The sequence below is a fragment of the Brachycentrus maculatus genome, unplaced genomic scaffold (assembly GCF_059751285.1).
Source record: "Brachycentrus maculatus isolate JH-2025_06_01 unplaced genomic scaffold, ASM5975128v1 h1tg000282l, whole genome shotgun sequence".
NCBI classification, from domain to species: domain Eukaryota; kingdom Metazoa; phylum Arthropoda; class Insecta; order Trichoptera; family Brachycentridae; genus Brachycentrus; species Brachycentrus maculatus.
The window spans coordinates 460,611-562,500 of NW_028281033.1; the positions used below are offsets into that span (position 1 = coordinate 460,611).

Sequence of the window (101,890 nt, forward strand, 5' to 3'; positions counted from 1 at the left end):
GAAAAATAATATACAAGGTATTTTTTGTTTGTGGTTTTATTGAAAAACATTTGTTTACATGTAAATATTAAAGCATAATATTGTAGAATTAAAACTATTCTTACTTTGTACTGCATTTACATACATAAAGAATGACTTAAAAATAAACAATACATGTTTTTTTTATACAAAATACATATAATATAAAATACATGTATAAATAAATTTCACAAATATATTTTCAATACTTGAATTAAAACTTTTTTCAATCTCTTTGAAATTTAAAAAAAATTAACAATTTGAAGCGAAAATTACATCTTGAAAAAAAGGCAAGTACGTTAATTATATATATATATATATATATATATATATATATATATATATATATATATATATATATATATATATATATATATATATATATATATATATATATATATATATATATATATATATATATATATATATATATATATATATATATATATATATATATATATATATACACACACACACATAAGTATATACATTTCTGAAATAATAACTCATATGCAAAAGTCAATATTAAAATATTAATTATTATATAATTAATATTAAAATTTGTTTAACATACAATATAAATATTTGACATTACATCTTATGAAAAATTAATGTACACTTTACCCTACAAGCATAACAACAATAAAAAAATAACTATCAATTAACGTTTTAAAATACACAAAAATATATGGTAGAACTTCGAAATATTACGAATATAGATGGGCACAGATACGATTTTTCTTTGAAAGTATTGGCTTAACGAAGTTGGTTGCGTTCGCTTAGGGTTTTTTGACACATGGTCTTGAACGAGGGAATTGATTTGAGAAGTTGACGAACTTGACAGGATGAGGTTAGTATACAGCAGAAGAGGACCAGTCTAATTAATATATGAACAGTTGAATACTTTTTTATGCAAACTTTGTATTATTGTATTTTTTAAAAGCTTTCATTCTCTCTCTGTCTCTCGCTAAATCTCTTTTACACTATTTTTTTAAAAGAAGTCTCACTTTTATCACGTGTACGGTACTTCGCAAGTATTTTTTCAAAATTAGTTCATCTGTCCTATATAAATGGTTGCTAATAAATAGTTTCTACCATATTATTCATAATTTTTAATGAATTTATAAATATACAATTAACCATAATATTGCTCATTGTCTTAAACTATTACAGAAAAGTTTAATTTATTTTAGTTTTCGCGCATGCGTTTATAAGGCATTATATAAGCTTTATAAGTTTAGAACCTTAATTTATAAGGCATATTAAAATACTGGACTCGGCTTTAGAAAACGCATCCACAGCACATAATAAAATATTCTTTGTAGTATTATTTTGTCAAAAAGATATAGCTTCTATGATTCGATCAAAATTCTTGTTAATTTTTTTTAAGTAAGTTTTCTTTTCTGATTTTATATATTTATTTTTACTATTACTTTGCTGTTTAAAATATTACATACAATAAATTTTATTTCAACAACATATTACGATGAACGATAAGGAGAGTGTTACCATACCACAAAGTTAAAAATACTTTGTGGTATTACCATACCATTGTCCGCCTCCGTCGTGTAATGGTCAGCGTGTTTAGCTACCGTGCTGGAGGTCCCGGGTTCGATTCCCAGGGGGGGTGAAAATAAATATTAGTGATTTTACACTGTAATATTTATTTAATATTACCCTGGACTGGTGATCACCTTGCCTTCATGTAAGTAATGATCAAGATAACACTGCGTCAATTCGATGCAGTGCCCTATGCACCATAAGGTGCGGGTAAGGGTTATAAGTAAATTACCATACCACAAAGCTAAAAATGTATTTAAACCAAAGCGTTTAATTAGTAGAACTCCATTTTAATTTATGTATTAAATATTAAATAAAACACTGTTTTTTTAATTTTACTATTGAAAAAACACATAAAAATCAATTTTGTGACAATTGTTTCGCCTAGATATGGCATTTTCAAACGAACGTTTGAATTTAATAGACTCAAAGAATCAGTATTTCATTTAACATTTGATAACAAAATTAACAATGCTTATGTATTACGTCATTTCATTGCACAATTTGTCGAGTAATTTTTGGAAATATGGAAGCGTTCTCTGCCGATTTTGAAGAATTAGACCTTGGAGTATAGGATCTAGGTCAGGTCATGACGACTGCCTTGAAGATGCACGTCTCCTCGTCCATCAGCGCTGGCCAGACGAAGGACCGGATCAGGTCGGAGCGCTGATCGGAAGAGTGGAAGCGGACGTGTTTATCCGGCCTCATGAGAACTGAAAACGGAAGTGAGAACATCCGATTAGTAATAAGAAAAAAATGTAAATGATAACTCTTATAAAGGACTCTTATATCTTTTATAGGATAAAATAACAACTATAAAATTTTGTCCACATTAATTTTATTTGACCAGCAACCAGGCTTTGTCGTAATCGACATTATCAGACTGGTTACGACGAAATCCTGTTGCTGGTCAAATAAAATTTATGTGGATAAAATAACATAGTTGTTATTTTATTCTATAATAAACTAATACTTGTTATTAGAAAGGTGTGTTGAGATGGTTTAGACATGTAGAACGAATGAGTGAGGAAAGAAGGGTAAAACAAATTTATGAGGCGAATGTAATTGGAAAAAGGAGCAGAGGAAGACTGAGAAAAACTTGGCACGATCAAGTATGCCAAATACTTGAAAGCGGTCAGGTTAGGAGTCGAAACAATCGGTGGGTATGTATGAGAGGATGCATGAACGTGGAAGAGGCGAAGAATGTTTGCAAAGACAGATCGGCGTGGGGTTCTATTCCCTGCGGGAAGCGGCGTGATGGTTAGTTAGTTGGTTTACTTGTTATTACACTCAGTTTAATACACAAAGTTTGTTATAAAACAAATTGTAATAACAAAATATTGTTAAACAAAGATTGGTGTAGCGTAATAACAGTGTTATTATCATCAAAATGCGGTGTTTTTCAGGAACAGATGATGTTATTACCGATGAAATTCTGTAAAATTACTGATCGTGTCTAGTCAAGCACGATCGCCCACAGAATCCGATCCATATTTCGGTGGCCTATTCCAAAGAAAGATACTTAATTACGGTTGGCATATTCTCCGTTCGTTTACTTCTCATAAAAACGTGGGCTTGTGTCTAGAATTTCAGACGATTAAATATTATTTTTTCTCTCTAATATCAGACACTGGATATGACACCCAATGAATATTATATATTAATATATTAAAGGTGTCTAAATTTGAGATGAAATATCTACTTACAACATTTTGAGTGTGTCCAAATACTTGTTCACAAAATCTGGATTATCTCCAATTACAGGAGTTATTTTCATATTATTTTTTGACATCACATCAAAGATGAAGAAAAATATGGAAGTCTGGGCATTTACATTTCTTTACATCTCACCAATAGATGTCTCTAGTGAAGTTCTAGTGATTCAAGAACAAGGTTTCTAAATTAATTCATATATATAGAACTTCCAAGAATTTGAGTAGTGTGGTTGTCAATAATAGAATTCGTGAATGTTACACGTGTGTAAAGTGATCACTTAAACCAGCCTATGACGGTCGTCAGCCCCGTAAATGCCCAGACTTCCATATTCTTCTTCATCTTTGATGAGATGTCAAAAAATAATATGAAATATCTACTGTTTTTATATGAAGTGAAGAAGTATTTTGTCCGCCTCCGTGGTGTAATGGTCAGCGTGTTTAGCTACCGTGCTGGAGGTCCCGGGTTCGATTCCCAGGGGGGGGGGTGAAAATAAATATTAATGATTTTACATTGTAATATTTATTTAATATTACCCTGGACTGGTTCCTGATGCGCAAGAGTGATCACCTTGCCTTTATGTAAGTAATGATCAAGATAACACTGCGTCAATTGGATGCAGTGCCCTATGCACCATTGGGTGTGGATAAGGGTTATAAGTAAGTAAAGAAGAAGTAAGACCTGTAAATCCGAGTAGATTTCCATTATATTCAGTATTCTTCATCAGCATTCTTCATCATCTATGTTGAGATGTCAATAGAAATACAGCAGGCGACATGGCGCTCACTCCTTTCACCAACGTCATATATAAAAAAAGCTTAAATTTTCAGGAGATCGTTTTTAAAGTTTTTAGAATACAATGAAATGTATTAAAAATAAATATCAAGACACTTATTGAAATTTTTACTGTACAACAGATCTTTTTAGGTAAAACCTGAATGTTTTTTTCTACATTTGAAAAATATTCAGGATATTTTAAAAAAATACTTAAACAATACCTTTTTTTCGAAATGCAAAAACAAAACTTTCTGCCCTGTAGCGGGTAAATATTAAGTTAAAAATATGCCGCTTTTGGTGGGATATAGTACATTTTCTGGGCATTCGCACAACTGAAAATTAACGATTTTTGATATATGACGTTGTTGAAAGGAGTGAGCGATGTGTCTTTTGTCAATAAACCAACCTGGGGTAAAGTCAGTGTCCAAAGTAAGGGGAGGGCATTGGTTACAGAGAGTCCAGGCCAATCTGCAGCAGTCAGCGATATACTGCATCAATCCGGTGCAGCGTTCTAGGCAGGGGTATTCGTGGAGAGTTGACAAAACCTGAAAACAAGAAAAAGGACTTTAAAAATATCTTATTCATATATGATACGAACATAAACATTTCACAAAAAAAACACCTCCCAGCAAATCACACAAAAATCACACAAACAGCAAAAAAAATTCACAGTAAAATAGGGATACAATTTTATACTGTTTCACATTTTCAATATTTTGCAACTTAGTTTAAAAAAATTGCTTTGCAAGAGCAGATCTGTCAGGAACCCTAGATGCTTCTCTATCAGATCTGGGCATACGGTGGGACAGCTTTCAATAAAATCTAAACCATGAAAAATAAGCAAAGGTTAATCATTTTATGAATACCTGTTTGTGACTTATGAAAACCTCCTAATCAAGTTCTCAACAAATGTTTCTTTTACCTTACAAACCTACTTATAGATCACCAAACCATGATATACGCATAGGTTGTGTCCAATCGATTTGTCCGGCGTCCAAAAATGCGCCTCCTTGGTTTTTTGTAGTCCAAATTACACAGTCATTACTTTTCCGTGATGAAACGTACCGTTCCACATTCTGGACACGTTCCGTGCGCGCTGCAAAGGTCCAAGGTTGCGCGGAGGAGGAGTCGCGAGCGGCCGCCGAAACGTTGATTGAGTTACCGCACTGAGTAGGCGGAGAATGGCCCGTGAAGACGGCCATTTAACCCAGGATCACAGGCGTAATGAGCATTTTGCTCAATTAATTTTTTTAGTTTTATTTTTTTTAAATTCTGATATCTCAATGTAGATTGATATAGATGTCTGGGTGTCTACCGGGCTGAAGACCTATCGTAAACTGGTTCAGTAATCACTTTACACACGTGTAACATTTACCAATTGTTACACAAGTGTAAAGTGATCACTGAACTACCCTTGAATGACAATCATATAACTCGAATTTTTGGAACTGTTCTACACTTCAAACAGTTTTATCACTATATCTAAATTAGTGATAAAACTGTTTTAAATGATCATTTTACACGCGTGTAACATTCATCAATATCGTTGTCCGCCTTCGTGCAATGCGGTGCCCTATGCACCATTGGGTGCGGATAAGGGTTAGAAGGAAGGAACATTAATCATACTACCCATGATTGTCAAACACATTACTCAAAGTTTTGAAACTCCTACACATTCGAAAAAAAATGTTTTCAGGCTTCTCTCAGTATGTAAAACAATCCGCGGTTCGGATCTTGCAAACATCCAGATAAAAGGGTTACTCCCATAAAAATGGTCTCTAAATCTAACCATAGATGGATCTAGTGCGTCGTGTGCGAGTTCACTAGATCCATTTATGGTTTGATTGAGAAAACTTTTATTTAGCAGTGACCCTTTTATGTAGATATATGCAAGATCCGAAGCACGGATTATTTTGCATACTAGGAGACACTTGAAATAATGATAAATTTTTTTATTCAGTTAATAATTTGACCAGTTGGAGAAACCCAGATTTGTGAACAAGTATTTGGAGACACTCAATATGTTGTGAATAATCTATCATTCACGATTTTCAAGTGTCGTTGTTATATTACAGATCTAGTTCAAGTGAATAGAGAAACGATTTGTTCACATCAAAAACGGAAAAGTTTCTGAGCACACTTGAAAGATTTCATTTTCTGAAAAGGCATTTCACCCGCATGTCATGGTTGATTACTGCAACCTGTTAGTCTACATATAGCATAATAGGATTGGGAACTCGTTGTTGCATGTTGGTACTCGACCGTGAAGAATTATCTCACTGTACCAAATACCTATATCCTACATCTTGGTCGATGAATGTCTATCCTCCGATCATCTCTTCAACTCTGCTTACCCGCTAACGCATATTTTTTAAATTTTATTTATTTATTAATTAAAGTTACATTTTTTAATACAATTTGAAACAATTTCAATACATTTATACATATCGCTCACTCATTTCAACAACGTCATATATCAAAAAACTTGATTTTTCAGGAGAACGTTTTTAAAGTTTAAAAATATAATACAATGTATTAAGAATAAATATCAAGCCACTTTTTGAACTTTTTACTGTGCAACAGATCTCTTTAGGTAAAAGCAGAATGTTTTTTCTCCATTTTGAAAAATATTTAGTAGGTATATTAAAAAAAAAAATAATAACAATACTTTTTCTTCAAAATGCAAAAACAACACTTTTTGCCCTATAGCGGGTAAATATTGAGTTGAAAATATGCCGCTTTTACTTGGATATTGTACTTTTTCTGGGCATTCCGAAAACATGCACAACTGAAAATTGACGATTGTTGTACAGTAAAAAGTTTAATAAGTGGCTTGATATTTATTTTTAATACATTGTATTATATTTTTAAACTTTAAAAACGTTCTACTGAAAAATCAAGTTTTTTGATACATGACGTTGTTGAAAGGAATGAGCGATATGTATAAATGGATAGAAATTATATTAAAAAATGTAACTATAAAAAGGCGGTCCAAACTGGATGAAGACTGGTGACGAAAGCAAGGAAAGAGAATGAAGAGGAAAGTTGTAAAGAATGTTGAAACCAAAGCCGAGTTCAAAATGCCCAAATAGGACAAAAAAGTAATTAAAATATCCTTCTTACCTGGTTGGCGACTTGTCACTCAGCTGTTGAAAGGAATGAGAGATATGTATAAATGGATAGAATTTATATTAAAAAATGTAACTTTAAAAAAGGCGGCTTAAACTGGATGACGACTGGTGACGGAAGGATTAGAGAATGAAGAGGAAAGTTGTAAAGAATGATGAGGAAACCAGAGTCGAGTTCAAAATCCCCAAAAAGGACTGGTCCTTTCTTGAAAGGAATATGAAGAATATCCTTCTTACCTGGTTGGCGACTTGTCTCTCAGCTTCGCCCAGAGGGAAGAAGTCGGCTGAGGCGGCCATGGCAGCTCTCGTGGCGCCTTCCAGCTGCGATAGTTCAGCTCCGATACCTTCAGTGGCAGGAGATCCTGGGCAAAGCCCTAGGGTGGTTCTGACGTCACATATCTTCCTGTCGCGGAGGATCTGACAGGATCTGAAGGCGAGCTGTGGACATACGAAGGTCGGGAGTTTTCAATAAGGTAGACGATGTAAATTTAAAGAATTATGGTGTTAAACGTATGATAATGTTTTAGGTGTTGAGACACCACTTGAGACTAAGCCTCTAATGGAAAAGAAGATGAAAATCTGAATAATTCAGGGCTAAGGACTATCTTAAGTAAAACGAAGATAAGTGCTTAGATTCAATCCATATAATTTACAGAAATGTACATCTGCAGGGTGGACAATCTAGAGTTTGTAATTAATTTGATTTATTTATTGAAAATAACCGTGATCTGGTACCTGAAGCGGAGGGCTGATCACCTTTCCTTCATGTGTAAACGATTAAGATAATACTGCGTTTATATGCTGCAGTGCTTAATTCACCATTGGGGTGCGGATAAGGGTTTGAATTTGATATAAAAGAAATGGGTTAATTTTAGCCGATGTCTGTGTACACGACGGATTCTTCAGTTTTGTAGACACGCTGCACGTGGCAATGAGGAAAGCCTGGAATGGCTGGTTGTGATCGGTAGCCTGCAGGAGAAGAAAAAGAGAGGAAAATACCCATCACGATGGACCGATCAAGTTAAGGCAGCAGCAGGCACCTCAGTGGTTGGAGCGCTACATGCAGCGCAGTCAAGAGATAACTTTTAGTAAGCTTTTTTATTAGAGAGAGTAGAAGAGAGCTGGTCGTAAGCCATGTACATTCTCAGATTTCCATATTCTTCTTCATCTATGTTAAGATGTCGAAATGTGAAAACAACTCCTGTTTTGTAAAGTGAAGAAACTCAGCTTTCTGAGCAAGGATTATCAAATGAATGCATACAAAATTGAATGAAAGTCAATATGCTACCTTCATTCATTTTTGTTGGAACTTTACTGAACTCCTATTCTTGAACACTATTGAACATTATTTTACGTTACTAGTTTAGATTCTATTGATAATATTGGTTTTGTATAACTAGTTTCAGAGCCTTTTTTCTTGTTTTGGTATTTACCCAACATTCAACGTTTTGCCAAAACTTTTCATCCCTAGAAAAAAAACTTTTGTCAATGTTATGATGTTTTGCATCAGCTCACCACTATGACTGAGAAGAGAATCTTCGTCTTTAGTTGGCGAGCTTGCTGCAGAGGAGGGAGGGCATCCAAGGCATCCAGGGTATCAACTCTTGACTTGTTGAAGAGCTGTCCGTACCTCATCACCAACTCTGATCTGTGCAGGACAAACACAAAAGCGGACATATTAAATTTTGATATAACTTATGAAAAAATATATATTGATCAATTTTTGTTTTTATTTCATCAAACAAATACAAAATTACAATTTAGTCACCTAGTTTTCGCGTGGCGAGGGAACATTTTACAATATTTTTTTATAAAACTACACGTAAAAAAAATTGTTTGCGACATGCAATCAATTCTATTTAAATAAACTATTAAATCTTTCACCTTTACTTCTTGTATTTAAAGATCAAGATAACACTGCTTCTATACGATGCAATGTCCATGCACCATTGGGTGCGGTTAAGAGTTAGAAGATGTATGATGAAATAAATAAAGAAAACACATACAGATGGTGGAGATGTATAGTGAATGATGAATACCTCGCCAGGTCGGCTTCGTTCCCCGAGCCGTCCGGGTCCGAGTGGTAGCCGTCGCTGCAGCAGGACAGGGCGGGCGGGGACGGCGGAGGGGGGGCGGGCGCCGCGGTGAGTGGGGGGGTGGGCGTGGTCCCGGGTGCGGGCGCCGACGGCAGAAGCGCTAAAACCGCGCCGCAGCCGCGCGAGAAGCTCATTAGCAGGCCGGCAGCGGCTCTGGAAGGTCGTTTCGGAAATGTTAGTACAGTTACATAAAAAATATTTTCCGTTTGTCCAAATTTTTATATACAAATCTTTGATCATGACTGTTTATGTGCAGGTAGATCTTCTTATCAGACACTGAATTATACACCCTACGGCTGATATATCAATATCAAAGGTATCTTCGCTAATTTCTAAATTGATGGCGCTACAATCAGCCATACTTCCAAATCTATTAAATTGGTATCAATATGTGAAAGGGGTCTAAGACAATTGCATAAAGTTAAAAAAATTATACATTATGGATGTTCATTAATGGGCAGAATGGTGAACGTTACACAAGTGTAAAATGTCAGTAGCAAATGACAGGTCGTAAGCCATGGGATCCCCAGTCTTCCATCATCTTTCATATAAAAAATTATAGATGGTTTATCTCAAGTTAAAACACCTATAAATATTCCATATTCTTCATCATCTATGTTGAGATGTAAATATAAAGACCGAAAAAATAGATGGATGCGGAAGAGGCCTATATCCAGCAGTGGAGGACGTAGAGGGCTAAAGAAGAAGAAGAAGAGAGTAGACCTAAGTGGAACTTAGAAAAATGTGTTTTATTCTGCATTGAATTTTAAACCCAAAAATATAGGCCTTATCACAACAGAAAATTTCTAGTTCATAATGTTGTGATTTTAATATTCTTTTGACATCTCATTAAAGATTAAGAATAATATGGATGACTGGGCATTTACGGGGCTTACGACCGTCATAGGCTGATTTAAATGATCACTTTACACACGTGTAGTATTAATCAATTCTACCCATGATTGACAACCACCCTACTCAAAATTATTGGAACTGTACATATATTGGTTAAATTCGGAACATAGTGCTTGAATCACTAGAATGTCACAAGAGACATCTATGGTGAGATGAATGAAGCTTATTATTGAGCAACAACTTTTTCATTTGGACATGAGGGTCAAATCCTGGATTATGATCACATACATGAGAAACGCTACAAAATATCCTTTTATTTTTTTTATTCGGCTTATAATTTGACCAATTAATTTATTTACAACATTTTGAGTGTGTCAACTTGAGAATTTCTTCGTCATCTATGTTGAGATGTCAAAAAATAACATTAAAAATAACTCCTATAATTGAAAATAATCCAGACAAGTATTTGGACACATTCAAAATGTTGTAGTGATTTTAATGTACGTCAGTTTAACTCAGTAAAGTAATCGTAAAAAAGTAATAAATAATAATAATAAAACCCTTATCCGCACCCCAATGGTGCATAGGGCACTGCGTCATATAAACGCAGATGGTTTACACATGAAGGAAAGGTGATCAGCCCTCCGCTTCAAGTACCAGTCCAGGGTAATATTGAATAAATATGACAGTGAAAAAATCACTTATATTTATTTTACCCCCCTTGGGAATCGAACCCGGGACCTCCAGAACGGTAGCCGAGCGTGCTGACCATTACACTACGGAGGCGGACATAAAAAAGTAATACGAGTGAAAATCTAAGCATAAGTTAACGCAGTTAGATGGTTATCTAGACGGTATTGTTTTAGAGTTTTTATATGTGTATAAGAGGGAAAGTGAAGTTAGTTGTAAGTAATGGAAGATGAGAGATTTTATGTGAGAAAACTCTTTCGTTTGATGGCCTTCCCATAAACATGCGATGAAGGCATTATTGTCTTAGTAATTATTTTTTGTGCGCGAAATACGAAAGTGAATGGTGAAATAGGCGAGAACGGTGAAAGTATTGATATGCTACATATTTTGGCATATTATTAAAGTGTGTCCAATGATGATTGTAGAGCCCCGAGCTTTTTTCCCGCGGAAGAAAGACTCATCAAAAGAATCGGTATTTTCTCAGTGAATTAGCTTATTCACGTGTAACATTCACCAATTCTACCTATTATTGACAACCACACTACTCAAATTCTTGGAAGTTCTATATATCTATATAAACCAATTTAGAAACCTTGTTCTTGAATCACTAGAACTTAACTAGAGACATCTATTGGTGAGATGTAAAGAAGCTCTTTACTAAGCAGAAACTCTTATATTAGTATGTCTATATTAGTATAAGCTTAAATAATAAAATTGAAAATAGTATTTTCTGGCGTTTCTCACGTGTGTGATTATAATCCAGGATTCGGACCTCACATACTAATATAAGAGTTTCTGCTTAGAAAAAAGCTTCTTTACATCTCACCAATAGATGTCTCTAGTGAAGTTCTAGTGATTCAAGAACAAGGTTTCTAAATTGGTTAATATATATAGAAGTTCCAAAAATTTGAGTGGTGTGGTTGTCAATCATGTGTAGAATTGGTGGATGTTACACGTGTGTAAAGTGATCACTTAAACCAGCCTATGACGATCGTCAGCCCCGTAAATGCCCAGAATTCCGATTTTTAAATTATGAACCAAAAAGCAAACTGAGATATCGTCTTATTTACGAGAACGTGGAAATAACGACATACAAACCTCACTTGATCAATCTTTTAAAGGAGATGTAAGGACATTATTCAAAATAAATAGCGTTCTCATTGATACGTTAGGTACTTCCAAAAGATTTTTTATCAATGAATGAAATCCTTTTTGAGTGTGAAATAAAGTTTTTTTAGAGTTGCCGTAATTTAATAAAAGTCTAAAATTACAATTTCTTTATAAAATTAATTAACTTTGTTTTCACCACTTTTTTTTATTAACACAATTCAACCTACCGGTTTCAACAATACATTGTCATCATCAGGGTTTATTTTAAATCAAAAACATTATAAACATTAAAATATTCTCACCAAAAGAACTTCCACACACTCCATAAAAATCCTAAAAGTTATTTTTGGTGACAGTATTTTGATGTTTTTAACGTTTTTGATTTCAAATAAGCCATGATGATGATAATGTATTGTTGAAACCGGTAGGTTCAATTCTATTAGTAAAAAAAGTGGTGAAAACAAAGTTAATTAATTTTATTAAGATATTATAAAATGTGCCACAAAGTATCTGCGGAAAACATTCAAGAAAAAATCTAAAATTATAATTAAGTGACTACTAAAATTTCAATATTCATCTTTACCTATGGTATATTAAAATATCAAAATAAGTACGTCTTAACTGGAGACAAATCCATATTCGGACACTCTCAACACATTGTGAATATATTCCTATACCATAATATGTTATTGACCTCGCTTTATATAAAGACGATTCAATCTTGTCTAAAATCCAGTTACTGAGGGTACCTACTTCACTTCCTGCAGTTACGTCATCTGATAGTGGAAAGACGCGTATTATTGCGTTATAAGAAGACAATATTAAAACGCAATCAAAGCGGAAGAGACTCGAAAATGGAGATACTGCTCGCCAGGTGTGGCCAACTGATCGGTCAAACAAAAATTGACATCAGGCACATAATTATAATAGTTTTGGATAGTTTAAATAGCGCCATTTTCGTTAAATACTGCCTCAAGGGCGCTTTATTGTGATCTAATTGGGGAAAAGGATAATGTGGAAATGGTGTAGCAAATAAATCCATTTTTTTCCTAAGGATCGGCTTCTCCTAAGGTGTTTTACGCGGTTTTCTCCCAGCAATTAGCAAATGCTGAGAAGTTCCTGATTAGCCCACACTAGATTATCCCTCCTGTTTCACACATATTAAAATATATACTTTTTTTTAAGTAAGCAGAAACACAAATCTAATTAATAATCTATAAACCTTGTACATAATAAGCAAGGTAAATAATAAGATGAGAAAAATATTCTGTAACGACAGCTTTAATCTGAAGCTTCGTCAGAGAATGGTTAGACGTTATGCCTGGTCAGTACTTCTGGAGTTGAATTGTGGACCCTCAAAGTCTATGAACACTATGTGTGTTGTTGAGTAAAATATCCAAAATTAAGCAAGGTTTATTGAATTGAATTGAATTCTACATTTATTTATGTATATGTTAGTACGTATTAACATAAACATATACACGTATTAACATATACATAAATAAATGTAGAATTCAATCAATAAACTTTTTTAAATTTTGGATATATTAATTACCCAACAATTCAATATAAAATTCTACTAACTGTCTGCAGTTACAATAAATAACTATCGCACTATGAATCGACTATAGGCATTCGAAATGTGGCTACATCGTAGAATGTTACGCGTTCCATGGACTGATAGGGTCAGCAACGCAAATGTACTTCAAAGAGCAAGAGCTGGGAGACAGTTGCTGACTGATATCAAGGTCCGGAAGGTGCCCTATCTGGGGCATGTGCTGAGAGGAGATAAGTACGAGTTACTGCAGCTAATGGAGGGTCCACGAGGTGTGGGCAGATGGCAGATCTCCTGGCTCCGGAATATACGAGATTGGACGGGGATCAGGACCCTGTTTAGAGCTGCCCGAGACAAGGACAATCACTCTCAAGTGATAGTCGACGCCAGCGGTACCTGACATGACACGAACAGAAGAAAAAATAATAAATGCAACTCCCATCTAACAAAAAGACTGAAAAGAAAAATAAACCAAGAAAAAATAACACATACCATTTTATCAAGTGACCGAAAAAGTATAATTACAGCTAATTACAAGACGTACCTTTATTTTTTGTTGACGAATGAAACATGTATTAATTAACCATAAACAGTTGACATGTTCGCCACCCCTGTCATACATTAATTCCGGAAATCTGCGAGAAACGTAAATTTGAATTCATAATTGTAACATAACAAAAATTCCTGAATTTAAATTCAACTCGCTAGACAGTCGGAGTTGTTACAAAACTCTTCCGTAATAATAAAGGCTAGTTGAACATCTTTTATACATCGCTCACTCCTTTCAACAACATCATATATCAAAAATAGTCAATTTTCAGTTTTGCATGTTTTCGGTATGCCCAGAAAACTTTTTATATCCCAGCAAAAGCGGCATATTTTTAATATAATATTTATCCGCTACAGGGCAGAAAGTGTTGTTTTTGCATTTTTAAGAAAAGGTATTGTTTGATTATTTTTTTTAAATAAACTAAATATTTTTCAAATGGAGAAAAAACATTCAGGTTTTACCTAAAAATATTTTTTGTACAGTAAAAAGTTCAATAAGTGGCTTAGTATTTATTTTTAAGACATTTTATTATATTTTTTAACTTCAAAAACAAAATGAAATGTAATAAAAATAAAATTTGAAATTTTATATATGAATCCGCCTCCGTAGTGTAATGGTCAGCGCGCCCGGCTACCGTTCTGGAGGTCCCGGGTTCAATTCCCAGAGGGAGGTCTAATAAATAAAAGTGATTTTTTTACTCTTATATTTATTCAATATTACCGTGGACTGCAACCAGTCCCTGAAGCGGGGGGCTGATCATCTTTCCTTCGTATGTTCACAATTAAGATAATACTGCATTTATATGATGCAGTGCCCTATGCACCGTTGGGGTGCGAAAAAGGGTTCGAATGAATATATAAATATATTTATATGATACAGTGCCCTATGCACCACGTGGATGAGGGTCTGAAGAAGAAGAAGTTCAAAATGAATCCCTACCCCGGACTGGTACCTGAAGCGGAGGGCTGATCACCTTTCCTTCGGGTGTTAACGATCAAGATAACTCTGCGTTTATTTGATGCAGTGTCCTATGCACCATTGGGGTGCGGATAAGGTTTCGAATGAATGTATAAATCTTTACAAAAATATTTCCTTACTGAACCAATTAAAAAATTTGTAAACAAAAATATGGACAAACTTAAAATATTATGAATAAAAAATAACTGGTTTTAATATTAAAATAAAGGATTAATAATGATATATATCTACATATAAAATGATAACACTCCCCTTATATTACCTTACCACAAAGTTAACAATGCTTTAATAGTTAATATGTAAAATATACAGCATGATACTTTTAGGCGTCTCCTAGACATCCATATTCTTTTTTAACCTATGAAGAGATGTAAAAAAAATTAAATGATTTTATTCATTTAATATTTTTATTCATTTTCTCAATTATTTGTAACGTTAGTTAGAAGGAACATTCTAGATCCAGCCACATTCCTAGGTCTGGTGTAAAAACTATAAGTTTCCATTCATACTAACCCATTAAAACAACTTAATTGGCTCAAGAAGGAACTGTTTGTATTGCATAAATGGCAAGTAAATGCGAATAAAGCCTCTGCTACTCTATATGGACGAACTCCAAGTGCAAGGATCTCTTTCCAGCTTCCTGCTGAACTTTTGAGGTCATAATTCCGTTCTTGTCTGACTATAACCAACCTGTTTTACTATACTATAGATCTTAGCTTGGATTTATCCCCATACATAACGTATACTATTATATATCGCTACTCCTTTCAACAACGTCATATATCAAAAAACTTGATTTTTCAGGAGATCGCTTTTAAAGTTTAAGAATAAAATGTATTAAAAATAAATATCAAGCCACTTGTTGAACTTTTTACTGTGCAACAGATATTTTTAGGTAAAACCTGAAGGTTTTTTATCCATTTGAAAAACATTCAATTTATTAAAAAAAAATAAACAATAACTTTCCTTCAAAATGCAAAAACAACACTTTCGGCCTTGTGGCGGGTAAATGTTAAGTTAAAAATATGACGCTTTTGCTGGGATATAGTACATTTTCTGGGCATGCTAAAAACATGCACAGCTGAAAATTGACGATTTTTGATATATGACGCTGTTGAAAGGAGTGAGCGATATACAATATACAAGTATGTGTAGCCAATAAATATATGGCACTAGTAGAGACGTAACTAACGGATAACTGTTTTTTCTTGGCTTCCCGATTGGGATAATATTCTTATTAATTGATTCGGCAGTCACTTTGTGGAAATATCTATTCATTTTAATGTAAGATTTACTTGGTAAATAATAATGATAATTATCATATTATTTTTTGACATCTTAACATAGATGAAGAAGAATATGGAAGTCTGGGCATTTACGGGGCTTACGACCGCCATAGGTTGGTTTAAGTGATCACTACACACAAGTGTTACATTCAACAATTCTACCCATGATTGACAACCACACTATTAAAATTCCTGGTAGTTCTATATATGTAATTCAATTTTGAAGCATAGTGCTTGAATCATTAGAATTTCACTGGAGACATCTATTGGTGAGATGAAATAAGCTTTTTATTGAGTAGATACTCTTCCTTGTATGTGAAGTCTGAATTCTGGATTATAATTACATACATTGCTCACTCCTTTCAAGAACGTCATAAATAAAAAAAATCGTCAATTTTTAGTTGTGCATGTTTTCGGAATGCCCAGAAAACAAAAGAGGCATTTTTTAAAACTTAATATTTACCCGCTACAGGGCAGAAAATGTTGTTTTTGCATTTTGAAGAAAAGGTATAGTTTAATTATTTTTTTTAAATATACTTAACATTTTTCAAATGGAGAAAAAACCTTCAGGTCTTACCTAAAAAGATCTGTTGCACAGTAAAAAGTTCAATAAATGGCTTGATATTTATTTTTAATACATTGTGTTATATTTTTAAACTTTAAAAACGTTCTCGTGAAAAATCAAGTTTTTTGATTTATGACGTTCTTGAAAAGAGTGAGCGACATGAGAAACGCTAGAAAATAACCTTTTCATTTTATTAATTTAGCTTATAATTTGACCAGTTAATTTATTTACAACATTTTGAGTGTGTCCAAATACTTGTTCACAGATCTGGATTATCTCCAATTATAGTTATTTATCAAATAATTTTTTGACATCTCAACATAATAATTTGAATTTTGATCATTTAAATAGCACCATTTTCGTAAAATACTACCTCAAGGGTGCTTCACTGTGAATGAATCGGGGAAAAGAAGATATTGGGATTGATTTAGGAAATAAATGTTTTTTAGTTTTTTTTCTAAAGATCATCTCACTCTCACTTTTTCTAACTACTGGTGGAAGAGCATTCTACGCCATCGGCCCGCAACAGCAAAGGCACGCTCGCCAAATTAAGTTTTCTGGTTTCTTAAAATACCAATATTTCTTAAAATCTATCGTCATCCTTCTAAGTCCCAAGGACACAACTCTAAAATTCAGATATAGCTTCAAATGCAGTGTTTGAAAATGATGCGCAATGCATCGAAATACGTCTCACAATGGATTTGAAGAAATAGTGGAATTTACTAAGTAAAATTTAATTTCAAATAGGGATAATATTTGTTGCTTTTTCTTGGTTTATATTTATTTTTTTCTTATTTGTATTGTCAAATACATTAAGAGCTAGATTTTATTTTGAATTACCAAACGTCCAAGTGACTCTGAAATCTAGCTACGGCTTATGAAACACCGCTTATCATGACCCTACTCAGGCTTCAACTTTTTGCATGGAGGTTTTGCATCAAAGTTGTGATAGTGTGGTGTTTGCGTATTTCCTAAGTGCGTATCTATGCCTCCATCTTAATGCATGACTTGGCAAGGGAATTATTCAACTAGCCCATTGTTTAGAATCAAACAATACGGCTTGCTTCTACACTTTTCTCCATTTTAGATCCACGATCATTTAACTTCTTGCAAAATTTTGCCTTCACTTTTAGACGCATGCGAAATAATGCAGATAAAACATTGATCAATATTATATTAAAACATTTTGAGTGTGTCCAAATACCGCTCAAATTGTTATCTGGTTAAATAAATTATCTGGTCAAATTATGAGCTTAAATAATAAAATGAAAATGACATTTTCTGGCGCTTCTCATGTGTGTGATTATAATCCAGGATTCGGACCTCACATACTAATAAAAGAGTTTCTACTTAATAAAAAGCTTTTTTACATCTCACCAATAGATATATCTATTGAAGTTCTAGTGATTCAAGAACAATGTTTTAAAATTTGTTCATATATATAGAGCTTTTAAGAATTTGAGTAGTGTGGTTGTCAATAATGGGTAGAATTGGTGAATGTTACACGTGTGTATAGTTATTACTTAAACCAACCATGATAGTTGTCAGCCCCGTAAATGCTTTCATATTCTTCTTCATCTTTGATGAGATATAAAAAAATATATTAAAATATTTCTTTAAAAAAACACTGTCCTTATCATTCATTGTTCATTTTGTGTAATACCACTTTAAAAGTGAACGATGAATGATAAGGAGAGTGTTATATTACCATACCACAATGTTAACAATGCTTTTAATATACAAAATATACATATTTAAAAAAAAAACTTTTATAACTAACGCGAATTGAAATTATTAAACAAATATATGAGACAAATATGGTTGGTATTAGGATATGAGCAAAGGAAGAACGAGAAAAACTTGGCATGATCGAGTAACAACACTTTCTGCCCTGTAGCGGGTAAATATTAAGTTAAAAACATGCCGCTTTTGCTGGGATATAGTACATTTTCTGGGCATTCCAAAAACATGCACAACTGTAAATTTACGATTTTTAATAAATGACGTTGTTGTAACTAACTTACTAACCATCCCCCGCAGGGGTAGGCAGAGAGAATAGAACGCCACACCACTCTGTCTTTGCAAACATTCTTCGCCTCTTCCCCGTTCATGCATCTCCTCATACATACCCGCCGATTGTTACGACTCCTAACCTGACCACTTTCAAGTATTTGTCACAAGACGTTGTTGTGAGTGAGCGGTATGTGTTCAAGCAATATCTGCCCACTGATTTCCAACAACTGTGTAAGATGTAAACCGTAATCACTATCTCAAATCTGTTTTTTAATGGTTGGAAGATATTTCTTCATAAGAATAATAATAATAAAATCCTCATCCGCACCCCAATGGTGCATAGGGCACTGTGTCATATAAACGCAGTGTTATCTTGATCGTTTACACATGAAGGAAAGGTGATCAGCTCTCCGCTTCAGGTACCAGTCCATGGTAATATTGAATAAATATTACAGTGAAAAAATCACTTATATTTATTTTACCCCCCTTGGAAATCGAACCCGAGACCTCCAGAACGGTAGCCGGGCGTGCTGACCATTACACTACGGAGGCGGACAAGACAATTACATCATAAGAATAAGCATAGTAATTTTAAATTTGTATTAATTCAGGATTTCTTTAGAGATACATAATTGTCATAACCTTGTGCACGTTTAATCCGAACTTCCTTTGTGTAAATTCGTAAATTAAATTATAATACTTAGTTTCACTTCTGCATAATAATGCTAAAAATAACCTTGATATCATTTAAAATATTAAGTGCAGGTTCCTGTCGTTAAAGATCCTAATTCTTCCTACGTTTTTTAGTCAAATACTTTAAAATGTATTTTTTTCTCTTCTTAACCGACGGCCGTACCAATTTGTACATTACACTTCGCTCACTCCTTTCAAGAACGTCATAAATCAAAAAACTTTATTTTTCAGGAGAAAGTTTTAAAGTTAAAAAATTTAATACAATGTAATCGGCCACCGTTCTGGAGGTCTCGGGTTCGATTCCCAGGGGAGTCAAATAAATATAAGTGATTTTTTCACTGTAATATTTATTCAATATTACCCTGGACTGGTACCTGAAGCGGAAAGCTGATCACCTTTCCTTCGTGTGTAAACGATCAAGATAACACTGTGTTGATATGAAGCAGTACCCTATGCACCATTGGGGTGCGGATAAGGGTTATAAAAAATTAAAAATAAATTCAAGCCACTTACTGAACTTTTTACTGTGCAACAGATTTTTTTAGGTGAAACCTGAAGGTTTATTCTCTATTTGAAAAATATTTAGTATATTTAAAAAAATGATTAAACACTACCTCTTCTTCAAATGCAAAAACAACACTTTCTGCCCTGTAGCAGGTAAATATTAAGTTAAAAATATGCCGCTTTTGCTGGGATATAGTACATTTTCTGGGCATTCCGAAAACATGCACAACTGAAAATTGACGATTTTTGATTTACGACGTTCTTGAAAGGAGTGAGCGATATGTATTACATGTATACTTATGATAAAATAACACGTTTTCTGTTTTCAATTTAGTTGAACACTTCAATATATCGTTCCAAACATTTTTAATTTGTTGGCGACGGAGGTTAGAGGTTAAAATAAAATATAGAACAAAGGCAAAATAAATGAAAGGTTAAATGATCAAGAGTTGATTCTATGAAAAATGCAAAACAGTTAATATTTTAAAAAATTTTCTCTCTTTTTTGTGTGTACATTAGGTTAAAATGGATAAAAACAAAAAAAATGTATGTAAAAAGAACTCCGCAGACAAGACACACAATATGGCTTGGTGGGCCTCTGCAAAAAAATATTTTAAATATGTTTTAATTGTTCTTTAAATAAATGAATACAAATTATGTAAATAAAATATAAAAAAATATATATAAATATTTTTTGTTAAAAAAATCAAGGAATTGTGGATTAGCCTGAAATATTGTAATAAATATCGCTTTATAGTTAGGAAATGACATATTCCTGATATCCATATGGTCCGCGAAATCATTACCGAGGTTGAACCATCTCAAAACACTTTCCTTAATTTTATCAATAATACGAAAATCGCATTTCGAGTATTATATTCCCAGCATTCATCGCCTTTCTATATCTTTACCAATATTTCCATCCCTAGAAAACATACTTCACCTCAATCTTTCTTTTGGTAAATTCATACATTAGGGTTGGTATCATGACTACGTTGTAGTCAGTGATTTTTTCACTGTAATCACCTTTCCTTCATGTGTAAACGATCAAGAAAACACTGCGTTAATATGACACAGTGCCCTATGCACCATTGGGGTGCGGATAAGGGTTTTTTTATTTTTATATATCATGACTACGTTGTAGTCAGGCTTGAATTTGGTACAACTGATTTTAGTGCACCATTCATTATGATTCCAGCATTCACTCACCACCTCTCTATACCAATCATTCCATCCCTAGAAAACATACTTCCCGCATATACAAAATCATCTACCTCTCTTCCATTATTTTGCCATTTACTATTATTTTTCACCCAGAACTACATTCATATATTTTAATTAATAATCTAAGATTTTTGTCCGCCTCCGTAGTGTAATGGTCAGCACGCTCGGCTACCGTTCTGGAGGTCCCGGGTTCGATTCCCAAGGGAGGTAAAATAAATATATGTGATTTTTTTCACTGTCAATATTACCCTGGACTGGTACCTGAAGCGGAGGGCTGATCACCTTTCCTTCATGTGTAAACGATCAAGATAACACTGCGTTTATATGACGCAGTGCCCTATGCACCATTGGGGTGCGGATAAGGGTTTTATTATTAAGATTTTAATCTGTAATCACGCGGAGCTTTTAAGCTGTATTTATCGGAACTATTACAACATTACTTAGATTCACATTCTTGATTCTATTATAACGGAGATTTTTGTTGGCGATCGTGTAAAAAATGTGTTGATTTTGGCTGTAGCACAGATCCCAGGTCCGTTAATATAATAATAACACGCCTAGAACTTCGAACGGTAACAGTTACTGTAATAATAACTATTCTGTACTTTAACTGGACCTTAATATTGAACTATTATTATAAAAAGTATAATGGATTTTAAAATAATATGTTTAGCATCATTTGCGATCTATTAAGGTAGTTCGATAGTTCGCATCTTACATTGAACCCAGGGAACATTTAAAGTAATTGATTTTTTTTTACAAAACACCGTTATTGTATTGAAAAAATTTTTTTTTCTAAAAAAATACATGATATTGAAAAGAAGAGCTATTTTAAGGTAAGAAATTTAAAAAAAAAACTAATTTCAATACATTTTCTAAAGTCACATCGCACACTCCTTTCAAGAACGTCATAAATCAAAAATCATCAATTTTCAGTTGTGCATGTTTTCGGAATGCCTAGAAAATGTACTATATCCCAGCAAAAGAGGCATATTTTTAACTTAATATTTACCCGCCACAGGGCAGAAAGTGTTGTTTTTGCATTTTGAAGAAAAGTTATTGTTTAACTATTTTTTTAAACATGCTAAATATTTTTCAAATGGAGAAAAAACCTTCAGGTTTTACCTAAAAAGATCTGTTGCACAGTAAAAAGTCCAATAAGTGGCTTGATATTTATTTTTAATACATTGTATTATATTTTGAAACTTTAAAAACGTTCTCCTGAAAAATCAAGTTTTTTGATTTATGACGTTCTTGAAAGGAGTGAGCGACATGTGGCTTCACGCGTAGCCAGTCGCGTATTGAATTCTATGTTTTTCGAATACCCCCTTAATGAACGCGATTTCGTAAACGTATTTTGTATTCACAATTAAACAAATTTAACTAACGTAGAAAAAATGAGTGAAGAACTCAACTGGTTACCTATAAAAAAGAGACTTCAATATATAATATGTTTTATTTCATATTTAAATTTTTAAACTATGAAATGCATAAATATTAAAAGAATAGAGTTGTTTTAAATAAAAAAATAAAAAATACGTCACTAGAATTAAGGATAAAATAAGACCACTACGAAAAAAAAACGGATTTACAAAAAATTGTGCTATGTATAAGAGTTTGAAAATATATGATGAAATGCCTGAATGCCTAAATGCATTAGGAATGAAAAGAGTCTGAGTAAAGGTTTTGTGTACTGTAAGAAGATGTAAATATAATATTATATGATGTACCTACGTATATATGTATATATATTTTTTTAGGTATTACACAAAGTGAACAATGAATGATAAGGAGAGTTATATTACCATACTACAAAGTTAACAATGCTTTTAACATACAAAATATACATATTTGTAGCTTTCGAAATACATAAACGGCGCAATTTGCGATTATTATTACGATAACGGTGTCTCTAGCAAAGTGAACTTTTTCGTTTCGTTAATGAAAAAAAAAACATGATATTTGACTTCAAAAAGAACTATTACCTGTTATTTTAATCTCGTTATTATCTTGGATGGACATCACCTACATTCTGGTCCAGCGGCAGCAGATAATGATCTCATGCACGCAAATTCAAATGACCATCTCACTCTTTCTCGGTCTCAATAAATCTTTTATTAGAATCTCAGATATGAGAGACAGGGTGACTAAAAAATACTAACACATTTTGCCGAAATGTAATACAATACTATTGTGTTTTTTTTAAATTCAAATTGGACATTTTACTGACCAAAATGGACGCCTTACAAATCGAATTGGATGGATAACAAAACAAATTGGATGTTATATTGTATTTTATTAAAAGGTTAGATTTAAAAAATTATTCATATTAGTAATTCATATACCGCCAGGGTGAATACCTTTTATTCTTAAGACTAGCAAGTGCGTTAGTCGTCAAGTTGGCAAGCCTGCGTGGTGCGTTGTCACAGTCTGTGCGCGTGATGTGAACTCATGTTTTCAGACAAGATTTTCAATACTACGTTGTATAAAACATAACATTACGTCCGATTTTGTTGCATAAAAATTGAAAATCTAGTTTTCAGGCGTTTCCCAGTATATAAAAATTATCCGGCGTTCGGATCGCGCATTCATCCAAAAAGAATATCTGCTAAATAAAAACATTGTCAATCCAATATAGATAGCTCTTGTGAACTCACGAAATTTGAGTAGTGTGGATGTCAATCATGGGTAGAATTTTGGATGTTGTACGAGTGTAAAGTGAGCAATTAGCCAGCCTATTACAGGTCGCAGCCTTGTAAATACCCAGATTTTCATCTTCTTCTTTTTCTCTTCTTCTCTTTTAAGATACAAAGGACCTGTTTGTGCCTCCGCCTGTCGCTCTTGGGATACTTTGGATTGACTCCCACCTATCTTTCCATCTTTTTGGAGGTCTGCCTGGGGGTCTGCGTCCTTCAGGGTTTCCTTGAAGGACGATACGTGGAAGTTTTTCTGACATTCTTTTTATATGCTTATTCCAGTATCGCCTTCGTTGTCGTCCCCACCTCACGATATCCTCCGTCTTACACACGCTCCGGATGTCTGTGTTTCTAACTCGGTCCCGCAATGTGTTTCCGGTTATGGATCAGAGAGTCTTCATCTCGGAGGTTCGAAGTCGAGATTTTGTTCTAGAAGTTTTCCAGATTTCCATATTTACATAATCTATTTTAAAATATCAATAATATTTTGTAGTTTTTGATTAGTATCCCTGTAGATATTGTGTAAGTCAAGTGAAGAAGCAATACGAATGATTGGCCGTGTCGATAAGCACTTGTAGCGAGGTCTGGCGGGTAATTGGAGAGGAAAGCGGATGTTGATGTAGATTTACCAGAGTGAGGAACAACAATGCGAGAGAAGGTGCTAGAGGAGAGAACGCTGAACGCGAAGATGAGATTAGTATCACGTGCCAAGCCTACAATAATGATAGCCCCGCTATAATAATTTAAGGGGAAGTACGGAATAAGGCAAAGTAGTATTTTGGTATATTTCTATCATTACCATAAACTATTTACGTACTGAGGTTATATTTTGAAAACTTTATAAAAATTAACGAATTCGTTCACACATTCTGAGTTTGTTATAATATTATTCCTAGAAGAACAATTTGTTTTTTTTTTTAATTCGTCGGGTTGTGGTCCCGTGGTTAGTGTCGCAGATTCTTAAGTCAGAGGTTCTCGGTTCGTACCCACTCTACCACAATTTGATACCTATTTCTAAAAATGAGCCGCTTAGGCTGACAGAAAAAAAGTGAACAAGTATTTGAACACACTCAAAATGTTGTAACTAAATTATCTGGTCAAATTTTCTGATATTGGTATTTTCTGGCGTTTCTCGTGTGTGTGATTATAATCCAGGATTCGGACCTCACATACTAATATGAGAGTTTCTGCTTAATAAGGAGCTACTTTACATCTCACCAATAGATGTCTCTAGTGAAGTTGTAGTGATTCAAGAACAAGGTTTCTAAATTGGTTCATATATATAGAACTTCCAAGAATTTGAGTAGTGTGGTTGTCAATAATGGGTAGAATTGGTGAATCTTACACTTGTGTAAAGTAATCACTTAAACCAGCCTATGACGGTCGTCAGCCCCGTAAATGCCCAGACTTCGTATTGTTCTTCATCTATGTTGAGATGTCAAAATATAATGTATTCCTTTGTGTTTTAAAAACACATAAAACCGGCTACAAATCGTTATCTCTTATTATTATTGTATTATTCGACACGACTCCCGTGTTAAACAAGTGTCTGAAATGTTTGCATGAACACTGGAGCCGTGTTCAACGCATAAAAAGTGTTTGGCTTATTGAGTCGTTAACCCTAACTCTCTAGCTAGTGTCTGAGAGTCTTGAGAAATCCACAAATCAAAATCAAGATTACAGCAGCGCATTCAGGTGGTAGCTAGAAGTCTCACGCTCATCATCCAAACTTCTCAAGTAATCGGTAGGGACGCTTGCAAAAGGAGTTAACCTTTAGTTAGGCGTTTGTAACGAATGATTTAATACATGACACATTTCCATATTCTTCTTCATCTTTGATGAGATGTCAAAAAATAATATGATAAGGAAAATGTTAGCAAATCGATAGTTTGTACCTTTCATCGATGTTCTCCAGAGTGGGGTCCAGTCTCTTGATCTGCCCGACGCACGACAGGACTTCCTTGTCGTTCTGGACCCTGGAGGACAGCTGAGCTATGAGCGGAGGCAAGGCCGCCAAGGCAGGACGGTCGAGGAGGGTCAAGACCGTCTTGTTGTCGATCAGTCTTCTCTGGATGTCCCCTCGAGTGGTCGCCAGCAGGCGTTGGTGGGATGAAGAGGCTGGATCTTGGTTCAGCGTCACATTCGACTAAAGATCATCAAAACCAATCATATATATTTACAATTTTCAATAATAACTATTATGTACTTAACTGGACCTAAATATTGAACTATTATTATAAAAGCAGCAGGAAGGAGAAAAATTGACGCTTTCGAAATGTGGTGTTGGAGGTGCATGCTCCGAATGCTAGACAGCTAGACGCACCAACGAGTCCATTAGCCAGGAACTCCACTCGGATGGCTTGACTCTGGCCAATATCTGTTCTAGACGGATTCTCCAGTTCTTTGTACACTTTGCGCCTGGCAACGAGGATAGCCTGGAACGACTAGTTGTGAGTGGTAGCCTGAAGGGGAAGAGAGGGAGAGGAAGATCCCCACACGATGGACCGATGGAGTTAAGACAGCAGCAGGCACCTCAGTGGTTGGAGCGCTACGTGCAGCGCAGTCAAGGGATAACTGGAGAAGAGTCATTGCTTTCACAAGGGTCACAATTCTCAGTAATGAGGAATAAGACAGAGAAAAAGAAGAATTATTTTACCTAAGAATAATGGATTTTAAAATTTTCCAAAGTTCAGATTTGTCAATAATATTCACAAATAAACAAATTGAATGTTTGATAATTGTTTTTATTTATTTATTTGTTGGTCGTTATATAAAGATGGGTTGTTAGATTTAAACGTACTATGGCAGTAAAAAGTTGGATACTGGTTAGTTTAATCGATTTTGAGTATAGTAGATTTTGGGAGATAGGATTGGTTAGTTTTTAGAAATACCACATATGATCAATGCACGAGTTAGTGAGGATGTTTGGCCGGGTAGAGGTGTTCATATACTTATATCTTAAATTGCTTTTTACTTTGTTTTCTCTATGGCAAATGCGATGAGAAGTTCTGTTGATCATAAAATTAGTACCAGTCATTATCTTGTGCTATAAATTCTATGTAGATCTAGGCTACTCCAAAACTTCACCCATTTGTTTTCCTCCAATCAATCATTCAGTCAAATTATGTTGAAGTGTTTTTAATGTTGCCATTGTTCATTTAGTTTTAAATTGGCACCTTGTGAATATTTAACGTAATATTGAAGAAATCAGCTGTCGTAATTTATCATTTGTATTAATTGGTTCTTAGCTCAGTTTCACTCGTTAAATAAATGAAAACATGATCCGTTTCTTCATCAGCCTTTGAAATCAAGCCCATAGCTCTTTATTCCAGTACCAGTTATTTTTGAGAACATTTTGAATGTATCCAAATACTTTTTCACAAATATGGGTTTTCTCACTTAGGAGTTACTTTTTACATTTTTTGTATGTCATAACATAGATTTAAATGAAACTTGATATCTAGGTATATGCAGGGCTTATGACGTGTCTCAGGCTGGTTAAGTGATCATTTTACGGAAGTGTAATATTCACCATTCCATTTACCATTTACCGTTTAAGCACATGTTCTAGAATTGTTATCGTCTATTGTGTTACGGGGCTCGGGTATAGGTAATAATAACTCGTAATCAGGATGCAATCGGCTTATTCAACAGGTCGCTATGTACATGAACAAGTGTGTGCAGACTCCTTTGTCTATCTTTCATAAGGGTTGAGTAAAATAGAAATATATAAACACTCCCCGCATACTCCCTTGCCCTGCTTTTAGTGGGCGCTTGGGGACATAGGTTAAAGTTCAAGACTAACTAACTAACTAACCATCACGCCGCTTCCCCGCAGGGGTAGGCAGAGAGAATAGAGCGCCACACCACTCTGTCCTTGCAAACATTCTTCGCCTCTTCCACGTTCATGCATCTCCTCATACATACCCGCCGATTGTTACGACTCCTAACCTGACCACTTTCAAGTATTTGGCATACCTGATCGTGCCATGTTTTTCTCGGTCTTCCTCTGCTTCTTTTCCCGCTAACATTCGCCTCATAAATTTGTTTTACCGTTCTTTCCTCACTCATTCGTTCTACATGTCCAAACCATCTCAACACACCTTTCTTAATTTTATCGATAATGCTTATCTCAGCTTTGCATTCTTTCCTTATTTCACTATTCGCACATCTATCATACATCGTTTTGTTACACATTCTTCTGAGAGATCGCATTTCGACTGCATTCAGTCTACTTTCATCCTTCTTTTGCCAACTCCATGTTTCACTTCCATACATTAGAGTTGGAACCAGGACTCCGTTGTGCACTGCCAGTTTAGCTTCCGCTGATAGGTTTTTATTTGCTATAACTGATTTCAGTGCACCGTTCACTTTGTTCCCAGCATTCACTCTCCTTTCTATATCTTTATCAATCTTTCCATCCCTAGAAAACATACTACCCAAATACACGAAATCATCTACCTGTTCCAGAATCTCTCCGTTTACCAATATTTCACATTCAGATCTGCATTCTTCTCTTTCAAAAACCATAATCTTAGATTTGCTAACATTCATCAATAAGTCACTTTCCTTGCACACATTATACACTTTTGTCACCAACGCCTGCAGGTCTTCTCTGCTATCGGCAAGAAGAACAGCATCGTCAGCATACAAAAGGCAACAGACAGTCAAATTATTCATTCTGGCTCCAACATTTAAATCTTTCAGTTCTTTCATGCAATTATCCATGTATAGGTTAAACAGCCACGGCGACATTACACATCCCTGCTTAACACCTTTAGAGATGCTAAGCCAGGATGAAAATGAACCACTTACCCTTATGCATGCAGTGCTATCCTCGTACAAGGATGCTATGCCTTGGATAAGTTTACTGCTTACCCCATACTCAGATAACACCTTCCATAGCTTCGTTCTATCAACTCGGTCATACGCTTTCTGCAAATCCACAAAAGCACAGAAAAGCTTTTGGTTTTTGGACAAAAACTTTTCAGTAATGTTGCGCAAGGCAAAAATTTGATCCGTACATCCTCTCCCATTCATAAATCCACTCTGGACATCCCACACTTTGTCCTTTGTTATGGTTCTCACTCTTTCAATAAGGATTCGACCATACATCTTGCCAACAGCACTCAATAGACTGATTGCTCTATAGTTCCCACATTCCACCCTAGAACCTTTACCCTTGTAGAGAGGCATTATAACTGCCCTTCTCCAATCCACCGGAGTATAACTCTCCTCCAGACAACGGTTAAAGAGCCTATGCAACCATGTGAGAACTATTTCGCCACCATTCTTGACGTATTCTGCGGCAAAATTGTCGAATCCTAGAGCCTTTCCATTTTTCAAAGACTTAGTGGCATTCTTAATTTCTTCCATACTTATCTCTCTTGAAACATCATTCACACATATTCGGGGAAATGTACTTACGTCACTAACGTTATTAATCGTATGTGTTTCATACACCTCCTCGAAATACTCTTTCCATCTCTCTTTTATATCTTTTTCATTCGTCACCATTTTTCCGTCTTTCGCTGCAATCGATTTCGTACATACATTCACGCTTAGACTTCGGGAGTTTTTGACTTCTTTCCAGAAAATTTTTATATTTTCTTGGAAATTTTTTGTCATTTTTACTCCTTCATCCTTCCTCAACAAACGTTTTCGTTCACTCACCCCTTGCTTAACTTTCATTTTACAATCCTTGTATACTTTTTTAACCGATTCATACTCAGCGGAGCTTTTATTCCTCACTGCCAAACACTTTAACCACGCATTCTTCTTCTCTTTCACTAAATCCTTAACATCATCATCCCACCACGCATCGCCTTTTTTCCTTCCTTGTACCGCTGTACCACACACTACCTTTGCGGATTCACACACACTACCTTTCAGATGTTCCCACATTTCATTTATACTAAGTTCATTTACATCTTCCGCAATCAACCTGTTGCATACGTCTGTTTCAAACTTAACTCTTATGTCATCATTCTGTAGCTTTTCTACTTTGACTCTAGAAGGAGCCGCCACCTTGTTCGTTTTGGCCCTCCACCCTTGGAACAGAATCACTCTTGAAACTACCAAAAAGTGATCTGTTTCCATTTCGGCCCCCCTGAACACTCTTGTGTCTACTGTGGCGGATCTCAATCTAGAGTCAATGACGACATAATCGATAATAGACCTTTCATCACATCTCTCCCAAGTATATTGATGGATTCCCTTGTGTGCAAAAAAAGTATTTGACACAAAGAGATTCCATTCCAGACATACCTCTAGCAATCTCTTCCCATTATCGTTCACTCTCGCATCTCCATACAAACCGAGCGCTGATTCAAAACCGTCTCTCCTTGTACCAACCCAGCCATTCAAATCACCGGCCAGAATTACCTTTTCATTATTCATTTTTCCATTCATCACACTCATTACATTCAACCAAAACTCATCCTTCTCAGACTCGCTGTCGGAGTTGACGGGGGCATATCCTATTAAAACAAGTAGCTTTGTTAACCCGACTTTGAATCTGACAAACATGAGTCTTGCGTTGACGAACACATACTCTTTCATACATTCTACCATCCTGGGTGATAGAAACGCGGCGACGCCCCGACAAGCTCTATCTGACTCCGGGAGTCCAGACCAGAGAATCAAAGTGCCGTCACGTTCCATCGATCCACTACCTTTTTTCCAGCTTTCAGTCACACATAACAAATCCAAACACTTACTTTCCATTACATCACACAGTTCATTCATTTTTTCATCCATACGTCCTCTTACATTCCACGTCGCAATCCTGCATTCATGCCCTATCCTCTTCTTTGCGCCTCCACGGGAAAAGCGGCCAGCTGGGTGGCGAACCTCAACGTGGCCATTTATGGGCATTTTCCCGCATTCCACAACTTACTAACTATTATATACTACATACTAATTGAGTCACAGCACACACACAAACACCACTGGGTAATACCCTGTCACTTAAACCGAAAACGAAACACTTCCAGGAAACACAGAGCACTGTAATGACGGGTAAAACCCGTACTAATCGTAACGCGGGTGAAACCCGGAGCGTATCGGCACGCGACTGTTCCCTTCGGCGGTCAGTGAGCGACTCCCTCAATAATCCATAGATAAAAGAAAAAGATTATCGTGTCTGTCTTCATTGTTAACGAATAAAAACCAAAGATTTCTGAAGTGTCAAAGTGCTAAACTAGGGATGTGCAAATGAATGGTATTAGCGATTATTTTTGCCTAGAATTTTCATTCATGAATTACATGAAATTATAGTAACTTAAAACATAAAGACTAAATCCACTCAAGAGTAGGCATAGGGTATAAAACTTAAAAAGTTGAAGCCAGAGTAGGGTCATGATAATCGGTGTTGCATAAAACATAGCTAGATTTCAGAGTCATTTGGACGTTGGTAATTAAAAAAAATGGTATTCTTCTACTTACAAGTTCGTCTAATTTATGTACAGCATTCTTATATGTTTCTATGTGTTTCTGTAGCTCGTTTTTCAATGCCACGTGGAGAGAGATGAGGTCTCCACTGCTGTCGGCTGTCAGACCATGAGTTCCTAAACCTGGGGAAAATAAACAAGAATATATTGAATACTGTAATGCTTTAGCCCACGATGATATCAAAAAATTCATAAATTTAAATGAAAATTCTTATTTTTTATTAATAGGAATATAAATATATCTTAGTCATACAGGAGAAAGTGACCAAGTGCATTTTTTTACAAAAATGTTATCATTGACTATTTGATATCTTACTAGCTTATATATCTTAATAGCCCTGAAAAAATCCCAAAGGAGTTTAAACTTGAAAGTATACTATAGTGACTTGTTAAAAAAACTGTATTGATGTTTATTTTCTTGCCAAGCAAAAGTGACTTAAATGGCCCTCCTGAATATTTTACGTTTTGTTAGTTGGTCATTTCTCCTGTACGACTACGATATATGAAAATACTACGTTACTATGGTCCATGAAAAAAATACGCCTGAGACTCAGACAGTATGCTTCTTGACAGCTGTTATCACTAAGAATTTTTAATGTTTTTGATTGGTTTGCTATTCCAATTTTTTTAACACATAAGTTTTATCAATTATGTGTTCTTTCTATTTTTTATTTTTTATTTTAATAAACATGTGGTTTTGAAAGAAAAGAGGTATTGAAAGGTAGGATGTTAAAAAAAAAATAGGTAAAACTATATTTTCTATATATATTCTTAAAAACAAAAAAATCATATATCGCTCACTCCTTTCAACAACGTCAAATACAAAAAAAACTTGATTTTTCAGGAGATCGATTTTAAAGTATAAAAATATAATAAAATGTATTAAAAATAAATATCAAGGCACTTATTGAAATTTTTACTGTGCAACAGATCTTTTTAGGTAAAACCTGAAGGTTTTTTCTCCATTTGAAAAATACTATATTTAGTATATTTAACAAAAAAAAAATTAAACAATACCTTTTCCTCAAAATGCAAAAACAACACTTTCTGCCCTGTAGCGGGTAAATATTAAGTTTAAAAAAGGCTGCTTTTTCTGGGATAAAGTACATTTTCTGGGCATTCCGAAAACATGCATGACTGAAAATTGACAATTTTTGATATATGACGTTGTTGAAAGGAGTGAGCGATATGCATTAAAAAAATGGGCGTGACCTGGCGTCCGGCTTTATACGTTGCTGGAAGCAAACTGAATTTCACTATTGCGAGTTTGGCCTTAATGAAGACTTTATAATGTTTCACAGTATTGTTAATGTTTGCATACCTTGCACGGCCTTGTCGAGGTCCCGGCGCCTGGCGGCCAGAAGCTCTCGGAGCTGCGGGTGCCAGGCGGCCAGCTCCCGGGCCAGCCCGCCGCAGCGCTGGCGCAGGCTGGCGTCTTGCTGCCGGCTGAACAGCCGCACCAGCCGCCAGGCCACCAGCTCCGGCTGCACCTCGGGCCTGGGGACCACCTCCACGCTGCTGAGCCTGCACACGAACACGCAATCGGTTACAAAAATATTTTAATAGATTTTAATAGATCGCTTACATGGTGAGAGGGGAAGGCAACGAAGGAGAAAATGGTATGTACTCCCCCACATAGCACTCCCAAGGTAGACGACTCCAGGGGAGACCATAAAGAGATGGATTGACAGCTGGGAATCGACATCGCAGGAGACTAATCCCTCTTAAAAACGGGCCACAAGGACTATACAAAGAAGAAGAAGACGAAGAAGCTTAAATAGTAAGTTGATATGCAAATTAATATTGTGGTGTGCCCCTATTATCACATAATTTTTCTTTGACTTCAGCTTTGATCATTCGTTAGGGAACGCAACGTAGGAGACAATGGTATGCGCTGTGAGGAGAATGGAACCATCCAGACTCCCCCACATCGCATTATACGTCCAACCCCATGGTAGACGACTCCCGGGCAGACCACCAAAGAGATGGATCGACAGCTGGGAATCGACATCGCAGGAGGCTAATCCCTCTTAAAAACAGGCCACAAGGCCTACATCAAGAAGAAGAAGAAGAAGAAGAAGAAGAAGAAGAAGAAGAAGAAGAAGAAGAAGAAGAATAAATCAATATGAATGGTAAATGAAATCATGGTAATTTTAGTGTATTTAAATTAATTTTTTTATATACGATGTTATTGTGTGCAATTTCCCCACTGAAATAATGGCCCATTGTTCTATTATATATTCAAAATAATAAAATCGTGTTCATTGATATTTTTATTAGACAAAATTGGATTTCTTTTCTTTTTAGGTAATTATTTATGAAGTTTACGTCTACAAAATTAAAGAGAAAGCAGAGATGTGCTTTCATTATGTAAAGAGAGAAGGAATGTACAATGGATTCACGCCATTTAGATGTTCATTAAAAATAATTAATAGTCACGAAAAATTAATCAGCGATATTGAAATGGTATTACGGTAGAACCTCTCTTGTCTGCCTTCGGCTGGTTGTTCCAACCGTCAGTAAAGATGAACAGAACGATGTCGAACATGAAAACAATGCACGACCAAATCTGCCAGAGCCTGACATCTGGTCGTGTAAAAATTCCATGTAACCAGAGGAAATTTAAATTTAAATTCAGATAAAACAATATTTAATAATATAATAAATAATAATAGAACCCCTATCCGCACCCCAATGGTGCATAGGGCACTGCGTCATATAAACGCAGTGTTATCTTGATCGTTTACGCATGAAGGAACGGTGATCAGCCCTCCGCTTCAGGTACCAGTCCAGGGCAATATTGAATAAATATTACAGTGAAAAAATCACTTATATTTATTTGACCCCCCTGGGAATCGAACCCGGGACCTCCAGAACGGTAGCCAAGCGTGCTGACCATTACACTACGGAGGCGGACGTCGGACGACGACGTTTCAAAATACGTTATCAATGTTTCCTTTTACAAAAAATGTTGTTCCTTAACCCCCCTCCCTATATTTATTAACCTATATATACACCTAAATATATTTTTATTCGTTAGTTTTAATTCGTACCAGAAGATGAAAACAATTGTCGTTTTCGAAACTAGTCGTAAACAAAAATAAAACTCAATTAAGTGGATTTTTCAAGTGTTTCAATTTTTATTAAAATAATCATGTCTTTCCACAAACTTAATGCCGAATCAATAAATAATATAACCAGAGGGCATTTATGACTAGAGCCTAGTCACTAGACGCATGGATGTAGGGGATCTAGGAGTGTTTGTCCTGCCCTAGCAGGCGAGTATGGCGTTCCATCGTCTCTAATTACCCCTGGATTTACTGCATACTCCTCAAATATCGATGTATTATCAACATATCACAATTGAACTAGGTCGATAATACCGGGCGAGGATTTTTTTATTGACATCTCAACAAAGATGGAAACTTATATAGAAGTCTGGTTATTTACAGGGGCAACGACCTGTAATTGGTTGGTTTAAGTGATTACTTTATCACGTGTAATATTAATCATTCAACCCATGATTGACATACCACATCACTGAAATTTCTGAAGTTTTATAATATTTATGCTTTAATTGAAAATATCTTGCGCATGTCATTTCTTCGGCACCATCTAATATTGAATTTTGAATTTGAGTTTTATTAATTAATTAGAAGTCCTTTCAAACCTTCACGAATTCTCAACTCAGCCAGAGATAGTGCTGAGAACTCATATGTGAATGAACGTGTCAATTAAAAGATATTTACAGGTACCGAAATTAGAATAGTGGTAGTGTGGTTGTCAATCATAGGAAGAATGGTGAATGTTACACGTGTATAAAGCGATCTCTTAAACCAGCCTGTGAAAAGTCCTAAGCCCTGTAAATACCCAGACTTCCATATTCTTCTTCATCTTTGTTGAGAAGTCAAAGTAAACAACTCCTAAGTGGACAAACCCAGACTTGTAAACAAAGGTTAGGACGTAATTTATATTTAAAGCACTAACATTGTGATTTTCCATTTTATAGTTAAAATGTAACTTTGTTTTAAAATCACTATAAATTGATAGAGATTTTTAAACAAAGTAACATTTTAATCATAAAGATTAGGACAGTCAAAATATTTTATAAATAATAAAAAAAAATAATAAAACCCTTATCCGCACCCCAATGGTGCATAGGGCACTGCGTCATATAAACGCAGTGTTATCTTGATCGTTTACACATGAAGGAAAGGTGATCAGCCCTCCGCTTCAGGTACCAGTCCTGGGTAATATTGAATAAATATTACGTTGAAAAAATCACTCATATTTATTTTACCCCCCTGGGAATCGAACCCGGATCCTCCAGAACGGTAGCCGAGCGTGCTGACCATTACACTACGGAGGCGGACAAAACCCAAATAAATTAAAAAAAAAAAAATAATAATTTCATGTCATGAGAATTTTTTGGAACAAGACTTTTATAAAACCAATTACACTTTTCAATATTAAGCAAATTTCAGATGCTTGTAAATATAACAACATAACCTATGTGATGTAACAATGTACGGATATAATGAGATAATCATATGTTGTTCTGTGGACAGTGCAGTTATTTTTTGGGCATTGACCGCCTGGGAGTTTGAGAACACTTTTGTACGAATTCAAGAACTCGCCGAGTGAAGTGTTGCTACTATAAAAATAATATGACGTAAATGTAACCTTTTACAAAAAAGCCCTGTATGATTTTCAAACAGTTGGGTGATTTAGCTGTCTAGCAATTTTGACAGTGCTTTTAAACTGATGATTTCATATTAATTTTTGACATCTCATCAAAGATGAAGGCAAATTTGGAAATCTGGGCATTTACGGGGCTGACGACCGTCATAGGCGTTTAAGTGATCACTTTACACACGTGTTACATTCACCAATTCTACCCATTATTGACAACAATACTACTCAAATTCTTCGATGATCTATATATATGAACCAATTTAGAAACCTTGTTCTTGAATCACTAGAACTTCACTAGAGACATCTATTGGTGAGATGAAGAAAAGCTTTTTATTAAGCAGAAACTCTTATATTAGTTTGTGAGGTCTGAATCCTGGATTAGAATCAAACACATGAAAAACGACAGAAAATACCATTTTTATTTTTATTACTTAAGCTTATAATTTGACCAGATAATTTATTTACAACATTTAGAGTGTGTCCAAATACTTGTTCACAAAATCTGGATTATCTCCAATTACGAGAACAAGTATTTGGACACACTCAAAATGTTGATGATTTCAATATTGAAAAAGCTTTCTGGAATATGGGTACAAAATAAATAAAAATAGTGAGGGACATTGATACCATAAACCAAGCTAAGACACAAAATGCCGAACCCTCTTCTAGTGGAACGGAAGGTCTGCTGATGACAGCCAAAATTTTGACTTCTCCTGAGGAGTTTTACGTATTTTTTCTCCCAGCAACGAGCAAATACTGAGAAGTTCCTAATTAGCCCCACATCAAATTATCCCTCCTGTTCCCAACACTTTGATTCTGATTAAAATAAAACATATTTTTAGCTTGAAGTAACTAAATCCATTTATTGATCTTGTACATAAGGTAAATAATAAATATCCATCTAAAAAAACCTAACCAAGTCTATTATTTTATGAAATTTCAACATAGATGAAGAAGAATATGTAAGTCTAGGCATTTACAAGGCTGGCTTGAGTTATCACTTTACACACGTGTAACATTCACCAATACTACCCATGATTGGCAACCAAACTATTCATATTCTTGGAACTTCTAGATGTATTAATTAAACTCGAAACACTGTCCTTAAATTCAATAGATTTCACGAGAGACATCTATGGTGGGATAGGGCAAGATTTTTGATTAAACAGAAAATATTTCATTTGTATGTGAGGTCCGAATCCTAGGTTATTTAAGAGTTTACTTAATAACTTTTTAAATTAAAAAAAACTTCATTAAATCGATGTATTATGAACATAGAAATTATGTTGCAATAATTTAAAAAAAATCGAAATATTTATCAACGATGACAAAATTACACACAAATATCCACAAATCACTCACTCCTTTCAAGAACGTCATAAATAAAAAAACTTGATTTTTCAGGAGAACGTTTTGAAAGTTAAAGAAAATATAATACAATGTATTAAAAATAAATATCAAGCCACTTATTGAACTTTTTACTGTGCAACAGATCTTTTTAGGTAAAACCTGAAGGTTATTTCTCCATTTGAAAAATATTAAGTAGGTATATTTGAAAAAATAAATAAACAATACCTTTACTTCAAAATGCAAAAACAACACTTTCTGCCCTGTAGCGGGTAAATATTAAGTTAAACATATGCCTCTTTTGCTGGGATATAGTATATTTTTTGGGCATTCCGAAAACATGCACAACTGAAAATTGATGATTTTTGATATATAACGTTCTTAAAAGGAGTGAGCGAAATGTCATTGCTATACAAGTTACATTATACTAACTGATAGACGGACTTCGACGTTCATTAACGTCGATACTCCTTTATGGAAAATTCGCACTGACGTTCATTTACGTCCATACTCCCGGACAGGTTAAGTTTTAAAATTTTTAAGAAAAGCTCAAAAGTACTGTTTTTAACTTGCGGCTATTTGCCTTTGCACATTAGTACATATATTTTACAAACAAGAGACATTTTTCAGATTTATTACATCTGTTATTTCAAAGATATTGTATGTTGATTCTAACTGCTTTAAAATACGTTACTTTTTTACCGTATGGTGTCAAAATATATTTTTAGAGAAATAATTGGACGACCAAATACAAAGTAACAGTGAATCCCAAACGAATTTTCACACTGAATTATTGTCAAATTCCATTCTTCAAAATGGTTCTCATAACTATGTGATATTTCATTTGTATAAATTATTTGCATTCATATAATAGACACTTCCACAAAACAAAGAAATTGATGCCACGGGACTTGTAACGATAAATCGCTCACTCTTTTCAACAACGTCATATATCAAAAATCGTCAATTTTCAGCTGTGCATGTTTTCGGATTACCTAGAAAATGTACTATATCCCAGAAAAACAGGCATATTTTTAACATAATATTTACCCGCTACAGGGCAGAAAGTATTGTTTTTGTATTTTGAAGAAAAGGTATTGTTTAATTATTTTTTCTAAATATATTTAATATTTTTTTCAAATGGAGAAAAAACCTTCAGGTCTTACCTAAAAAGATCTGTTGCACAGTAAAAAGTTCAAAAAGTGGCTTAGTATTTATTTTTAACACATTGTATAATATTTTTAAACTTTAAAAACGTTCTCCTGAAAAATCAAGATTTTTTATTTATGACATTCTTGAAAGTAGTGAGCGATATACCATATGTAAAAAAAGTAGAATTCAATCCAATAACCGTGTTTAATTTTGGATATATTACCCAACAATGGTATACTATTTGAAATATCCAAATTTAGAATTTTTATTAGTATTATTATCAGTCATGTTTGAAGTGTGTTCATATTAATAAATAATGCATACATAAGTATTGTAAATCGATTTACGGGACTCAATAGGTAACATAAACAGTAAAATAAAATAAAAAATAAGGCGTCGAAAATATTTATGGCCAATATTATTCTACAGATGAAATTCCTTTTGATATGTAATAAAAAATCTTAGGTTACCGTTTTTTATTATATTGTTCATATAGGAGACGTTTCACGATCGCTAATTGGATAACCCATATAGACCTGGTTTCCATACGATGGGACCCGAACCCTGTTGCTTACCAGAGCTGGATATAATGTAAAGCCTGGGTCACCAAAATACTAATTTGCCATTTCGCAGGGGGAGGCAGATCCACATACCAATCTATATTTGCAATTTTCCTCGCCTCTTCCACATTCATGCGTCTCCTCAAACATACCCGCTGATTATTCCAACTCGTAACCTGACCATGCCCGATCAACTATATCCACCCAACCATCCCTAATGTTCGGATGTGAAGCATGGAGTTGGCAAAAGAAGGATGAAAGTCGACTGAATGCAGTAAAAATGCGATCTCTCAGACGAATGTGCGCCAAAATGAAGCATGATTGATTTTCTTATGGTGAAATAAGGAAAGAATGCAAGATTGAGATAAGCATTTTCGATAAAATTAAGAAAGATGTGTTGAGATGGTTTGCACATATGAACGAATGAGTGAGGAAACAACTGTAAAACATTTATGAGGCGAAAGTGCTTGAAATAGAAGCAGAGGATGACTGAAGATGACTTGACATGATCGAGTATTTCAAATATTTAAACGTGGTCAGGTCAGAAGTCGGAATAATCGGCGGGTATGTATGAGGAGTCGCATGAATATAGAAGAGGCGAATAATAACACTATCCTTATCATTCATCGTTCACTTTGTGTAATACCACTTAATGACCGAGATAATGAACGAGAAACCGAAATAAACAAAACTAACGATGAATGATAAGGAGAGTGTTATATTACCATACCACATAGTCAACAATGCTTTTAATATACAAAATAGAAGCGAAAAATGTTTGCAAAGACATTAAGGAGAGAACGAATGAAACGCGAATGAAGCTGAGAAGAGGAGCAGAGGAAGACCGAAAATGATATGAAACATCTATAGTTTTTTTTATATGAAGGGAAATTAAAGTATGAGCATCCCAGAGCTTACGACCTGGCGTTGTTCGATTTCCAGATGAGTCAAAATAAATAAATGTTATTTTTCACTTATATCCATATTTAATATTACCCTTGACTGGTAGTTTATGAGGAGAATGTGGTTGGTAATAGAAGCAGAGGAAGATCGAGGAACATTTGGGATGATCAAGTATTTCAAAAGTCGGAATGATCGGTGGGTATGTATAAAGAGATGCATAAACATAGAAAGAAGCTAAACTGGCAGTGCACAACGGAGTCCTGGTTCCAACTCTAATGTATGGAAGTGAAACATAGGAGTTGGCAAAAGAAGGATGAAAGTGGACTGAATGCAGTTGAAATGCGATCTCTCAGAAAAATGTGCGACAAAACGATGTATGATAGATGTGCGAATAGTGAAATAAGGTAGGAATGCAAAGCTGAGATAAGTACTATCGATAAAATAAAGAAAGGCGTGTTGAGATGGTTTGGACATGTAGAACGAATGAGTGAGGAAAGAACGGTAAAACAAATATATGAGGCGAATGTAGTTGGTAAAAGATGGAGAGGAAAACCAAGCAAAATTTGGCATCATCAAGTATTTGAAATACTAGAATGGAGTCAGGAGTCGAAAAATACAGTAGCTATAAACTATCAATAAAGTTAAGAAAGGTTTGTTGAGATGGTTTGGACATGTAGAACGAATGAGTGAGGAAAGAACGGTAAAACAAATTTATGAGACGACTGTAAGTGGAAAAAGGAGCGGAGAAAGACCGAGAAAAACATGGCACAATCAGGTGTGCCAAATACTTGAAAGTGGTCAGGTTAGGAGTCGTAACTAATGGCGGGTATGTAAGATGAAGAATGTTTGCAAAGACAGAGTGGTGTGGCGTTCTATTCTCTCTGCCTACCCCTGCGGTGAAGGGGCGTGACTGCTTGTTAGTTTCATAGCAGTTAGTCATGAATGAAATTATCCGTCATTACTTTTATTAACTGTTGATAATTGACTCGTTTTAAAGCCTGTGAGGTCCTTTTAAGTGTGGTTTGAATATCTAGCAGTGGGTGTGCGAACCATATAACGTAAATGTACCGTTAGCTATTTTGCGACGGATTAATTTATTGCCGAAACGCCTCCGGTGGAGTTCGAACCGGGATTTTTCGGTCAGAAGAACGACAACAAAGAGCGAACTGCGCTCCATTGATTACGGTGAAGCTGGAAGCAATATCGAAGATATTTCACAGTTACGAATTGAAACAATGATTTTTCATTCACTGTATTTTTTTTATTTATTTATTTATTTTATTCATTTAATATATTTACATTTTTATTTATAACATAATACATTTGAATCATTTATACATATGGAGAACTTTTATATTTCGATTCGATGTGCCTCTCCACTCGGACTTACACTCGTGGTTTAATGTTATACAATAAAAGATATAATAGTTTTTTTGTATATTTTTTCAAGATTTAAATGTATAGAGCTTTAATTTTTTTCTCAAGTATTTTTATATCATGTATTTTTTTTATTTCTTTAGGGAGTTTATTGAAATGTTTGATAGCCAAATATTTGAAGTTTAGCTGAAATTGCTTGGTGTTGCATTTTGGAAAAGAAAAATCGTTTGAGAATCTCGATGATATATTTTTTGTTAAATTTAAATAGTTGCGGTTTTTTTTATAAATGGATTCTATATTTGGGCCTTAAAATTTTTTAAATAATAATTTTGTTGGATTTATGTTTTTTTTTTAAAAAATAACTTTAATTATGGTTTTCTGTACTGTTTTCACAGAGTTCAGTATGTTGTTGTATGAGCCTCCCCATGCAATAATGCCATACTGTAGTAGTGAGTGGACGATAGCATAGTAAACTCTTTTTAGGTTGTCGATGGTTAGTATGTTTCGAATTCTAATGAATACATATATGCATTTTCTTATTTATTTTACTAGTTCATTAATGTGACTATGGTATTTCGAGTGTTGATCTATTATTACACCTAGATATTTTATTATGGAGATATTTTTATTTATTTTATTTTTGGAGTCAGAAAACCAAACAATATAAGAGTCATATTTTTTATTGATTTGGCATTAAGGCGGCATAGTCGATAGCCCGTAAATTAATTTTTTTTAAACCCAGGTAACATTAATCGCAATTGAAATTTATATTATTTTTTGACATCTCATCAAAGATGAAGAAGAATATGGAAGTCTGGGCATTTACAGGACTTACGACCGTCATAGGCTGGTTTAAGTGAACACTTTACACATGCCTGTAGGAAGACCTACCGCCATGCTGAACAATAACACGACGGATATTGATCTGTTCCATGTATCTGAAGGGGTATTCCGAAGCGAGATTCTTCTACTAATTTAACAAGAGTGTTTTTACCTACTTTGTAATTTATGTTATTAATCATATAAGTAGTGATATAATATTCATCATAGTGTATTATTTATGTGTGTATGCAGTGCCCTATGCACCATTGAAAAAGGTTTTGTTAAAAATGCATTAAGGCGTACATGTTTTAGAAATAAGTAAAAATTATAATTGTACCTACACACAGTCATCGGCTGTCCAAACTCAAAACACAGTAAGGGACATTTTTTTTGTAGTACGTTTTATTTTGCATTTTTGGACTAAGTAGAATCTACTTGGTCCAAAAATGCAAAATAAAACGTACTAAAAAAATGTCCCTTACTGTGTTTTGAGTTTGGACAGCCGTCATGTAGGTTAACTTCTAGTTTGTATCTTCAAATTTGTGAGAATTATGTCTTCATATTAAATTATCAATAAATAATGATGATTCAAATTAAGCACACGGTGCATTAGCAGGTGTGGCAGTAATAAAAATAAAGAAATGAAGATTTTTGACTTATGATATGACACCCAATAAAACATGGGATAATAAAATGGAAAATAATTCCGAGTCGTCAATCCCATGCAGAGATGGATTTATCGGTAAAATAACCTAAAAATATCCCGCCCACTGTTTAATGGAAGGTTTTCGAGTTATTATGACCATTCAAAACCCAGTCGCCTTCCGCAACTTCAGAAACAGAAAACAGAAAATTCTTAATTTATTTACAACATTTTGAGTATGTCCAAATACTTGTTCACCAATCTGGATTATCTCCTATGGATCATTTTCGTGAGGTGTTATTATTGGCTAATAAATTTAAATGAAAAATCACACGACTATCGGTAATATTCTTAATGAAATCTATACAGAAATAAGGGAGATGTCAAGGTTTAAACTTTAGAAATTTTAATAAAAAGTAAATTGAATACCGCTTTACGTCATCAAATTTTACGTTATGGGGCGTATCCCCTTATGTATCTGCTTTATAGAGCTGTTATAGTAATAGTGTGGATTCGTTTCTGTGACATCATTCATTATCAACTTACAAAAACAACGTTTTTACGAAGGCAAATTTTGCTAAGGAAAATGATGAATTAAAATATTGATTGTTATAAACACAAAACGAGTCTTACACAATCCTTTGTGATAATACTGAGTTATTTTTCATATTATATCCAGATTGGTGAACAAGTATTTGGACACACTCAAAGTGTTGTAAATAAATTATCTGGTCAAATTATAAGCCGAAATAATAAAATGAAAAGGATAATATATGGCGTTTCTCATTTATGTGTTTATAATCCAGGATTCGGACTTCACATACAGATTAAAGAGTTTTGTGCTCAATAAAAAGGCTTCTTCATCTCACTAATAGATGTCTCTAGTAAAAAATCTAATGATTCAAGTACAATGTTTCAAAACTAAATCATATATGATCAATTTTCGAAATGGTACATTGTATTTCATATATGTACATGATATATGATTTATGTTGGGCCATAAGGTTTCGGGAATGCATAAATATGTGCTCGCCGTAAACAATATGTTACAAGATACAAGAATGCACTGGGTTTGGTGAGCGGACCGGTTATCCAACAATTTGACCGCTAACGGTAAAAAGATTTCATTTTCACATCATCACACCCAACTTCATCCGGCCATTGTGTCACTACAGGCTGTTCTTAAACTAGCTATCCATTTTATTTATTTATTAAATTAAAAAAAAACTCGATATTATAGGCCTCCAGGCCTCTCCTTTACATTTTGCATTAAATATTAGAGTGAAAAAATCATTTAAATTTATTTAACTCTTATCTTGATCATTAACACATGAAGGAAATGTGATCAGCAATCCGGTTCAGGTACCAGTCCAGGGTTATATTGAAAAAATCACAAATATTTATTGGACCCCCCCCCCAGGAATCGAACCAGGGACCTCCAAAACGGTAGCAGAGCGTGCTGACCATTATACTACGGAGGCGGACAATCGAGGAATCACAATGGGAATATTTTCAAAAACGGACTAGATGACAAATTTAATGAATTATTAATTATTATGGGTAGATTTTTATTAATTGCTTTACTTATTTCTAATAATTTAAAATTATCTCCACAAAGACCAGTTTTATTTTTGTATAAAAAATTTTATGCCCATTTATTAAAAAAAAATTGTATTCTATGTATTGATTAGATATTGACTTCTTGACAGATGTTTTCACTCACCATTTTCAATGTTTTCGATTGCATTGTGGTTTCGTAGATTCTTAAATAAATTCGCCGTTTTTTTTTTAAATAGGTCAGACTGAGCCAAAGTAACGAGTAACAGGGTACAAGTTATTAATAAATTATCGATATTATGTCGGATCACGGATTATTCTCAATATTTCTATAAATGTAAGAACAGTACGAAACGTTTGGAACACGGTGTAGAAAAATACCAGAATATAATTATCGTTTTCCCCGAGGCAAAGTTTTACTTAAATTTAATATCTTTTTCAAATTGTCAGCAGAAAACTTTCTTAATTAGCCACATTTTTGGGTTTTTGTGTTGAATAAGATCATTAACGCTTAAGTCTGAATAATCCGATTCAATAGCGGTATTTGTATAAACAAATTATAAATAAAATAGATTCATTCAAAAATTTTTTGAGAGTTTCCATTTTTTTAACAAATTTGGAAAATGTACAACGCTTACTCTAGGCAACTAGAAATAGCTGAAATGCGAATGCTTAGATGGTCAGCTGGAGTGTCCCTTAGAGACAAAATAAAGAGTTCACGCATTCGTAGAGGCCTAGCTGTAACTGACATCAATAGTAAGGTAGAAGAAAGGCAATTGAGATGGTATGGGCACATAGGACGCAGAGAACTTGATCATATTGTGAACCAGGCAATCGCCATGGATCTAAAGAAAGATGAAAGAATTCATGGATGCTGCAGAAATATGATTCTAAGGAATGGCCTAGGTGGCGTTGTCCATGATAGAAGGGCCTACAACCTGAGGACGAGGAGAGCTGACCTCAACAGCCTATAAAGACGATAAGTTGGGATGGAGCTAGGAAGAAGTAGAGATCATGAATAATTGTCGGGAGTGTTTTCTTCTCACATCTGGTCGTAGTAATGTTTTTTTTTTCACAAGAACCCTGATTGTACCTTCTGCATTCAAATTATTTATAATACTTAAAACAATTAATAAGTATGAAATTCGTAGCAATTAAATTTTGTTAATTTTTTTTACTGTACAGACGCATACAGATGCGGCCCTTGGGAAACTTTTAGATCATCGATACGGCCCGGGGTGCAATTTGGGTTGACCAGCCATGTATTAGAACATATAACCTTTTTTCATTAATTGATTCGGTAGTCACTTTGTGGTAAAATCTATCCATTTTTAATTAATGTTTTACTTAGTAAATACCACTATTTCTTAAAATCTACTGTGACACGTGTTTCGATGCATTCCGCATCATCCAAGGACCCAACTCTAAAATTTAGAATTAGGTTCACATACGGTGTTTGAAAATGATGCGGAATGCATCGAAACACGTGTCACAGTAGATTTTAAGAAATAGTGGTATTTACTAAGTAAAACATTAATTAAAAACATATAACCTTGTTAGACATTGTAATGGACGTAATTGGTTTTTTGCCAGGTTCGATTTTTCAAAATGAATCAATGCCATATTTTGGGTAAAATTTAATAGCGCGGTTATCTACGCGCACATCCGTACTAAATTTTATAATATTTGGCCTTCTACGGCATCTACATATTGATGAACACATTACAATTTAACGCTATGAGTAATACTTGATCATAAAACATGGTTATAATGATTAATGCACTTTAAATATTTTTACCACCTCAAAATAAAAATAAGTGATTTTGTTATTCTTAAATATATTGAATATTATCCTGGAATAGTACCTTAAGCGCATGGCGCAGGTTTGATCATCTTGCCTTCATATGATTAACGATCAATGTTACACTGAATGTATGCAATACAGCGCCCTATGCACCATTTGATGCGGTTAAGGGTAAGAAAAAATGGTAAACATTTACAACCTTTTTAGTGTGTCCAAATACTTGTTCACAAAATCTGGATTATCTCCAATTACAGGAGTTATTTTCATATTATTTTTTGACATCTCATCAAAGATGAAGAAGAATATGGAAGTCTGGGCTTAAATAATAAAAATGAAAATGGTATTTTCTGGCGTTTCTCATGTGTGTGATTATAATCCAGGATTTGGACTTCACATACTAATATAAGAGTTTCTGCTTAGTAAAAAGCTTCTTTACATCTCACCAATAGATGTCTCTAGTGAAGTTCTAGTGATTCAAGAACAAGGTTTCATAACAAGGGTTCATATATAAAGAACTTCCAAGAATTTGAGTAGTGTGGTTGTCAATAATGGGTAGAATTGGTGAATGTTACACGTGTGTAAAGTGATCACTTAAACCAGCCGATGACGGTCGTCAGCCCCGTTAATGCCCAGACTTCCATATTCTTCTTTATCTTTGATGAGATGTCAAAAAATAATATGGTAAACATTGTTGATCTGCGGGGTACAAGCGTTTTATTAAAGTATTACTTGGTAGATTTAAGCGACTGACCAGTTTTGAGGAGAGACATTTCTAGAGTTCACTTGGTAGACTCTGTGGGTATGTTGTTGTCACCAATTTGTCACCAGCACATTCCTTAGGTTACAAATTATATTTGAAATAAATCTCACCTATTGTAGAGGGTCTCCAGTAAATGTGCAGAATGAGGTAGAGCTTCTGCCAGTAGGTCTATCGGCAGTTCTGAAGCAACCCCTTGAAGAACGCCAGCTCCGAGCCTTGACAGAAGGGTGGCAGCCTCCCTGAACTGCCTACCCTCAGACAGCAGCAGGACTCTTCGTAGAGCCTGGCGTGGTGATGTATACGTGTTCCTTTCCCTTTCTCTCTCGCGTCGTATTCTCTCTCTGCTCTCGTTCATTGTGGAGTTCAGCTTTGATCAATGGTCCATCTAACTGTCTGATACCTTTATTTGTCTTATCAGACTATCCTTATAATGTCCCATCAATATGACACGATGGAAAATCCACGATACAGTTTTTGGTCAAACGTCAACACTTTTGGTTCGGATGAAATTGTTTAAATTTTTGCATTGATTACATCTATTATGGTCACTTTTGTGTGTTAAAAAAGTCATTTAATTTTTTCACATCTTATAAATGAAGCACAAAATAAGATTGAGCATCTAATTATTTATATATTATTAGTTCTTCTCTCACACTTTATTATTTATTTATTAAATTAATAAAAGTTAAATTAACTGTATTCTTATCTTTGTCGTTTGAGCCTGTAAGGTTTACATGGCTTAAACATATTAAAATGTATTATTTTTTGTCAAATAATAATATGAAAAATACTCCTATAATTGGAAATAATCCAGATTTGTGAAAAAGTATTTGGACAAACTCAAAATGTTGTATTTTATGACGCAATTAAAAAACAGTCCATGAATCAAAATTCAGATATTAATGAAAAGATTTTGCTGTTAGCTGTTATTTAAGATTAGTTTTTGGTCCATATTAACACCAAGCAATATTAGATCAAATTTTTATCCATCACTTTTAATTATGTTCGAGATTTCTCAACCTATTGATTTTAGTTTTCAGGGCGTTTAGTTTAGTTTTCCCTTTCTGATGGTGTCTTTATTGAATCAAGTCAAGTGTTGACCACTTGTAGTTTTGCTTTTCACTTGACATTACTTTGAGCACTTCCCGCACAGACGTATGATTACTTAAAACATCAATTGGCTGAGCCGTTTTCACTTTTTTTACTGGCGACTTATTCACTCGACTGTTATGAATGTCGTAGCACCTCGGAGTGGTGTTGAACTTGCACAAAAACTCACTTTCGATTCGGGAAAACTGTTTGAAAATACACACATGTGTGTTATTTGTCTTGGCTAGGAGAGATTTCACATCTGCGAGAGAGCGTTCTGAAGATGCTGCAAAAAAATAGAAACGGGAGAGTGAATTATACATTTTTCTAAAGTAATAAATATCTCTTTGCAGTCATAATGACATGGATAATCGTAAATTATACATATTTGTAGAGAAATACAGATTTATAAAAATCATCAAAATTAAGTCGAGTTGGTTATAATGTTATGCTGATTCAGATAATAATAGTTTTCAAGCACAAATAATTGGCTCGTATTTTCTATTTAAAACAAAAAAGTAAATCACTATGGTTCTGGAAAATTTTATTGGTTTGTATTATTTTTTGACATCTCATCAAAGATGAAGAAGAATATGGAAGTCTGGGCATTTACGGGGCTGACGACCGTCATCGGCTGGTTTAAGTGATCACTTTACACACGTGTAACATTCACCAATTCTACCCATTATTGACAACCACACTACTCAAATTCTTGGAAGGTCTTTTATATATGAACCAATTTAGAAACCTTGTTCTTGAATCACTAGAACTTCACTAGAGACATCTTTTGGTGAGATGTAAAGAAGCTTTTTATTAAGCAGAAACTCTTATATTAGTATGTGAGGTCCAAATCCTGGATTATAATCACACACATGAGAAACGCCAGAGAATACCATTTTCATTTTTATTATTTAAGCTTATAATTTGACCAGATAATTTATTTACAACATTTTGAGGCTCAAAATGAAACCCAAAATGTTGTTTATTGGTTTGGTAATCAGAAAGGATTTTTTTACGAAGATAATTTTCCTTTTTTTACGATACTAAGTATATATTTGTTGAAAGTTTTATAATACGGTGTAAAAAAGTGAATAACTTATTTTCAAGAAGTGGAGCAAATCCAAATTTTTTAAACAATAATTTGAACACACTCAAAATACCGTGAATGAAAAATAATCGGTAAATACAGGATTAAGAAATATATTATAAAATAATATTTTTAGGTGACTACTAGTTAATTTAATAATTTGGGAAATACCAAATATTTAATGAAGTTTTCTGAAATTTTATTTATTGTTTCGGCATTAACTTTGTGGTAAGACATGTTACAATGATTAAAGAAAACACTTGTTTTTTACCACTTGAGTTTTATTATAGACTACATGTTTCAGCAGTCAAAGTAAATTAAAATTATTACACCTTGTTCCATATAAAGGCCAAATTATGAATTATCTTGAAAATTTAGAAATCCAAAAAAACCTAAATTCTAATAATAATTTATTAAATAATATATTGTTTCAAAATTCTTCACCTTTGCTTTCCATTTTTCCTTTGTTTTCAAACACCGCCCCTTGAATAACCCCCTCCCCCTAACTTTCCCCTCTCCTTATTTATAGAACAATTTTATATTTTATATTTTAGTTACTATACAGACCTGAATGATGGAAGTTTAACTTCTGAAACATGTAGTCTTTAATAAAACTCAAGTGGTAAAAAACAAGTATTTTCTTTAATCATTGTAAGTTTTCTGAAAGTAAAAAGAGCTTAAAATTTCAACCATCGGTGTCGTCGACGAAGTAACATGCAGTTGGTCTTTCCAATTGAATCAACAATACAATACAACTTTTGAAATTTTGATAATGTGGTTGCCAATCATGAGTGAATGTTTTACTTAAACCAGACAATGGCAAGCTATAAGCGCTTTATCGTTATTTTTTCTTATTCTAACCCTAATTCGTCCCCAATGATGCATAGGATACTGTGCTTCTTAAAGAAACAGTGTTATCTTGATCGTCATGTAAAAAAAAGTAAATTGTAAAGCGCCCTTGAGGCGATTTCTCACAAAACGGAGCTTCATTATACCAACCATAAATTCTTCATTAAGTTATGAATAAAGGAAGAGTGACAAGCTCTTCGCTTCAGGCACCAGTCCAGGGTAATATTAAATAATTATTATTTTGACCCCCCTGGGAATCGAACAATGCCAGGTCGTAAGCCTTGGAATGCTCAGACATCGTTTAAAATTATATATATTTTAGCTTAAGGTGAGACACCTATTATAAGAATCAAATTATCTTAGGAATCGAGACCATCATGGCAGCAAAACAGCCTAACATCTACACTACAGAACCAGATAAAATTACAAAGAGAAGCGCATTATACTTGTATATAATAAATTTCGAGGAATTTTTATTAGTCCCAAATTTTATTCGGTAACTGTATTTTTGTTATTTTGCATACATTAATTCTTGGATGTGCAAAATATGATAAAAATTCACTGAAGCCATTTAAGTTTACGGTTTTTCAAAACAGGTTGTGATAAGAGGTTTTTAATATTGCTCTCATTTCATGAAAATCTTTATACTCCTACTTTAATCATATCATGATCAAGACGTGCATATATTACACCAAAAAAATGACTAACAGCATACCAAATATGATTTTTGAAAATCTAAGTTTTACGCAGACAACGTAATACACAAAATAGATACTAAGCAAGCATATCTATAATATATCATAAATAAAGAATGCACGCATTCGTGGACGCATCGATAGTAAGGTAGAGGAAAAGCAATTGAAATGGTATGGACACATAGGATGCAAAGAACCAAACCATATTTTGCCAAACCAAACCAGGCAATCGCCATGGATCTTCCTCTAAAGTCATAAAGAAGAAGACCAAAGAATTCATGGATGCTGCAGAAATAAAATAAGAAATCAAGGAATGGCCTAGGTGACGTTGTTGGGTAATATATCTAAAATAAAACACGGTTCGTTGGATTGAATTCTACATTTATTTATTTAAAATAAATAAAGAATTCAATCCAACAAACCGTGTTTCATTTTGGATATATTACCCAACAATTCAATATAGAATTCTACCAACTGTCTGCAGTTACAATAAACTAGGTGACATTTTATTTATTGTTTCGGCATTAACTTAGTGGTATGTTATTATACAGACCTGAATGATGGAAGTTTAACTTCTGAAACATGTAGCTATAATAAAACACAAGTGGTAAAAAACGAAGTGTTTTCATTAATCATTGAAACTAGGTGACGTTACCCATGACAGAAGGACCTACAACCTGAGGAGTAGGAGAGCTGACCCCAACTATCTAAAAAGAAGGAATGGAGCCAGGAAGAAGAATATATATATTTCTTCTTCAAACCCTTATCCGCACCCCAGTGGTGCATAGGGCACTGCATCATATAGACATGGTGATCAGCCCTCCGCTTCAGGTACCAGTCCAGGGTAATATTGAATAAATATTAGAGTGAAAAATCACTTTAATTTATTTGACCCCCCCCTGGGAATCGATCCCGGGACCTCCAGAACGGTAGCCGAGCGCGCTGACCGTTGCACTATGCAGGCAGATGAAATATATATTTAATCCTTTGAGGATTCCTTTTTTGACTAGACTTTTCGTCGCAAGGTTACTGAATACCGTCGTATGCCTTCTATTTCCAGTTTTATTAGTTATCTTAATAAAATTCCAGAAAAATATATTTTGTACCAAAAATATTCTATCGTAAACCTTCAAGATAAGATGTGTATCACATTGAAGGCCGTCTCGCATCGTAAATTTGACGAAGAAGCTAAAATGTAATAGTATTAATTATTACAAGGTTTGTTTTCGTTAACATTTATAATTGGACATATTTATCATGTATCTATGATATTATAATGTACATCAATTATAACAATTTGAGGGGCATTGGATCGTGGTATTCTCATACATATTTAACCTTTATTTTCCGGTGCTAAAAACCTATCAGCGGAAGCTAAACTGGCAGTGCACAACGGAGTCCTGGTTCCAACTCTAATGTATGGAAGTGAAACATGGAGTTGGCAAAAGAAGGATGAAAGTAGACTGAATGCAGTCGAAATGCTATCTCTCAGAAGAATGTGTGACAAAACGATGTATGATAGATGTACGAATAGTGTAATAAGGAAGGAATGCAAAGCTGAGATAAGCATTATCGATAAAATTAAGAAAGGTGTGTTGAGATGGTTTGGACATGTAGAACGAATGAGTGAGGAAAGAACGGTAAAACAAATTTATGAGGCGAATGTTAGCGGGAAAAGAAGCAGAGGAAGACCGAGAAAAACATGGCACTATCAGGTATGCCAAATACTTGAAAGTGGTCAGGTTAGGAGTCGTAACAATCGGCGGGTATGTATGAGGAGATGCATGAACTTGGAAGAGGCGAAGAATGTTTGCAAGGACAGAGTGGTGTGGCGCTCTATTCTCTCTGCCTACCTCTGCGGGGAAGCGGCGTGATGGTTAGTTAGTTAGTTTTTTAGTTAGCTAAAATAAATCCGGTGTTGGGTAGTCTCTACACAGTCAAAAATTAGCGATTTTAAATCGGAATAATACGGAAATTCATAGCTTATCCCCTAATTAATTATAAACGAAGTAAAAAATTAAAATAAATTAGATTTATTTGCTCAAAACATTAAAAAAACCACCTGGCAATGCTCACGGTACTAGCATAGGTCCACCTTTGTCAAAAGCTCAAGAGCTACTGCCGCCAACTCACTAGCTAGCCAGAGAACATTGAGCTTTGAGCTCCTCAGGAATTCTAGCTTGTAAAAATGTTACGTTAGCTGCGATTTGATGATTTCATATTGGTTAAACACAGGATTGGTCACGTTTTATCGCAACTTTTATAAAGATTTCGATAGAACACAGTAAACAAAACAAATTTGCATTTAAAGGTTTTTTTGTGCAATATTGGAAATGTGACTGTTTGATGAGGACATCCAAATTTAAAGTGGTGACGTCAAGAGTCGGAATAATCTGCAAATCTGCGAATAATATTTGCAAAGACTGATTGGTGTGGAGTTCTATTATTTCTGCCCCCACACCTGGGGGGAAGCTGCGTGATGGTTAATGATTTAGTTAGTTAGATTAATTTACAACATTTTGAGTGTGTCCAAATACTTGTTCACAAAATCTTAATTTTCTCCAATAACAGTAGTTACTTTCATATTATTTTTTTGACATCTTTTAAAAGTTGAAATGTCAAAAAATAATATGAAAATAACTTCTGTAATTGGAGGATATCCAGATTTTGTGAACAAGTATTTGAATACACTCAAAATGTTGTAAATAAATTATCTTGTCAAAAAAGAGGTTAAATAATAAAAATGAAAATGGTATTTTCTGGCGTTTCTCATATGTGTGATTACAATCAACGATTCGGACCTCACATACTAATAAAAGATTTTCTGCTCAATAAAAAGCTTCTTTTCATCTCACCAATAGATGTCTGTAGTAAAGTTCTAGTGATTCAAGAACAATGTTTCAAAATTGGTTCATATTTATAGATCTTACAAGAATTTGAGTAGTATGGTTGTCAATAATGGGTAGAATTGGTGAATGTTACACGTGTATAAAGTGATCAATTAAACCTGCCTATGACGGTCGTCAGCCCCGTAAATGCCCAGATTTCCATATTCTTCTTCATCTTAGATGAGATGTCAAAAAATAGTTAGGTTAATGTTTTATAGGCGAATTTGCAACGGTATAACAAAATATCATAGTTTTTCCTCATGTCCTCTTTGATTCTTGGTATACCTACCATGAAAGAAGCGTTTATACCAGTGATTCTCAAAGTGGTCTATATCGACCCCTAGGGGTCTATGACAACCTGCAAGGGGTCTACGTCAGCGAAAAAAAAAATTGGGGGTCCATGAAATGAAAATGGGGGTCCACGATAGTGGATCTCAACACATACACTGATAATACAACATAATCGTTGCTTATCCCGTATTATGAAATAAAGCGAGGAAATTTTTAATTTCCTTTCCATCGTCATACCTAGTGGAAAGGGGGTTCAGCGCTGTTACCAATCTCCTAACGAAAAAAAGAAACAGACTGGACACCATTAGCCGAGGAGATTTAAGATTAACCCTTACAAAATTGACGCCAAATGTTGATAATTTATTATTAAAGCATCAGGTTCATCCTTCTCACTAAAAATATTGACTTATTGCTTATGTCATTTTATTTATAGTTTATTTGATGTTTATTTTATGTTACGTATATTTTACATAACAGATACAAAATTTTATTTTGAGTAGTTTTAATTTAAATTCAATTAATTAATGTATAAATTAACATGTGTTTTTACTTTATGTTTTTAACACTAAACGTCACTACAGTTAGAAATTTACAGGAAATCAATATCAGGTAAGTAGGGGGTCTACCCAACACGGAAAAACATGGCAAGGGGTCTACGACACAAAAAAGTTTGGGGAACTCTGGTTTATACCTACGTTATAAAGGTTTTACGGTACAGACATCTTGTTGCAAATAATTATTTTCGGTATACAGTTACACCAAACCGGCTGTAGTTTCGGGACAAGTGTGCAATCAACTTACTCGTATCTCTCGGCTGATCGAACACAACCATCTCGGGACAGATCGAGCCATCGGCCGGAACAAAACGCCCGAAAAATTACCAATTCTTTGACTCAATATTGTCCGAATAACTGGATAAATTGCGACTTATGGATCATTTTGTTCTACTACCACTGCTACTACTACCATCACGCCGTTTCCCCACAGAGGTAGGCAGAAGGGATGGAACGCCACACTCTTCTATCCCGACAAACATAACACTCCTCGCCTCCTTCGCACCCATACATCTGTTCATGCATGCCCTCCGATTACGCAGACTTTTAACACCATCAGATTTACGATCAAGATAACACTGCGTCAATACGATGCAGTGCCCTATGCACCATAGAGTGTGGATTTTTGGAAGGGTTCGAAGAAGAATATAACTTTTTAGTGGTATTACATAATGTGAACGACAAATGATAAGGAGAGTGTTCAAATTATAGTTTTCCATAATTTTATCATCTATTTTTTCTCACATTTATCTAAGAGATCGCATTTCAACGGCGTTCTCTTCAACTCCTCGTGATTTAAAGTGATTTCGATGTTAGCAAAAGTTAATTTCGATTATTATTATTTTTCTGCATACTACATATGAATAGTATTGTGATTACTGGACTGTAATCAAAATACTACTTATTATTTTTTGACATCTCATCAAAGATGAAGAAGAATATGGAAGTCTGGGCATTTACGGGGCTTACGACCGTCATAGGCTGGTTTAAGTGATCACTTTACACACGTGTAACATTCACCAATTCTACCCATTATTGACAACCACACTACTCAAATTCTTGGAAGTTTCTTTATATATGAACCAATTTAGAAACCTTGTTCATGAATCACTAGAACTTCACTAGAGACATCTATTGGTGAGATGTAAAGAAGCTTTTTATTAAGCAGAAACTCTAGTGAAGTTCTAGTGATTCATGAACAAGGTTTCTAAATTGGTTCATATATAAAGAAACTTCCAAGAATTTGAGTAGTGTGGTTGTCAATAATGGGTAGAATTGGTGAATGTTACACGTGTGTAAAGTGATCACTTAAACCAGCCTATGACGGTCGTAAGCCCCGTAAATGCCCAGACTTCCATATTCTTCTTCATCTTTGATGAGATGTCAAAAAATAATATGAAAATAACTCCTGTAATTGGAGATAATCCAGATTTTGTGAACAAGTATTTGGACACACTCAAAATGTTGTAAAATACTACTTTATTTTCCATAGTGTAATCATAATTTTTTCACACATTTGTCTAATGGATTGCATATTAACGGCGTTCTCTTTAGTTCTTAGAGATTCAAAATGATTTTGATGTCAGCAAAAAGCCAATCATAATTTTCAGTCTTTTTCTGCATACTATGAAGAATATTTTTATTACTGAATTTTTTGGTGGGTGCTTAGTCTTCTTGGTGTCCATTAAATGCATAAAATACATTTTCCGCTCCAAATTTCTAAGTCATCCGACACATTTCTTTCTTTCTTCCTCGGTTTCTATGTTTCCGCTTCATTCTGTTCTTGCACAGCATCGCTAATTGCCATTACTGCAGTAATTACCTCGCGACACGAGAACACACCTGGTTGGCCATCAGACGTACAGTCTAGCAGGAGAAATTATCAGATTACAGCCTCATTTACATATGTACTACCATCATCTTTTATCTGAACAGGTGTATGGGAGATTCTTAACAGCTCTACGCCTATTAGAAAACGGTGTCAATATTTGCACATCAAATATGATTTATTTTTCTTATATCGACTGTAGAAAGACATTAAACAAATCTTCGTTCATTATTTAGAATGGTATTTTTATGTATTGAACAACGTTTTTTTTAATTGAATTTTTTATTACGTCATACACTTCTTTTTCCTAGCTCTAGCTTTTCTCGTCCTCAGGCTGTAGGTCTTTCTATAATGGACAACGTCACATAGGCCATGCCTTGCATGTTTTCTCCTCAAGATGATATTTGAGGAAGATCACCTGGTTCACAATATGATCAGGTTCTTTGTATCCTACATACCGCTCGCTCCTTTCAACAACGTCATATATCAAAAATCGTAAATTTTCAGTTGTGCATGTTTTTGGAATGTCCATAAAATGTACTGTATCTCAGCAAAAGCGGCATATTTTAAACTTAATATTTACCCGCTACAGGGCAGAAAGTGTTGTTTTTGCATTTTGAAGAAAATGTACTGTTTAATTAATTTTTAAAAATTAACTCAATATTTTTAAAATGAAAAAAAACATTCAGGGTTTACCTTAAAAGACCTGTTGTACGTTAAAAAGTTCAATAAGTGGCTTAGTATTTACTTTTAAAACATTTTATTATATTCTTAAACTTTAAAAACGATCTCCTGAAAAATAAGGTTTTTTGATATTAGACGTTGTTGAAAGGAGTGAGCGATATGTGCCCATACCATCTATTTTTTTTTCATCATACCATACACTTCTTCCTAGATCCATCCTAACTTATCGTCTTTAAGCGCCGTTGGAGTTAGCATTCCTCGTCCTCAAGTTGTAGGACCTTTTGTCATGGATAACGCCACCTTGGCCATGCCTTAAAATTTTTAGTTTCTGCAGCATTAATGAATTCTTTGGATTTCTTCAAGATGTTATTCAAGGAAGATCCATGGCGATTGCCTGGTTTACAATATGATCAGGTTCTCTGCGTCCTATGTGCCCATACCATCGTAATTACCTTTCCTTGACCTTATTATTGATGTATGTTACACATAGGCTTTCACGAATGCGTGAACTCTTTATTTTGTCTCCAAAGGACACTCCAGCTGACCACATAAGCGTTCGAATTTCAGCACTTTTTATTGCCTAGATTATGTAGGTGTTATAAATTGTCCGGCATTTTATTTCATCATTTACTAACTAACTAACCATCACGCCGCTTCCCCGCAGGGGTAGGCAGAGAGAATAGAGCGCCACACCACTCTGTCCTTGCAAACATTCTTCGCCTCTTCCACGTTCATGCATCTCCTCATACATACCCGCCGATTGTTACGACTCCTAACCTGACCACTTTCAAGTATTTGGCATACCTGATCGTGCCATGTTTTTCTCGGTCTTCCTCTGCTTCTTTTCCCGCTAACATTCGCCTCATAAATTTGTTTTACCGTTCTTTCCTCACTCATTCGTTCCACATGTCCAAACCATCTCAACACACCTTTCTTAATTTTATCGATAATGCTTATCTCAGCTTTGCATTCCTTCCTTATTTCACTATTCGCACATCTATCATACATCGTTTTGTCGCACATTCTTCTGAGAGATCTCATTTCGACTGCATTCAGTCTACTTTCATCCTTCTTTTGCCAACTCCATGTTTCACTTACATACTTACAAATTATGATAATTTGCCAACACTAAGTTTTCCCGCGCGTAGGGCACATTTTCATTATAAAAATTCTATGAAAAAAGCTTGTTTAAGACATGCAATCAAATATGACATGGCCGAATAAAGCGACCTATTTCATATCTACCCACTTCCATTATCCATTAATGAATACCTATTTTATATTTAGTTTCTATTTTAAATGACTTTATAGATAGTGGAAGCAGTTTGTAAAACTTCATTGCATAGTAATCAAAGTTCTTTTGACCAATAGAAGTATGCGGTATTAGGTTTTATTTGATGGGATTTTATGTTTTACATCTTTTAGTTCTATGTGCGTTATAATGTGTGATCTATCTTTGGCTAGTTTGGGAGATCACTTTATGATTAAGCAACATTCACCTTGATTGAACAACCAAATCACAACTTTCTTAAGAGTTGTATGAATGTATGCTCCATGTCCGTTGTGTATAAAAACAACATTACTTAAATATCAACAACAACAATTTTTTGTTGCACAGTAGCTATAAACTATCGATAAAATAAAAAAGGTTTGTTGAGATGGTTTGGACATCTAGAACGAATGAGTGAGGAAAGAAAGGTAAAACAAATTTATGAGGCAAATGTAATTGGAAAAAAGAGCAGAAAAACATGGCACGTTTTTGGTATGCCAAATACTTGAATGTGGTCAGGTTAGGAGTCGTAATAATTGGCGGGTATGTATGAGGAGATGCATGAACGTGGAAGAGGAGAAGAATGTTTGCAAAGACAGAGTGGTGTGGCATTCTATTCTCTCTGCCTACCCCTTCGGAGAAGCGGCGTGATGGTTAGTTAGTTAGTTAGTTAGTTAGTTAGTTTTAAACTATCTATAGAGTTATTTAACTAACTTCTAAATGTATTTATATATTTATTTTACTTATACATTTTTCTCTTATTTCATCCTTCCAACTATCGTGCATATATGTATATATATATATATATATATATATATATATATATATATATATATATATATATATATATATATATATATATATATATATATATATATATATATTTATATATATATATAAATATATATATATATATATATATATATATATATATATATATATATATATATATATATATATATATATATATATATATATATATATATATATATATATATATATATACATATATATATTTATATATATATATATATATATATATATATATATATAAATGTATATATATATATATATATATATATATATATATATATATATATATATATATATATATATATATATATATTGTATATATATATATATATATATATATATTTATATATAGTTTTTCATTCATGAACAATTGTTCAAAGATACTTAGATTATTATCATAATAATGTTTTTTAATGACGAAATACTTACGAGAAAACCTTTTGACAGGTAAATAAATCCAATTACTACTGCACTTAAAAAAACTGCACAATAAAATAGTAATTTCGCGAGAAAAGTGCCGAAATTTCACAACCAATCACTCGGAAATGTCGATAAAAGTCGACAATCTCACGTCGGACTGTCCAAACAATTACACAGACCACTGAAAACACAAATTGCCGGGTTATTTTGCGGTTTTGGCTGCCCGAAGTGTTTTACGGCGTGTTTTTTACGATTTTTATGGAGAGTCTATGGAGAGTCTCGGATCGGCGGCCGCGATGGCCTCTCTCGAGCCGGCTGGGAGAGTACTGGACGAGTAGGCTTCCAAGGAGTTCGCGCACACCTGCGGAGAACTTTCTTCCGGACTTTGCCGAGCTTCGCCGAAGATCCCCGAGCCGCTTGACCCCAGAGGCAGGTGGCTGCGTCGAGTCACGGCTAATGTCAAGGCTCGCGGTTCGATTCCGACGGATGGAACCGTTATGTAGACTTTACCACCGATTACTTAATCATGAGTTACTAACCTAAGTAATTAAGTAACGGGTAAGCTGACTATCTAATTAACCATCACTCTAGTTCCCTGCTGGGGTATGCAGAGCGAATAGAACGCAACACCACCCTGTCGTTGAAAAAAAATCTTGCCTCTTCTCCGCCGATTATTCGACTCCTGACCGGACCTCTTTCAAGTATCCAAAATACTTGCAGGTGTCAAGTTTTCCTGTGGTTTCCTCTGATTCTGATTCTGAAAAACTCATTAAAATTTCAATACAAAAACAAAGTAATATCAGATAAAAAATTACGTTCAGTATAATATGTAACGAGTAATTTTACTTTAATATGTTAGAAATCTAGAATATTTTGTACATACAACAAATAATTAATTTTAAGAATTAAACTCTAAATAAAAATATATTTATTATTATTATTTAATATGGTTACAAATAGTAAAGTAACGTCCCCCTCCGTAGTGTAATCGTCAGTACACTTGGCTGCCGCTCTGGAGGTCCTGGGTTCGACTGGTACCTGAAGCGGAAGCTGATCACCTTTCTTTCATGTGTTAACGATCAAGAAAACACTGCGTTTATATGATGCAGTGCCCTATGCATCACTGGGGTGCGGATAAGGGTTTGAAATGAATTAATGAAAACCTCATCTACTAAGGTAGCTCTTGTGGCAGTTTCACCAGCAATATGTATGTACTATTATTATGTTCTGCAGCGGCCAATTAATGCTATGAACTGAAAAAGCTATGTCGACAGCTTGTCATCTCTAACAAACTCTGATTTGATTGGCAAATAGAAACTCAAGACAGGCACATGTCAAAATACTTTTACTTTAATACGTTAGAAATCTAGAATATTTTGTAAATCCAACATATAATTAATTTTAAGAACAACTTATCAAGTCTGAAGTTTTAAATAAAAGGTTAAGTAAAATATGTTTTATGTTTATGAAATGCGATTTCTCAGAAGAATGTGCGACAAACCGATGTATGATAGATGTGCGAATAGTGAAATAAGGAAGGAATGCAAAGCTGAGATAAGCATTATTGATAAAATTAAGAAAGGTGTGTTGAGATGGTTTGGACATGTAGAACGAATGAGTGAGGAAAGAACGGTAAAACAAATTTACAAGGCGAATGTTAGTGGGAAAAGAACCAGAGGAAGACCGAGAAAAACATTGCACGATCAGGTATGCCAAATACTTGAAAGTGGTCAGGTTAGGAGTCGTAACAATCGGCGGGTATGTATGAGGAGATGCATGAACGTGGAAGAGGCGAAGAATGTTTGCAAGGACAGAGTGGTGTGGCGGTCTATTCTCTCTGCCTACCCCTGCGGGGAAGCGGCGTGATGGTTAGTTAGTTAGTTAGTTTTGTTTTATGTTTATATTTTTTTAAACTGTAAAAAATTAAACAACTTTGTTTTAACCACTTTTTTTATTATAAGTACACTTTAACCTACCGGTTTCGACAAGAACCTTGTCATCATCAGGGTTTATTAAATTCTAAAACCTTAAAAAATTACAAGGTTTTTGTATGAATGTGGAAAAGGCGAACATTGTGCGCAAAAACATGTAAGCAGCCAAAACTGACCTCTTTATCATTTGAAAATGTATTCATTCTCTCTTCTTTTTTTGTTACATATTTAAAAAAAAAACTTGACTTCTAAATTAAGGCAATCTTTAGATCGACCTCACAGTGACTTTTCTTCTAAAATCTCTTATTGACCGTTTGGTGACCCTTATCAGAATCTGATGTAATATTCTGACCCATCTCTTTGGAGTCTTAAGAAAGTTGTAAGAGAAGCCGCCATCTCTCTCGCGCATTCCTCCTACGAAACTTCCGGTCGCGTTGACTCTTCATCCGATATACTTGTACATGTAGAAACCGGTATCGCTACACATTTATAGGTCACTGGTTTTTGCACCAAGTGAAAATATTGGCACTTAATTACATATTATATTTAAAAGGATTCATTTTGAACTTCTTCTTCTTCAGACCCTCATCCGCGTGGTGCATAGGGCACTGCATCATATAAATGCAGTATTATCTTATCGTTAACACACGAAGGAAAGATGATCTGTCCTCCGCTTCAGATACCAACCAGTCCAGGGTAATATTGAATAAATATCAGAGTGAAAAATCTTTTATGTTTATTTGATCCCCACACTCGGAATCGACCTCGGGACCTCCAGTACGGTAGCCGAGGGTGCTGACCATTACACTGTGGAGGCGGACTTTTTACTGTCATTAATAAAATACTATAGAATCTAAAACCATATTAAGTGTTCTCAATATTACAGTATTAATATTTAAAGTATTTACTTTTTGGTTAGTCATTTTTACTTATTAATTTTTTTACAAAAATGCTAGTAAAACAAGTATATTACCACTCACGATTTTTATGTTAACCGGTTTCGAGACGTACCCGTCTCTTCGTCAGGACAATCACTGCCACAGCATGCAAACAATACTACCCTTCACTACGATAGCACTATTTACACACTTAAAACTACACAAAATGTTTAATACATGCCTTTTTTGGTCGACCCGAAGACCAACATGCTCTAAGGGTTGCAGCACAAACATGCGTTAAGAGCCGAGGTCAAACATGGACTGGGATTTTAAATATACCATATTTTGTTTTTACTAAAGCGGGATATTCGATAGCCCACAACTAAGTTCTCTTTAAACTCAGGTAATATTTAACGTTATTGAATTTTTTGCTTTAAACACCGTTTTTGTATTGAAAAAAATAGTTTTTCTTCGAAATAATTATATGGTTACGAAAACAAGAGTTTTTGAAATGTAAGGTGTTTCGGCCAAAATCTGTGTATTTTTCAGAATAATTTATGTATTAAAATAGTATTAATAAATTTACGCGAGAAGAACAAAGAGACGCTGTTCATCGACATATATTTTGTTTATAATATTAATTTATTTATTTTAGATTAAAACCAATATTTTTAGCTTTTCCACTTTTTTATTTGACCAGCGACCGGGTTTCGTCGTTACCGACATCATCAAACTGTTTATAATATTGTCCCCACCACGTGTAGCTCCTTTAAAATCATATATAAGGGGTGGCGGACTAATTTTAGTGTGCTCAGATTAAATAATATTCAAAACGCGTATACGCCGCGCTCGCTCTGTTTTAACATTGGTGTCGCTTTGTTCTTCTCGCCCTTGTGTTTAGTAATTATCAATATATTGGTGTAATTTTGTTATTTTCACATTTATAACTTTGTGATTTTTAATAAATAAAAGATTGTCTTCATTTGCGCGTTTCCGTCTTCCTAATGAAAAGTTTTCCAGTACCATTAGCAGTAACATAAGGAGTAAAACAAAATTGGAAAAAAATGCAACAGGTACATTTTCTAAGAAAAAAAAAACAAATTACAATATGTAATTAAAAAAAAAAAATTGCGCATAAAACTCGTCTGGCTTTTCGCGCAACCGGTTGCGTAGTGAATTTGTATATTTGAGATCTTACCCTTTATTGATTCGGCAGTTACTTTGTGGTAATATCTATCCCATCAATATGGAAGTTCTGTACTTGGAAGTCCGCCTCCATAGTGTAATGGCCAGCACGCTCGGCTACCATTCTGGAAGTCCCGGGTTCACAGGAGGGTCAAATAAGTATAAGTGATTTTTTCACTCTAATATTTATTCAATATCACCCTGGACTGGTACGTGAAGCGGAGGGCTGATCACCTTTCCTTCATGTGTTAACGATCAAGATAACACTGCGTTTATATGCAGTGCCCTATGCACCACTAGAGTGCGGATAAGGGTTTGAAGTACTTGTATTAACATATCCCTCACTCCTTTCAATAACTTCAAATATCAAAAATCGTCAATTTTCAGTTGTGCATGTTTTCGGAATGCCCATAAAATGTACTACATCCCAGCAAAAGCGGCATATTTTAAACATAATATTACCCGCTACAGGGCAGAAAGTGTTGTTTTTGCATTTTGAAGAAAGGGTATTGTTTAATTATTCATTTCAAATATACTGAATATTTTTCAAATTGAGAAAAAATATTCAGGTTTTAGCTAAAAAGATCTACTGCACAGTAAAATGTTAAATAAGTGGCCTGATATTTATTTTTGATGCATTTTATTATATTTTTAAACTTTAAAAATGATCTCCTAAAAAGTCAAGTTTTTTGATAAATGACGTTGTTGAAAGGAGTGAGCGATATATTCATAACTTGCACTTATGGATGGGCCATTGCCTTAGGTAAAGTTTGTATATATGTAGATCACTCTCCATACCTCGTTGAGCTACACGCTTACTGATTAGTATACACGGTATAGGTACTTGAAAAGTGAAAACGAATCACCTGAACCTAATTGGAATCACTTAAGTGACCTCAAGTGTATAATGACCACAAACTATTGACGGCACACCTGGACTCGAGCGAGTTAGGTTGGTTTTGTAATAAATACCATACGTAAATTTGTACTTCAAAGTGTACGAATTTTCGGCGAAGGTCAAGGTATAGAGTAAAACGTTTGAAAACTATTTACAACATTTTGAGTGTGTCCAAATACTTGTTCATAAATAAAGGTTGTTCACAAATCTGGATTATTTGGACAGACTCAAAACGTTGTAAATAAATTAACGGGTCAAATTATAAGCTAAAATAATATAATGAAAAGGATATTTTCTAGCGTTTCTCATGTATTTATCTATTTATTTTTTCAAAACATATTACATACCGTAGAACTTTGGGCTACTTGAACTTTGACGTGTTACTTGAGCCCAGTACAAAAAAAATATGATGCAGTGCCCTATGCACCATCTGGTACGGATAAGGGTTTGAAGAATATATTATATTAAAAAAAATCCAATGAATATTCTATTAAAAAAGTTTGCGCGAACACTTCGTGTGGCTTCTCATGCAGCCGGTCGCGTACTGATTTTGTACATTTGAGTGTACACCCTTTAGATATAACATTTCCACTTCGTGCAGTCTACTTTCATCCTTCTTGAATTCTTCGTGAAGAAATTGTGCATATTTTATTAAGAAAAATTAAACATGCTTTTTATAAGATTACCATCAATCCATGGTGATTTCTATTAAAATATTCATTACCTTTATAGCTTTTTAATAGTGTATAAACACGCAAAATAATTACGGTGCAAAATTATTATAAAAAATATCCACAAAACACAATTTTTAAACCGTACTTTCACTTTTTATAAAAGGTTTGAGCACGCTATATGAAACTAATCGGACTGTCAATACTAAAAAAATCACATCAGGAACAATTACAGTAAAACTTCGATATAACGGACTAATTGGGGGGAAGGGGTGTCCGTTAGTAGTAAGCCAAAAGTCCGTTTTATAAAAATTGGTTATTTAACGGACTTTTGGCTCTTTTAAATATAGACGAAGAAGAATTTAAATGTCTGGGCATTTTTACGGGGTTTACGACCGTGACAGGCTAGTTTAAGTGATCACTTTACACACGTATAACATTCACCAAGACATAAAGGACGTATATTTTAGCTTCATATTTAACTCAAAGTTCCATAATCGATTAAATAAATTATAATAGTTAATATCAATAGTAATTAAAGTGCTAGAATTTATATCAATAAACCAACTGTAAGTACGCATTCTTTTAAATATCCTATTCTGGCTTCCCGCACAATAACACACACACACAGATTTCCAAACTTCCATATTTGTATATTGTTCTAATTCTTCACATAGTGCTTAAATTTCACTAATTTTAGACATCTGTAGTGACATGAAAGAAGCTGTTTATTGAGCAGAAACTCTTTAATTTGTATGTGAGGTCCGAATCCTGGATTATAATCCTATGACGGTCGTAAACCCCGTAAATGCCCAGACTTCCATATTATTCTTCATATATGTTAAGATGTCAAAAAATACCTGAATAAAAAATAACTCCTAATTGGAGATAATCCAGATTTGCGAACAAGTGTTTGGACGCATTAAAAATGTTATTAACACTTTTTAGATATAAAGTCGTCTACCATGGGGTTGGCCGTAAAGTGCGATGTGGGGGATTCTGGATGGTTCCATCTTCCTCACATGCACATACCATTGTCTCCTTCGTTGCCTTCCCCACCAAACGACATCTTTGATCTCGCATATTTCCCTGATCCTGGCGTTTCTTATTCTATCTCGAAGACACTTGCCTGATATGCTTCTTAGAGTCTTCATTTCTGACACTCTAAGCGCGTTTTTATGGCTTTTTGTATTTTTTGTGTGTAAAAATTACAAAACACAAAAAAAATCTATTGTCTTCAGACGCCCTTCGTGAAGCGACGTTGTTGTTTGATTTCGACGCGTTTATTTCGGTAATCCTGTTTTGAAAAAGGGATCAGGTTTTGTTTGGATTTTAGAAGTTTGATGAATTTTTTTAATCAACTCCCTAAAATGACTAAATACATGCAATATTTACTGACCCGATTTTTTTGAAGTTCGTTAAATAAAGGTCGGTTATATCGCGGTTTTAGTGTATGATTATTGAAGACTGTGAGGAAACGATTCCCTAATAACAGCATTGCAATTATAATTTAAAACTCGTAATTGTTGTATAATTGGTGTACTGTACCTACTTATTTATTTTTCCACACATTGTGAGAAAAATTGATTCCTGACGCAATCGCGTAACGCGTCAACTATTTCAACTGTGGTTTTTGGTCGTATATCAAATAACACTTTTTTGTTTTGCGGACTATAGAAGAAATCATCACTTTACATAAAAAATACAGTATCTCTGGTACTACTACTACTTTCGCTGCAGGGGTAGGCAGAGTGGATGAAACGCCACACTTTTCATACATGCCACCACCAGATTTAAAGTCCTGATTGGTCTAGTCATGTCATCTCTTTTTCGGCCGTCCTCGTTCTATTCTCCCGTTAACATTCGGCGAATATACGTTCTTAGTCATTCTCTCATTATCCATTCGCTCCACATTTACAAACCACCTTTAACCAAAAAACACATGAAACATAACAATATGTTCTTGGAACCCTCACTGTCCATCAAATCATCCATTATTTAGTTCGGAAGCATAGGTAGAAACCTATGCTTCCGAAACCTCTTACCTGATCTTACTTCTTTGTCATATATAATATTATTCATAAATATATAATATTGAAATTATTTACTTATTTATACTGTCCTGTACTTATTTATACTGTTTTACTTATTTATTTTGTCCGCCTCCGTAGTGTAATGGTCAGCATGCTCGGCTACCGTTCTGGAGGTCCCGGGTTCGATTCCCAAGGGGGGTAAAATAAATATAAGTGATTTTTTCACTGTCATATTTATTCAATATTACCCTGGACTGGTACCTGAAGCGGAGGGCTGATCACCTTTCCTTCATGTGTAAACCATCAAGATAACACTGCGTTTATATGACGCAGTGCCCTATGCACCATTGGGGTGCGGATAAGGGTTTTATTATTATTATTATTATTTATACTGCATTAACTATTTACACTGTAAATATTATTATTACATTAAATAACATAAAATGAAAAATAAAACGAAATGATTTAAAGCCTTACTCGCAAACACAGAATTCAATAAGCGGTCGGCTACGAAATTGTAAAAAAAGTTTAATTTTGAATTTTTTCTTTCTTTTTTGTGTGTATTAGGTTAAAATATATAAAAACAATAAAAAAGGTATTTGAAAGGTAGTCCGAATCCGTGATGTAATGGTCAGCGTGTTAAGCTACTGTGCTGGAGGTCCCAGGTTCGATTCTAAGGGGGGGGGGTGAGAATAGATATTAGCGAATTTACTCTCTAATATTTATTTAATATGACTTTAGACTGGTCCCTGAAGCGCATAAGTGATCACCTTGCCTTCATATAATTAACGATCGAGATAAGATTGCGTCAATACGATGCAGTGCCCTATGCACCATTAGGTGCGGATAAGGGTTAGAGAGAGAGAGAGAGATTTAAAAAGAACTCCACCGACAAGACACACAAAGTGGCTTGGTGGGTCTCAGCAAAAAAAATTAATATGTTAACTTTTAAATTTTTTTAAAAATGAATTTATACAGTTTATGTAAAAAAATGAGTCACCATCAAAATTCATTATGACTAATTGGAAAGAGGATATGGCGACACGGCGTGCGTGAAGGCTCTATTGTCTCATCAGGTTTGTTTGCAACATATTGCACATTGACGGGCATGGTGGCCCGATTTGAATAATTTTTTAGATAAAGCTACCGCACTTTGAAGGTTGGTTTGAAGAAATAAAAAATATACAAAATTGGTATGGGTAAGTCCGATTTAAATTGGAAAAATAATGTGCAAAAGAGAGTGTTCAGTCGACAAAAATTTATGAGCCAATGGGACATATCGCTCACTGCTCTCAAGAACGTCATAAATAAAAAAATCGACAATTTTCAGTTAAGCATGTTTTCGGAATCCCCAGAAAATGTACTGTCCCAGCAAAAGAGGCATATTTTTTACTTAATATTTACCCGCTGCAGGGCAGAAAGTGTTGTTTTTGCATTTTGAAGAAAAGGTATTGCTTAATTATTTTCTTGAATATACTCATATTTTTCAAATGGAGAAAAAACCTTCAGGGCAACAGGTTGTTATCGAAACTAGTTGGTTAATAAAAATGTGAGTGGATCAAAAACCAAAATCTTTTTTATTTATTTTTATTTCTCAAAATAATATATCAATATGATCCACAAAGTATGCGATCCCTCAGACGAATGTGTGGCAAAACGATGTTTGATAGATGTTCGAATGATGAAATAAGGAATGAATGTAAGGCTGAGATAAGCACTATCGATAAAATTAAGAAAGGTGTGTTGAGATGGTTTGGACATGTGGAGCGTATGAGTGAAGAAAGAACGGTTAAACAAATTTATGGGGTGAATGTAGTTGGAAAAAGAAGCAGAGGACGACCGAGGAAAACTTGGCACAATCAGGTATGTCAAATACTTGAAAGCGGCCGGGTCAGGAGTCGTAATAATCGTCGGGTATGTATGAGGAGATGCATGAATGTAGAAGAGGCAAAGAATGTTTGCAAAGGCAGAGTGGTGTGGCGTTCGATTCTCTCTGCCTACCCCTGCGGGGAAGCGGCGTGATGGTTAGTTAGTTATTTAGTTTAAGTTAATGCTTTCAATATTCAAAACATAAATGTTCTTTTTTATGAGAACCGTCACTGACAGTGTATCATACATGATTAATATGTTTTCTCTTTCACAATATAATTATCGAATATCAATTAAGCGCCAAAAGGTGCCAAGACGAGTATAATTTTCTTGTGAAAATTGAAATAAAAATATATTATGTGAACCAACGTATAATAATAAATCTTTTTATTTCGTGTGATGCATTTCTGTAACGTTTTCTCACCGAAAATGGTGAAATCTGCGTTGCAATTCGACCATTGTGTATTTATCGCAGCATATTTCCCTTACTCCTTTCAAGAACGTCATAAATCATAAATCAAAAAACTTGATTTTTCAGGAGAACGTTTTTAAAGTTTAAAAATATAGTACAATGTATTAAAAATAAATATCAAGCCACTTTTTGAAATTTTACTGTGCAACAGATCTTTTAAGGTAAAACCTGAAGTTTTTTTCTCCATTTGAAAATTTTTTAGTATATTTAAAAAAAATCAAACAATACCTTTTCTTCAAAATGCAAAAACAACACTTTCTGCCCTGTAGCGGGTAAATATTAAGTTAAAAATATGCCTCTCTTGGTGGGATATAGTACATTTTCTGGGCACTCCGAAAACATGCACAACTGAAAATTGACAATTTTTGATTTATGACGTTCTTGAAAGGAGTGAGAGATTTGTAAAAAAAAACATTAACACAAACAATGAACGTTTATAATTGAATATTATTATAGGTAAAAAGTGAAATAAATAATTTAATCTGTTACAATTTGCACAATTTGATTCTCATGAATGCTATTTGAAATGATCTAGGGTAAAGGGTACAGTAATTGGCCACTGTCATTAATTGCTGTTATTGGCCGGGTTATTTTATTGTACTTATTTTCTTTCTTTAACCTCTCCATATAATTCTAATTGTTATTCCCCGATTGCTTTGAAATTTTGACACGGCATTCGAATACGTGCGCTTTTTTATCAATATAAATAAATAAAGTAAGAAAAGGGGGACAAAATGTGTTTTTAAACAGCTTACCTCAATGGCAGCGCTATCTGTTAAACGTAACAGCAACTTAATAATTTACAATTATAGAATCAGACACCAGAATTTATTTAAGAAAAAAACAAAGTGTTTTAATGTTATACTTCACAGAAAGAAGAAAACAGAAGTAAATAAACTAAATAATATTTTTTTAACATTAATAATAAAACCCTTGTGGTGCATAGGGCACTGCTTTATAAAAACGCAGTGTTATCTTGATCGTTTACACATGAAGGAAATGTGATCAGCCCCACGCTTCAAGACCAGTCCAGAGTAATATTGAATAAATATTACAGTGAAAAAAATCACTTATATTTATTTGACCCCCCTGGGAATCGAAACCGGGACCGCTTAAGGTAACAGTTCAGGGTTATATTGAATAAATATTACTGTGAAAAAATCACTAATATTTATTTGACCCCCCCTGGAAATCGAACCCGGAACCTCCAGTATGGTAACCGAGCGCGCTGACCATTACACAACGAAGGCGAATAATTTTTTTTGAAATTACAATATAATTTTATGCATTGTTCTAATATAAAATGGTGTTGCCATTATAATATTTGTATAATACACAAAGTGATTTAAAAATAAAAATCGTTAAAGATTCTGCCATAGGCTAAATACTATATAGTTTACCCTACTTCAAATCTATTCATTTATGAGTATAAGCGATACTAAATTGCGCGAATAATTATGTACGAGAATTGATATGTTTTTGTTTATTTCAATTTTGGCGATTCATACAATGAAATCAATTCTACAACTATGTAGGGCAGTGCGTCCTGAGCTTCTTCACATACGTCATCTGAATTAACTAACTAACTAAGTAACCATCACGCCGCTTCCCCGCAGGGGTACGCAGAGAGAGTTGAGCGCCACACCACTCTGTCCTTGCAAACATTCTTCGCCTCTTCCACGTTCATGCATATTCTCATACATACCCGCCGATTGTTACGACTCCTAACCTGACCACTTTCAAGTATATGGCATACCTGATCGTGCCATGTTTTTCTCGGTCTTCCTCTGCTTCTTTTCCCAATAACTTTCGCCTCATAAATTTGTTTTATCGTTCTTTCCTCGCTCATCCGTTCTACATGTCCAAACCATCTCAACACACCTTTCTTAATTTTATCGATAATGCTTATGTCAGCTTTGCATTCCTTCCTTATTTCATCTGAATTATATAATTGTTTTTCGTCGCCTAAATATCTCAATAAATAATTTGGAGCGCAGGATTGATCACCTTGTCTTCATACAATTAGCGATCAAGTTAACACTGCATACATTCGTGTGCTCTATGCAACATCTAGGTATTGATAGTGCTATCATTATTTGCCCCCACTTGTTAAACGCTGTTTTAAAAGAAGTTTTACTTTATTATTAGATTAAAACCAATATTTTTAGCTTTTCCACTTTTTTATTTGACCAGCGACCGGGTTTCGTCGTTACCGACATCATCAGACTGGTGATGTCGGTAACGACGAAACCCGGTCGCTGGTCAAATAAAAAAGTGGAAAAGCTAAAAATATTGGTTTTAATCTAATAATAAATTAAAAATGCAATTCCATCACGAAGTGTCAGTGGATAATATAAATCTATTAAAGAAGTTTTACATCAATAAAGTGTACGGTTGCCATTGGGTTTTTCTTATGGTAAAATTAATGGGGATGGAACAAAGCAGTTTGTATTTATTTTATTTTACTTTTATTTTATTATTCATTTGTCCGCCTAATGTGTAATGGTCAGCACGCTCGGCTACCATACTGGAGGTCCCGGGTTCGATTCCCAGGGGGAGTCAAATAAATATTAGTGATTTTTTCACAGTAATATTTATTCAATATAACCCTGGACTGGTACCTGAAGCGGAGGGCTGATCACCTTTCCTTCATGTGTTAATGATCAAGATAACACTGCGTTTATATGATGCAGTGCCCTATGCACCATAGGGTGCGGATAAGGGTTTGAATTTATTGTTCATTCCGCATTGTAGCAGAGTAGTGGTCAGCGTGTTTGTCTACCGTTCTGGAGGTCCCGGTTTCGAATATGGATGTCTGGGTATTTATAGAGCTTACGAACTGTCATAGGGTGGTTAAGTGGTCACTTTACATATGTGTAACATTATCCGGCCAATGACAGGTCGTAAGCCCTGGAAATACCCAGACTTCTATTTTCTCCTTCATCTATAATAAAATAAGTATTGTAAAATGTGTCCCCGGCACGAGAAAACTCAGTTATAGCTCTATATTGTAATATGTGATTATGTGTATGTTGAAATATATTTTTTAATACAAATACTGTTTGGTACATTTCTTCATTGGTAGATTTTCTCTCCCGAGCGATGAGTTGATGAGTCTCGCTTACATTATCACATTGGAAAGCTACCATAACATTACATCTCATGTGATGACTGTTCACCAGGGGCGAGCTTTTATATCAACGTATTATATGTACATAAAAGCTTCTTGATTAAAAAAATTATAAATAAAAAATTATATTGGCTTTATAAAAAAATCACATACATAAATGGTACGCGTGTATTCACAATTGACATTATAATTTAATATTGTAACCACAAAAAGGCTGGTCTTCACTCCTCGTTGGATGCATCAAAGGGTGCTTCCTTTATGTCAGGTACTACAGTATATGGTTGTTTTTGGTTAGTACTTTGTGCTAGGTTGTGATTTTGAGTTGGTTTTTCTATCGTTTAGTAGGATTGTGATAGGTTTGTGACGAGAAAAAAAATCGAATCTTGTAAAGCCATTATTCATCGGTATTCTATTACGGATAATCGTTGAGTGGTAAATACGATAAATGAACATTTTCTTGAAATACTTTGGCACTGTTCCACGTCTGTCTGCTGTACTGGTCGGGATGTGGAGGTGACTGTGTTCCGGAAACGTCGGGTCGGAATCTGACTAACTAACTATGTACTAATCGTTTTCGCTGCCTACACGGAGATACTTATAGAAAGTTGTTAGTGATTTTCCAGATTCGTACTCGTATTTATTTAGATTGACAGTGACAGGGACATTGAGAGCTTCTTAAAGTAAATTCATTGTAAAATCAGGATACAAGTTTGTTTCACATTTTGTTATGATTTTCGCCACTGAGTTCATAAAATGAAATTGTTTTGCAAGAGAGGTATGTCAGGAAGCCAGGATGCTTCCCTATCAGATCCGGTAATGCTGTTGGGAGAGCATTCAATGTACCTACCTGTGCAACATTTTATGAATTTACTTTTGTATTGGTTGATGAAAGATTAAAGTCTCTTTATGCATGGTAAAAATCTTTTAAAAAGAGGCTTGTCTGCAGGTAGGATAGTAAGGATTCCGAAGGCAGATGTAAAAAATGACATTGGCCTTCACCTAGACCAAGTGATATTGTCCAAAACGTTGGATATCATAAATAACAAACAGCTTTATGTGGTATTAAACGTTTTGACAAATATCTCAAGTCTGTCTTTGGTTGGTTGGAAGATGTTGCTTCTTAGCAATAAACCCGCCAATGTAGTTATTTTTTTGTGTACATAAAGTTTAAATAAATTAAAATATTTCTTGAATTCACTTTGCAAAAGACAATCAATCTGCGTTTGCAATTTTTTCGAGTACAGTAGAAATAAGAAAGACGCCGCTCGCCACTGCCAGCTGTAACACCTTCCACCTTCCACTAACACCCATATGTCCATGTCTGGCTGAGCAGTACACGCCATACTACTCGCCACTGGACTACTGACCTACTTGCGATAGACTGAACTTGAATCTTTTCCATACGACCAGTTGTCCAAGCAGCGAGATAACAATGATAACTATTAATTCCACGATAATTCTTAATTTTTAAATTGAATTTTACTCGGTAAATACCACTATCACTTAAAATGTAATGTGACACGTGTTTCGATGCATTCCGCATCATTTAAACACCGTAATATGGTGCGAAATGCATAGGAACACGTAGCACGATAGATTTGAAGAAAAAGTGGTATTTGTGATTTACAAATATGAGAGAAGGGGGAGGTGGGAGGGTGGACCATAGACATCAACAAATAGAGCCGCCAATAGTTTAGCAACGTAACATATATTCAAATAAGTCCATCGTTTCTGTGACGTCATTCATTACCAACTTAAGAAAACAACGTATTTACAAATGAACGTCATCAAATTTTACGTGATCGGGTGTGTTATCTGTAATAGCAGTAGTGTAGATTCGTTTCTGTTACGTCATTCGTTACCAACTTAAGAAAACAACGTTTTTACGAAGGCGAATTTCGCAAAAGAAAATGATAAATGAAAAAAATTATTATATCGGCTGTAATAAATACAAAACGACTAATACAATCCTTTATAGGTTGAGTATATTAAATTAGATATTCCTCCCGTGTGAAAATGATCTATTGCCCAGCTGATGACTGCTGTATGTAATTCTGATGTGGCGTTTTTGCTAGTGGAAATCTCCCAGCCGACGTGGAATTTCTCCGCAAGATCAAGGCCTTTGATTGGTTATAAAATCACCTACATTTGCGGACTCAATGATGTAAAGTGCCTACATTCAGACTGGTTGCACTCACATACTTTGATAATCAACTTATCTAACATTTGTTATATTACACTTCGCTATCAAGATAAGTTTTGTCACATTCAAAAAACATATAAAAACGTGCAAATATGTTTTCCCTTAGTTCGGCCGTAGCCAATTCCAATATAATATATTACATATCGTCCGCCTCCGTAGTGTAATGGTCAGCACGCTCAGCCACCGTTCTGGAGGACCGGGGTTCGATTCCCAGGGGGGGTAAAATAAATATGAGTGTTTTTTTCACTGTAATATTTATTCAATATTACCCTGGACTGGTACCTGAAGCGGAAGGCTGATCACCTTTTCTTCATGTGTAAACGATCAAGATAACACTGCGTTTATATGACGCAGTGCCCTATGCACCATTGGGGTGCGGATAAGGGTTTCATTATTATATTATTATATAAAACAATATGATAAAACAATATTTTCTCTCTTTTTAAGTAACAGTATTATTGGCTTGAAAAGTACTTATCTTAAAACATATTAAAAACAAAGAATTATGCTCTTCTTCCTCTTCATCATCTTTTTCTAGATCCTGAGGATCTGTTTTTGCCTCCGCTTGTAGCTCTTGGGATGTCGACTTCCAGCTGTCTTTCCCTCTTTTTGGAGGTCTGCCTGGGGTTCTGCGTCCTTCAGGGATTCCTTGAAGGGCGACACGTGGAAGTCTGTCATCTGACATTCTGTTAACATGATCATTCCAGTATCGCCTTTGTAGGCGTCTAGCTACACTGCCAAGTTGGCACCGCTGAAAAATACGAACTCGCTACGGAGATTCCCGAACGAAATCAACAAAAGCGGCCAACCGAAGAGAAGAGGCCGAGATTCGCCTACACCGCTTGGTTCTAATGGACGTGTTTGTCTAGCTTCACATTTTTACTTCTATATTTAATTAATTAATTAGATTAAGTATTAATAGTAATTACCAACAGTAATTGTAGTGTACGAGCTTATATAAATAAACGATCTGCAAGTAAGAATGCTTTAAATATCCTTTTCTGGCTTCCCGTTTTAATAACACACACACACACGAGGTGACCAGATTGGTGACCCCGGACGTTCACGGTTGACTGAATTGGTGACCCCAGACGTTCCCAGGTGACCGAATTGGTTGACCCCGACGTTCCCGGTCGACTAAACCTTCAAGTAAGAATTGTGAATTAGCCTGAAATACTGTAGTTATTATTGGTTTATAGTTAGGAAGTGACATATTCCAGATATCGATATGGTCCGCGAAATCATTACAAGGTTTTACATTCGGTGTATAGGAGCATTGAATCCAGACACCTTTCGGCTGTAGTTTCAATAAAATACTTGACGGTTTTTCGTACAATTTTGTCTTTTACAATTTTTGTATCTTTGAGGTATCGATTTACGGCCTAATATACGAAAAATCTCAATTTAATTTTCTTTAAACCCAGATAACATTTGACGTAATTCAATTTTTGCCTTGCGTCTTGCCTTCAAGTAACCATCAAGATTACACTGCACTAATACTATGTGGTGCCCTATGCACCATTGAGTGCGGATAAGGGCTAGATTTTTTTTATTATAATTAATTTTGTAACATTCTAGATTCTCAAACTTTTAAACTCGTTATTCTTGCCAGGATAATGAATTTTTTTTTTGCATTTCCTAATATAATATAATTAGAAGTACAATATATTAATACAAAAAAAATCCCACAAAGGCATGGCCTATACATTATATTTTAAGTTATAATTAAGTGTACTGGAATGAATACAATAGATATCAAAAATATAAATATATATTAAAAGTGCTAATATAAATTACAAATATTTCATTTGAAGACATTCGTCTAGACATTCGTTTGAAAATGCCATAACTAGGCAAAACTATTGTGACAATATGAATTTTTATGTGTTTTTTTAAAAATAAAATACAACTTGTGTGTTTGATTTGAAAATTAATATATAAAACATATATTTGATTTTGACATAAGACATAAAAAAGTTTAAAATTAGTAGGTACGTACAATGGCGTGCACAGATAATTAATAAGAGTAAGCAGTAGAGATAGGTAGTAAGGTAAGCTGGTATTACTTAGTAAGGCAACGCAGGTATTGGTTGCGTTTTTATATGTCACGCGGGTAAGTTAGGATAGGCACTGCTTTTCTGCATATATGGGAGGCACGCCCCTGAAATATGTGAGTTCAAAAGAAGTTTAAAATAATAAGGTACTTAGATCTGTTTTTTATTAACTTATAATTTCAGCAAAAATTTAAATCGAAATGAATTTAAATCAATCAATTTAAATCAATCAATTTAAACAATCAGAGTGATAGAAAAAAGGCAATCATCACATTTTTGAGTGCTGAAGATTTTTTCAATTTTGGTTCCTCTTGTGTCGCCATAGATTTTTCATTTGAACTCTGCACACGTTGCCAACCCTTGTTTGACCAGGGGGACAAGGTGAATTCCTGGTCTGAACAATTCTATGAGCTACCTCCATTTTCACGTCCTGAGAGTAGGCAATGCAGATCGATGAGAGTACACAAATCAGGAAGACGCACCAAAATCGCATCTTGATAAGTTGATGGCCAATTATTCGCACGAAAAATCACAGCGACTGCGCGAACACAATGATATAAGTCACAAATTTTGAATATTTTGCTTGCTTATATAATTACTGCCCAAAATTGATAAGAGATAAATACGTAAAAGCTTATTTTTAGAGCATGTTTTGATCAACCTGTTATTTCCCGAGGCCACTAGACGTGCTTTTAACAAAATTTTGTTACAATTTTTTTTAACTGTTAATAATATTAGTATATAACTACTCACCGAAGTTATGCTAATATTATTAACATTTTTGGGAAAAAAAAGTAAAAATGACCAACCACAAAGTAAATGCTTTAAATATTAATAATATTGAGAATAAATTTTGTCCGCCTCCATAGTGTAATGGTCAGCACGCTCGGCTACCGTTCTGGAGGTCCCGGGTTCGATTCCCAGGGGGGGTAAAATAAATATAAGTGATTTTTTCACTGTAATATTTATTCAATATTATTACCCTGGACTGGTACCTGAAGCGAAGGGCTGATCACCTTTCCTTCATGTGTAAACGATCAAGATAACACTGCGTTTATATGACGCAGTGCCCTATGCATCATTGGGGTGCGGATAAGGGTTTTCTTATTATTTATTATATAAATTTTGTTATTTAAGGCAATATACAATAAATCGCAACGTAATTTTATTTAGACCCAGGTTTACACTTTCCGTAATTATTTTTTACCTTTTTCTTAAAACGCGGTTTTTGCATTGAAAAAATTAGTTTTTCTTAGAAATAATTATATAGTTTTGAAAAGAAAATATTCATTCAAATGAAAGTAGCTGAAAAAATATATAAAAATAATTTTCCGATGTATGTATAATCTAAAGAAAAACAATAAAATATCCAATAAACATTTTTTTTAAATCGGGCGTGGAAAGACGTGTTACCTCTCCGACGGTCGGCCGTTGATTGAATCCTGTAATTCTTTGTATCCCCTTAATGCCCAATATACAGATAACATTTGACATAATTGAATTTTGCGCTTAAAATACCGTTTTTGTATTGTAAATCTGTACTCCGGAATAAATATATAGCTTTGAATAGAAAAGAGTTATTGAAAGGTAAGGAGTTAATAATAATTTTTTTTCAGTATATATTCTATAAAACGTCAAAATCCACTATTTTTTTGTACATCGTGCCCAGAGACACGACCGGCTTCTAGCGCAGCCAAATGCAAACTGAATCATCCAAATTGTGGGAAAGATCTCAAGTTAAATGTATTATTTATTTATTTTATTTATTTTATTTATTTATTTGAACTTTTTGTACAATATGTGTGTACATTGGCGGGCTTATTGCTATAAAGCAATATCTTCCAACCAACCAAAATTTTTATCATAACTGTTAACATTATTTTTTTGTTTTTTATTTTATTTAGTAAATACCACTGTCTAAAAATCTTTTTGACACGTATAATTATTGATATAAGTGATCACTTAAGCCAGTCAGTGCCAAGTCATTTATTTTTATTAAATAATTTCATTAATTGATTTGGCAGTCACTTTACGGTAATACCTATCCATTTTACTAAGCTTAAGTTTGTAAGGTTGATAGTAAATTCTAAAGGTTGGTTGCACAAAACATTTAAGATGCAGTTTTGATGGATATAGGTCACAATAGACCTAATTTGGTCACAGTGACATAAGGGATGCAAGATCCCTTGACCTCATAAAAATGGTGGATATACTTATATTGCTTCCATAGTGTAGTGGTTAGCGCATTCTGCTGCTGTGTTGGATGTCCCAGGTTCGATTTTCAGTTCGAGTGTCAATAGAAACATTAGCGGTTTTTCATCCTTATATTTATTTCATATTACCCTGGACTGGTACTAGAAGCATGGGCTGATTATTCCTATAGGTATTGAACAATCAAAATAAACTACTTATGTATGAACCAGTGCCTTTTGCACCATGGGGTGCGGATACGGGTTAGAAGAAGAAGATCACAGACCAAAAATGTGAAAGAAAACTCAATAGATTTGACAATGTTGTGGTTTATTAATATCCTTTTCTCCTTAATCCTTGTTCATAGCTCTCCCAATGAAAATATCCTTGAAATAGTGTTCTACACGTCCTACCAATTCTCATTTTTCCTTCAGGACATCGAAAATTCCTCGTTGTGATTATAAGCTTTTCAAATTTCTCCGTCATTTCACTGTTAACTGAGCGGAAAAGTGATAACATGAGGCAAATCACAAATGTCCTCCAAAAACGCATGTTGATTAGCGATTATCGCGGGTTTAATTGGCCAGTTAATGGAAAATTACACCAAAAAGTGATATTATACGTAAATATTTCAATTCGAGACCTCTGATCGGTACAACGTTCAATATCCCAACTAAACAAACATAACATCTTATCAGTAACGATTATTTCAATAAAATGTCATCTGACCTAAGAGTGAGCGGTACAATCAATTAGAAAATCTGAATACGTTATTTCAAATGCTTCTTTATATGTTTATATAGGTCCTCACGAAAAAAAAAAAAAAAAAAATATACATATATATATATATATATATATATATATATATATATATATATATATATATATATATATATATATATATATATATATATATATATATATATATATATATATATATATATATATATACATATATATATATATATATATGTATATATATATATATATATATATATATTATATATATATATATATATATATATATATATATATATATATATATATATATATATATATATATATATATATATATATATATATATATATATATATATATATATATATATATATATATTTATATATTTTACAACATTTTGAGTGTGTCCAAATACTTGTTCACAAAATCTGGATTATCTCCAATTACAGGAGTTATTTTCATATTATTTTTTGACATCTCATCAAAGATGAAGAAGAATATGGAAGTCTGGGCATCCAAAAAGTAAAGTGTAAAGTGATCACTTAAACCAGCCTATGACGGTCGTAATCCCCGTAAATGTCAAAAAATAATATGAAAATAACTCCTGTTATTGGAGATAATCCAGATTTTGTGAACAAGTATTTGGACACACTCAAAATGTTGTAAATAAATTATCTGGTCAAATTATAAGCTTAATAATAAAAATGAAAATGGTATTTTCTGGCGTTTCTCATGTGTGTGATTATAATCCAGGATTCGGATCTCACATACTAATATAAGAGTTTCTGCTTAATAAAAAGCTTCTTTACATCTCACCAATAGATGTCTCTAGTGAAGTTCTAGTGATTCATGAACAAGGTTTCTAAATTGGTTCATATATATAGAACTTCCAAGAATTTGAGTTGTGTGGTTGTCAATAATGGGTAGAATTGGTGAATGTTACACGTGTGTAAAGTGATCACTTAAACCAGCCTATGACGGTCGTAAGCCCCGTAAATGCCCAGACTTCCATATTCTTCTTCATCTTTGATGAGATGTCAAAAAATAATATATTTATTTTAAAACCAGGAAAGTTTTCTATTGAGGACATATCGCACAATCCTTTCATGAACGCCATAAATCAAAAAACTTGATTTTTCAGGAGAACGTTTTTAAAGTTTTAAAATAAAATACAATGTATTAAAAATAAATATCAAGTCACTGAATGAACTTTTTACTGTGCAACAGATCTTTTCAGGTTACACCTGAAGGTTTTTTCTCCATTTGTAAAATATTTAGTATATTTTAAGAAAAATATTAAACAATACCTTTTCTTCAAAATGTAAAAACAACACTTTTTGCCCTGGGATATAGTACATTTTCTGGGAATTTCTGTTGAAAGGAGTGAGCGATAAACAATATACAAGTATATGATAAAAAAGTAAAAGCTACTGCAACTGATCATTAAAGGTAAGATGCAGAGGGTCGAAGAGATGTCGGAAAAAGGCGGATATCCTGGCTCCATAACCTATTTGCGTTACCAGGAGGTGTTTCGCATTGCCCAAAATAGGGACACTTTGTCACAAGTGATAGTGAACCTCGCATTTTACTAAATAAAAGTGACGACAAAGTTATCTACACTACTTAGTTAAAACGTTAACTATCGTATGGAATCCCCGCCCAGAGATACTCATCTGCTTTTAAATAGGGGAGAACTGAATGAAAGCAATGCTCATTTAATATCTTTATTTGCTTGTAAATTGTAAATAACACAGTGAAATTGTATTTTTTTTACTTTTATTTTGAAAACATTCAAATGCATCGGGTTGTGGTCCCGTGGTTAGTGTCGCTGACTCTTGAGTCAGAGTTTCTCGGTTCGAACCCACTCTATCACAATTTGATACATATTTCTAATAATTAGCCCCTAAGGGCTTACAAAAATAGTATGAAATTTAAATATTTGTGTAAATAATAAAATCATTTATTAAAATATTTCTTGAATTAAAAATTAAAAATTAATTTCTTGAAGCTTGCATATAGACGGTCCTAAAGTATGAATAATATAAGCTGGGTATGTACGAAGATATACATTTTTTTTTTACTTTTTTGTATTTTTGCTCATTTTTGTAGGTAATAAAAACACAAATTATTACATTTTTTCAAATTAAAATAATGAATACGAGTTGGATGGTTTCTATATAACATGGTCGAATTTTAACAATCAAAGCGATGGAAAAATGGCAAATCAATCAACACATTTTTGAGCACTGTATTTGTCTTCAAGCATGGCGTCCTCTGATCTGGAGTCCCCATAGATTTTGTAAGGGGACTCTGCACACGTGGCCAATCCTGACTTGACCAGGGGAACAAGCTAAATTCCTGGTCTGTACAATTCTATTAGCGTACCCTTGCTGAGAGTACGCAGTGTAGAACGATGAGAGTAAACAAATCAGGAAAACGCGCCAAAATCGCATCTTGATAGTTGGTGGCCAATTATTAGGACAATAGATCACAGCGACTGCGCGAATACAATATCACAAGTTACAATTTTAATATGCTTCGCTTGCTAATATAATAACTGCGCAAAATTGATAAGAGATAAAAACGAATGAACTTATTTATAGAACATGTTATGATCAACCCGTTAAAATCAATAAAAACTTATTTTAAAATTTCATTAATTGATTCGGCAGTCAAAATGTATCCATTTTTAATTTAAGTTTAACTTGGTAAATTAAGTGGTTTTTACCAATTGAAACATTAAAATTTTGTTTATTTAAAAATAAATTATTTAAAAGTAATGGATTTTCAAAACCACTTCATTAGTTTTTTGCTTCAATTTTTATTTTAAAAATACTACCATTTGTTGATTTAAGTTTCAAAAATAAACAAATAAAAATAAAATATTCTGTTCTTAATGAGATCTTTCATTCTCATATGTTTTGAAAAAAACTAACTAACTAACTAACCATCACGCCGCTTCCCCGCAGGGGTAGGCAGAGAGAATAGAGCGCCACACCACTCTGTCCTTGCAAACATTCTTCGTCTCTTCCACGTTCATGCATCTCCTCATACATACCCGCCGATTGTTACGACTCCTAACCTGACCACTTTCAAGTATTTGGCATACCTGATCGTGCCATGTTTTTCTCGGTCTTCCTCTGCTTCTTTTACCACTAACATTCGCCTCATAAATTTGTTTTACCGTTCTTTCCTCACACATTCGTTCCACATGTCCAAACCATCTCAACACACCTTTCTTAATTTTATCGATAATGCTTATCTCAGCTTTGCATTCCTTCCTTATTTCACTATTCGCACATCTATCATACATCGTTTTGTCGCACATTATTCTGAGAGATCGCATTTCGACTGCATTCAGTCTACTTTCATCCTTCTTTTGCTAACTCCATGTTTCACTTCCATGCATTAGAGTTGGAACCAGGACTCCGTTGTGCACTGCCAGTTTAGCTTCCGCTGAAAGGTTTTTATTTGCTATAACTGATTTCAGTGCACCATTCACTTTGTTTCCAGCATTCACTATCCTTTCTATGCCTTTATCAATCTTTCCATCCCTAGAAAACATACTACCCAAATACACGAAATCATCTTTTGTTTCATGAGATTAATGGCATATCTAGGAGATCTATAAATTTGAGTAGTGTGGTTGTCAATTATGGGTAAAATGGTGAATGGTGTAACATTGTATCACTAAACAAGCCTGTAAATACGCAGACCTCCATATTCTTCTTCATCTATATTGAGAGGTCATTAAAACAACTTCTAAATGGAAAAAGCTCAGCTTTTTAAACAAGTATTTGGACAAACTAGAAATGTGATGAAAGAAATACGGTTGAAATTAATAATTTTTCATAAGCAGGAATCGATTTTTAGATTAGGTGATGCCTGAAAATACCATTTTTTTATTAAACATATTTATTAGAATAGTTTTTTTAATCATAGATATCGCTGACGAACTAAAATGTAGTTGACAATTTCAATTGAAGCATAAATATAGCATTCGAAATTTTAGTAATGATGAATAGAATGGTAAATTCAAAACAGAGTATAAAGTGATCACTTGAACCAGCCAATCACAGACCTGTTAATGCCCAGACTTCCGTATTCCTACCTCAAAAAGACTTATTCATCCATGTAGAGAGATCAGTAAAATATCTTGTAAGAAAAAAATTGTTTCAACCACTTAATAGGAAAAAATTAAGCTAAATTTAAGCTAAGCTAAGCTAAGGGGTTAATTTATCTGCGGAATATATAATCAACATATGTCATTAAAATAATATAATTTGACCTCTGAGTGGTGCAATCTAATGTATATATATATATATATATATATATATATATATATATATATATATATATATATATATATATATATATATATATATATATATATATATATATATATATATATTTATATATGTATATATATATATATATATATATATATATATATATATATATATATATATATATATATATATATATATATATATATATATATATATATATATATATATATATATGTATATATAAATATATATATATATATATATATATATATATATATATATATATATATATATATATATATATATATATATATATATATATATGCATATGCACATAAATATGTCGGGTAAGAATAATCGGCGGGTATGTATGTGGAAGAGGCGAAGATTGATTGTGCAAAAACAGATTGGTTTGGTGTTCTTATTTCCCTGCCTACGCCTGCAGGGAAGCGGCATGATGGTTCGTTAGTTAGTTTATATTTTTATGAAGAATTATAAGAATTCTGAAAAGAATTATTGAAGGAAAGCATGGAGTTGGCAAAAGAAGTATGAAAGTTGATTGAATGCAGTCGAAATGCGATTTCTTAGAAAAATTTGCTTTCGAACTATTTGAACGGCTATCATACATCGTAATCTTTTGGTCCAGTTGAATTTGAAAATTAAAAATAGCTAGGTCCAAACTAGCAAGTTTTGAAAATAGATGCCTGGGTGTAAAGTGGTATGACTTCGTCAAGAATGACGATGTGAAGAGAAGAATCCAATAGCCTACGGTGGAAAAACTCATTTTGTCAGTATGTAAAACTCATTTTGTAGTATAATTCAGGTATAATTTCGAGACGAAAAAATGGCATCCACGTGCCAAAATCTTATATAATAGATGCCAAGCTGAGTAAAATCTTTGATTGAGCCCAAATGAGATCATATCGGATATTAATTTGGGATAAAACATCTTCTTCTTCTTCTTTTTAGAGATCCTTAGGATCTGTTTGCGCCTCCGCATGTCGCTCTTGGGATGTCGACCCCCAGCTGTCTTTCCATCTTTTCGAAGGTCTGCCTGGGGGTCTGCGTCCTTCAGTGTTGCCTTGGAGGGCGATACGTGGAAGTCCATCTTCTGACATTCTGTTTATATGTTCCTTTCAGTATCGCCTTCGTTGCCGTCCCCACCTCACGTGTGATATAACTAATAAACAACATATTTTACAAAATTTTTTACAAAAATACAGCAAATAAGTTTTGTTTCAATTAATCTGTTAGATACTGTACTATCTGCCATTGGTTCGTGCCGATAGTTGGTCGCGATACTCCGAGTGAAATGGAGAAAGGCAATTTGGAACATACAATATATTGTTAGTAGCAAACATTTTTTGCGGTCATAATGGAATCATTCCGTTGACCTTTAACTTGCTCTTTGAATTCAGGAATGATTAAGCCATTCGAAATAATATTATTGAAGACATAAAGATAAAGAAGTAACGATGATTACAGTAAGAGAAAAAATCACGAGAGAAGAAAAATAAGTCGGGGGTAATTGTGTTTTTAATGCATTTTATTTCATTATATATGGTGTTTTAACTCATGCTAAATATCTATAATTTTTATATGAAAAAGTCTGAGCATTCCGGCCTGAACTGGCCTTTTGGCTGGGTTGAGTGATCACTTTATACAGTTGTGTATCGTTCACGATTTGCCAACTGGTGGCAGCACCTTAATCCAAAATGCCTTATCTTCTAAAATGTATATTTATATACATATATAAAAAATTAATGCAACCTGGATGTTTAGTAATTATCTGACCTGTGATAGTTACACAATTGCATAAGGTAATCACTTAATCTAGGTCGTAAACCCTGGAATGCTCAGACTTACGTCTTTTAAAAAAAGGAAAAACCAAAAGTGATCCGTTTATATTAATATATCTTACAACATTTTGAGTGTGTCCAAATACTGCATAAAGTGATCGCTTAAATCAGACTTAGACGAGGTAAATACCATGTGTATTTGTATAACTATTTTCTTCGACTCTATTAATCTACGAATCTATTAATTTAGAGTAAGTTTTATACACAACATTTTGAGGGTGTCCAAATACTTGTTCACAAAATCTGGATTATCTCCAATTACAGGAGTTATTTTCATATTATTTTTTGACATCTCATCAAAGATGAAGAAGAATATGGAAGTCTGGGCATTTACGGCGCTGACGACCGTCATAGGCTGGTTTAAGTGATCACTTTACACACGTGTAACATTCACCAATTCTACCCATTATTGACAACCACACTACTCAAATTCTTGGAAGTTCTGTATATATGAACCAATTTAGAAACCTTGTTCTTAAATCACTAGAACTTCACTAGAGACATCTATTGGTGGATGTAAAGAAGCTTTTTACTAAGCAGAAACTCTTATATTAGTATGTGAGGTCCGAATCCTGAATTATAATCACACGCATGAGAAACGCCAGAAAATACCATTTTCATTTTTATTATTTAAGCTTATAATTTGACCAGACAATTTATTTACAACATTTTGAGTGTGTCCAAATACTTGTTCACAAAATCTGGATTATCTCCAATTACAGGAGTTATTTTCATATTATTTTTTGACATTTCATCAACGAATGTTACACGTGTGTAAAATGCTCACTTAAACCAGCCTATGACGGTCGTCAGCCCCGTAAATGCCCAGACTTCCATATTCTTCTTCATCTTTGATGAAATGTCAAAAAATAATATTAATATATCTTGATGTATCTTCCGTACAGTGAATAATCCAGTCTCGTTTATGGTCTTTGATACCAATATGTTATTTCTTTATTCTTCTCATTCAAACTTCTCATTATTGAGGGTTATATTGTCGAAGCAATGACTTTTTATCTTCAGCTATCATTTGGCGGATATTTGAGAGATGAATTTTATAGTTACTTTCATTTAAATGGTCGGCAAATTGATAGTCTTGTTTTTTTTTATTTTTAAAAACTCTTCATAGGTCTTCTTTTGGTGATTCCCGTGAATTCCTGAGATGATGAGATGATGACCTGGTGAGATTTCTGGAGTGAAGATGAATAGTTCTAATTGTTTTAAAAACCCATTTTTAATGGAACGATATTGGATTTATCGTTAACTGTTTTTTCTTTTCTAGGATTACAAGAAGCTTCCAGGATATGTTTTCCGCATGGTGACTCTGCAAGTGTTCCCAATCATTACTTTACCATCTGGACAAGGCTTTGGTTTGACTTTAACCATCCATTCTTTTCCACCAGCAAAACCGAGCAAATTAAAACACAGCAAAATACAAGTGAAAATTGCAATCGACTTGAAAACCCACATTTTAAATCAAATAAAACACAGAAATTATCGACTATGCTCACCTTACTCCAAGACGGAAATTTTGTGATACTAATGACTGTTTCTCTTCATATTTATATAGATAGGTAAACATAACGATATATTTTTTTAACCTTTTCGTGGCTAAATTAACAATTCTATTTTTTCTCCTTACTCTTGTTCTTACCCAATGGTTCATAGGGCACTGCATCGTTTTGACGAAGTGTTATCCTGATCGTTACTTACATGAAGAAAAAAATTAATCCCTCGCTGCTACAATCATGTACCTACTAGTAGAGGATTTATTAATATTATTATTTTTCCTTTATTATATGACTAAATGAAAAAAAAATGTTCAAAAAATCCCAATAAATTGGCATTAAAGAGGCATTTTGTCATTGGGTCCTTAAAATCATCATTCAAAATTAAAAAAAAAAAATATATATTTTGCATCATACTCTATATTTATATACATATATGAATACTTACACATATAATATGGTCAAGCCTGACGTCTGAGTCATGTCAAGTGTGACGGATGTTACGTCACCGGTCTGATAATGTCGGTAGCGACGAAACCTGGTCACTGGTTAAATAAAATATGTGTGGAAAAAACATAAAGTTATAAAAAGAGTGATATAAAATAATAATTCAAAAATATATATGTATATATACTTATATAAGGTTGAAAAGTCACCAATTTTTATTATGACTCTTCCCTGGTAATCGAACCCTTGGCATACAGCGCTGTAGCTAAACGCGCTATCCATCACAGAAGGAATACAAATGTATTGCCCTCTTAATATGAGCGATATTAATTATAATAATTTGGAAAAAATACTACCTCAAGGGTGCTTGATTAGAACTTTGGATTATTAAGATTTAGAATAAATGAACATAAATAAATAATTTGTGAAATCATTCATAGATGGCTATTACAGTACAAATGAAAACGTGATTCCATATGGGATCTAGAGTTACGAAAGGGTTAAATAATTAAATAAAAAATGTGGTTTTCTATATCCGTTTTATATGTTTGTTGTAAGAAAAACCACACGATATTTATTTAAAATGTTACATTGTAAGTTTTTATAATATTTATTGTGAAATAAAAAAAATATATAATGCAAGGTTTTGTAAGTGAAAAGACACGGAATCCAGAGAAGCAAATTATTATAAATTAATAAAAAAAAACTATTAACCATCAACATGTTATTCAGAGAAAATAGAACGCCACACCAATCAGTCTTTGCAAACAATCTTCGCCTCTTCCACATTCATGCATCTTCCATGACTTCTGACCTGACCAAATTTGAGTATGTGAAATGGTTGAAATGACATTCCACACATCATTTATCACGAATATATGCTATACGCATTAACGATCTATTGCGTAATTAAACGATTTGTTTGTTGAGTGTTGAAATAATCATAGGAGAGTTTTTTTTAATGAAAAAAATCGATTACATACAAGGGTCTTTGATAAATGAAAGCTTTTTCAAACCGACCATAGATTCTACTACAAACTCAAACATGACACAAGAGATATATGATATATGTATATTAAAAATCGTCAATTTTCAGCTGTGCATGTTTTCGGAATGCCTAGAAAATGTACTATATCCCAGCAAAAGAGGAATATTTTTAACTTAATATTTACAGGGCAGAAAGTGTTGTTTTTGCATTTTGAAGAAAAGGTATTATTTATTTATTTTTTTAAATAAACTAAATATTTTTCAAATGGAGAAAAAACTTCAGCTTTTACCTAAAAAGATCTGTTGCACAGTAAAAAGTTCAATAAGTGGCTTGATATTTATTTTTAATACATTGTATTATATTTTTAAACTTTAAAAACGTTCTCCTGAAAAATATTTTTATTTTATTTATGACGTTTTTGAAAGGAGTGAGCGGTATGAGTTCCAAATAGGAATATATAGGTAGTGAGGCTGTCAATCATGAGTTTAATGGTAAATATAGCATGTGCATAAAGTGATCGCTTAAATCAGCCTTAGACGAGGTAAATACCATGTGTATTTGTATAACTATTTTCTTCGACATCTATTGATTTAAAGTAAGTTTTATTTACAACATTTTGAGTGTGTCCAAATACTTGTTCACAAAATCTGGTTTATCTCCAATTACAGGAGTTATTTTCATATAATTTTTGACATCTCATCAAAGATGAAGAAGAAAATATGTTTAAAGTGATCACTTAAACCAGCATATGACGGTCGTCAGCCCCGTAAATGCCCAGACTTTCATATTCTTCTTCATCTTTGATGAAATGCCAAAAATAATAAGTTATATTCATATACATTTACATGTATCTACATTCATATAGGGGAGAGTGCCCACGAGTGGGACAGAGGATGAATGGGACAATCGTCCTCCAGCCCAAACTATTATTACAAAAAAAAATTAAAAATTACCCAACATTAACGCTACGATATTAGACAGATTAATCCTCAAACCTTAGTTCTCGACTGACAGTAAAGCGAGTAAGACGTGTTACAATTTTTTTGCGTCAAAAAGTAAATTATATATTGCAATTTGATTTTGTTTGTACATATAGGTTATGATAAGTGCTGCAATTGATAAATACAATTATTTAAGTTGGTTCTCTCAGGATATTATAAAGTATGTTTCATCAAATTTACTTTAGAATAAATGTATCGATTTATCTATTTTTCTAAAAATCACGCATTTTCTTGAATGGGACGCGCGCAGTGATCATGAATGGGACGGTCCCACTCAAGGGAAAATTGCCCCATTCATGGCGGATACTTTTAATTTATATTAAAAATCGTTTGTACTCGTTTGTATTACACGCATTGTAAACATTATATTGTTTTTAGGTTATAATGCCAAAAACACGGCATCGTTCACCAACCATCAATCACCAACGTTCTAATTGAAGCTGCTGTAGAAGAGGTTTTAAATAAAAGCAAAATATTAGGTCGGTTGCAAAGACATATGCAATAGGAAAATTTTTTTTTTTTTTTTTTTTTTTTATTCATTTAATATATTTACATTTTTATTTATAACATAATAACATTTGAATCATTTATACATATGTAGAACTTTTATATTTCGATTCGCTGTGCCTCTCCATAAAAGAGTCTGTGCTCTTGTGCTTGGAAAGGGACTTACACTCGTGGTTTAATGTTATATAATAAAAGATATAATAGTTTTTTTAATATATTTTTTTAAAGATTTAAATGTATAGAGCTTTATTTTTTTTCTTGAGGATTTTTATATCATCTATTTTTTTTATTTCTTTAGGGAGTTTATTGAAATGTTTGATTGCCAAATATTTGAAGTTTTGCTGAAATTGCTTGGTGTTGCATTTTGGAATAGAAAAATCGTTTGAGAATCTCGATGATAAATTCTTTGTTAAATTTAAATAGTTGTCACCCTTTAGTATTTGAAAAACTGCGGTTTTTTTATAAATGGATTCTATATCCAAATATAGAATCCATTTATAAAAAAACCCAAGACTTGAAATTTTTTAAATAATAATTTTGTTGGAAATATGTTTTTTTTTTTCAAGATGACTTTAATTATGGTTTTCTGTACTATTTTCACTGAGTTCAGTATGTTGTTGTATGAGCCTCCCCATGCAATAATGCCATACTGTAGTAGTGAGTGAACGATAGCATAGTAAACTCTTTTTAGGTTGTCGATGGTTAGTATGTTTCGGATTCTAATGAATATATATATGCATTTTCTTATTCGTTTTACTAGTTCATTAATGTGACTATGGTATTTCAAATGTTGGTCTATTATAACACCTAGATATTTTATTTCTTTTTTTGGACATAAAACAGAACATAAGTTTTTGCAATTTGAATCCCTGCAGTCACCATTGTGAATTGTAATTTTTATATTTGTCGGTATTTTGAGTTTATGGATACAAAATGGGATAAAGAATGTTTTATCTGTATTTAGGGATAATAGATTATTGTCAAACCAGAATTTTAGGATTTTCATGTCCTTATTTGCGCGATCATTTACGGTATTCCAGTTGGGTCCGTTTATAACTATTGCGGTGTCGTCAGCATAGGATATTATGTTACCGCTGATGTTTTGGTGAAATATGTCGTTGACGTAGATGATAAATAGTAAAGGGCCTAAGACTGTACCCTGAGGTATACCGAAATTACTAGTAAGGGGTTGGCTATAGGCTTCATTGATTTTGACAATTTGGGTTCTTTCGAGAAGATAACTCTGGAAAAGTTTTAAGGCTTTACCCGTAATTCCGACAGATTTTAGTTTTAATAGAAGTTTATCATGAGAAATACTGTCAAAAGCTTTTCTTAGGTCGACAAAAATTCCTATACAGTTGAGTGATTTATCGAGAGAATCTTGGATGATGTATGATAGTTTGGCAATTGCATCTTGTGTGCTTCTTTTTTCCATGAATCCATATTGGTTTTCATTGATTATATTAAATTTATTTACATAAGTGGACAGTCTTTTTTTAATGATTTTTTCAATGATTTTACCTATGTTTGATATGAGAGATATAGGTCGGTAATTTGTGACTGATTCTGGATTTCCAGATTTGTAGACAAAATAAAATAAAATCTTCTCTTTATAGACATGTCAAACAAGTAAAGGCTGATAGAAAATAAAAGAGCCTATCAGCGGAAGCTAAACTGGCAGTGCATAACGGAGTCCTGGTTCTAACTCTAATGTATGGAAGTGAAACATGGAGTTGGCAAAATAAGGATGAAAGTAGACTGAATGCAGTCGAAATGCGATCTCTCAGAAGAATGTGCGACAAAACGATGTATGATAGATGTTCGAATAGTGAAATAAGGAAGGAATGCAAAGCTGAGATAAGCATAATCGATAAAATTAAGAAAAATGTGTTGAGATGGTTTGGACATGTAGAACGAATGAGTGAGGATAAAACGGTTAAACAAATTTACTAGGCGAATGTTATTGGAAAAAGGAGCAGAGAAAGACTGAGAAAAACATGGCACGATCAGGTAAGCCAAATAGTTGCAAGTGGTCAGGTTGGAGTCGTAACAATCGGCGGGTATGAGTGAGGAGATGCATGAACGTGGAAGAGGCGAAAAGAATGTTTGCAAAGACAGAGTGGTGTGGCGTTATATTCTTTCTACCTATCCCTGCGGGGAAGCGGCGTGAAAGTAAGTTAGTTTTTTTAGTTAGTTAGTTCAGTCTGAAGCGAGAAGAAATACTTTCCACGTATTTAAATTCAGCTGGAAGAATATGTTCTACAGTACAGAAATAAATCAGTAAGGGGAAATCAAGTATAATATCTGACACTTCAGAAAAGGACAAGTTTTTGAAAATACAATTATTGAAGAATGGAAAATGAAAACCTATAGATAGACCATAAAATAAGCCTAACGCTAAAAGAGTTTTAAAAAAAACTCAGTTTTCAACAAAATATTTCAATGAGTGATGACAGTGATCAGTTCAGATAAATCACTTGAAATAGAAGGTGTATCACTGACAAAAACAAAAGGAAAGGAGGATAATAAGTGTCACATAAGTGAAGGAGAATATCAATATAGTTTTATGCAATGGCTTAAATGTAAATTTTGTGGCACATGAAAAAAAAAATTGCTAAAAATGTTGCAAAAATGTTAAATAAAATTTCTTTTACATGTGTCTACGTATTATACGAAAGTGTCTACAGATGATTTTTGTTTTAAAATAGAATTATTCCATTAATCTAGCATTTTAATTAATGTCCTATTCATGGTATACTGGTGTCCCTCTCATGGGAGGGTGTTTATGAATGGGACATTTTAGGACATGATTTGAAATCGATTTTTCAGGCAGTTAGGTTAATTTTTTTAGAAAACAAAGTACGGCGTATTTGTAGCTAAAAGATTGAATAAAGAGAAACCACGTTTACTTTTTGTGATTTATTTTACAGAGAAGAACTAGAGAGGCAAAATCAAAAACGTCCCATCCATGGGCACTCTCCCCTACATGTAATGCTGGTGGATCCCTTTGACATGCTAGTTCTTATTTAACACCTAAAGCGCGATGCCCTCAAACAAAACGCGCCCAGCGGTGGTGGGTCTGATCTGACCCAGTACAGAAATCGCCTTTTAGGCGTTTTTTGTCGGGTTTTTATATTTTATATATTAATCAAAATAGGCTACATAGCAATAGGATAATGTGTCATAAGTTTTGTATGAGAATTTTCAAGTTTTTGATAGTTTTGAATTTAAATTATCCAAGCGCTTCATTTTACACGCGAACTCGACCGAGCGCAGCTGCTAACTACCACCGCGTAGCATGTCGCATCCGCGTGAGGCATGATCGGCATGAAGCAGTGGTTGTAAACATGTTTATTTTTACTGAATTCAAATAATTTGTGTTTTTAATTTTTTAACTATATTTTAAGTCAACATCATAAAAGATAGAATTTTTAACTTTTATTTGTTATCTTCAAATATAAAACGTGGCGGTTAGCTCCAAAAACCACAAAATGATTCTGGGATTTTGACTTGAGTTCATAATTCAAGATAAATTTTTGTCCATAATGCAATTAAAATTTATTTTAAATACAGTGAAAATGGTAAATTTTTCATTGAAAAATATAAACAGAATTGCCCAAAATGGTGTGAATATTCATTTAATGTTCGCCATTTCTTACATAGATTTGCGGGTCTTAGAAATTATGAATATAATTTTGTACGGTACTAAATAAAACTAATTTTTGGGTATAAATTATTTTTATATACAAGTTCGTTAGACATAATAGGTAACAAATTTAATTTTAATATTGACAAGTAAATTATTATCAAAAAATCAGAAGACAATCGCTACTTTTCTTGTTAAAATCGATGTCTTCATCACTTACTGACATTTCTTACAAAACCAAGTTTTCTGTTTCACTTTAAAATTCTGTATCTAAGGTTTTTGAATTCTAAATCACTGTCATCTACACTACTTTCTCACTTTTCTTTCAATTTTAGAACTGTCCAAAAGTCGTCCAATCTCGTTATGAGATATTTATTTTTTTCCTGCCATTCATTGTGGTAAAGTGTCGTAAAGATTTTTTTTTTAAAAACTAGAAATTGTTCAAACATAAAACAGTTTATTGTGAAGTTTTGAAGTTAGTAACTTTGTGTATGTCGGTGTTGTATATATACATAAATCTATTATATACTATATATTACCACTATTTGTGGTATTTTCTAAGTAAAACTTAAATTAAAAATGGTTAGATTTTACCAAAAAGTAACTGCCGAATCAATTTATGAAAATATTAACAACTTATGTAATAATTACACTTTTTTAAACGTGATCCTTAGTATTTTTCATACAAGTAAACAAATAAATCAGTTTAAAACGAATGTAAAAAAAACAATACACAGAATCAATCGCCAAAGATTGACAATGTTTGCTTTTGTTTTGGGGAGTTTGAGGGCACGGCAGACGGCACACTAACACATTGATAGCGAACAACTGACCTTACTCAATATGATTTTTGATCTTTTATTTGTTCTTTTTTTTTAAATAACTCATTCGAATCTGGTCCGATAATTTTTGTTTATATCTCAATTTGTAGGTAATTGTTTGAAGAACGATTACACTGAAGGAAAACGACGTAAAAAAATTACCTATTAAGTAATTAATAATTTTCCGCGATGGTGGGTCTGATCAGACCCACCATCGCAGAGGAGGTGTTAATAGATTTAGAAGTACTGGTCAAAAGAGATATTTATAATATTATAATTTATAATTTATAAAAATTTATAAAATAATATTATAATTTATAATTCTAATAATAAAACTTGACGTGGTGAAACCACGTTTCTCCTCTAGCCTGGCAAAAATAATCAATTATCAATCGTTTAATTTAATTAGTCTTAGGTAAATTTTTTTTCTGTGCGCGCAAATATTTTTTATGGCCCCGACCTTTTATAATTTACCTGTCATAAAACTAAAATGTATTTAAAAGGTTTGAATCATAAAAAAACTGTCGCCAACCCGCTGGCCTTTGAGGGATAATAGATGTTTGCCGGCGGTCATTTATCCTAAGAGCATTCTTTATTATATTATAAATAAAATTAAGGCTAATTGATGTCTAGACGTTGGAAATTTTGGGGGTGGAAACAAGCGCACCGTCAGCCAATGAAAAATGGTTTCGAGGGCGTGATCTTCAAGGAGAGAAACCGAATATAACGGGAAGAAATCAGTGGGATCGATCTCTTGGAAGCCAACAGTTGGAAGGATCAGTTGGGAGGAATCAGTCGTAAAAGGAAAGACCGACCAGTCGGACTGGTCGGAATAATCACTTGGAAGTCGGGGACTTGGAAGCCGGCAGTTGGTCGGAATAGAGGACTTAGAAGCCAACAATTGGAAGGATCAGTTGGAAGGGATCCATCGGATGAGAGAAGACCGACCAGTCGGACTGGTCGGAATAGTCAGTTGGAAGGGCACTATTTTCGGGAAATCAGTGGGATCGAGGAGTTGGAAGGAGCAGTCGGGAGAGATCAGGGGGATCGAGCAGTCGGGAGAAATCAGTTAGAAGGAGCAAACCTACACCAGGTTTTAAGACTTAAGTGAGGAGAAGAGCGGGAGCTCTACGCAGGGAGAGAGAAGATAGAAAAAAGGGATTTACTCATCCGGAGTATCAAAAGCAGACCCACGCCGGGTCATAAGCCTCAAATTAAGAGCTGAAGCTCTACTAGGAGAAGAAGAAGATAAGAAGCAAGAATCATCGCACGGCGGCCCGTCATAAGAAGAACCTCATCCCAGCATCCAACGGCGCAGCTTTTTCACAAAGGATCACGGCCACACCAGCATCATGGCGCATCTTTTCCACCAAAGGTTAGAATAAGTTTAATTTAAGATAGGATTAATTAATTTTAAGCTAATTTAAGATAGCAGATAAGATTAGTTTAAGTTAAAGTCACTTTCGTATAATTTTTATATTTTTAATTAAATCAATTTAAGTATATTTTTTGTGCAGAATTTTCTTTCATCTCCCTACCCCTCCTTCTAATATTCCCAAGGTATATCAGCTTGAAAAGGTGGGCGACGTCAAACTAATTTGTTCGAAATCTTATAAACCTAAAAGGGTAATTCTATTCCCTGTCCTTACCTTTTCTTCTTTTCCTATCACTGTCATCTCCTTTTCTCTTTATCCCATCCTTGTCTCATGTCTCTTCTTATATATAGACTTTTCTTATGCATAGTCGTCTGTCCAAATATAAAACACAGCAAGGGACATTTTTTTGTAGCAGTTTTTTTTTGGCATTTATGGACTAAGTAGACTCTACTTAGTCCAAAAATGCAAAAAAAAACCTACTACAAAAAAAATGTCCCTTACTGTGTTTTAAATTTGGACAGCCGAGGTGTGAAGAACTGTAATTGGCACTCATGATTTTTTTTGTATTCCGATTTATCATATATTGTAACTGTTGTTTTTCCTTCCAATAAAATAAAATAAAATATTATTTCAGTCTCTGCCTCCGACGCAAATTCTTTGCCAAATCTCTTAGCGGTGCTAAATCTCGTTCGCGAACTTGTGGTGAAATCACTCCCTTTATCATTTCTCTGCCTGGTGAAGTGGGCGTCCTACACCTCGAGGCAATTACTGCCATCTATTGCACCGTGTGCGCCTGTCTCGCGGTGTGTGTGTCTGCGCGCGTGTGTGCGCGCGTGTATAGTAGCAGGAGGCAATAAATCTACGTGTGTGCATGTCCACGTTTTTTCTTGCCAGATGTATGGAGCTGCGACCAGTGGCGTCCCGATCTCATCTTATCTCCAATTTTTGATGTTCAAAGTTAGTAAATATAAAAAATATAACTTGAGAAAGACCGCTTTTGAGTTGAATAATGTAAACACAACTAGTTTCGAAAACTATAGATGTTCGCATCAACATGTGAAAATACAAACTTTTATGTAAGCAAAGTTGGGTTTTACATATTGTAGTCATACAGGAGAAAGTGACCAAGTATATTTTTCTACAAAAACGTGATCATTGACTATTTGATATCTTACTAGCTTAATATTGCCCTGAAAAAATCCCAAAGGATTTTAAACTTGGAAGTATAATATATTGAGTTTGTTCAAAATGACAAACTGCATTGACGTTTATTTTCTTTCCAAGCAAAAGTGACTTAAATGGCCCTGCTGAAAATTTTATGTTTTGTTAGTTGGTCACTTTCTCCTGTACGACTAGGGTATGTACAATATGTTGATGAGAACATCTGTAATTCTTGAAACTGGTCGCGTTTATGTTAGTAAACTGAAAAGTGGTCTTACATAAAGTGTTTTATTTTTATATTTACATATATAGGTGTTGTTACAATTGGCGATTGCCTGATCGCTATGGATTTTCCTCTAAAGACACCTAGAAGAAGACCAAAAAAGTCATGAATGTTCCAGAAAGATAAAATGATTAGCAGGCATGACCTAGGTGACGTTGCCCAAGATAGAAGAATCTACACCCTGAGGACGAGTAGATAAAGTCGATAAGTTGGGATGGAGCCAGGAACAAGAAACATAAGATATTGAAGATGAGAAGACCATTTACATGAATAAATTCTATCCAGATTGTCATGAAATCGCTGTAACTTTGAACATAAGGAGTATTCCCACCCACATTCAGGAAAAGGCAATAAAACTTACAAAGTTGGAACTTAGTAGGAATATATAAGCTGTGTTGAATAAGCCTTACATAGATTTCAGAGTCACTTGAATTTTATGTAATTTAAAAAAAACAACATTTTGAATGTGTTCAAATACTTGTACACAAATCTGAATTATCTTCAACTATAGGAGTATTTTTCATATTATTTTTTGGTATCCCATCAAAGATGAAGAGGAATATGGAAGATATTCATATTCTTATTCCATATTCTTCTTCATCTTTGATGAAATGTCAAAAAATAATATGAAAAATTCTCCTATAGTTGGAGATAATCTAGATTTGTGAACAAGTATAACATGTAAACAACACACTCAAAATGTTGTAAATAAATTATCTGGTCAAATTATAAACTAAAATGATAAAAATGAAAATGATATGTTCTTGCGTTTCTCACGTGTGTGAGTATAATCCAGAATTTAGACCCTACATTCTAATAAAAGATTTCCTGCTCAATAAAAAGATTTTTTTCATCTCACCAATAGATGTCTCTAGTGAAGTTCTAGTGATTCTAGAACAATGTTTAAATATTGATTTATATATAAAGAACTTCCAAGAGTTTGAGTAGTGTGGTTGTCAATAATGGGTAGAATTGGTGAATGTTACACGTGTATAAAGTGATCACTTAAACCAGCCTATGACGGTCGTCAGCCCCGTTTATGCCCAGACATCCATATTCTTCTTCATCTTTGATGAGATGTCGAAAAATAATATCAAAAAAAGCAACACTGAATGTTTGATAATGGGCAGAATGGTGATTGCATAATGTGATCATTTAAGTCAGCCAGCGCCAAGTCGTAAGCCCTGGAACATTTAGTCTTTTCTCAAAGACAATAAATAAATAAAATTAACCTCAAATAATTCTACAAGTACTCCCCGCCAATGGTTTATTTAATATGGACGAGTTTGATATGGGAACAACTTTTTTACCGGACATTTATTTTATTATTTCGTTTAACTGATACATACCACTTTCTTTTCTGAGAACTTCGGCCAGACTATCGCGGAAGGAGACGCCGTCTTCTTCCTCTTTTAGAACCTCTCCGCTACATGAGTTATACTGGCAGTTCTGCATACCATCCAGATGATAATAATATTGGATAATTTATATACAAATATATGTGACAAACAAATTGTGATGTAAAAATGCATACAGTATCGACCAGATTAATTGAAACAAAACTTTTTTTGGTGTATTTTCATAAAAAGTATTTGAAATCTTTTGTTTATTATTTATATCACAAATTGATATTCAATGTGATCTTATGTGGGCTCAATCAAAGCGTCTATTAAATAAGGTTTTGGCACGTAGATGCCGTTTTTTTTGTCTCGAAACCATACCTAAATTATGGTCGAAATGAGCTTTTCCACCGTAGTGCAATCAATTTTGGAGATTGCCGATAGATTTTGAATAAGGTTTATGTCTGGCAAATTTCTTGACCATTCCAACACAGTTCATTGTTTTTGTGTGAAAATTTTTATCATTTTTTGGATTTGTGGCAGGGGGTTAAATCCTGCTGAAATATTAGATTACCATTTCACCCTCGTTTTTGTATCTCTGGTAGTATCTTTGCCAGTAGAATTGGGTGACACTTCTCGCTATTTATCATCTCAGTCACTGACAGATGCAGCCCTGGTCCATAATACGAGGAACACCCTCAAAACATTTTTTAGAGGGTGTAGAATATACGAAAAAAAAGTTTTGTTTCAATTAATCTGTTCGATACTGTACTATCTTATTGGTTATTTTTGAACAAGACTACCAATGGATTAATAATGAAAGTTATGTGAAAGGTTGACTTCAAGGTACAGCGTCAGATTGCCTGGTAAAATTAGTCGCATTTTACACATCAGGCTCGGGTTCGCCATAATTACATATATACAGGTTTCAAAATTTAATTATATGTAGATGTTTAATATTGGACAGAATAGTGAACTGTAAAAAGTGTATAAAGTAATCGCTTTAGCCAGTCGATGCTAAGTTGTAAGCCCTGGGATGCTTAGACTTCTTGTTTAATCTCAAGTTAAGACACCTATAATATTTGAAAAAAAATCATTCTTATTTATACTTTATTTTCAAGTACCATCTACCCTCTGATTGCAACCAGCTATATAAGGGGTCAAACGTTTTGACCAATTTCACTAGTCTATTTTTGATTGGTTGGAAGATATTGCTTCTTAGCAATAAACAACCTATGTATTTTTTTTCTGTACATGAAGTTAAAATAATAAAGAAATAATATTGACATATCGTAGGGTGAATTATCCAGTGTCTGATAAAATATAATAAAAATTACAATATTTTTTTTTATTGCTTACAAACAAATTCGTCTAAAATCTCAATATTTAAGTTTTGTTAATACTGATATTTTTTTGTGTAACTGCATTTCAGAAAATAAATTTATCCGCCTCCGTAGTGTAATGGTCGGTATGCTTGGCTACCATTCTGAAGGTCCCGGGTTCGATTCCCAAGGGGGTCAAATAAATAAAAGTGATTTTTTCACTCTAATATTTATTCAATATTACCCTAGACTGGTACCTGAAGCGGAGTGTTAATCACCTTCATATGTAACGATGAAGATAATACTGCGTTAATATGATGCAGTGCCCTTTGCACCATTGGGGTGCGGATAAGGGTTTGAATTTGAATAGTTTATTCCACATTTATTTTATCTTATATTAATATCAGTTTCGGTATCGTCATCCAGTCTAATGTTGTCGGTAATAACGAAACCCCGTCGCTAGTCAAATAAAACAAATGTGGAAAATATTTAGTTCTTATTTTACTATCTTTATATCTCGTAAGGAAGTCCAACGAAAAGGTGTTGCAGGACGTAAAAGAAAGAAAAGAGCTTATAAATCATATTTTGAAGAGGAAGGCCAAGCTAATAGGGCACTCAATTAGACATAGCACCTTTCTTAGCAACATCTTCGAAGGAAGAATCTTGGGAAAACGAACAAGAGGCCGCCCAAGAACTTCATACTTCCAGGATTTGAAGCGGCTCATGGACGTCTCCTCCTATTCGCAGCTCAAGAGGATGGCGACTGACAGAGACAAGTGGCTGACACAACAAGGCGCTGCCTTTAGAAGATGATGATGAATATCTCGTTGATGTTCGTGTATATTTTTAGTGCATGAAAAATGGTTCCAAACTCATTTTATTTTGCCCGACTTTTCTCAAAAATTACACGTTTTGGTCGTACAAAAAAATCACTAATGTTACATTCCATCACGTCATTTGTAATGCAGGTAACCGCTAAAGTATGAATTATATTTCTTATATTAATAAATTGAGTGACCCTGATTCGTTGGCAAATGGTCCATCGCTTAATAATAGCACCTAACCGATATTTTAATCACAAGTCTTTTATTTGTGGTCACAGACCTAATGATACCTAAGCTCGTGGATCTAAGAATAATTGGATGGAATCTTGTCTCTCGAGAGCGCGACATGTCAACATGAATGGATCAGACGGGAGGTATATCTAATTTAACATACTCAACCTATAAAGTATTGAATTTGAGTAGGTGTGGTTGTCAATCATGGGAAGAGTTGGTGAATTTTACACGTGTGTAAAGTGATCACCTAAACCAACCTATGACGGTCGTAAGCCCTGTAAATGTCCAGACCAACATATTCTTCTTCATCTATGTTTATATGTCAAAAAAAACTTTTTTTAATACCAGATTTGTGAACAAGGATTTTAACACGCTCAAAATGTTGCAAAAAATATACTATAGTTTAGTAAAAATGATGAATGTAATGGATCTTTGTCAGACGGGAGGAATATCTAATTTAACATACTCAAACTATAAAGGA

At 33.9% G+C, this 101,890-nt stretch overlaps 1 protein-coding gene across 1 annotated transcript; it reads right to left on the reverse strand.

The window, feature by feature from the left end:
* Positions 1–490: 490 nt before the first annotated feature.
* Positions 491–59,860, reverse strand: LOC148305188 (uncharacterized). The gene is made up of 10 exons (XM_088267103.1): positions 59,560–59,860; positions 47,193–48,457; positions 32,784–32,986; positions 31,458–31,585; positions 25,907–26,157; positions 9,236–9,445; positions 8,712–8,844; positions 7,434–7,634; positions 4,475–4,613; positions 491–2,291 (listed from the first exon to the last, which is right to left on the reverse strand). The coding sequence occupies exons 2-10, from the start codon at positions 47,435–47,437 to the stop codon at positions 2,161–2,163; spliced, it is 1,641 nt and encodes a 546-aa protein (XP_088123229.1). The 5' UTR covers positions 47,438–48,457; positions 59,560–59,860; the 3' UTR covers positions 491–2,160.
* Positions 59,861–101,890: the final 42,030 nt, after the last annotated feature.

Coding starts and splice junctions, on each gene's coding strand:
- LOC148305188 (XM_088267103.1), bottom strand. CDS start 47,437: ATGAACGAGAGCAGAGAGAGAATACGACGCGAGAGAGAAAGGGAAAGG. Junction 8,845..9,235: donor AACGAAGCCGACCTGGCGAG/GTATTCATCATT, acceptor TGTCCTGCACAG/ATCAGAGTTGGTGATGAGGT. Junction 4,614..7,433: donor AGAGACAAGTCGCCAACCAG/GTAAGAAGGATA, acceptor TCTTGTTTTCAG/GTTTTGTCAACTCTCCACGA.